General features: G+C 30.9%; 6 protein-coding genes and 5 long non-coding RNA genes across 12 annotated transcripts; 5 read left to right on the top strand and 6 right to left on the bottom strand.

Moving 5' to 3' along the window:
- Positions 1–3,415: 3,415 nt before the first annotated feature.
- Positions 3,416–3,732, top strand: LOC121120359 (uncharacterized). Its single transcript, XR_005865028.2, has 2 exons — positions 3,416–3,481; positions 3,544–3,732. It is a non-coding gene; the product is annotated as an uncharacterized lncRNA (long non-coding RNA).
- A 6,831-nt stretch (positions 3,733–10,563) lies between these two features.
- On the bottom strand, positions 10,564–11,816 carry LOC139905830 (uncharacterized). Its single transcript, XR_011780903.1, has 2 exons — positions 11,565–11,816; positions 10,564–11,459 (listed from the first exon to the last, which is right to left on the bottom strand). It is a non-coding gene; the product is annotated as an uncharacterized lncRNA (long non-coding RNA).
- Positions 11,817–12,024: 208 nt separating this feature from the next.
- On the top strand, positions 12,025–13,344 carry LOC139905829 (uncharacterized). The gene is made up of 2 exons (XR_011780902.1): positions 12,025–12,142; positions 12,488–13,344. It is a non-coding gene; the product is annotated as an uncharacterized lncRNA (long non-coding RNA).
- Positions 13,345–13,374: 30 nt separating this feature from the next.
- On the top strand, positions 13,375–16,778 carry LOC121120300 (uncharacterized). Its single transcript, XR_005864998.2, has 2 exons — positions 13,375–13,970; positions 14,022–16,778. It is a non-coding gene; the product is annotated as an uncharacterized lncRNA (long non-coding RNA).
- Positions 16,779–24,043: 7,265 nt separating this feature from the next.
- Positions 24,044–25,453, bottom strand: LOC121120592 (uncharacterized). 2 transcript variants are annotated; one of them, XM_040715469.2, is made up of 3 exons: positions 25,091–25,453; positions 24,504–25,036; positions 24,044–24,439 (listed from the first exon to the last, which is right to left on the bottom strand). In XM_040715469.2, the coding sequence occupies exons 1-3, from the start codon at positions 25,451–25,453 to the stop codon at positions 24,298–24,300; spliced, it is 1,038 nt and encodes a 345-aa protein (XP_040571403.1). In that variant the 3' UTR covers positions 24,044–24,297. The 2 variants fall into 2 exon arrangements, with proteins under 2 accessions (XP_040571403.1, XP_071745704.1); XM_071889603.1 differs by having other exon boundaries at positions 24,504–25,021.
- Positions 24,767–25,592, top strand: LOC121120593 (uncharacterized). Its single transcript, XR_005865112.2, has 2 exons — positions 24,767–24,906; positions 24,960–25,592. It is a non-coding gene; the product is annotated as an uncharacterized lncRNA (long non-coding RNA).
- A 10,005-nt stretch (positions 25,593–35,597) lies between these two features.
- On the bottom strand, positions 35,598–36,935 carry LOC121119916 (uncharacterized). The gene is made up of 3 exons (XM_040714744.2): positions 36,522–36,935; positions 35,963–36,450; positions 35,598–35,890 (listed from the first exon to the last, which is right to left on the bottom strand). Exons 1-3 carry the CDS (start codon positions 36,909–36,911, stop codon positions 35,740–35,742), a joined length of 1,029 nt encoding a protein of 342 aa, XP_040570678.1. The 5' UTR covers positions 36,912–36,935; the 3' UTR covers positions 35,598–35,739.
- A 7,404-nt stretch (positions 36,936–44,339) lies between these two features.
- LOC121120257 (uncharacterized) lies at positions 44,340–45,951 on the bottom strand. The gene is made up of 4 exons (XM_040715103.2): positions 45,557–45,951; positions 45,310–45,499; positions 44,947–45,247; positions 44,340–44,891 (listed from the first exon to the last, which is right to left on the bottom strand). Exons 2-4 carry the CDS (start codon positions 45,341–45,343, stop codon positions 44,747–44,749), a joined length of 480 nt encoding a protein of 159 aa, XP_040571037.1. The 5' UTR covers positions 45,344–45,499; positions 45,557–45,951; the 3' UTR covers positions 44,340–44,746.
- A 1,588-nt stretch (positions 45,952–47,539) lies between these two features.
- On the bottom strand, positions 47,540–48,953 carry LOC121120802 (uncharacterized). The gene is made up of 4 exons (XM_040715678.2): positions 48,504–48,953; positions 48,256–48,442; positions 47,908–48,205; positions 47,540–47,824 (listed from the first exon to the last, which is right to left on the bottom strand). The coding sequence occupies exons 1-4, from the start codon at positions 48,924–48,926 to the stop codon at positions 47,680–47,682; spliced, it is 1,053 nt and encodes a 350-aa protein (XP_040571612.1). The 5' UTR covers positions 48,927–48,953; the 3' UTR covers positions 47,540–47,679.
- A 6,016-nt stretch (positions 48,954–54,969) lies between these two features.
- On the bottom strand, positions 54,970–56,762 carry LOC121120528 (uncharacterized). The gene is made up of 4 exons (XM_040715408.2): positions 56,628–56,762; positions 55,837–56,565; positions 55,274–55,762; positions 54,970–55,201 (listed from the first exon to the last, which is right to left on the bottom strand). The coding sequence occupies exons 1-3, from the start codon at positions 56,652–56,654 to the stop codon at positions 55,406–55,408; spliced, it is 1,113 nt and encodes a 370-aa protein (XP_040571342.1). The 5' UTR covers positions 56,655–56,762; the 3' UTR covers positions 54,970–55,201; positions 55,274–55,405.
- Positions 56,763–63,812: 7,050 nt separating this feature from the next.
- Positions 63,813–108,677, top strand: LOC121120149 (synaptotagmin-5). The gene is made up of 8 exons (XM_040714990.2): positions 63,813–64,231; positions 74,540–74,797; positions 75,005–75,276; positions 76,782–76,988; positions 106,145–106,303; positions 106,588–106,708; positions 107,858–108,048; positions 108,108–108,677. Exons 1-8 carry the CDS (start codon positions 64,072–64,074, stop codon positions 108,291–108,293), a joined length of 1,554 nt encoding a protein of 517 aa, XP_040570924.1. The 5' UTR covers positions 63,813–64,071; the 3' UTR covers positions 108,294–108,677.
- Positions 108,678–125,424: the final 16,747 nt, after the last annotated feature.

Raw genomic sequence — 125,424 nt, 5'->3', positions numbered from 1 at the left:
ATTTTAACTACGGATGCATTACCGCTTGGACGGTGGGGAACTATCCCAAAGGGAACAAGATTAAGAACGTCCTGTCATATTTGCATCAAGGAAGCTGTCTTAGGCTGAGAAAAGTTATTCTCAGATGGATTGAGAAGCAACAGCTATAATGTTTGGCCTTTCAAAGTTCGAGAGATATCTACTACGTCGTCTTTTTACCATCAAGACTAACCACAAGCCCCTGGAGTACCTCTTAAGTCCGGGACCAAGTAAAGATAAGGCTCTTTAATCAACCTTCCCCCCCCCGTTCAATTGATTGGTGGGTGATGTAATATAATTTTATCCATGGTATTAAGGAGACTTCCTTTCCTAGTTTTATCCCTCTCATCATTTAATATCTTTGAAGAACTCTGTATTTTAGTAGCGTGTGTCCCTCTTTTGTGAATAGATGTATTGTTATAGAAAAGAGAACTGGAGACAAGTTTGGGATAACAATTAGTATTTTTACTTATAGGGAATTATATACAAAAGTGATCATGATTTATTACAATAGAAGAAGATTCATAGCATTCATATCTAAATATAATGTAGTAAAATAATGTCAGGAAGCGAAAGTGCTGTCACAATAAATCAAATTAATTTGAAACGAAATAAATATCAACCAAACTTCATTATGTGGTGTTTCTTTAGTTTGAGTTGTGGCGATGACAATCATATTTTGCATTAAAATACGCTAAAATTAGACTTTCTCATGAATTACTTTGAGATATTGAGAAATCCACACTTAAAGTTCAAGGTACAAATTCAAACAAATCTTTGATAAGAAATTCTTCTGAATGAACTGCAAACATATAATCCTCCGGGAAATCCAATCAGAAACCCTATTTTTAACATGTTTAATCAAATTGAAAAGGGAGATCAAATCGATTTTAATGGAGGTGACATGGATTACTTAATTAGTTATACATAAAAACAGGTTCATCAAGAGACACTCTTCTCCGATTCAAGAGAAATATGAAGGAATACAGTAATTGCATTACTGTTTTATGGATATTCCCCCAAAAAATGTTTTCCTTTGATGAGATTTAATAAAAGGTTACTTACTAATAAAGGCGATCTGCGATTATAGAGAAGAGAGCTGTCTACATTTGAAATAGCAATAGTGCAGAGAAAATATCATAATTATGTTTAATATATTTATTGCATTATGCATTTGAAAAACAATTTACACCAAAGATAGGTTAGAAAGCTTACTTCAAATGCATAAGTTAACACCACGATGACCAATAATGGTGAACAAAATAAATAAATAAAATAAGGAGTACACACTCAACATTTTTTATTTTTTGAATCGCTATACTTATTTTTCTTTAAACACATCCCATTTTTATCTATTTACGGGCAAGCACAATATTTGTCCCGAATTACTATTAGAAACCATAAAACAGGGGGAATTTTTTTTTTGGATTTGGCTCTCAAAGATTAATTTCATTCTTTACTTAATTTTAATTGTAAAAATACTTATTCCTCTTGGTCTTATGATAAACATCTTCCCACCTTGGAAACCTACACTGCTTCCACTTTCCATGTGGTTGGTACAGTGCAAAAATCATCATCTCTGCTATCCGCTTTGCTCATTCCTGTTGCCTTGCATGTATCTGTTATGGACTCACCTCTGCTCTTGAGTCTGTGTAGTTCTTCATGATTTTTTTCAACCTTTAATTCATCTTAGCTGTTGTATCTACTGTTCATATCACTGCATTCCAGATCTACTTAGCTCCCTCCTACAAGCCTCCCTTTCCCTTTTTATATATTTTGGAGGGGTGAGTTGGAATCTGGCACCTTCACACATCGGAACATGCATATAATGTAAGTGATCCATGCGCATATTTCCATTTTTATTTATACGTATTAGATATGTCAATATACAACAATCCCCTTCTCTTCACAAAATAGTTCTATAAACTTCCTATTTCGCCAATGCATCCCTCCATTCTCGCCCTAAATCTTATAGCTCCTATTATTACGCGTCATTATTTTTCAGATGGTATCCCACCTCCTTGATACGCTATTTTGAATAAGTACTTTTTCCCATGCATGGGATTTTGGATTAATTTCAGAGACTGCCTCTTTTCAAGTTTTAATAGGTACTTGAGAGTTCGATTTGTTTAAGTCAATTGTTAACCGTATCTTTCCATAAGGCTTTGGTACAACAATGATAGGATAACACCACTCTGCCACCTCATCCTCAATCTTCTCCATCACCTCTTCCTTCATCATTTCATCCAACGTTCTCTTGACTTGGTCCCAGTAGCAAACACGAATTTGTCTCGATCCATGAAGTGAAAATGGCTTTGCTCCTTCCAAGAGTTATATTCTCATTGGGAGAAACTTCATTGTCCTCAACTCTTCCTCACATGCAAATACATCTGGAAACGGATAATCAAGTCCTTCAGGTAATATATTTTAACTTCTTCGGATATGTTGTTTTTTTTAATCTAATTTTTTTAAATACTAATGTACATACATATTTTATACATTTTTAATTAATATAAGTAAAAGGAAGAAGATGGGTGAAAAAAAAAGAAGAAGAAAAACAAAAGGAAATGGCAGACATACCAAATCTGAAATATTTCACTTATTCCATCTTTCGCTCGCTCCCGCATACTTAATGTTGTGGGAATCGTAGAAAAAGAACGAATTTGATTGGTTGAAAGAGGTTATATAAAAAAAGGAATGAAACACATTGGTACCCTTGCATCTTCAGAACAACTTTTCCTCAGTATTGTACTAATCATCATCAAAGTAACTTTTCCTTACTGTTCTCACGGGTATCATCATTATACTGAAGAAAACGTGCTTTTTTTCATGGGTTTCTAACAACGAAGGTACTGATGTGTGGAATTATGATTTGGAAAATAAAACTAAATCTTACCGTTTTTGCCAGTTTCTCGTGCCCATCTCGTTCTTTATGGCAAGTAATCCGCAACTCCAAAACCTCCCATCACATCAACAACTTAAAAGTCTTCAAGAAACACAAGATTCAAGGAGACGAAGGATAATTAAACGGCCCATCATTCAATTTGGGCGTAGCAAAGTTATTTGTGTCTTGTGACATCCCTTTAAATGTTCTAGATTATCCCAATTTCTCAAAGTGTATTGAAAAATATACTGGAAAAACTTCTCCTGGTCCATGGGTCGTTAACAACTTGATTGTGGAAGTATGTCAAGGAGTTTTGAATAGAATAAAAGAAGATGTGCAAGAAAAGGATATTTTCGTTGCACTATATGAGACAAGAGATCATCATGGGAGGTCAATGATGGCAATTTTGATTGGTCCTTTGGACGGACATTTCTGTCGGGAGACCTTACCTTATTGACTTGATTGATATTCAGATTGCAAATGCAAACAATGTAAAGAACGTCGTCATAAGCTCAGTTTATAAGTTATTGTTGATCACAAAATGGAATGAATGTTTTGTTATCATTTAATCGTTAACTCGTAAATATTAACAATATTTTTTAAATAATTTGATAATTTAATACATCCTTTCTATTCTTTAGATTTCGTGCCAAAGTTATCTATTCATCCTTTATGGTCAGTGGTCTCTAATAAGTTATGAGTACACACTTCCTGTAATGATGGCTTTAATGTTCTCAAACTAACAATATATTTTGTCTTGCATAAATTTACAGAATATAATACATATTCCTATAGTTATTTATAGGGAAGTTATATATTAATAATATAAAGCAATCCCTCTTCCTTCATGTGTAAATAAATAAATAATTTAAGTTAAAGATATATTCTAAACAATACTCTTTTAAATGGGTTGGAATCGATATTTACTTTGAACTCTTGATCCAGCGACAGATAAAATTGCACCACTGTCATATGTAGCTATTATATTTTTGAATTAATTTCCATGGGCATTCAATGCATCGATGGGTAATTTATTCAGTTCAAATTTTTGAATAGAGTTGATGATCGAAATAGAGTTTTCTTTTAGACACCTGCATACTCTTGCATAGTGGCCTCTCTTACCTCATCTTGTGCATTCGACGCTTTTTGCAAGGCAAACCTTCCCATTCTTATGAGGAAATTGGAAACCACACTGTCTACACAATCTTTCTTGGCTCTTGTTCCACGATCTCCTACAACTTTGACTTCTTCGATATATATTGAATCCACATGACTTTGTATTTGCGATAACAACCTTTGATACTAAATCATTTAGACATTTTTGATTATTCTTTGCCGTTTCTACTATTCTCCATTAATATATACCTCACATATTTTCTTTGTACCATCAAAACATCTTAATTGTGCTTCTCTATACTTACGGACTCCGGTCAATTTGTTAGACGTCATCCTTGAATGTTCTTTCAAATAGTAGTTATATACTTTTATATCAGGTCTAAAGATGATTATACTTTTTAAACACTACTGAATGCACGATGTAATGACGGGTTTGATGTTTTTTAATTATATTTGGTCTGACGAGTAATAAGGAAATTAAGAGTGAGGCTTGAAGTATTTAAGATGTATCATTGTTCATATTTGCAGTACAGCACGAATTCAAACTTATTAATAGGATTGATATTTGTGATAGTAACTATTCATAGTAGTGATTCGTGCGTTATAGTCATTAAGGGTACTAAAAAAATCTAAATAAGGAAAGGGTTTACTTAAAGTAGGAGTTGACTTTTATTCTGGAGGATTGAACATAAAGAGTTTCAATGAACGCTTTTGGGTGGATAATATATTTTGTCTTACATAATTTTACAGAATATAATATGGATTATATATAGTTATTTATACGGAAATTATATATCAATAATATACAGGATGTCCCTTAGGACGTCTCAAATTTGTGTTCTGCAACCATATGTATTTTTTCCCCCTTCTCCTTACACGCGTTTTTCTCTACAATATAATCAGCTTTAACTATAGTACTCCTTGTCCTCACTTTTCATCATACACAACAGAGAACTAACACACATACCGATAGTATTACTCCATAATGTAAAATAATGAAAAAGGCAAACATAAAGGAGGAGAAGCGAGCCGGTCATAAATAAGACTTGAGATAAACTTAGAATTATTAGTTTAGAGGTCCTCTGAAACCATTTTTTCGAAGGAAACTCAGAATCCTCGAGGTTTTTTGGTACATCTATCTGCTGGGACACGAGAGCCTCTAGGTATGATGGAATTCTTCTTTCACCAACCTTCACTGTGTATATAATTCCTTGGACTTTTGCAATTATAAACTCAATTTAAAAGCCTTGGGGTGTTTGGGGGAGGTTGCAATGATCCAGTCAGAAGGTCTCAGGACCACATTATAAGCTCCAAGAATCATACACTCTACCATACAGATGAGGAGGGAGTATTTTTGGGCAGTAAAAGAGAAGATGGAAAGACGACTCCATATCCGATTTACACCAATGACACCTGCGCTCCTCGGCATTAACATTTGATTTGTTGGAATCTAGGGTACATTTAACATTGGCATTCACTAACCACTGATTCATCCATGCCTGTTTCAGAGGTCGAGAGAAATCTGGGTACAAAATTCCCAATCCCATACATGAATGCTGAGAGATAAACATGTCATCTTGGCCAATATCTTTGACAAAATACACAATCTCCTTGTGCTGAAAATTTCCAAGTCTAGATATCAACTCAACACCCATTACGACTTACAATCTCGAGCCGTCCACACAAACAATTTTGGGAGTGGCTGATGATTTTAAATAGTTGAGTTGATGATAAGTCTAAGCCATTATAAACTCGTAGGCCAGCAATAGAAGCCATGGCATCACTATCAAATAATGCAATTTTGTTTCTGACGAACTCCCCACTGGCGTCCAATATTTCAATTGAGAGTTTGCTCAACTCACATTCACGAACAGAATTGACTATTAAGACTGAACATACATATTTAGCTATACATACTCCAGCATAATGTCCTTTTTTCTTACAGTTCCGAGATTCGGCCTCCTTTGCAGGGCACGGTCTTACAAATTGCTACACTTTCCACTGAGGTTTTCTTCACCCCACGTTCATGATCTGCCACGACTTGGATTCCTCCTTCTTCTATGACCTCTACTATCATTGTCAGCTCTCAAAATTCGATTTAAAACCTTCAAAACTAGATTTTTTAAGCTGTCTTGATTGTTCTAAGCCATTTCAACGGTCCAACACAAGGTAATGGTGTCCTTCAAATTGAGCTGCGTAGTTTTTTATAAAAGCTTTTGGCAAACATCTTCATCCTTGACTCTCCAAGTGATCAGAGTGGTCAAACAATCTTCTGATTTTATCTTGTAGATTTCGGCCTCCTCTGTTAATATTTTTAACTTAAAATATTTCAATTGTTTCAAAATTGGTATTTTACGCCGCATTGATTTGTATGTAGTTGTTGCAATCTGTGTTTTTTTTTTTTTTTTTGCTTTCAGATATTTGATCAAGTCTTCAATAAATTCTTCTTAGGTTTTAAAAGTGTCCGTCCGAATTTCAACGATATAGCAGTAGACAATAATATCTTCATGATTTTCTTTAAATGTGATGTATAATATAGTATTAAATAATAATATATATGTCACAGTAGAGATTGAAATCCAGTAGGATCGTTGATTCTCCTAGTAAAGATCATGGTCGTAATCTGTCCTTTGACAAATCACGATCATGATTTTTACTAAGAGAATCAATAATTCTACTAGTAGAGATTGCAATCCTATTCTCTCCTAGGACAAATTACAATTTTATAGCATTGAATATTTGAAGAGGTTGTGTGTTTTCGGAAATATGACGCAAAGTTATACCCTAATTTACCTATTATATAATTATAGACTATAGTTAATAGTAAATCTTTTAGGTTTAGAATTTTAACAGAAATAAGCTAAATATAAATAAAATCTTTTTCATTTTTAAGGAATGGAAATTTAAATGGAGTGGAATCAATAAATGATTCTGAATCATGCCCTAAGTTATATATTTTATAAAATTGCTTATATTGAACGATTTAATACAGCTTCTTTTAATAGGTAGAAGTAAAGGTTGAAAATATCACAATTTTCTGTATTATAAAATAGAAAGGGGTTTCTGACAGCCTAACCTTGTACATTATTTACCTACAAAAATACTTATTTGATTCGATTTGGAGGTAAATACAGGGTTTGTGATAGTTTATGTATCCGAAATAGTTCTTTGTGCAATAATTTGTTTTTCTTAAAAATAGAAATTGATGATTATATTCTTTTGAACAACTTGCAAAGGAACTTTTATGAAACTTTTAAAATTCAGCATTATAACTTTAAAATTAAAGCATCTCAATCCCTTAACTAATTGTAAATTCAATTTGACAGATTTCATTTTCAAATTGCTAAATATGTCTGAAACTTTTCAAACATCTTTTTTTCATCCATACACAATAGATCATCCACTATGAGATATCCTAGTAGACACGTTCAGATAATTATAGTTTATATAAAATCTTGACTTAAAATATTTTTATCATTTATATTTACAAAAATAAGAATTAATATAATCTATTTCGATTCGCTCTTTCAGAGGGAAGTTCCTTATAATTTCATAATTAACGATGTTCAATGCCCATCCTAGGCATTGACTTTCTGAGTTGGAACTTGACTGTGAAATAAAAATTATAGTTATTATTATTTGAGTAAATGATATCAACCATAAACCTCAAAATGTGAAGATCTCCTTATGCTATTCAATCTTCAACTCAACAGATCAATCGGCTTCTAGTATTTATTATTCTTCTCATTGACAACAAATGTTATACAATAAAGTCAGTGTTCTTTGAGAAGCCATGTTGCATCAGAACCAACAATAAACTAAAACCATTTTATTACAACAATCTTTGCTACTATTTATTTTTAGAAAATACAAATATAATATACACATGATATTTAAGACCTCTGAATCATTGATTCTTAAAAAGAATCTGTTTCGAAAGAGACTTTCGTATAAATTCTCTTTTAAAATGCTTCATGATGAAGCCTAATTTTAGAATATGTCAAGATAATACGTTTTTGTAATTTAAGGATATGGTTATTTAATGGTGAGCTGTCAAGAAAATGAGATTCAAGTTCCTTAAATATCTAGGATTCATAATTGCATATTTGTAGGACAAGGCTGGTAATAGTGTTTTGTATCACAGTAGCTTTGGTCTTGAGAACTCCTAGAATTTTGAGTCTCAAGAGAATTTTTTTTAGTTTCTAAACATATTTCCAATACACTTTTTGATGGATAAAGGAGACCTCCATTGGATTTCCTCGCAATTAAAGAATTGCGGTAGTTACATGAACTATGACAGTAAAGAGCTTCTAAGCACTCAGAGCACTAAGTACTTGGAAACTGACCTTACTAACAATCCTCTAATGTAAGCAACCAAGCATTCTTTGAATTGTGTAAGGCTTTCCACAAAAGGAGGCACAGCGCAATAGTCGTGGTCTTGGAAAAGTAAATGTTTTTCTTCCAGACCATATTTCTTAATGAGGGATAAATCTTCATCATCCAGGTATAATATGACTTTTGATTCTGTCCTCTTGTTCTATGATGTAGTGAAGAGTGCAACAGTATCATCGAGTCTTATGGAATTGCTTCCGCCGTCGGAAACATGATGTCTGACTAATGGCCGCTTATAAATGGACGAAAATATTGTACAAGTTGGGTTATTATCATTGCCTAAATGGGATCGTATGGCACAGAAGAATAATTCGATATGATCTTGAAAAATAATTACGAATAAATAGGATTTAAAGTGAAATTAATATGTATAAATAGGATGAGCCGACCGTACAAGGTATTATAAAAACGAAAATGAATTTAATTTAAATACCGGAACGAACCGAACCAATAAAACAGCGCCGGTCACAGGCTTAATGCTTTGAATAGAGTAGGCACATCATTTTCTCTCAGCCTTACAACGTCCAGAGTCCGATTGAAGGATTCCGGAGTAAAATGTTTCGAACAAATTCTCGAAAACTTTTTGGGAGTAAAGTCATCTCGCTTGAGATTCCTTACCCATTGTCTGCACCTCTCTGAATCCTAGGTCGTAAAACGATGATATGAAATTGAATTGCCAGCAGCATACTTGTTTTTGCAACCAAATGCGACACAAGACATAGCAATCCTCGACTTGTATGCACCAATAATTTGCATTAACTTATTAAAGAATAAGTAAGTCATTAAAGAGTGTTTCGTACAAATAGGTACTCAAGATGGCTGCCATCAGCTGTAGGACAACTCAACCTTTTTCTCCTTTTTATTCTATAGGTTGTGCATCCAGTTATTAATAATAGCTGCATAAAACTTAATACGGTTTATGTTTCTACCACCGACCTATATAATAATTAATAAGTTATGACAACAATATCCCTCTTCAAAGTGGGAATGAAATGTATGGGAACGAATTTTACAGGGAATTAATTTACTGGGAATGAAATTATTAAGCATAGAAAGACAGGGAACGAAATTACCGGTAACGGTAACATAGAGGGTAGACTTTGCATCATATTTTCGAAAAAACGATTTTAGGAAAAAATGGCAAGATAAAAACAAGGAAAAGTGTATAAATGGAAAAATGGCAAGATTCTTTTAAACTGATATAATATATATTAAGAGAAAAGAAAAATAAACAAACACGACATTGGTTCCAATGGAAGGAGTCCTAATCACTTAATTCTCCGTTATTAATTACAATATCATTAGACATGATGGACTATTCATATTGGACAAGATTCCCCAGCCAAACAAGGAGTCGACTCTTCCCTTTTGAGGCTTAGCTTGGTTTGCTTTTCTTCTTCGGATAAAGTTTCAATCTGCCATCATTCCTGCAGAAATTGAAATTCAAGCATCTCCTGTAGAGGATTAAGTATCTCGGATCCTTTCTTTTGTACTAATTCTTAAAGAATATAGAAGTTTTTCTGTCTTTAATTAGTGAAGATCGATCTAAGCATATGAAAAACACTTCTAATTTAAAAATGTTTCGCTTCATTTATCCAATTCTTTGTGTGTGTTATGTTTGATATGTTTTAACATTAAAATAATAAATAATATATCATATTCATGCTGAGATAATCCTATGTAAACATATTTATTTTATCACAAATTGATAGATGTAACTTTTATGATTTTTTCCCATGGAATAAGATCTAAATTACTGGAAAGTTACGCATTTTTTAAACATCCACAATCCGAAAATAACGATTGAAATTACTAATTTGATGATATATATTTTATTCATAAAACGAACATTTTAAGGGCCTTTGAAAAATGTAAGTGTATTTATGATCATCAGAAGTGGACAAATACTCACCATGACCAAAGAAATAAAAAAGATTGTATTTCTCTGTAATTAAAAGGTAACCTTGAGTTAAATAGACACAACAGTTTCAAAAATATCAAACTTTTAAAATACAATATAGTTAAGAGAAATTTAAGGTACCTTAAATCTTTGATGGCCTGAAACCTTCCCATAGAGTTGGCTATAACTATACGCACCTAAATTAAACAAATTAGAAAATGACATGAGTGTCGAATAATTTTTTTTAGAGCCGTTTTTGTCGTCATAAAATATGTATTTACATTTATTCAATAAACAAATTAATTGATGGAATTAAACATTGACAAAGGAATTTACATTAATATTTGTTTTACAAGTTAATGAAATTGGGGCTGGATTCTCATTCTAAATTGAAATGAATGGAAATATAAAGCTATAATATTCATATTCTTTGATAAATATCACTGAAGACCATTATTATTTATTACAAACGTAGTTACATATTCAAATGTCGTAATATCATACTAGAAAAATACACTTAAAAAATTCGTTGTAAGAGCCCAAAAGTCACTTTTTATGGTTCTCATACTTGGCTTGATACATTGGAAGTATGAATTCACAGTCCTAGATAAACAACTTGAAGAATTCGAGTCCTTTAGATAACTACGTAGTGCAGTCTGTTTCGTTCTCTTTGGGCAAGAAATAAGGTTTATGAAGAGACAAAGACCATCGTTCAATTGCAATTTTAGATTGCTCCAACTGTATTGAGCTTTACATTGTTCCTCGCACTCTCCAACGACTCGACCTTTGACTACCTGCCCGAATCCTCTAAGAGGTTTGTCGCTCCACAGCCAACCAAGTCTTCTTCTGACACATCCTGGATCATAACGAAGTGGAAATCGTTGCTCTTGCCTAGTATTCTGCAAATGCTTGTCTGTCAATCCAAGAGTCTTGTCTAATTTGAATAGTCCATCATGTCTAATGATATCGTAATTAATAACTGAGAACTAAATGATTAGCACTCCTTCCCCTGGAACCAACGTCGTGTTTGTTAATTTTTCTTTTCTCTTATTATAAATTATATTGGTGATAGATATTATATCAGTTTAAAAGAATCTTGCCATTTTTTCCTTTTTTTTATCATGCCATTTTTTCCTGACACCGAATAGACTACATAAATAATGGAATATTACAATGCTTTTCAATCACTTAAAGTATTAAAATAAAACAGTAATATTTATATCAAATTGGATGTATATAATTTTCAAACCATACCAGCATTTTTCCATTCACTAAAAAGTATTCCGATGGAGAGGATTAAGAACCACATAATTCCACCTACCTCATCTGGTTTGAGGCTTATCAAAAAATTCAGTAAGAGATGGGTGGGGGATCAAAAAAATACCAATGTGATTTTAAAAAGTATTAAAATCCCCCTAATTTCCCATTACATACAGTATTATACACATACTGGGTAAATTATAGGCTCATCACAAATTCGATGCCTACAAATAAATGGATGAAAACAAAAACAAAAAAAACGTTACAAGTATTTGTAGGTCATGTGATGAGATAGAAGAGGATAATGTTTATTTATATCTGAATTGTCCTCTTGCAAAAAGTGGAAGAATGATAATTGGACAATATTTGGGAATCGATGATTAGGGGATATCTACTTGTTGTCGGACTTAATGAGATCTAATGTTATTACGCTGAAATTTGTGTCATCAATTTATTGACTATTATTGATTGACAGGAAACCCAATGCTATGAATGGTATATTTTAACTGATAAACCAATATTAGATATACAAATACATTCTTTTAAAGCTTATGCTATTTAAATATCTGTAAGTAAGTTATTTTTAATGTTTGGTTGTTGGTTTTTTGCCCCTGTTACTTAAATGTGTTTACTTTGAGGATAATAAACCGCCCGAACTTCGAGCCAAGAAAAAAAGAGACCCCATACTTCATTCTTTAAGCCTTGCCTTAAACTATCCCCTCCTTCACTGAACTCTTATAATTTTCCCTGCAATAAATTGTATCATTTTGTTTTTCCATCTCCATAATTGACTTAGGTGTATCATACCGGGTGGTCCATTGAAATCTTAACACTAATTCAAGGTTGAAATTAATTCATATTTCGAGATAATAAAGCATAAAAAATTCCTGAAAACATTCCTGAGTTTTCTAACTTAGGTACAAGTCGAGAAAATGACACTTGAACGGGATCGACGAATTTCCATTCGCTCACTCCAAGCAGTTGGGAAACTCCAAGACGACCGTCTACAGCATCAGTAAGTCTGAAACGCCGGAAAAGAAGAAGAGCTCTGTCAAAAAGTCAAACTGGATCTGGAGGAGTAAAAGAAAATATCCCAAGCCAATTCCCTCAAGGCCATGAGGGCCCATGCAAGATATCTCGGTATTTCAAAACAGTCTGCCAGGAAAGCTATAAAAAAAGAGGGTGGAAAAAGTCTTTTGAGGGTGGTTACATTAATGATTAAGAGAGCTCAGACACACATCTATTTATACTATTAATTTTGTAGAAATTATATTGTTAATAAATAAACTTTCTCTTGTTGAAGTTTAAAATACTAAGTGTCAGATTTTAATGGACCACTCGGTACTTAAACTCTACAATATTTTTTTCTAATTCTTCTCTTCTTGGATACAGTGCCTGATACAATGTGTTTAGAAAATGGATACTTAGACTCTTCTTGAATTTTTTTATGACTCAAGAGAAATTATACACAGATTCGCCAAAAACATATCCTAACACTGAGGTCTTCTTAAGCTTGTTCTCAAGAAAAGGTTCATTCATCCTAAATGTGTCAAAATACTTATTCATCTTTCTTTGTATAAAAATTAACTATTTCAAGAATTGCCAACCAAATTACTTGGATTTTATATATGGCGTGGAATTGGATAGATTAAAAATAACATTTATTACTAAGAATCGAAAGGGATCTACAAAATAAAGTTACAGTAAACTAAAAATTGATTATATCATGAAAATACTCATAATTTTTAATTAAAAATATCTAAATTAAATTTTACCCATCACGAGTAATAATAAGCGTAGAACTTTTTAATTTCTATTTTTGATGAGACTGGACATCACAATGGCTAGATAAAATCAAAAAGGAGCAGGTACCCACTCTGTGTACAACAATCCAGAGCCAACGACAACTAAAGCAACTCTTTAGTCCTTGCCAGGTCCCCATAAGAAGAGTTACGACACTTAGCCAAACGCCTGACGTCAGCTGGCAATCAGCTGAAATAAATTTGTGGCTCTTTTCAAATCCTTTGAACTGTGAAGACAAAGTAATTTTTCCAATAAATCGACCTGAAATTCCAAAATTAGGATAGAAATACCTTCTTGTAGTTTTGTTAAATCCTCGAGCAAATCTGAAAACAAAGATGCAGTCTTTATTTTCCTTTCCAATGGATAAGAGTATATTAATGAAATGGATACTACGAATGAAGAGGGTCAATTGGAAGCCTTTTACTCATTCTCGGTTGTGCTGAAAGCACTTCGAAAGAAACCAATTCCAAAGATTAGACCACTCCAAACGGATAAGAAAGCCTTGTTTTGGGGCTATTCCAACCCTATTCAGCCACGTGAAGCCTATTGTGCAAAGAGAAACACGGAATTCTAGAAAATCAAATGAGGAAGGAGAAGGTAAATTAATATAAGAAAAATTGTATTTGTAATACTTTTTTAGGTTATTAGAGCTAGGCAACATGAAATTATGTTCCCATGATCATACTTAGGGTGCTGATCCTCATTTGGAAGACTCTGCAGCAGATAATAACAAAGGCTTCTCTCCCTAGAAAATTTATAAACTACTGAGGAGGAACATTTTGATCTTGAACAACATCAAAGTAGGATTATTATTTGCCCAAGTAAGATATAAAAATCCAACACCTTCTCCTATGGAACTGAAGAATGCCTTGAAAATAGTTATTGTAACACAATTTCTATATAAAAAACACGGGATAAGTTATGAGGTGGGTAATTTTCCGTTTTTAGTATTGCTAGAGGGATCGAAAAGGATCAAAGAATTTCATCATGAAGAAAAGATTGCGGATCTTGAATTCATTTTTGTTAACTCTCTTGACTGAGATGAAATGAATTCCTTCGCTTATTTGGTTGGCTATTGTTTACGTAAAACATTTCAGTCATTCTCATTGTAATGAATGCAAGTCATTTTATATTGATGAAGAAAAGTCGACAAGTGATTGGACCAGCCTGATATCCTTACGAAATTATACGTCTTCAAATGGATTAGTTTTCGCCTCTAAAAAAATTTTGGAGCAATTTTTGAACGTGGAAATCATTTTTAGATAAATGATCAAAGATTTAAAAAAGATGACAAAAGTTGAAAAATCTATTACCGAAATGGCTATTGGAATGATAAAATCGTCTACAGAAATGCCTAAATCCCATGACATAGTTAATTTTCTTATTAGTCGTTATATTCGTATTCGGCTGCACATATATTTACGAGAACAAACCAAAATTATAAAAGAGAGTAAAAAAGTTACATATAGTTTCAGTAGTCGTAGGATGTTAATGAGAGAAACATCAAATTAAATATTTTTCTAAAAAACATTGATTAATATTTTAGCATAATCTTTTTCCTTATAAAATCGATTTTTTTGACATTATTAGTTTATAAAATCAAGGTTTTTTTTTGGATTCTTAAGGCTTAAGCATTATTTAGTTCATTTTAGATTGAAAATATTGGTATGTGTTGTCACTTTTTTAAGTACAAGCAATTGCTTCATTTTCTATAACTTTCTCTGAAAATTTAAGACTAGAATATAATATAAATTCTGGTTGCTCCTCCGACAGAAGAAATTAATGATTAAAATTAAATTTAGAATAAGAAGTTTGTAAAGCAACATAAATTTAAAAATATTGTATAATATGATTGTCGAATCTAATTTAAAATTGGAAGTCCATAAGAATAGATTTTTATTGGAAAAGGCAATTCCTTATTGCCATAACACCTTTATTTAATTTATAATTGCAAACAAATTTTTTTTATAAATGTTAGTTTTCATATTTATTGAGGATATGTATAGTAGAAAAAGTCGTCTAATCTTATTTCGTACTCGTAATGTTAAGTAATTTGAATTAGTTGTTCAAACTAAAATGAACGTATTATGTTTTTAAAAAAAAAATGTTATCATTTAATAATTCTTATAGGGCTCTGCTTCAATCCACCAACGCAACTTACTTTGATGCACCGCCAAGTCCAAGTTCCCGTAGATTTCCTGTTGATTCTATAAATGAATCTTTTAAAGTACAAATGACTTGATCCCCCTTTGCTTTTTACAAACTCTATAATACAAACCTTAACTTTGCCCTCAATTTGAATAATTATAAAGTTTCTGAAATTAACACTTTTAAGTATCAACAGCATATCAAAAATTTGCAGGAAAATTTGAGTTTTGAAAAATGGATAACAAATTACTAATTCAATTATATCTTTGGTTTACGTCTTAGCTTCAATTTATTGTGAATGAGTAGTAGTTAGTCAATTATAGAGAATAATTAAAAATGTGTGACAAATTTTTAATAAAGTTCCTTTACTTGGGCTTTAAACGATTTGCATTAAATATATAATCTGGCTTATTCCTGATTAAATTTTAGTTATAAATGGAGGTAACCAAATTTGATCTGCATGTAAAAAAAAAAAAAACAGTCTTGGAGTATCGTTGTATAATATTAATTAACTAAAAAATAGGTTTATACACGACAAAAAATTTGTACACAATGAAATATTATCCTCTCGTCATTTATAGATATTCCATATTAACCAAGCTTAAGACATCATTACATGGATTTTTCCTATCAATTCCCACTTTAAACAGTTAATGCATTTAAACTGGCTATCAAATACAACTAAAAGTATTTCAAGATCCAAATGTGGAATTTTGGACGGTCGTAAATTTACGGCTCAGTTGCAGATCTCGGCAGGATGTATCTCCTTCTATTAACCATGTAAAGACTGTGGGTAAATGTATAACTCTTTGCTGAGTTCCACCGTCTGGAAATACTTAAACTATTTGTATCTATAAATATGAAAGGTCAGATAAATACAAAGTCAAGTTATCTATCAGCCACTATTCTTTTTGGATTATCCGTGAAAAGGAATTCGTCTCCAAAAACTAAGGCACTGTATTATGGACTTTTAAATTCCAGGGCATATATTGCCAAAAAACTCACTTTGAGGGAGCCGATCAGACTAGAAGATTTTAGAGGCATTTTAATAGATGCTTTTAATATCAAAATACCAATAGAGAGTCTATGAAAAATTATGGGACTTTGCATCTGACATAGTGAGGTTCATACCCTCTGAATCAGAACGTCACCTGAAAAATTCAAAACATATTGTTAACATTTTAAAATACATTATCGTCTCTCAGATAAGCTATATCTGTGGAAATTTTTAATATAACTTTTAACGCTTTCTTAGTATTTGTGTCTATTCTTTCAATATTTTTGTTAAATCCTTTCATTTTTTATTTTACTTCCAATATTGTTAAATGAACACTTGGTGTTCGTGAACACAACAGAAGAATTGGTCTAGCCGTGGAGGTCTAATTTTAAAATATAATGTTTTAAAAAAAAGTATTTCGTTTTCTAATTATGATAAATTTCATTCATAATTTTTTGAAGATTTTCTACTTTGCGTTTGATTAACAATTTTAATTGAACTCTCTTAAAATCATCATTCCCTTTTTGTACATGTGATTCATTATTTTTGTAAAATGATCCCTGGGGATGTGATAGTATTAATATTTGCTGACCATCATCATTCAGAAGGGATAGTACCTTATCTAGTCTATGTTAATACTTTGAACGTACCAAATTGGTTATAATGTGATTATTCTCCAAAAAAACGTATATTAATATCGTAGTCCAGTTTTAGTTACAATGTAACTTTGAACGACCGCACCCAATTTTTATGAATATTTTCAATATATTTTTTTAGTTAGGGGATAAACATTATTTTTTTAATAATAAGTATTATTTTTTTTATAAAACAGTCATCAATATAGCGGAATTATTAATAAAATATTATGAATAATCGGATATTACGTTTAATAGAGATGAAATGATTATGTGAAAACAAAGTAATAATAACATCTTAATCTGTTAATTATCCTGAATATAATAAATATAGAGGATAATATAATTATTTTTTTGACAAAACTGAATATGATGGTTTGAATAAGCCTTTTTGCCTTATGATTTTGACTATTATTTCTTTTAAGATATATATTTTTGCAAATATTTAAAGGATACTTAAAAAATAAAATTTTCTAAAGTTAACTACTTTCATATGGCTTGAACGGTTTGTAATACAGACCAATAATAGTTCTACAACGGATAATAGTAAGAATTTTGGTACTTGTATTCCCATGACTAAAATCACAATAATGAAATATGTCGAAACTAAATCGAAGAAATTAATAAAAAAAATAGAATAACGTATAACTCATTAAATTTTAGGAATATATTTGATGTTTTTAATTTATCAGACCAACCAAATCGTATTATTATTTTATTATATTTTAACTAATTATGCGGTACTCAAGGGAGCTGTGATATTTTATTCCAGCTTGCACTTTTCAGAAGTTGTTCCTTGTACATATCTAAGACTTCATGCAAGTTTGAGACTGATTAATAAAGTTTTAGTTTGCATATGAAATTCACTCAGCTATTAAATAAATGCAATCCTTCTTTGTCTTTTGTGTGTCCAGGTGGAATAAATTGTGAAGCAAAATACTTAGCAATATTAAAACCTAGTTATCAACTTTAAAAAGCTTGATGTTATAATAATAAAGTTTAGTGCAGGAATGTGGTTTTTGATCAAATTGTGTCCAGACGTAGCTTATGGCCCAAAGAGCATACTCCAGACTTGTAACAGTTGAATTGACAAGAAAAGGCAATAACGAAGAAGTCTGTCCAAAGAAATGCATTTTCGCACACTCTGATTTGCTTCTTCTACGTATATGTATAAGGACGTTGATATATGGAAAAGGGGTGTTTTAATTATTAGACAAGGGAATAATTAGGGTAAGAAATTTTGTACAAATCAATTGAAGCCAAAAATCGAATTTATCTTTGAGAGTAGAATCCAAAACGGATATCAGTTTTTCTCTCAGTTGTTTGGATTATGAAATATCTGGTATTATAGTAATTCGGGACTATTTTCATTTAGAGTCATTATTACTCTTTAAAAAAATCACAAAATTATAAGTAAGATAACTTATGTAATATTGTTTTTTATGATTATAAAATTGTTTTTATTAATTCTGTATCTTCTACTTAACTCGACATATTTCCATTTTTAGGCTGATTTTTTTTTTTTTTTTGAAAAACGACACTATTCTTTAATTCTTATAAGTTATAATACAGTACCTTGCATCTTAGGCAAGAAAAATATTATACTTAAATGTGTACTGTTGAATGAGGCTGCAAGATATTTTCGTCAATGTTATCCTCAATAAAACCTACACAGTACAATCAATATAACAAACAAAATATTAAGATATAATAATGTGTTTACTCATATCTACTAAAATTCATATTTCCCATTAATCATTTTGCATCTTCATAATAGATCATCTTCATAAATAATTATTAATTACTCATTCTAAATAGTAAATACTAATTATAATTAAAGAAAAGAGTAAACTTCCAATATTCAGAGCTGTATTTGAGTTCCCCTTTTCTTTGTTTAGATCAAGTCCGAGTCATCATGCTCTGGATTTTTCTGGTCTCGAATACAAGTCCTCTTACTTTGAGTTCATTGAAAATAAGTAATTCTATATATTTACCAATAGTCTCGTCTAGGGTAAGATATCCTTTCCCACAAATCATTCCTTCATTTTTGGCAACACTAATTACTTTGGGACTCCATTTATTATGTGATGGCGGAGTGATAAAATTTCGTTCATAACTACTATTTTTTTTTCCACAGGACGATATATAAATATTAGTTGTTGCTACTATTATTTTAAATATTGTAAGCTCAGATGATTTAAAATTACAAACCAGACTTAAAAATATCTAATCTCTTATAAGTATTTGTTCATTAAATCGTCTTATATCAAAAAATTTTTGGATGATATATTTTTATTCTTTGCCCTGACGTTATCCTCCTTTTTTTAAGATAAGAATAGTTTCATTTTAGTTTTTAGTTTTGTAAAAGGCATTCAAAAATTACATCTATACGTATGTGCTCAAATAATAAAATGATAATGATATTTTTTATCACTATGGGTGATTAATAAGTTATAAGGGTATAAAGAAGACTGACGTGTTCAACATTTTTTAGCCTCAAAATAGAAATATATCAAGTTCAGAACGAGATATTAAATCAATAAAAACCCTTTATAATAATAAAAAAACACTTTTACATATGTTTTATTTATCCTAATTTTAATTTGGTCAAAATAGAAATATATCAAGTTCAGTTTTATTTATCCTAATTTTAGAAGTCTATATACAATTGATAGATTCAAAAATGTCAAAATCAGTGCTTTATAATTAAAATATAATTACTAATTATTAACATTTGTTTTTATGTTTATTGACATTAATCAACTATTATTATTTATTTGGTAATATTGAGTATGAATAAATTGTCATTGAAATCGTGCAAAATATTAAGTTAATGTTGTTTATTTGTAGAAGATATACAGCCCTGTAAGGGTAAAAAATGAATCTGAACGATAATAGGCCCGAATTACAATAATCCCAGATATTTCAGAATCCAAACGACTGGGAGAAAAACTGAGATTGGTTTTGGATTTTCCATTCAAAGAGAAATATGATTTTTGTCCTGAATTTATTTGTACAGAATTTGTTTTCCCCAGTGTTCAATTCGAAAGGAAAATTAGTTGGCAAAAAATGTGTCCATAAAACTGATGATAAAGATGTAGACTGATTGTGTTCTTGCTGTGAATAATGATGCGTCTTTCTAAGAAGACATAAGAAAAGTGAGGATTCGTAATTAAAATGGCAAGTACTGCGCCTCCTTATTTTGTGTGTCTATTTATCCTACATATTACTGACATTATAAAAAAACATTTATAATAGCAAAGTGGCCAAATCACACTCAAGCCGTCGAAAGGGCAATAAAAGTAATAGCTAAAGCATGCACTAATGTCTACAAAAATTATGCAGGATTTCAACATTATTTTAGATTGAAGTATACTTGGAATAAATGTATTTTTTTAAATGTAGCTCATCTAGTTAGACTTTGAAGCTCGGCTGGACTGTTATTAAGAAAATATTTATTGTCACTGATGCATGTACAATTTGTATTGATAAACATAACTTATATTTTACGAAGTAATTTGGTATAAAATAAATGTTCGAAAAATATTGATGGCGATACTATTGACTAAGTGTTTTCACAGAAATTTTGTTTCAACAATCGAGACATTGTAGAATGCACATATATTCAAATAATATATTATGTTCAATTTTTTTTTGTTATGGTATGTAATTTATACGTCAAATTATAATATCTTTGTGGTAGGGAAAATGAACCTCTTGAAATTTCATAGACATACTATATGTTATAGTCATACAAACAAAGTCTGAAGTGCTACTTTAAGTAGATGATATACATCAGAGATGACTCTTTATGGTACGGTCCGTATACAAATGATTTTTTTTTAATATATTGCAAACCCTCGATTGTATTGTTATTTCATCAATAAAATATCTACACTTAAAAATAAAGTACTTTCAGCATCGATACATTGTTACAAACAGAACTTTCTTTATTAATACAGAAAACTAAAAAATCGTTAATGCCTTACGTTTCTTGATGGAACAGACTGGATTAGTGCTGAAGCCTAAGAGCAAGCACCACTCCTCCTCCTTTCTTTTGTCTAACGCAGTTGTTTTCCATAATAATTATCCAGCATTATATAAATCATTTTTACAAGAAAAGTTATTTTGATTGTGGAAAGTCCAGTATTTGTTAGGATTGACGTCTCATATAAGCCTCCCATCTGGTGTTTCTGATAAAACATATATAAATATATTTAAAAGAAAGGAGCTAAATAACCATGATTTTTTTTTCTTTTTATTGATAATGTTGACAATGATAAGATAGTAGAATATGTAAAGGGCAAAATTGATGTTTTAGAAAACTCCAATCCGGCAAAGCGCTACTATTTTTTAAGTGTTTGATTATGTGCATATATTCACAACAATTTAAATACAAGAAAGTTGTTTATTTGTCCCAATTTCGAAGGCAAACCAATATCAGCGGATCTTAAAAATTTAAAAAAGCTTTATGAAAGTGAACAAGGATTGAAAATAAGATATACTCATAAGTTGAGTGCCAAAATATTAAATCCCAAGACCATTAAGAAAACAAATATCAAACTTTCACATGATTCTAATTTTAGTGGGTTTATTAAATATAGTTAAGAAGAGTGGGCATCCACTCCAAACTTTGTATCAATGGCGAGTATTAGAAGATTTTGGAATGTCATGAATGTATCAAGAAGATTCCAGTTTTCTCAGCTTTGAGATCTTCAAATGATCTTATGGGGTAACTCTTTGACATGAGTAGAAGAGTGGGAAGAAAAAATATCCTGGGACTCACTTATATTGCTCTAGAGCACACTCTTACATTTATTCTTATCATCAAATCTACTTGAAAAAAAATAATTTGAGTACATTCTTCTTAAAAGAAGCTAAATTCGGATGCAATTGAATGCTGATTATCTAGATATCGCAATTAAGAGGATCTAATTACTATATTTGTGGGCGTAAGTTCATAGAGGACTAGTTACTGTCATTAACCATTATTGTATATTACAGATTATTAGGGCTTGGCATCGAGCTAGTGCGAAGAAAATACAGGAGTGAGACATATGGTATTATTGATTAAAGTTATGGTTTCGGAGAATATAATATCACATGAAACTGCTATAGGAATGAGAATCTTCTATATTTTAAGTAACACTAGAACGGTTAATATACTTTATTGTTACATTGAAATAGTAAACATTATTTAGATATTTAAGTAAATTATTATAACGTTATTGTGTAATCGTAAGTAAAATAAGTATGAGTAAATTAAAAAAAAAAAAAAACTAAGAAAAAACAATTATATTAGTTATAAATTTTAATATAAGTTATATACAGATAATTTGACAAATTTAAGAGGAGAAATGATACTATATAGAAATTATTAATATGAAATAAAACAAATAGATTCAACTAAGTGTTAGTGTGTTATACATATTTAAAATGGAACGAGACATTTTTATACAGAAATAAATATATGTAATTATTAGCAGAATAGAAAATGCATTGCAGACAGAACTATCGAGAAAATAGAGGCACATTATCTTTAAGAGTCTAGAATCATCTTCCACTGTTTTCCAATGACAAATGAGGCACTCAAGCAATAAAGAAATCAAGGATCCCGGTAATAAGTAAGTATATACATCACAAACTCTACCTTATAAATGGAATTGTGATTGAGATAAGTTATTTATGTGTTATACCCATCAAGAATACTAAAGGACTCTTATAAATAAAATATTTTTCTTAGAGTAAAAGACAAAGAAGTGTTAACTTAAGAAGAAAAGTACTTCAGAATTTCAATGAAGGAGAAGTGGATGGAGGATAAAAACTATTTCTAATCCTCACTTGGGATTTCAGTCGATTATTCTGTCTTTTTATGGAACTCATTAGTTCTTATAGAAGTATACGATTATTCCGTAGAAGATCTGGAGGAGTTTTATCCATTTTTGAGCATTAAGGTAATGATTCTCGACGTCAGATCACTATCCTTAATGACAAGGGCATCTGCATAATGAACGATATTTCCATTAAAGAAGATGAGATCCACCGAGTGAAGCACACAAAGACGAGATCCCATGAACAGAATATGAAGAGAGGATCAGAAAGCGTGAGGCTAGGATATCCAAATGGAATAGTATACACTCCTAGGGAGAATGGATAGAGTTCAAGGAATTACAATTCAGGTGGAGGGGAACTTTTTTAAGGTATTTGACTTATAACATTAATTATATTCAATATTGCACTGAGGTAAGCGGTAATCTATAGTCTTCATTAATAATTTGCTTATCTCTTCAAGAGACGGATCTAGCAACATTTCGGAACATTCCTCTTAAGTTTCTGCGTAGTTGAAGATTAGTGATGCACAGATTAACTTTTTGTGGTACATCCGAGTCGCGTTGGGTCCGGGTCTGTATTTTCAACCCACCTTTCTTATAAAAAATAGCTCATTTATTACTTAATATTTTTAAATATCATATTTCTTACAAGCAAGGTAAGTGTCTGCTTCCAATGCTGATATGCAGGGGTGTCCACGGGGGTCCTATCCGCCCCCCCCCAAAGAACAAAAAAATTTGTTTTTTCAAAAAAATATTGCTATTGATTATAAATTAGCCAACGTATATATATATTAAAAGACATATTTAGTATTGATTGGTTTTGTTATAGTAGAAGTGGACTCTAGAGGAACAACATTAAAAAAATGAAATTTCCTTCATTTTTGGATACTTTTTTAATTTATGGCGCAGAAAATATTTTTTTGCATCACTTATGGACTATCTTTATAAACCATATGTATACCAATATAATCTTTAATAGACAATATAACATTCATTTACTTCTCTCGCATACATATATTTTCTTAACAAATTAATTAATTATTTATCAAGAAATGATAATTTTTTCTGATTGTAAAGAATATATCTTTATTTATCATTATATTGAGCTAAATTGTAGAATAACTTTACATTGTAAACTCCACGACAACCTGTGCATTGAAAATATAATTTAATTTCTCCGGTAAAAAGAATTATATTAACAAATTATAATATGCTGCATGCAAATAAAATAATTGATTAGGAATATATGGCGAACTTAAATAAAACTGAATGAAAGTATATAAAGGCAACAGACACACAGAATTATTATTTGATTAGTCGTCTACTTTAGCTTCATATTCCTTTGGATCAAAACACCATTGCTTTGTGATAGGTTTTTTCACCTTGGTCGGATTCTTTTTGGTATTGACACATACTTCTTTTGGTACTTTAATACAATTTTGTTGAGGCACAAGTCTGAAAAAAAAAAATTATGTATATGCTCTACGCATCAATAAAGGTATATATATTATTATCCTACCTTGGAACAAGAGAAGATTCCATTTGACAATTTTCATGAGGCTCAAGATCACATGCTTCCTCTGGAATATTTTGAACCTGTGTCCTTGTCTCTTGATTACAAATCTCCTCCCCAGGAAACATTTTGCAATTGCTTGGTACGCAAATTTTTTTGGGAACTTTAGAGCAAGATGTTTCTGGATGAACCTTTGTAATGGTTTTTGTTTCTAATTTGCATGATTGAACAGGCCACTTTTCACATTTCTCTTTGATTACATTTGGTGGAGTGACATCAGAGTCCACATCTCCTCTACGATCCTCATTTTTCTTGTTGTGTTGTTCATCAAATATATGGTGGAGCTCAACAGTCATATTCATGCAACGGACTTCCTCCTTCATTTCACAGACTGGCTCGTCTTGATCAAGTATATATGTTTTGAACTTTGTTTCGCAATGGTTTTCATATTGTGTTGTACAGACTTCTGGTCCCTCAACTTCATCATTGCACTTACGAACCAATGGAGTGTGGCAAATTTTTACATTGACATTATGTGGCTAAATGTATTAGAAATATATCAAAGGAAAAAGTTAAGTTAAAATAACACTTACCACTGATATGAAATTGATGAAACAATTTTTTTTGAATTCGGTTTTACATTTTTTTTCGGTAGTGGAAGTATAATCCGTGGTATATGTAATATGACATTTTTTGCCAACTGTATGATGGCAATTTCTTCCACGTTCATATTGAATTTCCTCCACAAATATTGTTTTTGGAATACATCTTACTTTGTCCTCATCTACTTCTGGAATAACTTCCACTTGAGATCTACTATCACCAAGCCGTTCAATAAGTGTAATTCTCCTAGTATCATCCGGAATTTCCCGAGATCCACTAAATAATTGTTCGGCGAAAAGCTTTTGTGCCTTGAGGGAATCACAAAATAAAATCAATATAAGAAGAATCCACATGTCTTTAGGAACGTGATCTTTGGGATACTATTAATGATACTATTAATATTTATTCATATATACTGCTGGATATGAGTCAAAATCAAGAAACAAATTAATATATTTACATGCTTCTTTGAATTATACAGCTATTAATTTATTGATGGAACAGTCAAAATAATTAAAAGGTACCTCTAACTAATCCTCATTTATTAATATATCTATTCACTTGTATGTACATATATTTTGATTATAATATTAATTCGAAAATACGCAACATTTAATGTGCTTTATGTATTTGATCATGCATGTCCATAATAATGATTAAATCTTTCTAGAAATGAGTAAATGCTTTAAAAAAAATACTAGTAGATACATTTGTGAATTTTTAATTTATTCAATTTCCGTTTCTGTAAGTTTTTGTTTCTCCAATGACACTCATTTCACACGTTGCTCCTAAGTATTTATATACTTAGGAGCAACGTGTGAAAAAATAATTATACTACAAGTTTAAGTTGAGTCTCAAGTCTTTGAATTTTTTAAACGAGTTCAGTTTGAGTCCTTCAATTTATTTTAGTGTAATTTGAAGTCCATTATTAGTATATGAGATCCATAGTATTAAGGCTTTTCTTCATTTCAGTATAAAATAGTTTTCTAGTCTAAGCCAATTCTTTAGTCTTTGGTTGTGAAATAAAGTACAGTCGCAAGTCTTCAGAATATAAATTCAAACCCAATTCTACTCTGCTTATGAATATTGAAAAATAGATACAAGCTGTAAAATATACTAGGTATAGCTCATAAAGTTTAAACTTACACTCTTGGAAAGGAAAAATAAATGTGCCTGATCTTTAATTACATTGAATCTCGCTGCGATGACATTTCTTATCTGATTTAAGCAATTCAAAATGCAGCAGGTGCTTAAGATACATGAATACCTATACAATTACAGACAGTTCTAATTTCCTCACACAGAACCTCTCAAATCAATATAAAGTAGTTAAAGTTAGTAAGTTTCAAGTTTCCAATCAGTATCTTTTGTCATAAAGTATATATTATTAGAGTTACATTTAAACCTCGTTAAAATAAATGGGTTGTTTCAGTGAGGAGGTGCATTCCAGTAGCTTTTGCCCCAAATAATGATGATTATTTATCCTTACTTTTTTTTCCCAGGCGTTTTCTTTATTCCAAAATGCTTCCGTATTCTTTGGTAGCGACATCCTAAATAAAGCGGGTTCACCAGCATTATAAATTTGATTTAACTGTAAGTATTCTTTCTCAATTAATGCATTAAATATTAAGCATAAGGTTCTACTGTAGTGCTATCAGGAAACCTACAACGCCGCCAGGAGTACAAAATTTGCATCCTAAATCTATTTAACTAGGGTCAAGGCTTTACCATATTTAACAATTTCATCCTCTTCATAATATCGACTATATTAAATTTTAAGTTTGATACAACTTTGAAAACAGTCTATTAGCAGCCTTTGTCTATGATCTGATGTTTTGATATTAACAAATAGTGAGTACTTCCAACGTCATTTATTCAATTTTATATCAATTTCCATTCGAAAAGATTGAATATATCTTATCCATCATATAAATGTACATTTTGTATATATTACCTCCTCAGCGATAAAAAAATATATTTAAAATAGACTGCGTTGTAAATAATAAGATGTGAAATTAAAAAGTATTATTTCTAGTGATGTGCCACGAGCAAAACTCATTAATTGATATTCGAGTTTTATGGAGTAAATAAAAAAAGATACAAATATATATATATACCAAATTTGATAGTCTGGCATTATTTCAAACTAATTAAAAATCTAATAAGGAGTTCGTTTTTTTTATACCAACATAATCCTTCCAATCTGCATAAGTGTCAGGACGTCAGATATTTAAATTTAAACTAAGTGAAATGTATAATTATATCCATTAGATCTGCTATCTGTCTCTTCCTAACTATGCAAACAAATCTAAAAGAGAAATCATGACGATCGATTCCTATGATTGGAAAGGTATTGAGGACCTTCTGGAAGTTTTAAGAGCTTTGTATTCTATTACAGTAGAGGTAAGCACTACATCAGAAATTGTCCCACTCTCAAAGCCGATACTAATTTGGTACATGCCCCTCTGTGTCGATAGCCGTTTTTCTGAGGAAACATTTGTCGGAAAGCTTGTTGTAAGGCAAATCTATTATTGTAATATAATATTGCATTATTTAATCTACATTGGCAAATATTACAAGTTCATTCCTGTTCATTTCGTCCTTTGCGCCAAAAACAAGAAGAGTATAAAGTACTCAAATAAGCTTGTGCGTGCCTACAAGGATTTCTAGCAATGCACCCAGAGTGACTGATAGCTCAAGGGGGTCCGCTGGTATTTATTGTTTGTTTGAACGTACTGTTAGTTGCAAATTATTATTAGTAAATATCCGACGTGAATCCTAATTCATCTTTGTCTTTTTTGTTGTTATTTCATTAAAGTAATCATTTAACTAATTATTTCTGGGTTTTATTATTATTATAATGGGCTGTCTGAAATTAGTTTAGTAAGTTAATGCAGTCCAATAGTTTCTTTCACACTTGTCCCTAATATGATAGTCAGTATTGAAAAGCGGGTTTGACAACTTAAAAATATGACACTCTTTGTGGAGCTATGATGCTTGATTCCGTGATTTTGAAAATACTTTCCATAACACGAATGATGTGGAAACAAACAAAATTGAAATTTTTGCTGAATACAAGCATATGATTAAATTCGGCTTACCCACTGTTACTATAAAGCATAAAATCAATGAGATCCAGGGGGCGTCTGTACCGTCAGGACGTAGTTTTTTGACAGCTGGACAGGTTTTGATTGACAAGGGAAATCAATTAATGGACTCCCATACCGAACAATTAATTCAACTTCGACTTATTCTTAATTTGCGTTGATCCCTTTTGGATTTATTTAAACAAAATCTGTTAATAAACAATAATATATTTTTAATTGTACATTCATTACTTTTCTAGAATTATTTATCTTTGATTATTTTTAATGGTAGAAAAATGTATTTTCTTTTAAATGGTAGATTTTAACAGCCAAATTATAAAGAATATGGTAACAAAATCTAAAAAAATTGCTAAATAAATTCATATAAAAATGATACTAAGTTTTATTGTCAAAGTTATTTTTTTAAAATCCATTTTCCCTGTTTAAGGATGAAAATGTAAAAAAAAATATGTTGCCCGTCTAAATGTTCTTATTTTATCACATATAAATATTAGTATGCATTCATATTAATAAGCATCAGTGCCACTAAAAACAAACTGGTTACAATATCTAACCAGACTATTTTAAAATATTTATGTATTGACCATATCAACTGTTGAATTACGCCAATAACCACGATTCAAATAAGTTAAATTAATTTTGAAGTTTGAAGTGTGGAATATACATTACGAGAACAATCTTTAGATAACAAGTTTCAATAATTCTTTAAAAAATATGATTTTTTGACTGACGAGTTTTTTAGGGTTTAAAGTGTTTGGGTGTGTAACGAGTATTCAAGCGAGTAACGAGTAAACCTCCTAATTCCTCGAGTGTTTTTAGAAACTCAAAAATACTCCTACAGCAAAATTCGGCTCGTGGCGCATAACTAAATATTATTAAAGAAAGTGCGAGGTTGAAAGACGATTGATTACAGACAAAGTTCCGTTACTTTTCAAGTATATTACCGATTGCGTACTTAGTTTTACTCCTGTAACAAATTTTATTTTTTAATAGTTGATTAGATTAAGCTCTTATTCAAATTATGTCTGAAATATGTATAATACATGGTAGTATGAATTATTTTATTTGTGTAAAGGGATGCAACTCCAAGATAACGAGTTTTCTGACAATCACACAATTACAAAACTTCTTGCACTTTTTATCTCAAATTGAATGAAAAATTAATCTACTGAAGTTGCAGAATTATTATGGCAATGTAATATTTAGGACCAAATTTACCAATAAAATTATCGTGCCTTAACAATAAGTTATTTTTAAATTGTACCACTATGTCTGTCACTGCAGAGGGGGTTTCTAAATATTTTATGAATTAAAAATTCAAATTATTATTATTTATTTAAATGGTTAAATTATTGTCAAAAAGCCAAAATATATTTGTAATAATAGAATTGAACGGTTTTACAATAATATATGAGGCGCTTCAATCCCAAAGTAAACTAGAAGGATTTTTTCTCCAAAAAAGTATGGGATGAATTTGTATTCTTCAACTCCTTATCTTAAATTTATAATTTAATATTAATAAATTATTCTGATTAATCCTACAGCCTTACGCCCACTATAAAAAAGAAAAAAAATATATTATGGCATTCCTGATGTAATTTTCTATTGACATACTGAAGTGTAAAAAGACCATCGGCACAGAGAGTTATGCACCGAATTATTAACAGCTTTAAGAGTAGGGCAATCCATGGATAACTTGACATCTGAAATAACAATGTGACTATATACAAATGAGGCGTGTCGATAAGAAATTTCTTTGCTTTTGTTTACAATTGTACTGGCTATTTTGATGACTTCACAGCGGAGTCAATTGAGGAGGAAATTCAAATTTATAAGACTAATTATATTAATACATCATATTATAGTATTTTATTTTCTCATCAGACAATTCTATTAGTCTAAAATTTTAACCTCAAACGATTACGTTAGTAAAATTAATTTTTAAAAAAGCTTAAAAGTTGTTTAAATAAAAAAAAAGTTGAGAACATAAATTTTAAATGAACATAACCATCAGTATAGCGAAGAAATCAATAATATAATAAGAACAAGCGGATATTATGCATTAAATATGGGTGCTTAATTGAAAAACATAAACTAATAATAAGATCTCAATTTGTCATTTATCTTGAATATAATAAATATAAAGTTCAATGTAATTATCTTTCTAAAATAAACTAATCTGATGTATTGAATACGACAATTTTGTCTGGTGATTATGACTATTCTCTCTAGAGAGATAATATATATATATTGATAATACTATAGAAATCAAGTCTTTTAAAGCACCCCACTTTTATATAGCATGGAATAGCTTGTAATATAGACCAATGACAGTTATTTAACTAATAATATGAATGATTTTGAAGTCTCTACTTGCCTGACAAGAATCTCAATAACAAAATAGCATTTGTATGTCCAAAATAAAACCTAATGAATCAATAAGATAAAAAAATAAAATAATAAAGAATTCATAAATAGGGAATTTAAATTTAGAAGAATATCATAGATGTTCTAGGTATTTCTATTTTTTCAGTTAATACTCTAACAGGCTTAATATACAAAATAATAACACCACACAAATTCTGCTATCTTTTTTTCTAAAATGCTTCAATTATCTGTTATTCTCGATTGCACTGTCTATAATCAAATTTAAACTATCTACAAAGCAATCGATCCATGCCGTATTCAACCCTGATTCACGAACTCTCCAAGACATATTTGGGGCATGATCAGTGGTAATCCTCAAAACTTTGTTGATTATACCTAAAACCATAGCCTTGTTATTCAAAAGCTCACCAATATTTGCACCACTATAGGAGGCAATAAATATACTTTAGTACAAGATTGCCGGAATTGTCTAGAAAATGAGCCGTGATAGAGATGAAGGTCATAGTATTACTGCTAGACCAGATATCTGTCATTAATGCAACAAAAAAGGCCTTCTTAATTAGATCCTGAACCACCATTTTATCCTCTTCATAGAAGTCACCCTTTTACGAGACGGAGGATCATAATTTGGGTTATGTGCATAGCTATATTCTCTAAATCCTTGGCCTCCCACAAAGGTTAATTTTTTAAGATCCTTACTTCTTTTTTTTCTGGCCATAATCATTGACTTATGGTTGTAAGGTATTATTTTTGATAAAATAATTTAAAGGGACTTCAGGGATGTTTTCCAAATGGCATTTCATTGAGGTCGTGCTGTGCCACCAGAAACTTGTATATTTTTGCTGTATATACTGTAAATCCCAATATTTTTATGCTTCTTAGATCTTGTAAAAAAATTCTAAGCAAAGCTATTTTTTCCCTCTTCCTTTTTCATATTTGATAGAGTATGGATAGATGGAGAGGAATGATTTCCAGAATTTGAGTTAATACTTGGTATAACTGGTATAAGAAAAGCAGAGTTGACAATTTACCAATTTTAAGGTTTAACTAGAGATTCGAAAAGATAAATAGGGGTGTTAGAGTCACATAGCCAATAGATCTCCCTCTTCACCATTACTTTCCTCATCATAAAAGTTCATAATGATCAATTTTAAATTATTCACGAGCTCAAGTATCAAGGGATAGAAATTAATTCTTCGTCTTGAGAAAAATTATTTATCGTATATGAATAGATTTTAAATTTTTGCCGATAAATTCAACGCAAGAGGTAACTACTATTTAAACAAAGATAATAATGATAGTTCCTAAGATAATACTCTAGTACTGAAATACCGCAAGAGCTAGAGGAAAGGTTTAACTTAAATCTCAATAGATATGCCAAACGAATTAGTAGCTAATTGATTGAAAATCCAATTTGAACATTCAAATTTATGTTTAATAGCGACTCCTCCTTCATTCTTTAAGAAATATTCATTAATCTATATGAATACGGCCAAGTCTGTTGTATGTCTATTGGTCTGTAGAGGACTTTTGAGTGTGTGCTTAATAAACTGCGTAATTCCATGCAATGTCGATTACTCTCTCTAGTCCAAAAATAATAAAACAAAGATTACTTTTCGAATGAACTGGGATTAAAAATACACATTGCAAAAAATTGAACATGTTTTTACATAGTGTTGCCTTTGGAAAAACATAAATTCTAAATTTCACAGAGAAAGGAAGTCAGTCTAGAATGAAATACATGTCATAATGGGCTCGAAAAATACAAACAGAGACTCCCAAGTTTTGATGAATTGTGAGATTATTACGAGTTCCGAGCTTATTACGAGTTCTGAGGAACTCTCTTTTTATGCCTAGAAGCCGGGTTTTTTGTACCTTTTTTTATTTGCATAATAATACTCGAGTGCAATTTACGAGTTTTGCTCGTGGAAAATCATTAAAATTAATAAATTAAAGTTTAACTTTATGTATGTTTGAATGAAATACAGTCATTTTTAATTTTTACTACAGTAAATCTAGAAATTGGAGAAAACAGCAGATACTTGAAATTCAATTATCGTAACTTTTAATAATAAGGAAATAACTTTGCAAAGTGAAGCAAAGCAAAACAAAACCAATATTATTGGAGTTTAAGGAGATGGATCTCAACTCAATCGATGACAATTGTTCAAATAATTTTCTACATAGGATTAAACATTAAGTGGAGTTTGTAGTTTGTCTATATATTTCTATTGATGTATGTATACAATTTTAAGTTTCAGGAGTTAATTAATTTGATGGTATAGAAGGTTCTATCCATTTTACTCACCCTCTCCCCTCCCGAACCGAATACTATATAAGAGACAAACTCACAGTATCCTCCACTTAAAAATTCATTTCACTTTCTTTCATGATCCTCCAAAGTGCTAATTGTCCAAATATCTCGAAAAAGTCGATATCCCTTTCGTTCTAATCCAATAATATCTTATTTACTTCAAAGAGCGAAGTTTTAGGCTTATTATTTAAAGGTTGCGATAATTGAATTTCAACTTTCCGCTTTCGCTGTCTCCAATTTAAATTTGAAAAATAAAGTATCATGTGTGGAAAGCTTATATAGTGTACCTGAAGTAAAAATGTACGATATAGTCACATTGATGAAATATCGGAGGTGTGTTACATGAAGCATCAAGCATTTATACTGGGTGCATTGTATATAATGCTCCTTGATATACATCATATGCATATTTTTGTTTTAAGAAATAACGATGTATATGAAAATATTAATGAAATCTCGCAGTTATATACAATGCACCCTGTGTATACGGTCGATGCTACATGCAAAACGCCTACGATATTCTATCAATATAATAGCATCGTAAATTGTTATTTCTTGTATCAAAAATGACTGTTTTTCATTCCAACATACATTTAAACTTTGATTTAATATTAACTGATCTTAGTTATTCCTTAAATGAGATTTCAGTGAGTTTGTAAATTACCAAACGTGATTTTGCAAATTTCCATCCCGAAGGAAAAAGTGATTTGTCACACACGTCATATCGTTTTCCTCCATTAATGAGCTTAAATAAAAATAATCGCCATTTCTAAGAACTGATCCTTACGAAAAATAACTTCAGAATAGATTGCAAAAATTTGGAAAGGTATATAAGGAGATAAGAGATAAATTGAGTTATCAATTGAATTTTTCCAATTTATTTTCCAAATCTCTAGCTTCAATTCCAAACTTTCGAATCTTGAACTTTTGGATGAGATCCGGAAGATCACTGTAGTTCCTTTTGGTAATAAGGTCTGGCAACATTGAAAAAAGACTCAAATGACATCATTTGAGAGTTTGGAGAACCTGATACTCATTTCTGAAATGACACTATCCAAAAATGGAATAAAAATGTTCCTTTTACCTATTCTATAGGACTTGAAGCAAGAGTGTTGGTTCTACATATCTGTAAAGAAGTCCTTCTTAGTACACATTTATCCCCAACTTTCTCACTGAACAGAAGAATATTCAAATACTAGAAATCAAATATTTCATCCATTCCACTTCTCATCTTTCTTTAGGTCATCCAACACGTTATCGATTTTTGACAAACCAGAGAAAATATTCCAATCTCTATTTTGCAGTTTCACTGTTCATTGGATATAAAATGTTTCTTAGAGATATAAGAAATGCACAGTTGTCGAAATTTCTGATGGAAGCAACTATTCCCTGGGCACGGGAGTGACTCCTCTAGTAAAGATTTATTCTTTTTATTGTCGCAGTAGGGGAGAGTGAGGATACTTGTAACGGAGGAGACATGTTGCACTGCCAATAACTTTAAATATAAAGTTATCTAACCACCCTGTTCTTATACAATTGAATGTATTTCTTTTTTTATCAAATTAACATAAAGCTCTGTTTGCCTAATGCTTACAGTTATAGAGAATTTTGACATTGAAAATTTTGACACCAAAAGTAAACATTTTAGTTAAGTGTTTGTTTATATATATTTTTATTATATAATATAAAGTTTTAATTTTATTTTATTAAATGTCATAGTCTAGCAAGTTGTTCAATTAATTAACATGCTTGTAATATATTATTAGTTTCTAATAGTGATTAGTGTCTAAGCCTACCCTGTACCATGTCTCCTCCTACCTAGGTGACTATACATATATAAAGGGGAGGCAACAAGGATATTTTAAGGAAGTCTGGTTGGCGATAGCTGACTCAGCCGACGTAGTGACGTTACTGTTGCGGCATTTCAGATAATTTAATTGAAGTGAAGTGCACTAATTTGGGTCTGTTAAGCAAAAATGGCATCATCTCGAGGTTCAAAGCTTGTTTGTGCCATTCCCTGCTGTCCCAATCCACGGGATGTCCAGTATTTTTTATTTCCTCAGACATACTTGATACTCCAGCGTCTTTGGATCTCAGTCTGCATGAGAAAAGATCTAATTAATATTAAGAATGCTAAAATTTGTGATAGGCATTTTACATCCAATGGTTTTGAACGAAATTCCCAGGCTGAGCTTCTTGTTTAAAAGCCAGGAAGAAATTAAAAAGTGATACAGCCCCCTCACTCCATATTTCCTTTACTTCTCCCAGTTCAGATGAACCCAAATCCATCAGACATATTTGTAAGGAAACTCGTGAAAGGAAAGAGCTTGTGAAACAATTATTGGAAGCACGTAAGGACCTGGAAACCAGTATGGACTCGGAGATAGAGACTGATAATGAAGGGCTCACGGAAATTTGTAGTGGGACGACTGAGTCCTAACAAGAGCCTTTGACCCAGACGGAAAACACTCAGATTCACGTTTACAAATTCAGAAAGGAATCCAGTGAGAGGAAGCAAATGAGCCTTTGTTTTGGGAGCGCAAATGCAAAAAAATTAATAAAATAACTTTCTTTGACGAAAAGGGAATTAATTGTGTCCGTACACAACCAAATGCAAGTTAATAAACTCAAAGAAGTTTAAACAAAATTTAATAAGGACCACCCTAGGAAAGAACCACTCCAAAAATCTAAGTATTTATCAATCAATTGATATTTCATTGAAAAGATTTATTATTCTAAATTGAAAAAAATATATAAACAAACTATGTTTAATTATAAAAGCTATATCATGTTCTTATTCAGTCTAAAATAGTTTCTAAAATTTAATAGCTTATTTCTTGGATTCATCATATTCCTTAAGTAGATCGTCTGGATTGTAGCACCATTCCTTCATAATGGGCTTCTTGATTTTCTTTGGATTTTTCTTTGTATTTACACAAACCTCTTTGGGTACTTTTATGCAATTTTGTTTGGGGACAAGACTATAAATATTTAAGGAAAAAATATTTTGAAATTAGTAGTCTATGATGATTGAGTATTTAAGTATACTCTACCGTGGAACAAGGGAGGACTGCATTCGACAACTCTCTTGAGGTTGAAGATCACAATCTTCTTCAGGAACGTTTTGAACCAAAGTTCTTGTTTCTTCTTTACAAATCTCTTTTCCAGGAGCTGTTTTACAATTACTTGGAGCACAAACCTCTTTAGGTATTTTATTACATGAAGTTTCTGGATGCACTTTGGTTACAACTTTCGTACCCAATTCACATTTTTGAACGGGCCATCTCTCACATTTTTCCTTGACCACAAAAGGAGGTGAAGTGTTTGATGTTTCAATATGGAATAGTTCGACTGTTACATTCATACATCGGAGCTCTTCTACCATTTTACAATTAGGCTCATCCTGATCAAGTTCATATACTTTATATTTAGTTTCACAATGGTTTTCGTACTCCGTGGTGCAAACTTCGGGTCCTTTGTTTTCATCATCGCACTTACGAACGAGAGGAGTGTGGCAAACTTTTACTTTTTCGTTGTGTGGCTGAAAAGGGAGTGTTGGAAAGCATTGATGATACCGGAGACAGATATGTAACATATATCAAAATTACTTACAACTGCCTTGAACGTAATTCGACATTTCTTTCGAAAATCCGTGTCGCATTTTTTTTCTGCGCTGGAAGAATAGTCTGTAATGTAAGTTATATGACACTTCTTATTGAAGGTATGGTGGCACTCCATTCCTCGCTCAAATTCAGTTTCTTCAACCTCTACTACTTTATTTATGCAATATGTTCCATCTGGTTTTAATTTTCCAGGCAGTCTGTTAGAATCTACAAACGTGTTTCTTGTCAACCCTTCCAGATTTTCACCCGAAGATCTTCTGGTATTGGTATTGATATTGACGTTTTGAAACCTTTTTAAAAAATCTTCATTGAAAGATTGAGAAGAAACTTGATGATTTATTACAAGGAGAGTAACTGTTATCAATGCATTGATGAACATGATTTAAAGTTGTTGATATGGGATTTTCACTTTGATATTTGATGTTCATCATTTGATTAGTTTCTATATTTATAGGTAAAAAGAAAAAAAAGAAAATCACACTCACGCTTATTTGTATTTAGCAATAATATGAGTGGTTTATTTTTCTTGATCTACTTTTCATGTAAAATCAATAAATGCTCTACAATCGAAAAGTAAAAAAAAAAAAAATTACTATTTAAAAATTCAACTCATTTACAAAGTATGATATTTTGATTTCCAAACATCCTAAACATTTTTGACTATAAGTAAATTTATGAACAAGTCATCTTTTATAATTGAGTTCGGAATCCTTTTCCATTTCTAAGAATATTTTTTTTAAATTGGTTAAAATCGAAGATTTTTTATTTTAATTAAATCTGGATTTTTGAGTTCTTGGTTAGAAATTTAAACAAAGAAATTACAACTTGTACACAACATACGAGCATATTTTTTATGTTAGGAATTGAAAATTATGTCACTAATAGAAAAACAGAGGCTTCCATAGGATTTTATATATTTTTTTTGTGGGCTTGTAGGATGGGAGGCTTAGTTTTCAATTTCAACATTGAAATTTTTGCACTGGGCCTGAATGTGACAAATGACCTTTTTCTTAGAAATTTGTTGCCCTATTTTTCCAAAACAAATTTTTTCTTGATCACGACAAAAATTCTTTTTTTTTGTCGGGGAGGTGCTATACAGATTCTCGAGCCCTCCTGCAGACGCCCCTGCAAAAGGTCATTCAATTTCAGAGTTAGTCCTTATTTTTCACACAAAATATAATTTATGAAATTCTTTTATTGATATTTTGAAAATGGGTAATTGAAAAAAGATTCATATCCACTGCTCTAATTTATCCGAGTATATATAAGGGTTTCTTATTTTAAGGAAATATATATTTTTGTAAAATTAGGGAATCCCTTTTGTCGATCATGTGAAATTTAAGTATTTATTTTTGTATTTAAAAAAGAAACATTAAATTTGTATTCAGTCCTAGTTCTCATGTTCTTCATTTATATCAGTATCACTAATAGTGCCTGGTTTTTCGAGAGCTTGTTGGTTCAGCTTTTCGGAGTCCCGTAATCCGATCTGACCCAGTAAAAACAAATAATGAAATAGTAAGTGATGAACATGCTAAATTCTGGTGGATTATATATGATCAAATGAACTTATGTAATGAAATAATTGAATACTGAATTTTTCCGTGACTGTTAATCTCATTCCCAGTAAATTTATTCACTATCTTATCATTGCTATTAATTTCATTCTCAGTAAATTCATTTGCTGTAAAATTTATCCCGAATATTTTATTCCCACTTAAAAGAAGGATGTTTAGTGACGTCATACAGTTTAAATTTCTAAACTACGTAGTTTTTTTGTGTAGGATTATTGACGGAGGCATAGGCATTGAATAGTGATGGATGGTACATGGGAGACAGATATGAATTATTCATGGTGTTTATGGATTAGAAAGGACGTCATGATAAATCTTAATAGTGAGTAGGAATGGAATCCCGATCTGTGGATGATATTGATACCTTAGGAAATAAAAGTAAATTCCAGCGTCACTCTTCTTCTATTTCTTAAGGTATAAACATCATAAATCATTCAAGAACAGGGCTCATACGCCTTACAAACGACCCCTGCCCCAATCCTTTAACCCTGGACCAACCGCCCCCTGGTCCCTCTACCCCCTATCTTTTTCTAGTATAATTATTATTGAGAAGTGGAGTTAGTAAATGAAAAGGTAAAAGGGCTTTGTCTCTACTCTAATTAATGCTGTGCCGTAAGCTTCAGGAGTGGAAACGACATTCCGAAATCTTTGGAAGCTACGGGCTAAATATATATATAGAAATGATCAGACACTTATTAGTATTCAAGTATGGGCTCGTTATATTTTGCAAACTATCTATCAGTTAACAAATCCTGCCATTTTAAATGTCATGGACTAATAAAAAGAAGCAATGTATATTTATGTAGTTCTATCAATATTTGTACCCAAAACCTACACCTTAATACTACTAAAAGAGAAATACAAATAATTTGGCATCTTCTGAAGCAAGACACAATCATTCATTGGAATTATTAAATGAATAAAAAGAAGCGTTTCACTCCTTCATACAAATCAATAATTTGTCGGATATCCAATTAGGGTTGTTTATAGAGCAAGAGCTTACTTTTTATTCTTATCTAAATCATAAGAATCTTCCACTGTCAAAGTTTGTGTATATGGTGAGGTAAATAAAATTAAGATTGTTGATACAATTCATAGCCTCATGGCTTATTTGAAAGGTAGAAAACTTAAATGTGGAACCAAAAAGAATGTTTTCAAAAATTGAGGAATTAATTTCTTGTAATGTCGTGTTTACTAATAAGTTAAAATTTGCAAATTTTTCTCCTCACCATCAATAAGGGTAGAGGAATACTAATATATACAATGGACCTTGTTTTTAAGTGCTATGTGCGTAGTTAAATTATACTATGATTTATAAATTGATTGATTTAATAGCCTAAAAAACGTTTTATTTCATAGTTAAAAGTCTCTTTGTTATTGAGAAAAAAAAAAGTTGCGTTTTCTATTTTTTTTCTCACTAACAAATAGTGACATAGTGATCCTGGAGTGAATAGAAGAGTGAATTAGCTGTCAATTGTTTCTTGAATTTATTGTAAATCCAAAAATTTAAATTTTATTAAAATTGTATTTATACTTTGTAGCAAGTAAATGCGCATTACATTTCTGAATTACATTACATTATATTTTGGGTAAAATATTATTTTACTGCACTAGACTATTGAATAAATTACTCAAACTGATGAATTTTTCCTTCGCAAATAAAGTATCAACTTCATTTTGTGTTTTAGTTTGTGCGTAAGTTTCATTCAAATAACTAATTAATATGAAGTATTATTCTTCAATTGATCTTTGAATAATACTAATGTGATTAGTTCAGTGTACAATTAGTAAAACTGGATTTCCCGCCGTACAATTCAAATTTTTGGATTCATAACCAACATCACAAAATATTATTACAAGCTATGAATTAAGAATAGTGATAATTAGATGTGCGTATTTTGAATCAAATTCTTTATGTTGATTTATTGTTTTAGGGACTGAAAATTTAAATTTGATTGAAATAGCAAGATTCTAATAGTTCTTTGAGGTTGAATTTATAATATTTAGAGATCCCAGTTCCAAATCTGTAGGTAATTGAAAATTTGCGACTCCAAATCAATAGATAAATATACTTACATATTCTCAGTGTTCCGAACTGACTCCGTGAATAAATAACTTATCAATTCTAATTATTACTTAATGGGAATTAGATGTACCTTAGTTACTAAAAATGACATCATTTTCATCCTTTTAAGCTCATGAATGGGGACTTAGGAAATCAATATAGTCTGACGGATATTTCCGATTTCTTCCATTTCAGCACCAAATATATAAATTTTGTTCATCATATTATTAGAATAAAACTTATTGCAATTCTAAATCTATTAAACTCCTCACGTAAATACATGTACACGTAAAACATCAAGTCCTGTCCAAGTCCTTCAATATTTTCATCGAATCTTCAGATTTCATTCAAGCTCATTTCAAGTCCATTACTATAATATGGGGTCCATAATTTTAAGGCTTTTCTTGATAAAAGAATTATATATTAATATACTAGCATTGGAATTCAAGTCGAGTTGCGAGTCCTTTATTATAAGATCGTCTTCAAAATATGTACTCAACTCCAAGTCAAGTTGCAAGCCTTGAGTCCAAGTTCCCACCTCTGGTAATAATTGACCATTGTATCTTATATCATACATTTATTATTATACTATGAATTATTATAATAACAATCAATAAATTATAAATAAAAGTATAGTTAATTAAGTGATCAGGTCAAGAGAAGTGCGATACATCACTAATACTTACGTCATTAAATTAAATAAATAATTACGTTTGTATGTTTGTTAAAATATTGAAAATATTGGTCGTATGGTTGTTATTGATTGTGTAGTGGGTAAAATGCTGGGGAGCAGATGGTTCAGAGGGTAGATGGCTTGGTGGGTGAATTGCTAAGGGGAGAGGGGTAGTTGTCGGGGGTAAAAGCTCTACAAACAAATCATTCATATCCGTCTTCCATCTATCGCTAGTCATCGATGAATCATCACTCTTCTCCAGTCCCGACTGTCTATACCACCCTCTACAAAAAGTATTAAGTAATTAAGAAATATAAACTGTATGACATCAATAAATATATCCCTTCAAAATGGGAAGGAAATGTCCGGGGATTAATTTTACTAGGAATAAAAAGACAGGAAATTCATTTACTTGGAATACCTTGCATCGGATTTTTCATGCGGCAAAACCTCGAAATATCTTGGAAAAATGGGATCCCAATAGAGAAACCATAATATATATGTATCTATTATTCTAAACAAATTTTTAGGTAATCTTATTTTTGATTTGTCTTGTGTAATTATATTTTAATCATTTACAAAACCAAAACTTTTGCATCATGTTAAAGTCATTCAACCAGAAAACCCGAATGTAGGTTTATATAAATCAATCTAAGATCTTTATTAGGCATTACAAATACTAGAAAGTGAGATTATTCGTTTAATATTCAGGAATTAGTAATTTAAAATACCTTTAATCCCTGAAATATTTGATCCATTGATTACAAATAAGTAAATAAGTACTATTTATATATATTATTCAGAATATAAAATCAGGAGAAAAGGATTTTACCGTTGTAGTTATAATGTAACATTAATATTTTTGCATTCAATGTGTCTAGTTGAGTTGAAAGATATTCACTCAGACTCGTTTGCGAGGAGTGTTCGATCGGTATAATTTTTTTTTAGAAAGACTACGATCCTAGGAACTACCCTACAGATAAAATTTGTGAGTCCCAGGACCTGTCCCTACCGATCTTTTATGGTAATTACAATAGTTGAAATGACGTAGTTAATAATTACTTTATTTCAGCTGTTTAAGTTTTATCATAACCTCTTTCAAAGGTAAAAGATACCTTAAGTATAAAAATGAAGTAAAAAAACTGTACTTTTTCAAAAATATTTTATTTTCAATTCTAATTCTATTTCTACTTGATTATGAATAAGTAGTTAGTTTTTCCCATCAAATCTTACTTTTTTTTATCTGTTAGGTCAATTTTTGAGTGAGAAAAAAATCATGAATCTTTATCAGAATTAACTAATTATTTAACAAACTTTATGTTGATCTTAATTGTGGACTTAAATTTGAGGTATACTCACTAGTGTTATATTGGTCTACAAAAACTAAAAAGACTCCACTCCCTATCAGTCCTGTCATAATAAAATTTTCATTCCTAAGACCGGTCCTTATCCGTCTTTTATGGTAATTACAACAGCAGTAATGACTCAGTTTCTAACTACGTCAATTCAGCGGTTTAGCAAAACCTCTTTAAAAGAGACAAGCCACTTTAAGTTTTGAAGTAAGAGGTGTGTGGCTATCTATCTTTTATTATTCTTTGTTTCTTATATTATCTAATCCTAGCTTGGAGGAAATAAAATAAAAAGTTAAAAATGACTATAGGACTGAAGAACGGACTAATTTTGCTTTATTTTATTAAAAAAAAGTGTTTGAGTATATAAAAAAACTATTTATTAAACTATGTTATACCATTTATTTGACTTCAAGTCCTGATCCAGTATGATTAAAATAACAAAAACCATTGAGCAACGTTCGATTCCGAGTCCCAGTTCAGTTGATACCTCAGATTATTGGTTTTGGAGTGTTTTGGAACTTGAGTGCCTATTCTCAAAGACTAGCTTATTGATGGATGAATAATACAGCCTTTTGCGACTAAGCATGCTTATCATACTCATAGAATTGGTGTAATTTTTTTAAAGAGGCAAATTCCAAATCTTATTTGGTCATTAAGATCTAGACACAGATGTTGCAGGATCTCCAGTACGTTAAAATGTAATACTTCCCATACAACTTCATTTTTTTTGTTGACTGATTTAGTTATTCAAATTGACTTCAATGCTCTGAGTAGTCTGGAGTATTGTTTCTGCAGGTATACTGGACATTTAAATCCTTTTCTATCAGTGCTACGAAATAATATTTCGAAAATTTTAGCATGTAAATGGTGGATTTTAATATTTAAGAGAAATGGAATGAATAACCATATTATGGCGAAACCCGAGCTAATAGAATTTGGATTAAATGATATATTGTAGTACTATATATAAAATTTAATCCTCACTGATACATGCTTATAACTTGGCAAAAGCCCATAATTAAAGTAAATTTAACCAAGTCAAGAAAGAAATTCATCATTTATCTATAATGACCTCTTTTATTTATTGAAAGTTCAGTTAAGCCATATAACCTGAGTTCAATACAATCATAAATCAAAAAGTTAAATTACGCACCTCTAGATGTAGAGATATATTACTCCATAATAAAAATATATTCAGTATTTTAAATAATTATTGTGTCTATTGATTGTAAAGGAATAATTATTTTTTTAACCGATACACATTTGTATAAAAATTGCAGGGTATTCTGTTGTCAGTTGTCAATTTTTTTACTTTTTCAGTGTCATGTTAAGCTCTGAAAAATTCCCCTTACTTATTACATATCGGAAGAATTGACCAATTACCAACTGACATGGGGTTATTTTTCTGTTTCTATACGGAGAAAATTTTCCGTAATAAAATAAACATAACGACGTAATAAATATTAAGAATAAAATCAAGGTTTTACAGAATTGCTGCGACTTTTAGAATAACAAAATCTTACAAAACTAAAAACTTACATGTCGTTACCTTTGCTATATCACCCAAACTTTCATCTAAAAAGAAAGAAAAAAAATGCCCAAAGTTATCTGATAGTTAGCCTAATATTTATCTATTATCTATCGCCGTCATATGCCTTCTTCATAAGGTTTAAATTGAATTACATAAATACATTTTGTACTAAAATCTACATAGTATATGTTCGATATAAAGATCAGTAACATTTTATTAACAGAATAGTTATACGTTTGTATTTGTGTATAATATATTGTGTATCATAGAAATAATGAAATTGCAAATATATTATTTATGCGACGATGTAAAAAAGAAAGAAATTGTTTTCTGGTACTTTTGGAAACGGAGCATAATACTACTTTGTTCATTTATCAAAAAGAATATATTATGAAATAGAGAGGACTTATCAAGTGAGACAAGGGAATCGAGAGCTGACAACGAATTACATAGGGTATTTTTATGTTAACGAGGAAACACTCTGACAACGGTAAAAAATATCCATCAGATTATAATTATGTATTTACAAAGTTGATCTTTTTTTAACGTACATACATATATTTTTTTAAATCATTTAGAAAAAATATTTTCATAATTTATTTAATATTTCTGTATGTTTATTAATTTTTCTATATAGAATTTGATTTTTTGTTTTCAATTTTAAAAAGTTCCCATTATAGTATATCTACATTCATATTTATGCTAAAACTTAATACTCACTGAATATGTAAATTTTATACAAACATACACATGGAAAATAAATAAAAATCTATAATGACATGATATTAACAAATTTAAAAAAATCTTACTTTCTTGATTTTGTGAGTTTTTCTTTAATTTCATTAGTAAAATTATTTTAACTAGCGATATAGGAATATTTAATCTTTTACAAAAAATTAACAACCCCTTTAAATAAAATTTTTTGTTTATGGTCTATAAAACTTAAATATATATAGAAATATGTTAGTTAATAAAATTTGAAAACTCAACAATTGATATACATAGGTATGCAGTTTAGTTTTTTAGTGGTAATTCTTGGCTGGCTTTAAATCATTGGGATTATAACACCATTGCTTGATAATAGGCTTTTGGATTTTTTTTGGATTTTTCTTTGTGTTGACACAAACTTCTTTTGGGACTTTGAGGCAATTATTTTTTGGAACAAGGCTGGAATCATAGTTATCAAGACTGTACAATTTCTACCTATAACCAGAGTACTCACCGCGGGACAAGAGATGATTGTAAGTGACAATTTTCCTCCGGTTGCAGATCACAGTCTTCTTCAGGAACATTTTGAATATGGGTTCGAGATTCCTCGTGGCATATTTCCTTCCCTGGTTTTGTCACACAATTACTGGGAGCACAAATTTCCCTTGGTGCTTTACGACAGGAAGTCTCTGGATGAACTTTCTTGACTATTTCCCTATTCAATTCACATTTTTGAACAGGCCATTTTTCACACTTCTCTTTAATCCCAAAGGGCTGTGCACTTGAACTGTCCGTAGGAATGTGAAAAAGTTCGACTACGTTCGTTGAGAGATTTATACATAATTAATAAATAAAGCTATAGTTTGCATGATATTACCAGTGATGTTTCGACAACGGAGTTGTTCCACCATTTTACACTTTGGTTCGTCCTGTTGGAGTTCATATGACTTGTACTTGGTTTCACAGACATTTTCATACTGAGTGGTGCAGACTTGAGGTCCTTTTGTACCTGGACTACATTTTTTTATAAGAGGAGTTCGACAGACCTTCACTTTTTCGGAGGACGGCTACAATTAAAAAGAAAAATGATTATTATTCCGGCTATTAACCAAAAGGGATAATACCGTGGGCTTGAATGTGATGTGACAATTCTTTTTTGAAGGATGTATCACACTTTTTTTCAGAGGAAGAGGAATAATCTGTAATGTAAGTCATATGACACTTCTTTTGGAAGCTGTGGTGACACTCCATTCCACGTTCATAAACAGTTTCTTCAACTTGTACAACTTTGGGTACACATCGGTTACCATTTTCATCTAATTTTCCAGGTAGAGAGTCCAAGTTAACAAAAATATTCTTTGTCAAACCTTCTACTTTCCCAAAGTCATTGACTCCTTGAGATTTTTTTATAATGCTGAGAATATCTGCTTGATTATATCTCTGTCCTATAATTGGTCTGAGGAAAAATAGACAAAAGAGTCTCTTGATTAACATTTTGTTCTTGGAAAAATGACTTTGGTATACGATACACTTCGTCACTGATGTTATTTCATGATGGAAAAGAGGTTTTTATAGTGTATGGATGATTATACACGCCTTCTTATGTATACTTTTATTTACAATTTCAAAGAAAGTGAGAAAAAAGATTAACATATATATAATACTCTTTCCTTAATGCCATAGGAATCAAGTGCAATTAATTATTATGCACATATTCTTCATATCGACTATCAATGTGAGTTTTTTCATTCTCTAATTAATAAACGACAAATGAAATGTCCAAAAAATCATCTCACACAAACAATTACGATCTATCATAAAGAATACCGAACACCACGGAGAGTCAATGAATTTCTATCTTACCCTTCAAATTGAAATATTGCAAAATATTTACAATTTAAATAGATCCTATTTCCATAAAAGAGTATGCATTTATAAATCGAACAAGGTTATATGTAGACTAAGTATTTCATCCCTACATAAGCTGCCAGTTCTTATGTTCTGAAAAAAAAAAAATGAGTAATATACTGTATGTCAAGAAATTGATGTCCTATTTTTCAAAGAGATATAACTGAAAGTAAATTTAGCATTGTGGCATAATTTTATTTCCCAATATATCCCTCCTTAATTTTTATACATTTTTTAATGCTTTCGGGCATACCAGCAATTAAAATATCCAAAATATCATCTGAAATTTGCAATCAGTTAAATTTTAGAAACGATAGTTTCTTCATTTTTTGCAGGCGGTAATTTATTGATCTTATATTGAGCAATGGCTCATAGATTTTCTATCGGAGAAAAGTCCGGACTGTTGCTAGGCCATGTACCCTTTGCCCAAAATGGGTCCAAGTTATCCTAAAGCCATGCTTGAGCCATGTGAGAGCTATGCGCAGGAACTCCGTCTTGCTGGAATATCTGGTCGCTGATTTCCTCGAGGATTCACTTTTTTCGTAAAATTTTTGGCGATGGGTATTTTTGCAACACTCAAAAGTTTTTTGTTTTTTTTTTCCTTCTACATCCACCCTTGTTGTCGAGGCACTCCCCGGAAAGGTGACAGTTCCACCACCTTCGAATGGTTTTGACTAAAATGCCGAGGTTCCGAGCGACCTCAAACTGCCTTTTTCCTGCCTCAAGTTATGCTTCGGGTACATAAGGAGTGCTCTTTCGCCATTCTGTGACATCACATTTTTTATCATTTGTAAATTTCAATTTCGAAGAAAAATGCATAAAGGTTGTTGTTTCCTTGCCTTAATTTTTTTTTGTAATATTATTTATTCCCCTTTTCATTTTTGAACTCCTTATAGAGATGCGGCAAATTAAAAAGAAGAATATCCATTTCTTGACATACTGTAGATATATGTACAATGTAAAAAAATGAGTACATATTATATAAAATGTATTCAATTCATTTGAAGAACACGTTATTTCTTTCATATTGTGTTCTATCTTTAAAAGTGTTTGCCATTTTCAATTCGAAAACTTTCGTAATAGTCCAGCATAGTCCTATACATTATCTATATAATACAGTTATGCTGTCTTATATTTCTTTTGGTATAATATGTTTACATACATGTATAACATTCGTTATTAATAGATTACAAAGTTCCTCGTTTCTAAAATGACGTAATCATTTTTTTATTTTTAATTTAAAAAGTAACAAATATATTATAACAATAAACATTACAATGAGTTAACAATCAAACTAAGAACCTAAAATATCTGCAATATTAACCCTAGAAATTGTATTTTACAGATCATCAGTTGTTTTATTCAAGTCTTTTGGATCATAACACCATTCTTTGATAATTGGTTTCTTGATTTTTTTGGGGTTCTTCTTTGTATTCACACAGATCTCCTTGGGTACTTTGAGGCAATTGTTCTTGGGTACAAGACTTAAAATACATGTTATAAATCAATAAATTAATATGTAGATAAATAGAACATCCTCTTTAGTCTTTAAAAGAGAAATCCTTACCGTGGAACAAGTGAAGACTCCATGTGACAATTTTCTTGAGGTTGGAGATCGCATTCTTCTTCTGGAATATTTTGAATTTGTGTTCTTGACTCTTCATGACATATTTCATCTCCAGGCTTAGTCACGCAGTTACTAGGTGCACAAACCTCTCTTGGAACTTTTTTACAGGATGTTTCTGGGTGAACTTTTTTAACATTATTTTTTTGCAAGTCGCATTTTTGAACAGGCCATTTCTCACATTTTTCTTTGACAGCAAAGGGGGACCCACCATTATCGTCCCCAATATGAAAGAGCTCAACTTAAAAGAATCATGTCAATTTCAATAAATCCTCATTTTTAATCACTTACCGGTAACATTTTGACAACGGAGTTCTTCAACCATTCTACAATTTGGCTCATCCTGCTCAAGCTCGTAGACCTTGTACTGAGTTTCGCAATGATTTTCGTATTCTGTCTTGCAGATTTCTGGTCCGTCATCTCCATTACATTCTCTAATCAAGGGAGTATGGCAAACCTTTACTTTTTCATTATGAGGCTGGAAATTAAAATCAGAGTTAAATAAATGCTAGACTTCATTTGTCTTTGGGCTGACTTACCACTGGATTAAAGGTAATGTGACAGTTCTTTTTGAATGTGGTGTCACACTTCTTTTCTGCAGATGAGGAGTAATCCGTGATATAAGTTAAATGACACTTCTTGCTAAAGGTATGTTGACACTCCATTCCACGTTCATAGACGGTTTCCTCAACTTCAACGACTTTGGGAACACATCGCTTCCCGTCTTTTTTAAGTACTCCAGGCAAGCTATTTTCATTGACAAATAGATTTCGAGTAATATCCTCTAGACTCCCGGACTTTAATTCCGGGGATCTTTTCAAAATACTTAACAAATTTGCTCGACTTAAGCCTTGTTGAGCCTGGACATTTCCCAGGAGTCCACAAAATAAGAATAGTAAAAAGATAGAATTGGAACACATCTTCTTCAGTACTATAGATTTGACTATGAAATATGTTATCATTAAAGATACTTTTGAGTATTGATGACTCTAACTTGATAAGGAAGTGTTTATATACTAATATATATCTGTAGGTATAGGCTTGATACCTTATTGTTAAGGCGCTCTTTCTTATTATTGCATGATCATATGATTATTTATTGATGTCTTATCTAAGAATCATTGAGCAATTTTGTGACCCATTTTTTTCTCTGTATTTTTGTACATACATATTAGAAAATCCGTTTGTCTTTACTTAGTTATATCATTATACCTCAGTCTTACTCCACCTATAAAAAAATTCATATTCTATTTGGTTATCAACTATCAATTGTTCTACATATTTTACCCTTATCACTGTTCCGAACGTTGATTGGTTAAACTTGAAGTTTCGTCTGTAAAGTTATATACAATTCTTAATAACTATTTAATAGTAATTATATATTTAGAAATAATTGTTTAATTGCTACCAACTGATTTTGAATCCTTTTTTTATTATTTGTTTCTTTATGAAGGAAATATTGCAAGATCCAATAAAATAACTTCGTGGAATATATGATAACTAAAAAGACACCCGCAATACGGTTATTACCTAAGGATTAAGTATTTATTTATATATTTGATTTGTATGACTACAAATTTAAAACTTTAGGATATGTTGAAATATATTTTACAATATTATATTATTTGAATATATGTATTAAATTTGAAGTAAAACTTGTCATTTCATGAATATAATATATTATTTGTATGAGTACTATAGAAGTTTTAATCATAGCACTACAAATCTCAGTAGTACAATTTCATGTGCTAACAATGGTGTCCTACAACCTCGACAATTAATTTCTCAGAGTAGCAATTCACAGCAAGGGAGGGTACTCTCATTGAAGTCTTAGGGCGTACCGTCCAGATAATGACCTCCTAAGTTTTTATAAAACTGAATGTAATTGTGATTTTTTTTCTATCATTAACTAGTCAAAGTGAGCGATAATCCAGATTACATATCAGAAGGAAGTTGATCGAATCTTCAAATTGGTTAATATTTTTCCGATTTTTTTTATAAGTTCATTTTTTATTTAAATATTCCTACCATTTTATAATTATAAAATTTGAAATTCTTTTTTATTTTATACCAGATATGAAAACATATTATTTTTTATGTATAACTTTTGTAAAAACACCTCTTTTTTTTCTTTTGGAAATTTTGGTTGATTTGTGAAAAAAATCCAGAATGATAATTAATTATTTTAAAAACGTTGTAAACAAAACATATTTTGGCATCTAGGACAATTTATGAAAAATGATTTCGTATAAAAATGTTTTTATATTTCACAATGAAATACTTAAATATTTAGAATATAAAATAAAGTTTGTTTTCAATGTTTTTATAATATTATTCTTAAAATAAACTGGGGAGTCCTCCGGATAGTGCGCTTTAAGACTTTCATGAGAGTTCCCTTGAAACGATTTGGAGTACTATTCTGCAAAGTTTAATCAAGAAGTGAACTGTCGAAGTTGTATCGTCTCCGTGTAAGATATACTATTTTTTTAATGAATGATTCCACATTTATTTTATTTATTGCTATTTTTTATAAGTTTCCCTAGGATTATTATTTAAAAATCAAACTTAGACAAGGAAACACAGAGAAAGAAAGAATTATCAAACTTTTAGTAATTATTTTTGGTATTTGAAGAGGAGAAATTACCAATATAACTTTTTTTTCATCTTATAGATATAAAGTTCAATATTTAATAAACATATTTTAGCCTGCTTTAGTTTTTTATTCAAATATATGAGATGAGTAGCAGGACTGTAAGCTATAGTCAAGAGCCTTAATTTGATCTATGATGCTTTATTTCACTCAATATAGCCATTAAAATAAAATCTATCCATTCTAAAATATTACATTGTAACTTTTGATACTTTATGTACAATTTGCAGCATTTCCAAAGAAATAATCAGAATATTATATTGATAGAAATTAACAAAAAAGAGTACAAATATAATCCAGCCTCATTTTTGATAAAAATAGTTTCGACCCTTAATTTGGTTTATGAGATTTGATTTATATCCTTATACGGCCTTTTAAATAAAATGTATCAATCTGTAATTATTTTATTATGAGGGTGATTAACTTTTACTACCTAAAGTGTAATTTGCAGCGGCTCAAAATGAATTACCAGAATAATTTATTGATTGAAAATAACGGTATTAATTCCTCAAAGAATACAAATATACTCAAGATTCAGTTTAGAGAAAAATAGTTCTAGCTTGCTTTTATGATAATGGTACATTTATGTTTGTATACATTAGTAGTGAGGATGATCTTTTCATTTGGTGTTTATAATCATTATGCTTATGGTATGTAAACTACTATGTAACATGGGTATGACATAAGTACACGTAATAATTTTCCTATAAGAGTGTTAGACTATGTATTTATCACTGATCATTTGAATAATAAAATATTGGATAAATTTCAATAAACATCGAATACAAAAGACATTATTGTTATTCAATTTTAGAAGAATTGCGTGACTAAATGGAGTCTAACGGAATTCATAAGTTACATAAAAATACAAAAGTACTAGTGATGAGTTTCAGTCTGGATATTCTTGACCGATCTGAGACCGTTATGATTAGTGTTGTACCGAACTAATTCGGTCCTTAGACAAGTCCGGTCTAGCCTGCTCTCACAGAAAAATTGGGTCTACATCGGTTCATAGGAAAAAATCGCTCTAAATCGGTTTAAAAGAACAATTCGATCTTTAAAAAATCTGACTTATTTCAAATTAGGCCTGAAACGATTCTCAATATAAATTGATTTTAGCGTCATTAAGTTGACAATAAAATCATTTTTTTCGGAAAAGAAATGGCTTAGGTTAAAAATGGTTTCCAATTGTACAAAAACATTTGAAAAAAGTTTAAAGTGGTTAAAAAAATATTTATAGGTAGCTCAACGGCCCTAAAGTTTTGAAAATTTAAATATTTAAATAAAAAGCTGAGTATATCCTTGAATACTGTCCATATACCTGATTTTTTTTTTTTTTTTTGGGAATACAATACTGAGCTAACTAAATTTATAATGAAATATATTTTATAACTATTTCCGAAAAATTAATATATATATGTTAAAAATAACGTCAATTGAAGTTGATTGTAATTCAGCTCATAACCCTTTGTTTATTTTTTTTCTGTATTGCAACCCAAATATTGGACTGATAAATATGAAAATTTGCAGTGACGTTTAATTCACATTAAATTCAACACAAAAGTTTAAACTTTTAATTACCGTGACCTTTGAGACCTTTTCATGAACGTTTCACGGAAAAGGATCTTTTTTATTCAATTTAACGCATAAAACCAGCAATTACATTTTAGGTCATCCTAGTTGAAGATAGTGCCTACACGTAGCACAACGATAACCATGTTGAGGGACATAGAGATCGAATGGTAGAGGCTGAGTCACACCCGGGGGACTAGACTGAGGGGACTTATACGAAGGTTCTGTTGGCGTACTTTCAGTAGTGTTGAAGTCATACTTCAAGGATCAGATCCGCACGCAAGCAAATTATCCCTGAAAAAAACTACCAGGTCGGTCTTCCTTAATGCTTGGAGAGCCTCCTCACTATCAAAAAACTCCATCTCCAAGACTACCTTCTAGAGTTCACTCAGATTCAGACGTGGAAGTTGACGAGCCATCCTCTTCAACCATTGTTATGTATATACCTAGTAGAGATAAGTAATATCATGTTAGAAACCCATTCTTGTTGACGATCCCCCAAATGACTCAACAGCGATAGTTTAAATTATTTCTTTGATGCTTCCAAAAAGGAGGTAAGATCAACACTAAAAGACTAAAGGAGAATAACATGGTCAAACATATAAAGTCGTAAAAGAAGGAGGGTAGGAACAAGTTGAATACTCAACATCATACCCCCCTTCATCAACTCCTCGGTGAGGCCGGAGTTGATTAATGTGCCTTGACCTCTTTTGACCATCAATTAGGACTGACCAAATACAAATACCATCTTTGCAAATTATCTGCCCCAGTATCCATTTGGATTTGCGCTTGTCAAATGATTTACACCACACATACATGCTTTAACAAACATAGTCTTTTGAAGGGGGAGGTTTAGACGTGAATAATCTGTCCAAGCAGATAAGGATGGTGCGAGATAAAAGGAATTCAGCCGGGGGTTTGCCGCAAGACAAAGGTATAGAGTAGTAGGTGAATATAATTTGTCGAGGGTGATTCTGGGGTTTTTCTTCATTAACTCTTTGATAATTCTCACGCCCCTTTCTGCCTGGCCATTTGATTGCGGATGGTAGGGAGGAGAGAAAGATACTCCCCCCATTAATACAATTATGAGATGAAGCTTCGACCTAGAAAACTGTGGACCATTGTCTGAATGAAGCTCTGTGGAAATCCAAACCTGGAAAACCACTGTTGAAGCAGTTGGGCAGCTGAGGTGTTCGGCATTGATGCAGCCTCGATCCGCTTAGATCCCGAATCCATTAAAATCAGGATATTTTGTTTGCCCAATTGAAGATAGTCAATGAGTAGACGTCGCCATGCATCACAAGGGAGAAACGGCATGAATTCGGCAAAGGAACGAATTAGTAGTTTGGTACGTACTACATGCGGTAACGAAGAAACTGATGTCGTCATCAATGCCAGGCTACCAGATCTTGGTATATACAACAGCCTTCATTTTTACCACACCATGATGATACAAATGAAGCTCATCAAGGAATTTTGCATGGAGAGAGAAGAGTGTCACTAACCGAATACCCCAAAACAACAATTCATTTCTAAGAGAGAAGGCAAAATGTTTTGAGAGATAAGCTTTGTCCGATACGCGGGACCAGTCATTGGACATAGCAGCGTCCAGAGCGAGACGAAGAGGTTAATCGGCCTTGACTGCTTTTTGAAGTTTGTCTTCAGTAGCATCAGAGGAAGAGATTAAAATACACATCAGTTCATCCACATGATCCTTGTTGTTAACAGGATTGTCCAAAGGACCACAAGGGAGTGAGCATTACCATGGAGTGCATTAGAAACAGCTTGCTTGACTTTAGAGAAATTCACCTCAGCCTTCACTGACAAGTTAAAAGGCAGGGTCTAAAAAGTTCATGTAGGGCAGACGCAACTGAGGAGAGATTTCCGAGAAAGTGCTTATAAAATTGAATCAGACCAAGGAAGGATTTGACTTCGGACGGAGAGGTAGGAGAAGGGAAGTCCAGTATAGGGGGAACAAGCTCTGGGTAGAGGGATTTGCCTTTTTCAGCAACTCTGAATCATAGATAGGTCAACTCCTTTCTCACGAAAAACACTTCTTGTTCAAGTGGGCACCATCCACAGATATTCTTTCATAGACTAGACAAAGTATGGATAGGTACTCAGGCAGGGACTTCGAAAATATTAGAAGGGCGTCAATGTAGACTTTAACATCATTAATACCTTGCATGAACCTTTCTTGGGCCATCTGCAAAATAGCAGGGGCAAAAGCGAGACCATGAGGAAGGACGTTGAAGCGTAGCAGGCCAAGAGGTGTATTGATTGTTAGCATATATTTTGATTGTTCTTCCATCTCGTACAGCTCGTAGCGGTGACTGAAATTGAGTTTTGTGAAATAGTCAGGCAAACCTACAAAGAGTTTTTTCAGAATAAAGTAGGGATAAAGGAGCTTGTTGATCTACATCACTCTCTCTCTCTGTCTCTTTTCTTCTTTGTTCATTTGTTGTTTCTATTCCCTTATATTCAGCTCTCCACAAGTACACAATAAGTATATGTTAAAAATTGTATAAAATATGAACTGCCGTTATCTAAACATAAATAAAATCTGGCCGGTGTTTTGTTCAGTTCATATATTATACCACTTAATTCTCCGATTCCTTTTTTATGATGAGAGCACAAGACGTTTAAAAAATGATTGTATACTGGACAGAAATTTGTACATACATACAAATGAACTTTGTTCTATTAATATATATGTAAATTTTTGTGTTTTCCCTTTGAAATATTTTTTGTATTTTTGGCCCACCAATAAATCAAAATATAAGTATCAAACAGTAAAACAACTTTTTATTTATTTGTATAACTAATGCAAATATATTATTTATATAATATTAATATTCAAATTCCTAAAATTATAAATCATTCTCATGTTTCTTCAAATCTTCAGGGCGATAACACCAGTTCTTCACAATAGGTTTGCTCACCTTTTTGGGGTTTTTCTTTGTAGTTACGCATACCTCTTTAGGGACCTTAATACAGTTGTTCTTGGGAACAAGACTAAAATGATAAAACATAATACAAAAGAATAATTTTTCTTCCTACTAAAACAACATTAATGTCATGATTTACCGAGGAACAAGGGAAGCTTCCATCCGGCAATTCTCCTCGGGTTGAAGACCACATTCTTCGTCGGGAACATTTTGGATATGAGTTCTGGATTCCTCGTAGCAAATTTCTTCACCTGGTTTCGTCTTGCAGTTACTAGGAGTGCACACTTTTTTGGGAACTTTTGTGCATTCGGTTTTTGGGTGAACTTTCGTTACTTTTTTTTTTCTCCAATTCGCACTTTTGAACTGGCCACTTCTCACACCTTTCCCTCACACCGAAAGGTTGAGATGAGCTATCTCCTCCAATATGTAAAAGTTCAATGGTCTCGTTCTTACATCTGAGTTCCTCAACCATTCTACAATTAGGTTCATCTTGTTCAAGCTCATAGGTCTTGTATTGTGTTTCACAGTGGTTTTCGTATTGAGTTGTACAGACTTCAGGCCCTTTTATTTCATCTCCACACTCTTTAATGAGAGGAGTTCGACATTTCTTTACTTTTTCAGTATGGGGCTAAAAAGAAGTATTAAGAAAAAAATCAAGATTCTGTTGAATATGATTTCATCTACTAAGGTATATGTACTTACTACTGGTTTGAAGGTAATATGGCAGTTCTTTTTGAAGGATGTGTCGCATTTCTTCTCGGAAGCGGAGTCATAGTCGGTGATGTAAGTCAAATGGCACTTCTTCTTGAAGGTATGGTGGCATTTCATGCCTCTTTCATACTCAGTTTCTTCAACTAAAATAACCTTTTCAACACATCTTTTACCATCTTCCGTAAGAACACCAGGTAATTTTTTCTCATCAAGAATGATATTCCTCGTTAAATCATCAATATCTCCGTTTGTAACTCGTTGCTTTACAATCCCTCTATTGATGGGTAGTGCTTTCTCAAGGTCTTGGGTGTTTCCTAAAATCTTCAAAAGTTGTTCTTTACTAAAACCATTGTTGAAAAAGCCTTGACGATCCTCTTCAGCAGCATCCGACCTTCTTAAGCCTTCCTCTCTTGAAATTTGAGACAAAAACTCATTTATTATTCTTTGTGATTCTGCTGAATCAGTTGGAATGTGTATGACACCGGCATCTTCTTGACTGTCATCATCTCTCAAATTGACGGATGTTTGCTTATTATCAATGGTTACTGTGATGTCATCGATGATCTCGTCGTCTTCAAGTTGGTCCAATAGTTCCTTAGGAAGTGTATTTCTGTCCATGGGAATATCTTCTTCATCAAAGGGAACCCCTTGAGAATTTTGGAAAATAGGGAGATTGTTTATTGCTGATCCGGTTTCACTCAATGCAAGGAGTACAACAAGCTATGGATGAAATAAATTATAAATTCATAGTTCAAAGCCTGGATAGAAATGTAGGATTCTACCGAATAAAACGCTATTTTAAGCAACATCTTGGGAGAGTATCAAATCAGATCCCTCTTTGTATGATTATGTTGTGAGACTAAATGTTTCCTAGGTACTGATAGATTATTAAAGTGATTTATACTTTTATATACAACACTCAAATACGTACGATCAGGGATTTCTCTTTTAATTGCTCATTATATTGATCCATGTGCGGTGATCTACTTTTTGTATACGTTGTGTGTGTAATACGTAGAGAGAGGGAGTGAGAGATAGCAATTGGCAATGCAATCGTTTCCTATATATTATTAAGAAGTAGATTACCTTAGAGTTTATCCGCATGAGTTAAAATAGAGTATACAAATCAATTTCTTCTTTTCTTTTGGTATAACGGACTTATTGTCCATTAATAACCATGATTGAACACAAACAAATCAAATCATTATCATTGATATGCATGAATATCAATGAAATTCTTAAAAATATCGAATATGTTGTATGTAAACAAAACCGCAAGCTAAAATAATTTTTTTCAAAATTAAGTCTAGATTACCTTTGTATTCTTCTAGGAATTATGGTCAATTTCTATCATAAAACTATTCAAGTTAATACTTTCGAAGCACCGCAAATTGTACTTAAAGTGGCGAAAATTTCTCGTCACAATAAAAGAGTTAGAAATTGATACATTTTATTTGAAACATATCAGGATCAAATCAAGTCTTCTAAATCAAATAAAGCTTTCAAACTATAGTCAACATTCTTGAATATCTCAACTTATCTCATAAATGTGAATATAAATCCTATAATTGACCATAATTTGTCTTTATAACATTGAGATTTGGGATGAATGGATAAAAACTAAGGACTTTACGCAATTTTTTCATTATGCATTATGCTCTAATCACTTTGTCAGAGGCCCCCAAGAATTCACCGATAATATTAAGGAAATTAAAATACAACGCTGTTCCTACCAAATTTAATGTAATTTCTCATAAGATGGAATAGATATAAATAAGAAAAAAACGTCAATCCTAATGTCATGACTCTCTTTATGGGATGATGATGATTTCTTAAATTTTTGGATTTAGAAGAATTTCAGAATATTGTTTTTTACTGTTCCGTGAATACTTCTTGTTCAATTTTGTTGGAAAACAATTGCTTCAATTGCAACAATCTTTTTTAGGAAGATAAGCGTGTTGAGCTCAATTACGAATGAAAGATTAGACAATGATACACCTGAATAATAAGTTGTCCAAATAAACTATCGAATAAAAAATTGGTATCTGATATTTTTAAAATATTCCTCAGACTAAAATTCTAAGTTACCATGTCTTTGTGTCTTCCTGCTATCTTGTCCAAGTTGACTCTGACTATTCATATGATATCCAAATGCATAGTAATACATGGAGACGATTCTATCACTTTATATACTAAATGAAACATTTATCACTTTACCATATAGTCATATCATCAATTTCAAACCATAAAAACTGACTGAAATGTATGTTATAACGCTCTGAGGCCATAATTATATCCTAATTTACTTAAAGTAGATACACATATCTATTCATAACGAATTGACCTCATTCAATGCATGCAATACATCAATCTTGTAATATCAATCGTATATAAATCCTTAGATATCGATAGTACATATTTTTTCAAAGTCGAAGTTATAATGCTTCTGAGTCTAATTTCTCATTCTCTGAGATGAGTCCAAGTCATGATGTCTCTAACCTAAAACATCACCGAATCTGATGTAAGGATATTAAAATAAAGTTGTATTATTAAAACTCAAATGTGACGTCATTTCTTTGAACGTACCCTCACTTTAAGGTGGTGTATGTTACTCATCCTTTTACGCGCCTTGTCGCCTCTACGTAATTTTTCTCTATAGTATCAACCTTCAAAAGAGAGATGTCAATATTTCTTGACAATTTGTTCTTTAGTTTATGAGTTATTGTGATAAGTGGGACGCTACTTTTGTCATTTCCAATTACATTGGATCAAAAACAATATAGTGTTTTAATTTTACGCTGCTTCATGATGGGGAAAAAATACTGCTTAAGCAAAACAATTGCCTGAAGGGTGTCAATGGGACTTCAGTCCAAACAGGGATTAAAAATAAATGAATGATAATAATTTACAAAATGTCAATTTTGAACAAAAACGTATTTTCTTTGTGAAGGAAAGCAAAGGGTGTTCACCCCATGTTTTAATTGATATAATATGTACAATTAGAATTGTAGGTTTGAACACTGATTTGATGTCAAGGCAAGAGTATGGAAAGAGCGTCGATGAGTATTACATTCAAAATAATGAGATTCCTCTTTAGTTCATCGAAATAAGTAACAAAAATACACAGACTAAGATATAAACATCTAAATCACATGTTAATCATAGAGGATAATGATTGTAGTACAATTGTAAATATGTACATTAATAAGCAGCGCAGGAATAACTATGAGAGGTTCTGTGATGTGTGTATGTGTAGTTAATTGAATCATATTTCAATACGAAATAAATTCATTTGAGCTATGTCACAATAATTATGTAGATACATGTATCACCATGTCGCAATGTTCTAAGATGGATACATAAAATGAAATGCTCTACTAGCCTAAAAATCCAGATTCATTGGCAAACTCAATGCTTGATTATGCTATGATATGCAAATCTAATCAAATTGTAAACATCTTTTTTATGTCCATATGTTAAATTTTATGATATTGTTAAAAGCGTGGACGCTTTTTGTGCTTTTCATTTGAAAGATTATTTTTTATGTATTTTCAGTGGTGTGTCGTAGTTTTTAGAAGCTATTTTCAAGCTATATTTTATTGAGTATTTCTATTAATTAGAAAAATATTAGGTTTTGTTAATTGTTTCGAAGGATTCTATAATTTTTGTCTCTATCATGATTTGACAAAGAGGATACTTGAAATCTGGAGCGAGAATTTTCTTTTCCTAAGCTGTTGTCATTATTATCCCCTCCAGCCTACCCTTGCGGACGTTCCTGTTTGTTGGACCAAAATAATTCGGTCCTTTAAAGAAGGGAGGTCTAAATACATCCAAACAAAAAAATGGTCTACAAGATTTGTTCCACAGAAAAGTCGATCTTGATAGTCGATGACATAATGTATATTCGCCAATTGTTAACATCAGTACAATGATGTCATATGAAATTTAAAGCGTACATTTTACAATTCACAAAAACGAAACGGGGAGAAAATTGTCAGATTGAGTGGAAAAAAATTATCCATAGAATAAACAATACAAAAATGGTTCACTTTGTGAACAAGATTGAATTGCGTTCCTTGGTCTCATATTGCGGTATTGACGGATATATCAGTCCTACTCGATCTAGAAAAATAACTATAGAACGAATCGGAAAAAATGGAATTTCAACACTGCTGTTTGTGATAATTATGGATAACTCAATATGTTAGATATCATTGCTATTTTTCAAAATGTTGGTCTTTTTATGGTATATTACATATGAACAATTCAGTATTGGTATAAAGAAACCTCCTTTATGTTGAAAATGAAATTTGTTTTATTTATTAAATTCATAGTATAGTGTTTTTGAAATGATCTCCCCAAGATAATTCTAAAAATGGCGGCTGGACCCTCTAAATAAATGGAGATAGGATCTTATTTCTCCTTATTTATTTAAACTCATGCAGTCATATTGAGATGAAAAACATAAAACCAAGATAACTTACTTGTGAATTGAACTGATTGGAGCCAAAATTTCAAGTTGTTATCTACCTATGGATTTAATTTAGAAACATTTTATATCTAATTGAGTAGCACAATAACAATTTGACTGTAGGGTAATTCCATGGAAATGTCAACCTCAACATGAAAAAATAAAGTTGCCATATTAATAACAAAACTTACTTAAAATGTATCATCAAGGTCTATATTTTGAGGTACACAATACATCCGATCACAATATTCACACCAATACATGTTTTTCTTACTACAATGTTGAGACGCAATACTGTAAACATTGATTTTTCATTGATTAAAATTGTATGCCTTTCTTAATGGCCAGTATGGAAAAAAATAATAAGCTATGTCTTCTAACCTTACTTTTAATCAAGAAGGGATGTTGTGCCCATATGTAAATTAGTTATTTACTTTGGGTCTTTCCTTTGTCTGGTGGAACGTGCTGTTTGATGCCCGTTTATGGACAACTCCTGTAACGGGTATCAAACATGTTTTTAAGGAAAAGTTGTCATAAAACATGCATTTTAAAAGCAATGTCAACCAAACTTTCCAAGCAAAGCCAACTTTTCCATAGATGACATATTAGCAACAATTGCCGTCCTCGTCTTATTTTTACTATTATTACCGAGCGTTACGGACGTTACTTGTCGGCACAGCTATAATTATATAAGATCAAGAATGCTAAATTTACTGCATTTATAAATAAATATACTAATTGGTACAAATATTATTTTATAGAATACATCTTATGAATATATTATTATTTATTTCTTCTTGTTTTCGAGGGGGGTCAGTTGACAGTGTGGGAGGCAATGAGAGGCGGGTCGTTAGCACGACTGTGTTCAGCCGACAGGAAGTTGTCCACACTGCTGCCAATTTTGCCTGAGCCGCTACAAAGAGATGCCTAGACATCACCATCGAAGAGGCGACTCCTGAAAAGATTAAGAGCTTCATAGACATACAGGAGCTGGAAGGTAGGTGGGAAGATGTGCCCACCCTTCATGGCACACAAGGAGTGTCTCATATCGATGTTGTGTCATGGGAACTGACCAAGCACAGGATGTACTCTACTGCTAAGAATCATACATACCCACACATTTTTCTCTCTTCAACCACCAGAACCACAAATAAACGACACAGGAACAGAAATTCAGTTCTTACGAAAAAATGAGGTGTTAAACTATGTGATTCTGCATACATTAGATATGTAAACAGTCACTTACCAACAGCTCTCTCCATAACTTTCTTCCCCAACAGAACAGACCTCAGTTCGCAGTTTCCAGCAGAGGGCAACGTTCTCTCTTTTTTGCTGACACGCAATATTCCTATACTAAGCAATATGACTAAACAAGAGTTGGTTCTAGAGACTGTCTTGACCATTTAAATGGCCCACTGAAGTTGAACATATGTAGGTAAAGGCCAGATTATGGTAGTGTTTGTTGTCTATTTCAAACGTGTAATATGCGTAACGGCAATGTTTTCTGATTTTTTCTTTAATAAGAAAACAAAGCTTTTCTAAACAAGATTTTTGGGTACCTGGAACCCTTTCTTACAAAACGATATTTAACATTGTTAGTCTTTGAAAGATAAATTCACAGAGTTTTTATCATGTGTTCAGTGAGCCCAAAAACCTTGTCCATTTCCGTAACATCCGTAAAGCTTGGTTTTTTGTCACTTCTCTCAAAATCCAAAGGTTCAAAACATTCAATATTGCAGGCTTATGTTTATACCATTTACTGTAACTAATGTATATTCAATTTTCTAATTCAAATCAATAGCTTGTTAATGTTAAGCTTAGTTTCCGAATTTATCTCTGAATGTAACGTCAGTAACGCAGGAATTACTTAGGATCAACTTGAATATACTAAATAATACTAAACAAATTAGAAGTATGGTCATGTCAGGTTAAAGCATTACCTAGTCATAACATTATTGTCTCCTTATTGAGAAGCTTTTCATTCAAAATTATTTTTAGATTAGAAGTCCAAAGATTTTTCAAATGGACAACTAGCCGTTCATAGAGCTAAAAAAGTTGTCAACTATTATTGTCAAATTTATAACTTAAATTTGTGTTCCTTGTTATACGGTGAAACGGATGATTCCAGGACGGATTCAACATTGATATTATTAAGGGAGGAGGGACTTCATTAATTATCATCTCTCTCCTCACCTAACCTTTTATAATTGACTTGAATAGAAGTAAACTTTTATTTTTTAAATTATAGTATTAGAAATAATTTTGGCTCTTAATTATATATGGGCATACTAATATCTACTTCATAACGTAACTTTTCCCTGATTAAGAATATTTTTTTATTAAATGGGTCATGGAGAGTGCTCAAGGTCCACGGGAGTTACGTTTATTTTTCATAAAAGCTTAAAAATTATTGTAGTATTTTTCAAAAAAAGTAAATGATATCAAATGTGACTTCTAGGCTTTATTATTTTAACCAAATGTATAATATATATCTCTAGAGGCACTGCATAAACTTAATCACGGTTTATTACTTCAATTTCTCGGTAAGTTTCAACCTAATAAACAGGGGATAAATGAAAATTTCCGACTATGGAAATTTTAGTATGGGATCAACTTGTACCGAGTTTGTAAAAAAAATGAATGTTTTTTCTCAATATTGACATTGTGTAGCCACATTGTCAATATTTTCGGAGGTAAGCAATATGTATTTGAAAACATAAGTGTTTTATTAGGAAGTAAAATGATTACGTAAATACATGAATGTTAGTATATACCTAAAAATCAAAGTACTTCGAGACCTCGGCAGATTTGCTAGATCAATTCTTCCTTTTCTAATTCTTAAAATAAATGATTGACCAGATAGCACACTTGTGAGCTGAATTTTTCATAGGAAACAATTTTGAGAACTTTGAAGGATATGAGGGATATATTCCTCGTTGTGAAAGAGTATCAATTAATTTTCGAAACCTTTAAAATCAACAGAAGTGTATTATGAACAGGAATCCCATGTTAATTTTAAAAATATTCTCAAACAGGACGAATTTCAAAATAAATAGAATTGCAGACTAATAGCTAGGGAAAGGAGTGTGTACAGTAAACATCCTCGACTGGTTATAGTCTTGGGGATGGCTAGGGATGGTAATGTATGTATTTGTCAAAAATGAATAATGTTTCAAAATGCTTATAATCAAATTCTGAGTTACAAAACAAGAGAACAATTTTAACTTTACGACAAAAAAGTGTAAAAGTTTTCAGCTTTATTAAAAAGTCAATTACCAAAATTAGAACTCACTAAAGGAATGGAACTTTTACAGAGCAGGGCTGCTCGATGATCTGATTATAAGAAAGATGAAGAGCTATTAACAACATATGGGAGAGTAAGGAAACAGCTTTCTCTCTAACACACACTATAAGTCCCTCTGCTCTTTCAGCGCGCGCATGTACATATGTAAGTGCTTCTTCCACCCACGTACGTGTAATTTACTCACATATATTCAGTAACCTACGTCAAAGCCTTAGAAGATATCAATGTATAAGGTGTCACATGTACAAATAATTTAGTAATGAGAACAATACCGCGTCAATCCTTTGTGTGTTACTGCTACTTTTTCTATTGAATAGTGCAACACGAAAAAAACAGCAACAAAAAGGCAACTAAAAATGTTTGAGTGATAGTCTTGAAAACAACAGGTGCTGCTAAGTTCGATTTATTTATCTCTACAAATAATATATTTGCATTTTACAATATTATTGAGATGTCAGTCTCTCCGACGAGCACGATTCCTCCTGGCTTAACACCATGGGAAAAGATAACCATTATGAGCATTGCAGCCTCCGCTGTAGGATTCACACTTCTACTTGTTGTTTGTATTGTGGGACGGCACTGTTGGATTAATGATATTCTGAGGAAAAGAGGCAAGTTAGCTTAACTTCGTTCCGGGTCTTTTAATGGGCATTATTATGTAACTCATAGGTCAAACGAATGAATTAATTTGCCCTTAATATCTATCATGTGAGCAAGTCCTGTATGAACTTACATAGTTATATACAATCATTTATAAAATGAAAGGCCAATTTTCAGATGAACAGTAATCTTTTAGAGTTATCTCAGTAACAGTTGAAGAATGATACAATCTATTATTTCAGTAGTAATGTATTTTCTTTAATTATATAAAGTTGTATCTCATAGTGCGATTGTATTTTCTCAGATTTTGTGAACTTGCATTCTTTTATTCTTTTCTTTTTTGACCAAATAGAACCTATTTTTTCTATGAGTAGAACAGTTGTGAAATCAAAGATATAATCATGATATTATTTTCTTCAAAAATTAATAAAAGTTGAAAGCATAAAATAAGTAGATGAATCCAAAAGACTTTTATAATTCATTCAGACAAAGTCCTAGAGATGGCACTACTGGGGCGTATCGAGGTTATTTTTATTTAGTAGTATCCCTTGGAAGAAAAGACACTCATTTTAAGCCAGTTCGGTCTATTTATTTCTCTTTGGAATTCGTTTGAATCGAGGAATAGGCTGGAAAGATTATGACGACTGTTTTTTTGGATTCACAAGGAATAATAATCGACCATCTGGAAAAGGGTAAAACTATTAGAAGGGCTTATTATTTATTGTTATTGAACTGTTTGATAACCAAGCTAGAAGAAAAATGCCCACGATTGGCCTACAAAATTAACTTTCCATCACGACAATACACCAGCTTATACCTCAGCAGTTGTGGTCGCTAAATTAATCTAAATAAGGTTCAAACTAGATGTGTCCACAGTACTAGCAATCTCATACACCTTTTACTTTTCTGTGATCCATCACTTTATCATGGATTTTATCAATTATTTCTGGATTAGTAACCTCAACAGGGCGTCCATAACGTTCAGCGCCACTTGCACCCATATGGCCAATTGAAATTTATAACCACTTATAGACTGTTTTTATAGATGGTACAGAGTCCTTAGACAGTTTATTAAGCTTTTTTAGTCTCCTGAGGCGTTTTGCCTTTCATAAAATAATGTACAATCAACACACAAAATTCTTTTTCGTCCAATTTTTGAAAATCACTCCACTTCCTCGATTCAAACAAATGTCAAACAGAAAGAAATATACCGATCTGGCTGAAAAAATAACCTCAATACGTGCCATTTGTGCCATCTCTGAGACTTTGCATATACTTTTCAAACAACTTTATAAATTTATATACATATTTATCATAGCATCAACGTGGATATATATGTTTCGTAGTAATTGATGACTAATAAATTAGTCCAAACGACTAGACAAATTGATGTTGTAAAAAACTGGGCAAAAAGAACGTTTAAAAAAAAAATTGTGACATCTGTTTAGTTTTTTAACATTTAATTTTATAAACATGGACCTATCTTATTATAATGTATAATGATATAGGTTTTAGATTTAAGTGTATTAATAGAGTTGCTTACAGGAAAAAAATACCTATTTTAACCCGTCATTACTTTACTTCAAATTATACTCAAATGTACTTTATTGGGGTGTTCAGATACCCAAACATTCAAATGCATAGTAATATAAACTTGATTTGCCTTTAGGTTAGGTGTTATTCTTAGAAATGGGATTTTTGTAGATAAGTATTAAAGGAGTATTCCCCGTGCATTCAACAAATATGTCCCATCCCAAGTCATTTCTTAATTGAAAGTGTGCGAATGATTGAACCAGCATGTCACCTCTTTCCAGTGAATAAATTAAATATTTTGTTACCATTAGTATTACATTTCATGCCCTTGAATTCATAATCTTAAATAGTAGTTATAGAAAATAATATAGACTAATATATATCTCTTACTTCCCTTTCATCTGTTTTTCTCGTGTTCATCATTGAAGATGTTAAATAATACGAACGTATATAAAACATTCTTTGAAATATTAATAAGTAATTTCATAATTTGTTAATCATTCATTTATTTATGAAGTTCCATCTCCCTAAAAAATTGAATGCAGGATATATGAAACCCTTATACACCTTAAGATTTGGTCACTTTTAATAAGATTATAATATAAAACAAATCCACATTCCTCGATTTATTATTAATGTAAATCCTCCACCATTAGAAGAATTGCTGTTAACTAATAAATAAGACCTTAAACCTTTAACCGTCTCATCTTAAAACTAATTGAACTCAAGAACTCTATCTACCAATGAGAAATAGGTAATTCTGAAATTTTATTTGAATTAAATACTAAGCTATAGATATTGCCGGTCATAATTATTGTAAGGTGTGTAAGTATACTTGAACTCAATTCTAAGGAGGTAAAAGAGAAATGTAAAGGAGTTTATTACGTACATTTATTGAAGGGACTAATAAGTATGTTGCTAGATAAATTACATAATAATTGTCCATCTTTGACTACAGATGATTGGAAAATTGGAATGCACATTTATGCAGAATAATATGATTTAAATGATAGCATATTATGCGTATTTGATTCAGATTGGCTTGTCAAATACGACACAACATTTATTTTTTCTCTTATCATTTTAGTTTTGTGTGTTTTTTCAACTTCTACATTTTAAAAATTGTTTGTATATATTCTATTAATAAGTTTGATACTATTTTGGAAATTGTCAAAGTTAAGAATATACCTGCAAAGCAGTCCTATCTTTCGGAAAATTTAATAGGGCTCTTACATATAATTTGAGTTTAAATTGTAGGATCCATATGAAACCCCTTTTTAAGGGGTTGCATTGATAATGTAAAATGTTTTACTAATCGTTTTGATTAACGAAAGTAGTTTCCATCTCCCAAAAAAGGTACATTCTAGTAAAACAAATAGTATCCCCAAAGCTGTTAAGTCACAAAATGTGCCTGTTAGCTTAAGTAGAATGATGGTCCACATAAAATCTTTTTGCCCAGCAAGATGTCTTTTTTTTAGTGCCACAGGTGATGTATCTTTATCCTTTCCCAATTTTTTTCCCCCTTTGCATAATTAACATAATTAACTCAATTAAAAGGGTGAACTCAGAGAGCTTGCAAAGTTTGAGCGGACAAAAAGTTGTCATGTAGCCGAGTAAATTGTGAAAAATATTGATCACTTGGTCTTTATTTTGCATTTGGTGTATTGATTTAGTTCCACTCAAGAAAAGGAATTTACTTTTTGAAAAGAAATATCCATGTTTCAAACGAGTCTATTTTACTCTTCAAAAGACAAAAAATTGAGGGAGTGTTATTATTTTTGGGGTGATAAATTAGAGGGGCAAGGTTTGTATTCATCTGTGTATATTACTATACTGTAGATATATTGACAAATGTATCTGGACTACTATAAAAATTAATATTGAATGCCAGATAAAATGTATGAACAATGTACATACATATACATATTTGAACTGAATAATTTGTTTGAATGCAAATAAAATGATTTACGGAATGGATTTTTGTATGGGTAATAACTAGAACAAAATCAAGTAGCCATAATAAATTCACAACATTGTTAGCTATAATTTTGCGCATACTAATTCAATCGAGAGTGCTTATATATAATTTATGAGTACAATTAATTAAAAACTCAATTATCCGTGATAAAATGGTTACATCAACAAAGAGAAAAATATAGTCAATTAAATGACCTAGTCTCTTATATTATATCTCGTAGTTTTTAACATAGGTAAATATTAAAGAGGAGAGTTAAAGAACAAGGCAAACTTTAGCCTTTATTCAGAGGAGATCATTACAATTTGTGTTGAATAAATATCATGAGACTATTTATATATGCTTAGCAGACGCGTTAATCCGAAAGTATTATCATTTTTTGTCCAGTGTAAAAAAAGAGAGTAGTCACATATAAGAACCGGCCAGTTTTTTAAATTGAGTAGACTTATTCTTCTTTCTTCCTTTTTTGTAAGTCTTCAAATAAGTTGGTAGTTGTTGGCCAGTCAGGGCCGTCCGCAGGGAGGGAGGCTACTGCCCCCTCCCCAAAAAAAAAATGGAGAAATTTAATAATTAACTTCGATGGAAAAAAAAATTATAGGTCATTAAGAAAAAAATTGTTTATCTAAAAAAAAGGTTTTTGAAGAAAAAAAAAATGAAGGACTTTTTTTAAAACAAACTCCCCCCTGGCCAAAAAAAAAAAAAATTGCGGACGCCCCTGCCAATTCTTTACAACTATGGAACTATAATTCAATAATTGCAGAAAATTGTTCACAGAATTTTAAAAAGACTTTAACCTAATTCAATTAACATCAAATAAATCTTAAGCATTTTTTACAGCTTTAAGAAAAGTCATTTGAGTTTAATCAATCAACATTCAGAATATTGAGAAGTAGTAAAGAAGCAGAAAAATAGACGAATGACTATAAAATACATGATAAATGTTAATGTAATTGAGGATACACCCTATATAGCACCTATATTATCTGTCATGTCCCATGTGTCTCCTCTGTGGGGAAGATGACAACTTCAAAAAAGGTGGATTATATTTTTTTATTATTTTATTGGTGTGTTTCAAATTATTTTCTTTTTCTTCTCTGGGTGTTCTGAGGCTATAAACTTCGTCACATTGGCTAACAGTCATGTCCTTTAACAATGACTTTTTTTGAATTCATATTTTTACTACACAGATTTATAGTTAAACAGTATTTTTTGTATGATTTTGTACTTTGCTGTATTTGATTATATTAGAGTGTTGAATATTATTCTTCTGAAATCAATTTCCCTATATTTTTTTGCTTGGCTGAATGTATGTATTATCCCAATATTTAAATAAAGATGATTCCTTGCTTTTTTTTATTTTTACTTTTTACTTTTTGAAGCAAATCTTGAAATGTACAATGAAGAACTTTTTGTGGCATAAACCTTTAGATACAGTTATGTTAAAGTAGCATTACTGTAATTGAATTTATCAATGGTTCTTAAACTTTTCACAATGGTTAGCATCTGTGAAAATTTTAATATCTCCAAGAACCACTGCTATAACAAAATGGAATATAAGATATCGGAGTCTTAACTTAAGTATGGTATCCCTCCACGTAATACTAGAGGAAGCTCGCGTACCACAGTTTGAGAACAAATTTAAATAGGCAGTTTATTACATTCTGTATCTCTCAATTTTTTACTTAATTTTTTCAATTGATCTAAATATGTTACAAATGTCAAATTTACTACTACAAATCAAGTTATGAGCTCCAAAAACAAGATAGTGCCTTTTGTGTTTTTCGATAGTTAAAAATATGTACTTATACTATGCCACTATTTAAAGCAAATATATATTTATATAATAACTTTGACGTCGAGGGAGTATTATCTGAAAATTAACATTTACATTTTTGTTGTTGTTTATGTTCACTAGTTTAAAATACTTTAGATAGCTTCAAGTTATTTATAGACGTTGAAAGATAAGTTTTGTTCAAGCAAATTAGCCCTCAACGACAATTTTGTAAATGTCTATCCCACACAAACCATTCGAAGCATAATTGTGCCTCTGTAAGACTGCGTATCAATTAGATTAATGAGTCATCTTTTTAACATTAACACTTGACATTTGATGTTCTGTACAAATACCTCAATAACGCATTTCCACCCGATTCAAAGTGACGGTTAAACCCTTAATATATACTCTGGCTCAAGTTTGGTATATTCCTTAGTTATTCGCTCCTTGTGAATCCTCACATTTGGTACATGTTTAGGATAGACCTTAGCATCAATACGTGATCATATGCTTTAATCTAAGGGGATAAGGTAAGGACAGAATTGAGGCTAAAAGTGCTTCGCCTAATAAAAAATATTTTCATTCAAAAGTTTATGGGTTTATGGCTATAGTCCTCTTGTCCCATAAAATATCGTTTTAGTCCATGTACAAATGACCGGGGTACGTTAACTCATAACAAGTTTTGTATACTTTGGCATAGATGCGAAGCCTGTCTGAAATCGGATTGCAAATTTCATTTGGATTCTCAAAAATTCACATATATGTACCAATATTGAAAAAAAATTGTAAACGCTGAACAATTTTTACTTAGGGAGCTTTGATTTCAATTCATCATAGCATTTAAAAAAATCATATACAAAGGTGAGTCATAATTAAATTTACATCTAGTATATTTTTTCCCTACACCTAAAGGAATATCAATAACATTAACAGTAGTGTTAGGCTGCTGTAACCTGATATCCAATGCATTTTATGACTAATCATGTGCACATAGTGCACATTCAAATGGAAAAAATCCATTCTTTAGCAATTCGATGTGCATTATTGCATATTATGTGTAATAATTTTCTCTGGTTTTCGAATACAGTAGAGTGAGCCATAAAACTCTCATTTAATTTTAAAAGATGCTTAAAAAATATGTACGTATGTCCTCACATATTATGTTTATCACATTTATTATTACGACTTAAGTTATGATTATGAATATATGTATGTAAAGTACATTCATATATAAATATAATATACTAACCACAGGGATTCCACATCCTCGTCATCACAACTTAATGTTTCTTTCTTTCAAAAATTAAGATGTATGGAGGAAGGGGGGTTGTAACTGCTTTCTTTCTTAATTCAACGTTTTCTTCATAGAATCTTCTTACAAAAGAGGAAGGAAAGAAGGGAGAGGTATGGAAAATGGAGATTAAATTTTTTAAAGGTTCAAATAATGTGGGTTGTATGACAAGCATTTGTAATTGAATCATTTTATATTTTATTTAGAAGATAATTTGGGTAGTTTTCATTTATTAGGAATAAATTAAAAAAAGGTAGTTTCTTATGAGTGTGGAGACGGGTAAATATACAAGCGTCAACGGTATGGCTGCCAAATAAGTTTATGTTGAAAGTCTACAAATTATCTAGGGTTTTACTATAGCGAGAGGTGTAATTTTAGTAAAAAACTTAATTGTTCACTATTTAAAAGTGATTATGATCTTGTAACCATAAGTATTTACCAAGAGGATTTTGGTCAGGGCTGGTAGGCCATTCTATAAGAGTGATCAGTCTACTAGAACCATCCCAGCCAGAGAAATGGTTAGGGAATTCTCAGTTTTATAATGTTACTGCACACGCTTTCTTTGAAATTTTTTATAGTTATGCTCGTGTTAATTGGAGGGTTTTTATTCCTCTAATATTAGGGATTCTTACTATGGATTTTATACTATTTTGATTAATTATGGTTTCATTAATCCCCACCAACAACAATAACCAGGACTTTAGCGAGGAAGAGAACCTCCTGTTATTAGATCCTTCGTCATGATGATATTTGCACGGCAATAGAGAGCATCTCAAATTTAAACAAACAAAAAGTAAAAAAAACATAATATAACAATTACAAATGGTAGAAAATCATGAGAAGAAAAATCCAAGACCCCTTCATGCACCAGTAATGTCCGACTGGGTAGAAACGGCTTCTAAGATATCCATCGAATTGAGTAAATACTCTTCCAGTGTTGTTTTAATAATATAAGTTTTCGATTTATTATGCCTTCATGAATATGGTTATGGTCTTCTTTAAAATAGATATTGGATAGTAAAGTTACCGATTAATTTTTAAAATTTCCCTACTTTTAATCAAAATATATCTGTTGTCATAATAAGACTCCATAATCATTGCTAATGACACGTTCACATCTCTCTATTACTAAAGAAGGGATATGTGTAAAGAGAAAACTAAGTTTACCGATTAGATGCGTGTATTCTTTCTTCTTTTTTTTCATTATTTTATAGGTAGTGGGGTCTTAACATCTCCCTCTAGAAGAACAATTTTTGCTATCTTTGACGTAAAAAGATTTAAAAATGCACAATTAAATAAATATATCATATATGTAGAAGGTTCTCTTAATAACAGTTATTCCTCCCCCCCACCCCAAAAAAAAAAAAAAAAACCGCAAAAATATATATTAAAGGCAGCTGATTTTAACATAGGTCTTAATTCAGTAATACCTTATGTCTCTCTCCCATCTATCACATAAGTTTATTTTATCCATGGAAAATATGTATTCTATTTCTAGTTGAAGGTATTATGATAGCTGATAAGTAACAGTATTTGATTGTCTTCTATAAAAACTCCATTAAAAACATATTTTTGCACAACCTTCTGTAAAAAAATAGCCAAATTTTAGAAGCCCCTTCCCCCTTCAGAGTAGAAGAATCCAAGTAATAATCCTATTTCTATCTTCATAGTTTGAGTTGTGTAAGTTCCAACTAATTTTATTTGAATTACGAAACTTACTACTAACTTACTCTACTGTGTAGATTAACACTTATTAACCGACTGTTATATTTTCCATGACAACAATATTTCCAATTCTCTGCTAAGTCAAGGTTATATACATACTGGATCTATTTAGAGCATTTTTGACAGTCGAAGGGTATAATTAAATAGAGTGGATAAGAGATATATTTGTGTGTCTTTGAATCAAATGATTGTCTGGTGGCATTGATTACTCTAATGTTATTGATGTATCCATTATCTTGTGTCTGTGATGCTTTTGAGCCCAAAGTCTACCTTAGTAAGTTTATAATGATATGTACATTGCACAATAAAGGCTTAACTGTTTAGACGAAAAATAAATTGATGTCTAAAATCATTATAGAATCCAAATAGTTTAAAAGTATCACTTTTTTGTTAAAGAATTATATTTTTTACTCCATAAAAGGTTTTGAATAAAAATAACATTTAATTAAAAAATTAACAAAATAAGAGAATTATTTCTTATTAAAATACATATTTACATTTAAAACAATTCATTAAATTCATATATTCGTATTCAAAAATTAACTTGAAAACATCTTGCAAAGAATAAATATATTTATATATATTTTATTTTATTTAATGAGCTTTAAAAATTCCAAAATCTTAGTACTCTGAAACTTTTTGATCATTTTTTTTTTTTTTTTTGAGAATTTCGCTTTTCAATATTAGATTAATTGTCCAAAATTAAAACATTTTTGTTGCAAAATTTATCTTTTTTAAATATTTTTTTTGCAAACAAAATTAATAATAATTATCATTATTATTTATAAATATATTTTTTTTGTCAACTGGACTTAAATTATCCATAATTAATAAAACCAGGTAAAATGTTATAATTATGAACTATCTAACTAAAATCAAGTACATCAAAGTTTTCACCGTGTTTTAATTACTTTTAATGTAATTATTATGATCTTCAAAAATTAGATATTCCCCTATCTGTAAAAAAAAAAAAAAATAATGTCAAAATTAAAAATTCTAGAAACAAACACGTCAGTCAGTCAGTCAGTCAAATGTTTCAAAAATTTCCAGCAATTATATTATATTAGCTACCGATTAAGTTTGCTATCCCATAACCTCCTATTTTTGAAAGTGTTGTGAAAAGTATTGAATCTATATCTCTTTTATAAGAATAATATATGTGCATAAATAGTAGACTAGCAATAGGGAGTTATACAATAAAAGCTCCTAAATGAATTTTGATGGATGCACTTGTGTGGGTAAATACATAAAATGAATCAGAATTAAGACTCATCATATCACAGGTGTCTCTTTGGGATTTCTTCTTATGTCTATAAAGGGTCATTAATTAATGATATATTGAACATACACTTGGAACCTTTCTTCAGGGCTCTCAAGTTTTGAAATCTATTCGGCGTGAGATTTTACTACGTGACGTCATTAGTGTATTGACCAGGCTCTCTAATAAATAAAGAATAATGCATGCAAAAAAAAAAATATATATATATATTGCCCAACAATTAAATATTAATCAAGAGTGACTAAATTTTGATTTCTTAAAAGGGGACACGTGGCCGGATCAATATCGTTTCTAGAGTGTTTTTTTAATATTTTGAAATTCATAAAATTCAAGAACAAAATATTTTTTGAAAAAACTTAGATTTTTTCAAATTTTTATTTTAAACCTATCTTTAATCATTCAAAAACTACCGAACAGCACAGATTTCATGAATTTATAAAAAAAAGTCCATGCACGCCCTGCCCATAATGTAAAAGAGGATATATCCTGGGAGAGTGAACGGTTGGTCCACTTACATTAAACTGCATTTATGGCTTGTTTTGAAGGCTTCATGATGGGGATGGGTACCCTTCAATTGAAAAATTGCCTTTCTTAATAATTTATTATGAACTGTTTAGATAGAAATGCAATGAGTCGAGTGATATTGATTGGAATTGAGTGAGACTTGAGGGCCCTATTTTTTCTTTCAAAATGAATAAGTCAATTTTATATATAATTACATGTACTAACTTTGTTATTTTAGATTCAAAGAAACGGAACAACAATGTGGGATGGACTCTCTATGGAACTAATGGAACAAAGGGCGATGATCCTGATAAAATATATCTATGGAGTGAGGATGAGAAGAATAGCAAATCGTGTTTTTTTTGGCTACGTAGTAGCCAACAAAGTAAGAAAGCGCTTGAAAGAGGAAGTAGTAAGAGATCTTCAGCCAAATCGGCCTCATATCCTCCTTCTCTTGTGACTTCTTCTTCTCCTCAAAGCTCCACACATCCAACAGGTTACTTTTAACTCTATGTTAATAATAAATTTCAAATCAAATTCCTAGTTATAAACTATTTTTTTTTACATTAAAACTCATGGATTATATTCTATGCTTGTGTATTGTCTGTGATTGATTTTATATATATACATATCAAAAACTTATATACGAACAATAGTCCCATTCATCATACGTAACAATGATTTCAACTCATTTTCTTTAAAGGGCCCATTGAAAAGACCCCAAGTTGCTCCTCAATATCAAGTGGAGAGGAACAATCTCGAGTCTCAAACTACTCAGACTCAACTATGTCCATCAAAAGTGTTTTCTCTACATTAAGCTTTAAAAATCGATTTCGAAACAATAGCATTGGAGAGGAATCCATGACTTCAAACTCCACTATGGACAAACAGGAGCTTAGTGCAGTTAATATCGGCCTCTATTGGAGAATTCCGTCCCCTGAACAAACTTCGGGCAAAATATCAATTTCCATTATGGTAAGTAATACATCATACTTAAATGTCATATATTGTTGAGATTTGATTGGGGTTTGAAGTATCATGAGAAGAGATACACTCTTTTGTTATCAGCTTTTGTAGATCACAATTAATTATTTAGATGACACGTGTAAATACTCTTTTAAGTGATAGCTCAATGTTTTAATGGACCTTTCATACAATTGTGAGGAATTAATTCAATGATACTTTAATTAATTATTCTATATTTTAAATGTCTGCATTAAGAGTTAAAACCTCAGTTTGTTTCATTTTTAACAATGAATTATTTTAAGGCAATTTAGAATGACAGAATTTCAAAAACTCGCATAGCAGTTTTTTTTAATTATTATTTTATCGACACCTTCCTTTAGAGAGACGAACACTGAAAAGATTTAAATCAATTAATTAATATTAATGAATTTGAACTTCATTTACATACAACTCTAGTACTAAAATAACTGCCTTCATGTATAACTCATTAAAAAAAAACAATTGAATTTTAATATTTGTAACTTGATCTTTCAATAAAATACATTATAAATTACTCCACACATACATTAATTTATAAAAATCCTTTCTTTGATGGTAACTTTTATTTATTTCAAAAAAAAAAAAGTTAAGATAATATTTCAAGAAGGTATTTTAATGTTTGGATTTATTACAAAATTTGAAGGGGGCTTAGGTCAAGTGCTCCTCTTTTTTTAAAATCAAAAGAAAGAAGGAAGGAAAGGCAAATGAAAATAAGTTGTGTGAGAGAACTTTATGAAGGTTGCGTATATTTTTGTTATTTGATTTACCTACAATTAATTTTATATCAATAATTGTACATTGATTTTGTCAAATATTGATATTATTGTTTTCTAGTCGTAAGTGATCCCGTATTTAATCCTTTTCAGTATATTGTTTTTAATGTTCTATCTAGTTAGATCTTCTATTATCTTTGCTACAAGTATAAAAAGGGGTTTTGATTTTCTTTTTCGCTCTCTGCATCTCCTACTGAGTGTATAAACAGATGTCAATATGTGCTTAATGGCGCAAATAGTGTAAAAACATCAAGATAAGCACATCTGTTGCATGATATGTACTTGGACGGATGATATGATTTAGATAAAAATGATATTTTTCAACGATTTTTTATAAAATATGTATAATTAATTAATTGAAATGTCGGGAATTAGTAACTTTAATTTTTTCATAAAATACAAATTGATTTGATCCTGCATATCTACGTAATAGGCATAAGAGTATCTTAATGTAACTTCCTTTGTATCGAAAAGTGTATGGATCTAGTATTGCACCCCTATGCAGAGGTACTATTATTCAATATACACTATCTATTAGAGAGAAAATACAGATTTGTGTTACAATAAGAGTATGAATTAATATTGATTAGAGAGAGTCTCATTTTCGAAACGCATTTATATCCATAAATTTCTAATCACCTTAACCCCTTCTCATTTATCATTACGTAAAAAAAAAAATATTATTTTTTTCCCTATTTCCAGAGCTGCTCTGATCTTCCTCGAAGAGACTACGGAGGTGCAGTTGATTGCTACGTACACTTATCCGTTCTTAAAGATAGGGGAAGATCGCTTAGAGGACGGAATCCTCCTCTTTCCTTATCCGATTGGAGTACAAAAACCATTCGACATTCCTCCAATCCTGTCTTTGATCAAACTTTTACACTTGACATACCTGAAGTGGATTTTAAGGTAAGATTTTTAGGTGCATCTTGTCGATGAACAACATATAAGTTTAAATATTCTTTATAAATGCTTAAAGTTAGGGGATAAAGAGAGGGTCTCTTATGAAAACGAATTTTAATAAAGCAACCGAAATAGTCAATGTAGGATTTAGAAAATATGAGAAAGTATTTTGCCTTTAGAAATTAATTATCTTCTATATTGACTAATAGCTAGTCTCTTTACCAGCTTTTTTTTCTTCCTTTTTTTATTGACAATGATGGAACTATACCTACTTGTTAAGGTCATAACGATATATGTGAGACAAAGAATGTATACATTGATGAAATATCTATCATAATACATAATTTTTTAGTTACAATTCGTAAATACGATTTTAATATTAAGTGATATTGAATAATTGACGTCATAATAGTCCTTTTGATGGAGTAATAAGTGATATCATGTGTACTAGGACAGTGAAGTACGTATCTACAAAAATCCATCATTTGTCATACAAAACAACAAGTTTATCGTTTGATCTGTATGTGGTCCTCACCCAAAACGCATAAGACATGTCCTGGCAGAATGTAAAGATAAAAGAAACCGAAAACAAACTTTCTAATATAGACAATTTGAAAAATGTTTGTGAGTAGAGGAGCTTAGTTATCATGACATTTTATTAGATGAGCTGCAAGCAGTCATGACAGGAAGGAAATAAACAAAAATCTTACTCCATATATAGCGAGGACATATAGGCTATCGATATTGCTCATCAATTCTAGTCCGAGTTCAGTAAAGACAAACACTTAAAAGTCATGAGGAGGAAACCCTTATTGTTACTATCCGTCTTTCATGAGCACACTTTTATTAAAGTTATTACTTTATACCAAGATGTTCCCTTCTGAGGAATTAAATAATAATGATAGAAGTTTCGGAAAATAAAAAAAGCTTTCCATATTTCTAACTAAAAAAATCCACTCCCGCTTTCTAGGACTCAGAAGCCTAGACTGATATTTTGCATATATTGAGTGAGTTTAAAAAAAAAACCTTTCAACAATAATCCGGTTTTTTTTTTTTGGTTTTTTTAATCTAAGAATCATGCGTTTTTATAATTTTTATACTATGTATTCAAGATAAATCAGGCTTGGACCCTTTTTCTGTTCATTTTTAAGAATAAAGTTATGTGGGAACAATAAAAACTAATGTTTCCCACAACATGGCAAAAAATCCAGTAAAGTCAAAGCTTGTCAATATAAGTTTATTAGAGGGAGTACTCTGCATTAGTCGAAGTTATTAAGTGTTGATTAAATTTGGTTTAAAAATGTAGATATGTCCGAGTACTCCTTTTTTTTAAATATGATGTGCTGGGCTTCAGTTACACACGTTCGTTGCAAAACCTAAAAAAAAGTCACATTCTTTTTTTTTTTGAAGGCAAAGGCAGCTAGAATGAATTTTCTCAAAATTGAGTGGGGATTAAATTTATATTAATTTTAAAATTAAGGTCCATTTCTATCAAGGTTAGTAGAAATATAGGGTTATGCCTTCATATAATCGGGCTTACTAGAACTTTCAATTTGATCTACCTTACCAACTGCTGGGCAAGACATACAGATATGACGTCAAAAAAGTATAAAGCAGTACTCTAACAGTAAAAGTCAAGGAAGGTAATATATGGCTACTGTTGTTAAAAGTTATACTCTTTGACGCCGCTATTAAAAAGTGTGGTGTAAGTGGAGCATTAGTCGGAAAAACGTTATGGTATAACCTTGTAATATCATAACAAACTTGCATTTCTATCAACAAGTCATTCTTATTTAATCTTTGTGTGTGCTGCAAATTGCACTTAAAGTAGCCTAAATTGATTATGATAATTAAAGAATCATACATTGACGGATTTTATTTGAAAGACTATATGAGGGCCAATATAAGTCTTAAATCAAACAAAGGTTCTAAACTATAATTCAAATTCTTGGGTATTGACCTAAATAAAATTCAAATTTTGCTAAAGTATTTACGAAAAAATATAATAAATGAAAGGCTATATAGAAAATTGCACTCTAACGCAACCCAGAATACCTATTTCACACACGACAATTTGTAAGTGGTGTTCTGTGAGACTTTTCATAAAAGGTAATCAATTTATATAGTAATTGATAATTGTACAAACAAAATTAGATCCATAATTTTTTGAGGTATATCTATTTAATTTTAGGCACCCTCAAATATAATAATAATAATACTCATAATCAAGAAATAAATTAATTATATTTGAAAAAAAAATAGTAATCAGAAATAATAAAAATGAACCACAAAATGAGTGCCGTTCATTTTTCCCTTGTTCATCGTTCATTTATTCAAAAATGATAGGAAATCGTGAACGCCGTTCATTTTTCTGATCAATCTCCATGCCTGAGATAAATAGATGAGTATATCTTAGATTGAAGCAAGCTTCATTGTATTTCTATTAACCTTGGATTGAAGGACTTTTTAGAGGTACACACAATTTAATCAGTTTCTAAGTTTCAAATAAGAAATATTTCTTATCATATTGGAGTTTCTTGATGCTTATATGTAAGTTCTTTAGAGAAAAATTAAAAGAAAGTAATGAAATAATCTTCTCTGAAATTCATAAGCAAATTCACAAATGTTTTTTATATACGAAATAGGTTGCGTGCATATGAATTACAACAAATATGTTGCGGCTTTTTGTCAATAGATTTCATTAATTATTTCTTTTTTATGCTTCAATGACTATGAGTACGAAGTCAATTTCAATTTTTGGTCCTTTAATATTAAACTTATCATGTAAATTTTTGTAATTTTATAACAAATTGTATATATACTTACTTAATTTCATAATTATACATTTTTAAAAGATTGGGAAATGTGGTTACTTTTTCAATTCACTCATCCTGCATGAGCAAGTCAATAAAAATATGTCTAATCTGCAAGGGTCCGTCACTGTCTGTAGCTTGTTGTTTAAACTAGTTTTTAAAAAATGTCACAAACTGTGACAAATTTTCACCTATACTTTTTATTAAATAATAATATCATACAAGGAGTTGTATTATTTTGACACAAGACAGCGTCACTGTCTGTTTCTTTGTTTACAAACTAATATAAGTAAATAACACTCATGCCTTTTTAATTAAAACAGTCGTGTTATGAATGACTTAAGGCAGTGGTTCTCAAACTATGATACGTAAGCTCCCTCGCATGGTACGTAGAGAAAACAGGCATCATAGATCCAGTTCGGCCATAATGTTGATATTTTCTCAGGTGGCTCAGACTATAAAAAAATTGGTAACCACTGTCTATAGGAATGAAAAGATTTCCTTATATTTATCTACGTATTTATTTAATATTATCAGAATAATTAATAATAAAAGTTATTTTAATTCCTTTAGACATTCAGTACTTGATTGTAATAATTCAATTACATCTTTTATTTCATAACTATTCTGTACTTAAAGTAAAATTGAAAAAATAGCCAAGTTGTCGGTTAAAAGAGGAAGTGGAAAAAAAGCGCAGATTTCATGTATAGTGCTTCTTTACTCCTTGATACGGCCATTCTAGTTAAATGACTAGTGATGAAAATTTCGTGTGTTTAGGTATGTGAAAAAAATAGAAGCATGGTAACCCTGACAATTTGAAGAATGTTTTAGAGAAAATCAGCTTAGCAGTCTTAACGTTTCATTAAAGCAGCTGCAACGATCGAGGATGGGGACTATGAAATAAACAAGGGCATATTGAATGATTATTCTTATGTTGATCCTCAATTTTACTCGGAGTCTATCAAGGACTAACAATTATAACTTTGCAACATATCTTCGAGGTTACTTTCTGCCTTTGATGAGCACAAACGAATGTTTTATTAGATTTTGAATGTAACTGAATATAGTAGAAAAGGAAGTTCTCTACTCAAGAATTAAATCATAATTCATTCCTTTAATTACTAATTAAAAAGTAAGCGAGCAAGTTAAATAAGTAGATAAGATTTTCATCACTAGAGATGAATGACAAATCTTCGTTGTTGTAGAAGTCAATATACATGGTGGCCCAGAAAAGTTGGAGAAACCAGATAGGGTAGAACCATCACTTTGTTATTGTTGAAAAGCTACATTTAATCATATTCAATTATTTATATTGAGATCCGCCTCTCTTGATAACCTCGTCCACACGGCATCAGAAGCTTTTGGCAGGTCCAAGCGACCTCGTGCAGATCCTGCCTTGTCATTGTACTGGTTCTGATTTTGGACTTTTAATTTACATTCCTTGGATAGATGGATGGATGGAGGCTCATAAGGTCTAAAAAGTGTAGGGTGTCTTGGCCCCAAAATGTCCTCACTTTTGGAACCCGGATTTTTGAGCTGAAACCAATCAATTTCTATCTCTGGAAGTGGGTCAAGCATGAAGCCTGTGCTAAGTATAATTCTTCTGTGGAGCCTTCGAAGAAGTCCATTACACAAAAATGGCGAAGTATGATCTGCTTGAGGTCGCCCCGACCTGCCAAAGCTTCTGGCGTCATGGGCCGAAGTTATCAAGAAAGGCGGATTTCATTATAAATAATTAATCTCATTAAATGACACTTCAAATAATAAATAATATATGGTTTGTTCGTTATAAGGCTGTAAACATTTTCCCAATTTATCTGGACCACCCTGTAATATACGTTTGCCAAATAAAATAAATATTGTTATGGACATACGCGAAATAAATAAATTATTTTGCTTAAGAGGTGAAAAGTGATGTGTCTATGTAGCAAGACAATCTTTTGTTAATTTATCTCTGTCACACATCTTTAAAAAAAAATTTAATCCTGACCTTCAGTTTGTACCTACTTTTATATTTCGTACAAGAAAAACGCTTTACACTAATTTAGTTCCCCTCAAAAATTGTATAACATTTTTTCCCCCTCTTTTATTATTATTTTTATCTCTACAAAACCTCCATTTGTATGTTAATCAAACCAATTATGTATAAAAAACTTTCTTTTTTCCAAGCATTTATTTTTGTACAGAAAAAACTAAAAAATTAATTCGATAATAAATATCTGATTGTACAAAATAATTACATTTTGTGCATGTATGTTATATATACATACATACAAGATATCAAAAAGAAAGAAAGGAAATCTCAAAAATGAAATAAATTTTTTTTTTGTCAGATAAATGTTTTACATATATATTGTTTGAATAAATAGACCCTAACAGTGAGGTTCTATTACGTCACAAAAATGGAAGGAAAATAAGAGGGGAAAAGAATTTGAAGTTGAATGGATTATTCTATATATACATTTATATGTATAAATATCTAAATATTTACGCCTATAGCTTCAAGAAAAAACATGATAATAAAGCAGAAGAGGAAGAAATATAAAAGTATCAAGTACCCTTTTGAAGAGGAAGAAAAAAAAAGGAATTCTTATTCAAGGGCTAAATAAAAAAAATATTGATATGAAGTTATTATGTAAGAAAAAGTAATTATTATTTTTTTGTAGTTATGCAAAGTTACTTCAGTTTGTATAAAAAGTTCCGATCATTCATTACATATCTTATTTTTCCCTTCGTTACCTCTATTAATTGTATCTCTTACACGTAGTGTTGATCGGTTAAAAAAACTAAAAAGACTGCAGCCCTATCATTGGGGTCCCAAAACAATTTATCAGTCCCTGGACTTGTTCTATATCGGACTCTTATGGAAACTACAGCAGCTGAAATTACATAAATACTACTAAAGAGACTACAAAGGAAAGAGGAGACCAGGCAGTTGAAATAAAAACTAAAAGTAAACAAAAAGTATCTATGTGAATTATATTCAGGATTCATGCAACCTCGATCAAAAATATAGAATATAAACTTGGACTGTATAAAGGGGGACGGACTTGGATCTTATTTTCTTCTATACCATAGTTGGTATAGAAGAAACAGAAGAAGATGAAAGAAGTATGAATAGTATTATGTAGTTATCTCGTAGTATTGAAGGGATATTATATTAAGTAATTTATGAGTATTTTTCAATAAATTTATTTTAAGTAAGAGAAGATATATCAATTATCATTATGTTAATATTAGGTATATATTTTTAATAAATGAATTTATACTAGAAACTTAAGAATATTAAACAAAAATCAAATAATAAGCATGAATGCGAAAATAAAAACATTGTATAATTTGTAAGCACTTATCCAATTGTTCCAAAAACATATATTTATTTTCAATTATTCTAATCATAGTTTTCCTATGGAAGAATCACAAGCCAATTTATTATTTTATATACCCGGATACATAGCCTTTTCTATTATTAAATTTTTCAAAATTAAAGATTACGAATCTTTTTGATTTCTGAGAAATCAAAAACTCATGGTGTTGAATTTTGTGGCAAAGATCGAGACCTCATCAAAAAATTTCAAGATAATGTTAATAGGTGTGGTCTTAGAAGAACTTCAGATTTATTATATGTAACTAATTTACATGCTTATCAACTTTGCAATATAATCTCTGCCACAAAAACTCGACAAATTTTATTGATGTCGACAAATCCAAGACGATACTTACTCAAGCTATTTGTTGTCAATTTATTAGGAACGGGAGATTCCTATCATCTAATAGGGTTGAAATGTAAAAAACAACATCATTAATTAATGATATGGATTATGCTGGATTTAAATAGTTTAATATATCTAGCAAAAATCTCATAAATGAGACTAAAAAAAATGATGCAGTTCCAGAAAAAATATTAAGTTATCTTCTAAATCTTGAACTTTCCTTTTGTTTTCGTTACTCTAAAAAAAGAGTTTTATTCAGATTGAAAAATAATAATACATTTTCATTATATGTATATAGGTATAAATCAAAGAAAAGCTGAATAAAATATAAATAGGTAGCTTTTAATTTTGAATATCTGTATATACGTCATTAATGAGTATTTTTAAAATAATTAAATATAAAAACTGTTATGGGAAACATTTATTAATAATCTTTATTTGTATGGAGATCCTAAATCTTTATGGGGAATATATTCCAATATGGTGATAAGCAATTGAATTTTTTTGAAAATAATTAAGACTAACTAAATTTGGAAATTTCAATTATATTAAGGTTTTCCAATATAAGTCAACAGTCTACAGAAGTTAAAAGGTCACTTATAATTTGTTGTTACATAATCACTTAGCACTCAACAATTCAAAAAATTTATTTATGCAGATAAAAGCTAAATATAATATGTATTGCAAACAAAAGTATCAAGAAAAAGGTTGCATATTCATTGAGAGTCTAAGATTGAATTCTACTTTTTTCCAAGGGATTTCTTGATTATATTTATTAAGAAAACTGAAGAATTCTATACAAGGAAATATTCTTCACAGAATAAGAGACCGAAAAAAGTAGACTTTGAAAGGGACAGGCTTCAAGAGTTTCAACGAAGGATCTGTGGATGAGAAATGATAACTCTTTGTTTCTCACTGAGTAATTCATTCGGGAATTATTTCTTTTTGTAGAACTCTCCAGTTTCAAATAACTATTTATATGTAATTTCATAATAGAATATGCATTGTAGACCAAAATATCGAGAAAATAGAAGCACATTATCTTAAGGAGTCTAGAATCATCTTGCTTTTGTTTTCCAATGACAAAAGAGACTCGATAGTAATAAAGAAATCAGACGTGAGATTGAAGTGTCCAGGTTTTATAATTATCCGTAGACTGTATACAAAAAAGTCCAACTTATAAATGGAATTGATATAAATATGATAAAAATGAATTATTTCTGGACACTGAAGGACTACTGAAGAAATAATTTATGTATAATGACAATGATGAACAAGATCTGAAGTCACTATTACAAACCTTGGCATGAAGAGGCACTTGCACAATCAACGATCCTTCCGTTAAAGGAGACGAGATCCACCGCGAGAAGTACTTGTTCAAGACCATGTCATTGAAGAGAGTATCAGAAGGCGTGTGAATTGGATATTCGTATGAGAGATACACCCAAATCACCATGTCTTTCCACACATTTTCAACTCATATAGAGCATCACCCTCCTTCTCTTGACGGCTGTGTAATGGAAATCAAAGTCTATACTATAGTCTATAAGTTTTGTGAGTCAAAAAGAAGTTGTAAGTCCCCCTTTATATAGTTCCAGAATATAAATATCCTTCGTAGATGATTAGGGTTATGCACTTTTGTATTTGAATAACTTTTATAATTTTTTAGAGCATAATTATGATTAAGATACTATGTATTATGGTTTTGATTAATAGTTTATGTTTCTGGTTTATTCTAACGAAAAATAAATAACCCAGTCCGAAACATTGACTTCTATTGAACTACATTATATACATGACACCTCTTTCCCTTATAATCTCTTTAGTTACTACTAACTACGTCATTTGAGTAGTTGCAGTTTTACCATCATTTATAACTTCTTTCAAATAGACAAAATACCTGTAGGAGGTGGGTCATCCATTATTTTATAAGCTCTTATATTCTTCAATCCTAGCTAGAAGAGAAGAAAATAAAAAGAAAGTTAACACCCTAGAACTGAAAGACCGATGTAGCGGTCCTTAGGACTTAAAAAATAGGGGAAGGAGACCAATCCAACACTACTTACACGGCGTTATCTCGTTATATTGGCTATTTTATTATTTTTATCAAGAAATTTATATTATGGTATAGAAATACAAATATATATCTACGCTTTTGATCAAATATTAATAAGCAACATTATGATAATGTATTTTTGTAATTGATTTATTTGGTTAACTACCCGATAATTTGGACTTCCCCCCCCCACTGTTTCTTTTGAAGAAAAGGTTGCGTGATACTACTATAAAAGTAAAGTTGTGCTTAACATTTTCTTGTTCTTTTCAACTTTCGAATTATTATTCAATAATTGTTGAGAATTGTTCACAGCATAACAAATAGATAATTTGAACTCAATCAAACGTTCAGAAAATTGATGAGGAGAGCCAAAAAATCAACATTCGACAATAAAAGAAAAGTAATGAATTTATTTTCGTGAAGTAGTATCGTGTTGTAAATCGTAACAATTGGGATTTCATTGATTGATGGTAAAGTATAATTAATCAATTTGTTTTGATTACTATAGAAGGAGCTTTATTCTATTTTATAAAAGTTATAACTTGTATAAACAAATTACACAAGTTTAGTTGGAAATTTAATTACAACATTGGTCATTCTAATCAACAACGATTATTGATACTATCTTTTCAGTTAGATCTATTCAAACTACGCAGTTATTATGTTTATAAAAATCATCTAAAGGTGGGCAATTGAACTTTATAATGTGTTACAAAATATTGATATTTTAGAGATTTTTTTTAAATAGTCATAAATTACACCATTAATTTATCAATTTTCCATGAAATATGCCTTCAACGTATTTGCCTTGTAAGGCTTTTGCCTTGAGACTTTTTTGTCTTGGATAATAATATAGGGAATGCTACTTTTTCTTAGTTCTATAGGTTTTTAAGTGGAATTTTTACCCTAGTATTTCAGCCTTGAGAAATTTGAAACAAAACGGTAAACAAGCTAGGCAATCACAATTATTCAAACCTTAATTCGTAGGGTTCAAAGTATTTGGAAGGAATTATGGAATACTACTGCTACGGTCCATTGCAAAGAATAATTGAATTTGACATGTTGTCTGTTTCTTCATCAAAAAGCCATGAAGATAAATTGAAATCTCTACTTACGTCAAAAATTACGACAGTTCGGATTATGGATCCGGATCAAAATGGGGAAGTCAAGGATTTAGTTTTTCTCCTTTGCTGAACAAAGTAGGGTTATTTTGAATGTTGATTAATATGAGATATGCAAATAGTGTAATTGGGCCTTAAAACATTTTAAAGATTGTATATTTTTCAAAATATAAATTTCAATAGAAAATTACGGAGCACACCAAAAGGCGTCTAACCTTTTTATCTTATCTGTCAAAAACAAACTAAAATGCTGAGATGTGTACCGACATAATAAAGGAATAAATTTGAGAATCGAACTATTATAGAATTTTTCATGAGAAAAGAACGGTTGCTTTTTTATCAAGTAGCATATACATAAATCGTAGCTCTAGAACTTTCTTTAGATGGTTGACAAATATCCTTTAGAATATATATAAATATTTTCTGTTGATAAAAAGGATATTCGAACGTTACTTATAGTGGCAAGTATTTTTTAACGTTGAGTTACACTTACATCCTACATATAATCTTAAACAATTCTTGAGGGGATTGTTCCATATTTATATGTGTTTTTCTACATTAATTCTTGACCAGCGTCGTCGCTATTATTTATTTATGTCTAATATCAATTTTCTTTATTTGTTCATATTACATATATATGTGGTGGCTGATGGTACTTCCTTCCTTCCTTCTTTCATTCATCCTTCCATTGTTTGTTACTTGACTTGACATTGAGTGATATATATATTTATATACAGCACATAAATTTTTAAAATACTTCAATGTGTGTCTTGATCATTTTTTCCCATCTTATTTTACTTCTGTCAACAGCCTATTATTTTTCTTTTAATTTATGGGGATCTTGAGAAACACTTCTTACTTCCAACTTGTATTTTTATGGATAGATTTGCGAGTTAATTTCATTATGTTATATATTGTAAAATATTGGTAGTACACCTAACACTTACTTCTTTATTTATGTACATTTTAAATAGCATACAGTGACTCCTAAGTAGTTCTAGATTGGAATCGAATGGTCCAAGACCTTCAATTATTACTTATAATTCTTGATTCGGTATTCCCGTGTTTCTCCTTTGGGAATCCCTCATCTTCCTTCCGTATCACTTGCGTGCATTGTGTTTTTTGGGCCTACCCTTTCAGTGACGAGGAATTTAATTAATACGTTGTTTATTACTCATAAATAGGTAAATACACATCATCTAGAGACGATGATGAAGACGCAGCCTAGGTTGACGCTGAAGGAATTGAGAGAGGAATGTACATTAACAGAGTTTTTGTTTATTGAGGAGGAGCTTTTTAAACTTAGGAAGGCCGAGCTCATAAATTTGATAAGGGATCATCTCATCGATTGTGGCTCTGATTTTAAGTCTTATCAATTTGAGGACGTACCGGAATCGTTGAAGCAGTCAACCCGTCATTTTTGTCACTGCGAGTGTCTCAACTACCCTTGTGTGAGATGTATAATCCACAAAGAGGCATCGATGGGTATTCTTGATTGACAAGTTTAATATCTACGTATCGTTAATGGGTGAGATATCCCAGGATAGGCAGTCAGCTCTTATATTGCACTGTGCCGGTCCTGAGGTTCAGCAGTGGAAAAATACTTTGAAAATTAATGGTAATACCAAATCTGGACTATTATTTTGGTTTGGTAAGTTGTATTACAGATGCCTTCTCCCCAGTCGAGTCAATTTATAGAGAGCGTTATCGTCTGAACTAAAACAAAGTGCGAGTGAGTCCCTGGATGACTTCGTTACTTGTTTTAGGAAGCAGTCACGCTTCTTTAAATTTTTGTGTCGTGGATGTGAAGTGTCTTATGAGGATGACATTTTGCTCAGTTCCTTTCTGATCTTTATAACCTCGACAAGGTCATGCCCCTTGGAAGATGTATGGAATCCATCGATATTCATTCCGTTGTGATGGAACCTCGTGCTTCCGCTTCTGTTTGTATGTCGGAGTAGAACGACGGTGACAATGGCCTGCAACAAGAAAAAAAAAGGTGATCAAGATTTCAAAGAAGCCGTCCTAACTTTGTAAATTTTGCGATACCACTCAACATTCGTAAAAGAGGTTTGTCATGCCACAAACTCCTATATCATTGTCATATAGTCTGTACAAAAAAAATTTAATGAATTATATCTGCGAGTATATACAAGACATCGGTCAATAAGTCCCCGGGCCTATATAGGGAAATTTTTTTTTTCCCCCTAAATTCATTTTATTTATCAATATAATCTCCTTTTAGAACGATACAATTATTCCAACGTTTCTCCAGCTTTTCGATATTGAACGATTTATCGAGACTTTCAAAATATACTTCAGTTTTCACAATCACTTCCTCATTTGAAATCTTTTTCCACGGATGATCTTTTTAAGTTTTGGGAAGAGCCAGTAGTTGCTGGGGGCCAGATCTGGAAAATACGGTGGGTTCGGTAGCAATTGGAAACCAAATTCGACCAATTTTGTGTTTGTCTTTATTTACTTGTGACAGGGTGCATGGTCTTGGTGAAACAGCACCTTTTTTTTTTCTTCAAATGAGGTATATTCTAGGTAATTTCGGCCTTCAAAGGATCCAAAAATCCGATATAATAGTTGCTTTTGATTGTTTTTGATCTTCCAAGTAGTAAATGAATAAAATACATCTGAATCCCAAATACAGAGGCCATGACCCTCTCCGCCGATGTTTGAGCCTTTCGACGGCTTTCTCCATCTGCATACCACTCAACAGATTGCCATTTGATTCTGTAGTGAAGTGGTGAATCCATGTTTTTTCCATTGTGATGTACTGATGCAGAACCTTCTCCTTATTTCACGTGAACATCTCCAAATCATCTTCTCGTTGTTGCTTTTGCTCTGGTGTGGGCAAACGCGGCACTCATTTGGAAAACGGTTTTTTCATACCCAAATGTTCGTGTATGATGGTGTAAACATTACCTTTTGATAACTTCAAAGTGCCAACCATATCTTACAACTTCATTTTGCGATTGCCCATGATGATTTTCAGGGTTTTTTTCAATGTTTTCCGGAATACCTGCCTCAATTGACCACCAGGACGTTGAGCATCAAACGTGTCCGTAGGACCACGTTTGAAATCGACAAACCATCGTTTGATGGTTTCTTTCGATGGAGCAAAGTCCAGGTAACATTTTTCAAGCTAAGCTTGTGCTTGAACGGTGTTTTTCCCCATCAAAAAGAAATGATAAATCAAGACACAAAATTGTTTTGAATCCATCGTTTTTAAAAATCACAAAAGTAGCTTCACTTAAACTACTGTAACTCGATAAATAATAAACCAAACGTCATGAAATTTTGACAGTAACCTTTTTAATGTTTGTACTTCTGAAATAAAATATTGTTCTTCTGTTAGTGGCGCCATCTGACAGCTAGAACCGGGATTTATTGACCAATGTGTTATATATATCTACTATAATATGATATTATAGTATGTGTCTGTCTGTCCGTTCTTTCTGAGGATTAACAAGTTTGTCTTAGTATTCCTTGTATGTGCATAATAAAATGTATGGTAATAGATATAAAATATGGGTACATCCTAGTATTTCATAATATTAAAATCCTACATATTATTTTATGCAATACTGTATTATTATAAGTAATATTTTATTCAATGGGTAGTTAGACATTTGTATTTTTATATGATAGCCAAAGCTTCTTCATAAAATAATAAAATAGCCAATATAGATATATATATATATATACGACGAGGGATGAACAAGAAATTCTATTCCTGTCCTTATTAAATCGGAGCACAAGTAGTGTGTTGTCCAGTCTTAGGACCTATCTTATCAGCACTAAGCAAAAGTATATATTAATAACTTATTAGTATCACTTCGTTTATTTATCAGAGAGAAAAAAATTAGGAAATAACCATGACGTATCATTGTATCAAGTGAGACGAGGGAATTTATAGTTAACAATAAAATACATAGAGTATTACTGATTTTTGTGACCCTCATATTGTAGTATGCCCTCAAAAAATAAAATGTCAGCCGTATCGATTGATATAATAAAACTTTATTGAATGAGTTGCACTTCTACAAAGATATGTAGATATAGGTACAACTCGCTTAGGTAAGTATATGAGGAAATACGTCATTACTTTTGGTCATTTTTGAAGATATGTATTGGACAAGTCCCAAACCAATGCTACTAGACATGTGTAACTAGATTTGACAATTGTACTACGGTTATCTAGAGACAAATTAATAAATAGATCAGATTCCAAAAAGGGTCGTTAAACATTATGCTTTGTGAAAAATGTAGTTTCACCTAGGATAATGGCAAGAAACTAATAAAAGATAGTTAATAGGGAGAAAACGTGATTAAAAGCCCTTAAAAGCAAATAATTAAGGTTTAACTATTATATACAAAAAAAAATTTTTTTTTTTTTAAATCTACTTAAGTTGGTATCTAAATATCATACTTTTATTTCATTCCATGTCTGTCATTATAATTGCAGCTCTCTTTTTGTTATATATTTGATTAGTCTTGTTTTCTCATATTGTTTTGTCTCCGCCCAATATAACAACAGAGTATAGTCTCTAAAATAGCTTACAAATTTGTCGGTCAATTTTTTAATGTATCCCTCGAGTTTGTAATGTATTTGTATTATTTATATTATTTATATTACGCTACTCGTATTGTCAAGGGTTAACTGTGTATGTGTACGCTACCCTCTTTATCCTTTTCCCTCTCATATATTATTGTTCTATTGTCTTCATTCTTGCTGGTCAACATAATATTAAAAATAATCACAACCATCAACCTTGTAATCATTCCAATCCCTTGTTCCTCTATCTCGTGAGCGGGTGGCGACAACTCTGGATATAAAATACTAAATACCTCTTCTTACTCAGGTGATTCCAATTGTTGTAATTATGCACAGTATAGTTGTTTCAAAATTTTGATATTAAATAGATAAAAAATTGAGGCGTTATTAATCCTCAAAGAACATTTGAGATTTTATTACATTTTCCTAAGTGTTGGCTGATCCCAAGGTTAATATAAATACAGGGTAATACCATAACGCGTGTACGACTTATGTTTGACTTCCACCATGCTTTTGATATTGATGACATAGTAGGTTGCGTGTTTTGTCAAAATCCGTTTTTCTTTCCCAGCAGTCGGTACGGTACATTAAATTGAAAATTCTAGCAATAGTGAAGTAATACACTATGAGTGGTTGCGTATCTTGTCAAAATCCGCCTGTCTTGCCCAGCGGTCGGTCCAATACAATTGAAAAATTCTAACAAGCCCGATTGCATGATGGGCTAACCTTGTACTTCTATAAACCTTGGCTGATCCAACATATACGATATACATAGTTTCAACAGGTAGGGCTCCTGCACATATGGCCAAAATTGTGCAGGATTGGATGACCGAAAAATGAAGTTCTGGCCTAATAACTTATGGCCACCGCAGAGTCCCACCTGAATCCCCATGATTAACGGATCTTGTGGCCAATTGAAAGTAAGGCCTGTAAGCAACGTCACAGCAATATTGAATATTTGCGATCTATCTCGAAGCACTACGTTGTAACGTGTCAAAGCGTTCTGGGCTTGCGTGGAGCGTGTGATTGAGGCCGAAGGTGCTTAAATTCATAAATATTGTTCTCAACGAGTGATACACAAGTTCTAATTTAAAAAAATCTCTAGAATACATCTAAAGCCGCTAGGTTTAATTGACTGTTCAAGGTTCCTTATGTTACAAGAGTTTCTGACTGCCGTTACTCAAAAGATGGTGTAGAAATTATGAGTCTAGTAACAAAATAACCCAGTAAACAAAGCTCATGTAATAATAAGAATGAAACAGACAACAAAATATTCATAGCCGCAAGGTGGAGTGACGATTCTGAGTTTAGTAAACAAGGCTCAGATACCAATAAGAATGGAACAAACTAACAAAATATTCATAGCCCAAGATGGAATGACGATTTTGAGTCTAGTAAATAAATAAAATATTAAACAAGGGTTTTTGGAATTTTTTTGGAAGGAGAGCAAGAAGATAACCAAGAACTACTCCGATATTGATCCTCAATTCTACTCTGAGTCCAACAAGGACTTCAAATTATAACTCGGCAACAAATCTTAAAGATTACTCTTCGTCTTTAGGAGCTCACACAAATACTCAATCCGGTTTTCCAAAATAATCGACTTAATTAATAATAGCTTAGTTTTGGAAAAGAAAATTCATTTTTCAGTTTTCTAACTCAAAAAAATTAGCGAGCTACAAAATACAGATGATTTTCATCACTACTCATATACTAATGAAATGTAAAGTTTATTTACTAACTACCAAACGGAACATTTTTGTAATGTCATAATCTGTATATATGTTATGTTTATGAAATAGAGTTTGTGGTTGCTCAAACCGTGGAAATTAGGAAACTGAAATTTTGCATGGGTGCCTTTTTTGAACCTGGCCAGGTTAAAACGGGGGTGCCAATTTTCGGGGGCTCAAATAAGGGTGCTTATTCTACAGTATGTCCAACAATTGATGTTGGTTTTTAAAAAAAAATAATGAAATAACCTGAACAAGTGATTCTTTTTTTGGCGAAAAACTTTATTTACTTCCCAATATGACGACCTTCAAGCTTAATACATTTTTTTATGTGTTTTGGCATCCCTTCATACAGATTAATCCAAATATCTAGAGGGAGAATTTTTTTCCCCAAGCTTTTGTCAGTTTTATTTTTTTAATTCATCGTCTGAAGTTGCTGGGACATTTTCATTGAGTTACCTCTGGGCCAAGGCACCACTTATGTGCCTTTTTGGAGTGGTGAGCAGGGGCTCCATCCTGCTGGAAAATGGTTCTTGATGTGTCAGACAGCATTTTACTCTTCCAGTTTCTTCAGTACGAGACAAAGCTGACATCAGAAACTTTCTGAGGATCCCCGTTACTTAGTACTCGGCCGTCACAGTTTGGTTTTGTGGAATCAGGCGAAGATCTGACACTGCTTGGTGGCTGATTACGGCCCAACCCTGAATTTTCAGAGGAAATTTCACAGTTGGAGTGGGTTCCACGTCTCCCCTTATCTCTTGCCCAACCCCGATCTGTTTGGGGATTTGGGGCATGAAATAGCTCAAATGAACTTTCATCATTGAAGACGATATATTTCCAGTCATCGGCAGTCCAGTGTTTCCGCTCGCGTCAGAATTGAAGCCGGGCCTTTCTTTGGTTTTCTGAAAGTTTGGGGTGCAGACGAGGTTTGTATGGCAAAGCATTCAAAGAGTGGCTCAGGTAGTTGTGGACAGATGACTTGGATATTGGATAGCCCTTTGAAGTCGATCTTGCTCCAAGTTTTCTTGTGGATTGCATCTTTTGGTCAAAGATTTTAAAATCCCAGTTTGGGAACTTTGCTAATTGTTTACTTCCTTCCTCGACCCTTCTGATTTGCAAGGGGTTGACCATCCTTCCTTTTCTTACACCAATTCTCAATGATCCTGAGAGGAATCTGTAACTTTTGAACAACGTCTCTCTGGCTTGATTCACCCTCTATCATACCAATAGCCTTGGCCCTGGTCTCCAAAGAGTGCTCTCTCACCATTTCGGATATGGAATTTCTACTAACATCCTGTGTTGTTTTCTGAGCCCTTTTATACTGATTTATGATGCAATCATCGAAAATTATTGCACCAGAAAAATTCAATATTGCCAAATGATTGTATCTGCCAAATTTCATTTTGTTCCGACCAAAAATATTTTTTTTACTATAAAACGAATATTTTTAATGCCACCATCAATTTTTGGACATACTGTATAACCAAAATACAAAAGCTGTTTGTTGGAGATCAATGAGACTAGATAAGGGCTTGAGTTACAAATCAGTAACTGGCGTTTAAAAAAAACACTATAAGAATAACTATATTTTCTAAATTTATTCAAAATCAATAAAGTTAATGGCAAAATAAGAAATCGGTCAAAATTTGAAATTTGTTTTTTTTTTCCAAGTCCAAAAAAATATATTTCCATTGGAATATTGGATTTGTAGATTAAATAAAGTTTGTGGAAATTTGTTTTCATATACATTTGGGGCATAAAAGTTGATGTTAAACTGAAATATCTGTCCTTTTTTGAATAATTTTTCAATTTTTTTCATTTTGTTATGTTTCGTCAAACGTGAATTTTCAATGTTTTACGACATTTTTTGCAAATTAATTCAAACTGTTTTTTGTAATTTTCATCTCGAATTTTGATTTAAAAATGTATTGAAAAAAATAAAAGATAGACTTCTCATCAAGACCAATTTTTTCATGTATATTTGTTGGTATGTTATTTGAAGTTTATAATTCAATGTTTTTAAAGTAAACATTAAGGAAAAATTACATTTACCATTCTCAATGTGATTTCCTACTCCCTCCTAGGCCCAAGCAACACGTATATATATACAATAATGATTTAGCATCTGTTGATAACTCTTGTTTATTTACTTTATAATTATGTTTTCCAAGGTGATATATTAAGGGGTCACTGCTTATCAGAAGATGATGAATCTGATCTGTTAGGACGTTAATCCTTCATAATTTTCTTGAGTGATTAAGTCTGGAATTTTTAATTTATTTACTTAATGCTTAAACAATTGTATATGTAGATTGACATAAATTTCGACCATTTCGATAGTATAATTATGAAATTTATCCATATTAATAGGAGTGGTTGCACATATCACTTGAAGAATAGTGTAGTCTTTCAATGAAAACTTAAACAATTTCAGCAAATTTTGGTAAATTTTGAAAGGCTCCTTCGTGCAGTATTGCCATCATTATTAGTTTCTCTTCCCACTCTAGGTTGATTCATTATTTAGCTTGATTGTTTTTTTTTAATTCTTGTTGAATTGTTTTTTTTTCTTCTTCTTTTAGCAGCAAAAAAAGGTTTTTCTCCCCATATATTTCATGATTGTGTGGACATTAATTACTTTTCCATCTAACATAGTGAGAACAAGGTTAAGTTTGATTTTCAATGAGATCTTCTTCCCTTTGACAATAATAGTATGATAAGTAGATTCTTTACTTTCTATTATTTATTTTAATATACCATTAAATATTATAGATTGGGAATTTATGGTATTAATATCATATTACTTTACTATACACAATAACAGAAGTCTTACTAAGTTTAATTTCCATAATTGTTTTCTTATTATATATTCTAAAAAAGCAGATTATATATATCCGTTTTAACGACTTATAATTACACACTTGGATAAAATATACCAAAGTTTTAACAAGTAATGACAAGAATGGGTCACTGGGCTGACATAAATTTTAATGTTACATAAGCGTACGTACGCGTTCGTGTTGGTTGATTGGCTGGAGGAGGAGAATATTTCGTTAACTCTGAAGCAAAATCCTTATCTTGAAAAAGTGCGCAAATATGCGCAGGTTTGTTTTATTCTATGCTCTTCATTGATTTTATCTAACTAACTTCGGTATTTTTTTTTTTGCTCACTTATTCTTATATACTAAAAAATTACGTATATGACTAATTTTATGGAATTAAATCATAAAAATATTAAATTTAAAAAAAAAAAAAAATATATATATAAATATAAAACATAGGAAAAATTACTATTCAATAACTACCATTAACCAAGGAACTCTATTTTAAAGGTGTTTGCTCACGACTTGTATAATTTGACAGAAGTAAGCATCCCATTTTAATGACGTCACATATGTGTGGAATACACTAGCCCGTACTTGTATTTTGCTCTAAGATTACAAGGAATCAAACTCAAAATGTAAATTTTCCACTTGCAAACTGGGCTTGCCACTATATAAAGAGGGAATTAAATGTTATTTTCATACTATAACCTCATAAGTATGAAAAATAAAGAAATAGGTGAACATCTATCTACGTTTATGAATACAATACGTTAGACAACTATTACTATTAGTTGCCTTATAGTTGTAAGTTAAGTTTGAACAACTGTATCTAATCATTTGTGAATATTTTTCAATTTTCTTTGGATAGGGGATATGCACCATTATCTTATTATTAGCTACAGTTTTATAATTAAAAAGAACAATAATTATATCGAAGAAATCAATTATAAACTAAAAATAAGTCGATTTTATTTTTTCTTAACATGAACCGCTTATATGAAAAATATAAACTTACAACTACACCTTAAATTGTTAATGATGTTGATATAGAGTTTATCTTGCTAAAATAACTGAAGATGAATAAAACCTACGTTGCCTTGTGACTTTTACTTATCTCTCCAGAATGAGATATATATTTAATTATTGTAAAAATTTGAATAATACTCGGGAAATCAAATTTTCTAAAGATTTTCCACTTTTATATTACTTGCGATAGTTTGTAATTCAGACCAATAATAGTTCTACAACTAATGATAGGAAGGACCTTGAAATTTCTACTCGCCTGACAACAATTACAATAACAAAATAACATTTGCATGTCCAAAATAAAACCGAATTTGATTAATTAAGATAAAAAAATAAAATAACGGAGAACTCATAAATAGGGAATGTAAATTTTGAAGAATATTATTGACACTTGATTACTTTTTCAATCAATACTAAAACAATCGTATTATTATATCGTTACATTTTAAACATTGTTTTCAGTAAAAACAACTTATAATTATCTAGTATAGAAAACATTTAATAATTTATTTATTCGTGTTGTGATCCTAGATCTTTACAAAATTAATATTCCAATATAGTGACAAGCAACTTGGCTGTTTAGAGAAAGATTCCCGACTCAATAAGTTTGGGAATTTTAATGACATTCAGATATTTCAACATAAGTCTACAAAAGTTAAGAGGTTTGTTATATATTTTGTAAAATACATAATCACTTAACAGCTCCGAATGACTATTTATATGCAATAGCAGAGTAGAATATGCATTGCAGACCAAAATATCGAGAAAAAAGAAAAACACATTATCTTTATCTGTCTAGAATCATGTTCCAACTTATTTTCCAATGTCAAGTGACTCAGTAGTAATAAAGCAATCAGGTGTGAGCTTGAAGTGTTTAGCTTAAAGAATTATCCGTATAGTTCGTATATCACGAAGTCCAACTTATAAATGTGATAGGGATGAGTGATTTCTGAGTTATATACATCCACGAAACTGAAGGGCTCTTATTAATGGAATAGTTTTCGTAGAGTAGGAGACGAAGCAGAGTTAACTTTCAATAATTTCAAAGAAGGAGCTGTGAGTTGAGAATGAGAACTCTCCCTGCTCCTCACTGGGTATCTCAGTCGATTATTCTATAGTTTTATGGAACTCCTTAGTTCTTATATCTAGAAGTATACGATGATTCCGTGTAAGATCTGAAGGAACTTATGTAAAAGGACAATTATTAACGAGATCAGAGTCACTTGTCACAAGTCACCTTGATATGAAGAGGTACCTGCACAATGAACGATCTTTCCATTAAAGGAGATGAGATCCACCGTGTGAAACACTTGTTCCTTGGATCTCACCTTAAGAGTCGAGATCCCTTGACCAGACCCATTACATTGAAGAGAGTTATATGAATCACCACCTTGATAAATTCTCAATTCATGTTGTTATATTAATATTATTGTTTTAATTTTTGAGGAATGCAACATATATGACGTCACTCAGCTCAATCAATCAGAATGCAGACGTTAAACGACACACCTATATTATTCACTACCTTGCCATTAACTGATGCATTTAAATATTTTTATATGAAATTGAGCACGAAGTTCTGAATAGCCTTCAAACTTTAACTCAATTACATTAGATTATTTGTGTTAATTCTCATACACATGATAAACTCGCAAATTAAGTTATTAAAAAAACAAAAACAATTTAATGCTCATTAAATGGTTTTTAATGCCTAAATAACAAAATATAAACAAATTTTGAGTAGATGTCTGCAAAAACAAAAGTAAAAAACATAAATAAACAATATCAATTTTTAGAGTTTTTGGCTATTTTCCCTGTTAAATCAAGCACTATGCAACGGGAGGTAACCCTTTTCTAATATTAAAGATGTATATTTGCTAATTAGAAATTTATCCATGTTGAAAATTATTCAAATCCATAAGAAGATTTACAATATTAATGGACTACTCTACAAAAGTAAAATTCATAACCATAACATATCCGACTATAATATTTGATGTCAAATCAAGTCCAAAGCTATTCAAATCTACTGAACAAATATGTTTTTTCTCAAATCCGTATTCTAGCAGCTTTGAGGAACTGAAATATAAATTAATTGCCAATGTTGTTATTCTTTCGATTGCTTCCCAGTATCTATCATAGCACATGTTGTTACCTTTATTATATCACGCAACCTTTCCCCCAAAAAGGTCCCAAAATCTCTTGATAAATTGCCAAATCAGTCAACCATACCAATTGCTATTTCTCATTTAAGTACTCCCAGACTATCGTTGTCATAATATTTCTCCACAATTTTTAATATGAATCACATTTATATTTCATAATATTAAAACCCTTCATAGTATGTAATTCGATACTGTATTATAATATTGTTTTAAATTATAGCCAAAATATTATAATAGATATAATAATATAACCAATACATATAAATACGACAAGGGATCAACGAGAAATTGTAGTCCTGTCTTTTTGGAAACGGAGTATCAAAGACATATTTTACTACAGGACATGAATGGGTCAAGCAACCAATTGAAAGTGCGTACTGTTTTCTATAGTTACATTCAATACATAGAAGTGAATGAAGGAAATATTACTCAGTTTATTTGGTCCTCAATTAATTATAATTATAACTCACTAACCAGAATTGGAGACTCAACCACGGGTTGTAGTTAACTTTTATTAAATTGGGACTTTGATCTCCAGGAGGACTCAATTTGGACTAGAAAAAAAAAAAAATCAGATTTGACTAAGACTCAATGTGAAAGACTCGTGACTCGACTATTATTTGTTGTCAAATCGACAAGCTTCAGATTTTAATAAGACTCCAGGCTTGAAACTCACTAACTCACGTGCCCAAAAACTCACGACTTGACTTGGAGTCGTATTATATTGGACTTTACTTTTGAGGCTTCAACCGAGCTTATCTCTCAATAATTAAAATTCTACTAATGTTCGTAAAAATCACTTGTGAACAGGTTCGTTTACGGTATACTCGTAACATAGAATTTCTATTTGATATCTATCAAAATAATTCTACAAAAGAATGATCCTAATCAGATACAATTCTTAATATGGAACTGAACTCTTTTTGCTCGTGAACTCGACTTATATATTTATTTGAAAATAAGTCATTTAACTGGCTGAAAGAAAAAAATAATGCCCTTGTTTCATCATCGTTAATAATTTCGATATCACAATGAAGACACAAGATAGATAAATTGTATAAGAAGGTGAAACTAATCAACCATTATTATTTATATTTTATCATATTTCTTTTAAAGGGTTGAGCTCTATCAACTTGAACGTACATCATTAGATAAAAAAAATGGTAGTAGTTTTTTAACATTCATGGCATTTTGTGACTTATATAACGGACCTTATTCTATCCGGATATGTAAAAAACGACTCCTTTACATCTTTATCAGTGTCGTTGATGTCAATATTGGGCAACGCTTGATTCACTATTTGAGCAAATTCATAAGGATCTTTTTAAATGCAATACTACATTATCAGAGATTAGAAGATGACCAAATCACAGTATAACAATAAAAAATAATCACAAAATAAACGACGGCTTTATCAATAAAAGCGGATACCTAAACTCTAAAAACGATAATATAGACTTGTCCTAGATGAAAAAAATAGTCGTTGGAGAAAATAACTAGCACATGCTATAATAATATTATACTAATAGATTTATTATGTTTAAATCTGGATAGATATAATAATTATTATTAAGTAATAATCATATTTATACTAATTTAATTAATGAGTTTCGATATAACTGATACTACAAGTATAATATCTCGTGCCTTGAAATTTCTTGGAATTGTTCTTTTCTATTTATTAATCATTATTTGTCTACTTATCCATAAAAACCATGCTCAGAAAATTTGTAAACATAATTATAATATTAATATAATATTGTTTGCTTGATTCTAAGCAAATAGTATCAGCATATTTTAAAAATACTAACTAAGAATTTTACGACAAAAAAAATTAATATTCCATTAATCCGAACAAAATTGTGGTTTATGAACAGTGAATGGATAATGACGATAATTAATGAATAGAATAGGTACACATTTAGCATTAAGTAATATAGATATAGATTATAATAGTAACTACTAATAATAAAATGTAGTTCTTGTAAAATACACATGCTCGTTTTTAGAGTTCAAGTTCTGTAGTAAAATATGTCTTTGACGTAGCATAACTTATACTATACTTATAAGCAATTAACATTGTATAACTTATTACTTTTTTATTGATAAAAAATGTAAGTTATGAAATTCCCATAATATACAAAGCGAGACGAGAGAATCGACGGCGGACAACCAAATGCATAGGGTATTTTTTTTTGTTAGCGAGGTAACAGCGTCATTAACGTTCAAAAATCATTTAATAATGCTCATTTCTATATCTACTTATATATGTAAAATTCTTCCCATGTTCCATGCTAATATAGTACTCATAAGTTTAAGAAAAGTTAACAACGAAGTTAATTTGCCTAATCAGTTGTCCAAATCTATTGGATTTGAACCTTAAGTATTTTCCTTCCCCTTGAATAGAAACGGACAAGACAACGTCTTTAGAGCAATTAATTATCCTTCTTGAATTTATTTATGTTAATATAATTTTGAGTTCTCCTCATTTTCTTTTATATTATATTATAATATTTTTTATATGTATGTATATAATACAAAGGGTTAAAGTTGAAATAGACTCTCATCACTTTACATAATTATCCATTGTTTTAAATGCGAATGGAAATAAGACAATGAAATGTGGTTTGATACTATATATATGTATAAAATGAGTATATATTCATTATTCCTTTAAATAATTATTTCTACTGTGCATTGATGAGTTCATATTATATTTTTAAGAAAATCCAAGTTTTCAGAAATATATATATATATATGTATATATTTATATTTTATTCATATTAAATAATAAGAGAAAAAATTAATAATAATAATTACATTTGCATAAAAGAAATTAATTAAATTAACTTTTTCAAATGATGATGATCTTTTTTTTTTATTATTATTATTATTTTGAATCATAAATCTTTATTGTATGTACAATCCTACATTTGTATCATTAGTAAAACTACATAAATTTTATTGCATGTGGTTTTACTTTTAAGTAATCAAGTCAAGTAGGAAAATTTTAATGCATTAAAGTTAATGAAGTGGGGATAAAAACAAAGAATTTTGGGATATTTATTGAAAAAAATGTCAATTTGTTAACAAGTTATTTATGGATTTATTTAAAAAGCAATCTGTAATTAATATTTGATTAATTCTCTAGTTCCTTTTGATACAAAAAGATGCAAAGTAAGTCCAAGATATATAGTGAAAAAGAAGTTGACGGACAATTAGACCCGCAATTGCTGTATACTCAGGATCAGTGGCATTATTAAACACTTTTTGATGGGGCTTGAGCTCTTGTAAATGTTAATCAAATTTTGTACGTATTTATAAGTCCGTTTTTGGTGTTGTCACACATGGTGTCCGAAAAGATCAAACAAATTAGTCTGAAATTGAGCAAGTAGACGTATGAAATAACCAAACATGTTCCCATGATATTTTGTTGGGACGCTGAGGTCCTTAAACCCCTGTTTTTGACCAAAATAAAACATCCTTCTCTCTGTCCCTTCCTTCTTCTATTCTCCCTCTGCATTTTTCTACATCCCCCTCTCTGTCTCCTTTACTCTACTTTTATTCTTTGTTTCTATTCAGCCCTGGTACGCAGGTACCCTTTCTGGCCATGGCTGTTTTCATTGCAAGTGGGCCCAGCACAAAGATAAATGCGTGGGGCACTTTTTTTTCTCAGCTATTTCAAAAATTGAAGTGGCATAATACCTACTCTTTTTGCACTTATTGTCAGAACCAAGGTGATGCAGCAAGGAAATTCTATGCTTGTGTTGTTTTTTTTTATTATCAAAAGAAGAAGGAAAATTTAATGACATGACTGTTGATACACATAGCACAATGTTATAATTTTAAAATCCAGACTCACTTCATAGTAAGACAGCACAAATTAAGTGAATAAATTAATTTAATATAATTAAAACTCATTTATAGTACACAATGGTAAACTTAGGACCATGCCAAAAAGTATAAAAATCAAAAATATTTAATTATATTGATATTAATATCTATAAAAGTAAATCCTTTCTAATGCTTTTTCGATTGTTATGAAACTTGACAATATCCTTGCTTTATACTTAAAAGAATAATAAAATCAATTTCAGAACTAATTATTTAAATAGACTAACATTTATTTGCATAGAATGTATAATAGGGCAAATCCACATCAAATCATCCTGAAAAAATACTTTTGTCACCGTACCTCTTCGATTTTCTTCAAAATTGCAGCAGAGTTACCTTTCATAAAAATGAGATGATCCTTAAAATTTGAGTGTCTAACTTCCAGGGGTTCCCAAAGTCCCTCAACTCAATTTTTTTCAAATATTTATTTTGGGAAACAATTCTTTTTTACAATATTAATAACTTCAATTTGGTGCCAAATTCGTAAATTTGCTAACAATCGTTAGATAGAAAATAAAAGTACGAAACTGGAAGGGAACTATGACCACCTACCACCAACCAACCAAGTAACCCCCTCTTAGTATATTTGGAATGGGAATCGATTAATAACAATGCTCACGAACAGTTCAATAGTTTGGACATCAAAATGCGATGTAGAAGGTATACAAAACCAGATATATGAAATGTACCATAATAATACTGAGTGTAAAAAGCTCATTTCATACTTCACTGATGTCAAAGAAATGGATATGGTAAGTTGCTCACTACAAACCTCAAAAACATACTTATAATCCATAATCTGATTCTGATCTGTGGCCTCTGAAGACTCCTCTAAGCTACATGTCTATTCACAAATCCCTCAATTGAGTCACAAGGGGGTTTACCATGACTGATAGCAAAGAAGGTCTAGAGAGCTTCAATCACGAAGTCCTGTTTTTCATAAAAAAGGTTGATGAAGTTTTTTTAATTTTTATACCCCCCTATTGAGTATCCTTGATAGAAATTCTTTACGGGATCTATAATTCCTCCTACTTGGGTTTTGAAGTGGATCTTTTCTAGGATGCTCCTAATTAAATGTTGTTTAAATAATCTTTGAATTTAGTAACTTGTACCTGGTTTTGTACCCAACGCAATTTCCTTTTCGTCATAGAAAGTTATTTTTTGCAATTTTTGGTATTTGTGCTCCCTAAACAAATCCCCATTTGTTTCCTCACACTGGACTCCTTTTTCGAATTTGTAAACCTGAATCTGAGTGCTTTACATCTTGGGCAAAGGCTCTTGTTGGGACTCAGTGATCCTGCTACAAATTTCCATGAGCCCTTCATTATCAGTCTCTATTTCCGAGTTCAGAATTGTTTCCTGGACAATTTTGCTTCCAATAGTTGTTTCACAAGCTCCTTCCTTTCGTAAGTTTCCTTACAAATATCTCTGGAGGATTTGGAATAATCTGAACTGGGAAAAAAAAGGAATATGGAGTAAGGGGACTGCATCACTTTTTAATTTCTTCCTGCCCTTCAAGTCAAGAAGCTCAACCCGGAGATTTCGCTCAAAATCATTGGATGTAAAATGTCTACCGGGCCGTGCAGAATTATTTACCGATTTTTGTTCAGAAGATATTGCGGACAATAATGACATTTCGAATTATTTGAGAAACAATTTATTCATACATTTTTTGAATAATAAAATAGTCTGTGATCAAATTTAATCAATGTAGCCACCATTTGACTCAATGACACTGATCAGGCGACGTCTGAAGCTGCCACAGACTTGCTGGATGTAATGGGCGTCCATGGAGGCCCAGGCCTTGTTTACAGAAGTCTTTATAGCATTTATGTTATTGTGTCGTTTTTTGCAGGCCTTGGTCTCCACGTGCGCCTAGATAGAAAAGTCTATTGGGTTCAGATCTGGGCTCTTGGCCAAAAGTTCATGTTGTCCTAGAACCACTCCTGAGCTTTCTTGGAAGCGTGGGCGGGTGCTCCATCTTGTTAAAAACAGGATTGACCGTAAAAGTTTTCTCATCTGAAAACATTATGATGCGTCCAGATGAGCTCTTGATATCATTCAAGATTTTCTTGGCACGCTCAAGTCTGACTTCTCGCTGACGTTCAGTTAGCAGAAAGCGTTGAGTACGCCTCAGGGACTTTCCTCCAGCCCTTTTCAATGCTTTCTAAGCATATCCAAATTAGTGCAACTCACTTCAATGAAATTATCTAAAAGTGACGTCACTACGTCGGCTAAGTCAGCTATCGCCAACCAGAATTCCTTAAAAGACTCATAGGTTTTCACTGGTCCTAAATATGGGGTTTAAAATCGGATTTTTTTCTCGTTTCCAACTCTTAAAAAAGTTCCAAATTTTAATGCAATCTCTTTATATCATCATTTTCACTAGTATTTTTCTAAAGTACTTAAGTTTATCAAATGACTTCATTCAGTAAAACTTTAAGTATCTTTCATACACAATAATAGTTTACCATTATTCTTAACTCTTTGTAAGACTATCAAATATATATTATTCTTATAACACAATTTAACAAAAAATAAACCACTTTTAAGTTACGTCTTCAATTCTAGTAACTAGCACTTGACGCGTTGGCTACAAATATGCGATCAGTTTTTTCGTATCGAATCTGATTTTTTTAGAATTTTTTTTTTGTATTTTGACCCTTTTTATAGGTTTGAATCAACTTTAGAGTTAGAAAAAAATCTGTAGTGTATTGCCTGCAAAATTTTATGTATATTTCCAATAGTTAATAAATACGTATTTTATATGCGATCGTTGACTCTGAGAAAATGTAATTTTTAAGCTTAAAAAAATACCACCTTTTCAGGGGTTTGGTTTGAAAATTAATCAAACTTATCAATTGTTCAAAGGAGTTCAGTTGACACGTAAATAATTAAAGTTTCATACCTATATTGTGAAGGACGTGATTTGCTGATATCTACGATGACATCATTTTGAAAAAAATGTTGCGTTATACGACTTTTGCGGGTGACTGTGCCATTAACATTAAGAAAGGGAGCAAACTAAATGTCACTACATTTTCTACCAATGAACATAGTTATGAAATCCATCAGGAATTTTTGATGAACCCATATATGGGATACTTATTCATGATCATAAAATATTGAATTTCATTCTATCGACTCTTGATTATTAAATCAATATTTGAGGTTTAAGTTATCGATTTTTCATGATATAAATAAATTTTTGATTTCTGAGATAAATAAACTTTATCTTTTAATTTTTCTTTGCAGTCTATTCGGTTGAAATTTACAGCTTATGATGTGGATCGGAATACAAAAACCTCAGAAATAGGGAGTTCTCTCATTCTATTACGTGACATTAAGCTTTTAAATAATAATATCATGGATCAGCGGATTAACACAACGTCATTTCTTGCTCAAAAGAAACAGGTTTGATCTTCTTATTACATTATTATTATATTTAAAAGTTGGGAAATATATATATTTTTTTATGCAATGAATATGAGGACACTTAAATATACGTATGTATGTAGTATACTTATACAAAGAATCTTAAGCTTAAACGGAAATTGACGTTATAAAAATTCTCTTTTTTTCTTCTTCTTTAGTTCAACCTCGTAAATATATACATATATATATATATTTAAAATTTATTACTTATATTCCTAGAAGTAATGAGAAAATTATTATCATTTTTATTTTTTTTAATTTAGGAATATGGAGAACTCCTCTTTGGTATGAGCTATCTCCCTACGGCTCAAAGAATGTCTTTTAGCATTGTGAAAGCCTCAAATTTGAGATATGAGGCTGTTGCTCCGTCAGTTGACGTTTTTTGTAAGTCAAGAACGAAATAAATAGTGATTGCCTGAGGGTGCTGCTATTGAATGTTTTCATATGAGCTATTTTCTGTGTGAATGATAGACTTAAATAATTCTTTATTCTCTTAGAGGAAACTAGGGGATCTTATCCGCCTCAAATGAAATATTAACCAAATTTAAAATATATTCTACTAAAACTGCAGCATTGTGACCACATTCTAAGGATGTTGTAAATAGCAGTTTTTCTAATTACAAGGCCCTCGAAAATTCTATTTAGGGTATTCAGCCGAGGTGGTATTCCCATTGTTAACCCTTGACAGTACTGAGTTGTGAATACGAGTAAGTCTTGTACCACCTTGCATGCTTATCATTTTAATCTCAATGAAGTCAAATCAACTTGGACAAGGTAAACATTAAAGAGAGATTATACAGTACCAGTATTTGTGAACTTGGTCAATATTGGCGGAAATAAATTCCTGCAAGAGGGCCGGAAGGCCTCACTTACATATGATGCAACTCATCTTCTTCAGTTTTTATTCACAGAGAACTTGAGGTCGGCAATTATTATGTGGTAGACTCGGTAGGCTTTGTATTTAGCTGACCACCAGATGCTATGGCCCAATGGATTTAGGTTTGGGTTCTAGGCTGATTATTTATTATAAAACATGGCCTCGCCTCAATTCTCTTTGACCCCTCCCAACAACTTTGACAATATTTGACACGGTAGACAGGACTGAGGACTTCTGCTTAGCAAATTCAGCGATGGATAAGGCTAACTTGGTCTAAAAAGCGTGTTTAGCAGTTACGGGGGCTGGATTGATTAGCTTACCGTTTCAAGGAAGTTCCATGAGGCCATACTCATTTTCGAAGCACTTGTGAATGCAGTAGATGATATCGCGGTTTAATAACTTTTAATTAATGGGCTCAACTTTATGATAGAAACTCTCTAAACTTCTAAAAAATACAGTTATATAAGTGGTGCAAGACTTATTCACTATTACGAATGAGATGCATATCATAAAACTTTCCATTCAGCACCAGCTAAAATGGAATTATACGATATAAGCGCCCTCAAGTAAAGCTTTGTCCCTTTATATATTCTCAATGACCTTGCCAATTTACTTGTTTATTTATTTTTTCCTTTCCCTTTTTCCCATGTATGTAGTTCCCTATGTACGAATCCTTCATCTCGGCTCGAACCACAAAATCATCAAAAAGAAAAAGACGACTATAAAAATGGGAAAACGAGATCCGATGTTTAATGAGACACTTAACTTTGAGGTTCCACCTTCACATCTAGATTCCTCGACTTTTGTTATCCTTATAAACCAAAAGGTCAACTCCATCGAAATGCGAGTAAGCATTGTGTCCTGGAAATTTGCATTGACATCAAATATATTTTTGTAATCATATAGGAATTGGACTCTATTGCAGAGGATACATTTGAAAACATTCACGAAGAGGAGCGGGGATCAAAGGATGTTTGTCTTGGCCGGATTTGTATTGGGCGTCGTGTAAATGGATTAAAGGAGCGAGCTCACTGGGTAAATGTAGTACAAAATCCAAGAAAGGTTTTTTCTACATGGCAAACATTGTATTAAACCAACATGCCCTTTAAAATTAGTCAGGTTTTTTTTTTTTTTTTTTGTGTCATTTCCTATCAGAAAAGATGCAAATTCAGATATTACTCTGTATCAAATTTGTAATACAGTTAACATATATACAATATATGTTTAGACCTAAATATTTGATCATACTGTTGAAGAAGAAGAATTATTCGATAAAAATATTGATTGTGATATCCTTTTTTCTATTTAATATATTTATTATTATATATATGTAGATGTATGACCCTGCCAAGACGCTATAATATGTATATATTTAAACAAAGTTAATAGTTATTTTTGTTTAAAGAATAAAGAAAAATTGTGCAATTTTATCATTCATATTAATAAAGCAAAGTGTGTATGACTGTCAACACCTCACTTTTGAGTTTACGCTTAATATTTCAGAACTTCGTGACTACTTTATCTAAGATATATCAATATAGCAATAAGTGTGTTTAGCTACATCTTTGCGCGTTATATTTTAAAAAAAATCATATAATTTAGAATTTTAATTAAGAAAGAAAAACAATGCAACACAGAATAAAAGTAAGAATATATTTCCAAAAAATTATATTATCCCAGTTACGGGGGACTAAGTGTTTGACTCTATGGAAAATATAACTTGTTATTACCTTATTTGAGGTATGTAGAAAAATAAGTTAGAATTGTATCCTAATTGATAATTATCAGTTTTGTAGCCTAAATATATTGTTAGATATTATGAGCTACTGTTCCTTAAGGGTAATTCTCAAACTTTTAAGTTAAATGACTTTCACTTGAAGAAAGTCCAAAAAAAAAACTGTTGTAACATTTGTTTGATAAGAAACAAATTTATAAACAATTAATCTGCCGATGTTTTTTTTCTAAATTAACTCTTGAAAATTGATTGATAATAATCAAATATAAGAACCAAAAACTAACCACTGAGGCCAAACATATCATTTCCCTGTCCCATCTTAATAAAGCTTTCAACATATTAGTCTTATTAGTAAATCTTATTGGTGACGAAGGTAAGTTACTCGTCTTTATACTAAAAAACATCTTATACTCCCAACATTATAAAATATTAATATATCCATTTTAAATAATATCAATCCAAATAATCTCCTTATTAAAATAATGGAAACTATAAAAATTAAGGCAAATCCTTTACCCTTATATTTTGCATTAAATCGAAAAACAGAAATCCAATTCACCCTCCCTAGAAAGTGTACCAAACTTAGATAATGGATTAAAATTTTATTTAAATAAGTTTAAAAAAATGAATACGTAGATAAAAATGTTTTTTGAATATTGACATGCAAGTATTAAAAGATTGCAGAGTAATAGAACATAGGATATCAATCATATTGAAATTTCAGTCACATTGTTGTTTGAAGAAAATACGTTATGATTGAGTCATTAGTTCTCAATTTCTTCCCTCAAATCCTAACACAAGTACTTTCCAAAGATTTTTTGCCAACCCTTTGAATAAAATTGATATCAAAGTAATATAAAACTTTACCTGCCCTTTGATGTTATATTTCCTACGTATAAGGATCAGGTAAAAAATTGCATATTTTTTTCATTTATATTTTATGATGAACTCTTAATTCATAGTCTAAAATAGAAGTCGGAGAAAAAAAGTTTAAATTATTTAGACTCCTTGTAAACCCGGTAAGAGATTATATAAATAATAATAAAAACATCAGACTTGCCATATTTTGACATTGCAAATATATTTTTTAAAAGTTTTAGGGCTTTGTTGGTAACCACTGATGTGGAGGTGACATGATTTTTATATATATGTATTATTATCAAACAAGACATGTTCTACTCAGAAATAAGGTGGGTTACCAACGTGGCCAGTAATTTTGCTACTTTTATATTATCGGTTTGAATTTTACTATTGTGTCTCAATTGTTGTAATTATTTAGCTTGGAGAAAAAGAAAAAAAGAAAATAATGACAAAATAATTAATAAGCAATAAAAAACGGAATAGTAAATATTATGTGGAGGAGACCCAGCTCCAATCACGCAACTTGCTCTAGTAAAAAACATCATTTCTGGTATTTTAAGCAATTCTTCCATTTTAAGATAATATTTGAAATCTTAAAAGGGATCGACTGAATGTGTACAATTCAAAATCAAAGAAGAACAGGGTTTACTATAAAATTTATAGATCAATGGTTAATAAATGATAGATCAATCATATTGATATTATTTGCCTTTTTCTTCTTCTCCTAGCTACATTATTAATCTCATCAAGATACAACAGTAAAGTTCGAACCGATAATTAAAAAAAAAACATAAAAAGGCGCCAAATATGTCATGCGGCAAAAATTATCTTCTAGAAAAAATTACCCACGGCAAAAATGTAGGGGGCAAAATTACCGTTGGCGAAAATTTGACGGCAAAATTACCTAAAACCGTTATGACATCCAAGATTTGAGTACAGTGTACACGCAAATTATTTCTAAGAATTTTGTAAATTACAATCTTTAAACCTCAACAATTATCCTTTTAATATAATGAGATACTGTGATTTTAAATGTTTCTTTTTGAGAAGAAAAAATGACACATTAGTAATTTTCATGCTTCAAAATTACTTGCTTGATTCCAAAGATTAAATGTAGTAAGCATTGTTCTAAATAGAATATATTTCATATCCGTCCGTTCAAAAATTATACATTTATATACGGGTACTAATATTATAAATGTGGTATTCAACTTACACGTCGTTACTTTTATTGTATCAATCAACCTTTCATCTGGAAAGAAACAGAAAAATGGCCAAAATCACTTGGTAGATATACAATTCTTCCAAAATATGGAATTATTATCGAATCATAATTTGGAATGGTTAACAGCTTAAAATGAGCTATTGCTAATTCAAACAATTAACGTTCAGAACATTGATTATGAGAAAAGAAGCAGAAACAGGCGCCTCTGATAACAAAATACACTCTAGGTATATGTAACTCTCCAACTTGGCATCTCAAACTCTCCTTTTATCCCCCTTTTTCATATTCATCGAAGAAATAGATAAATAAATAAAAATATTCTTCGAAACCTCGACACTTTATTCTAGAAATAAAAAACAGAAGAAGATGAGTACAAAAAAAATATGATAAATCAAGTATTTCCTTCGAAAGTGTACAAAAAAAAAATCATACACAAGATATTAAGAAGACATTTCAATCTTGGTAATTATGAATGTATTTAAATCTACACCTGAATCCTACAGATTTTACAGTTTTACAGTTTTACAGACCAAAAACTTGGAGTAGCATAACTAAACGTGACTGTTATGGAATCAAGAAAATAATACTCAAAACCAAATACTGTATTTAGCTTTAATTTTTATTCAATATGCAATAGCATTTATGAATTGACAGTGATCAGATTGGAGGCTCTTGACAACAAAGGCTGCATATATGATGTAGCACCCTATTATAATGGCAGCATGGAGCAAATTCAAATTTGGATGAAAGGTGCTGCAGACATTTTTCTCCAAAACACCTTAAGCTGCAAAGTCCAGAAGGTTGAGGTTAGCCATATCGTTGATGCACAAACTTTGGTTCTTCTTGGCTGTTTGGGCTTTAATGAACTTCTTGATGTTGTACACTGTCCGGATGGCGATGCCAATAGTATTCTATTTAATCTTCTCGGCACCGGCATTGGCGTGCAGGAGAGCGGACCTGATTTTCCTTTTTTTTTGTTTTTTGTTTATTGTAGCTGATGTTTGGTTGCGTAATGAAACCTTGTAATTAAAAATAATGGGGATAAAAACGTAATGTTTGCCCCCCCCCCCTCTCTGTATAGAGAACCCCAAACAACAAGACTTTAAATAATTATCTGTATATTTGGTTTTATTGTTATAATATTATAAAGCATCAAGATAAGCATATGGTTATGCATTAAAGTTGCTTGTGTATTTTTTTTAAGTCGTTAGGGGAGAGAGAATAATGAGGAATTTGTTTTGATATTACATAGAACAATGTTGTATGTATGTTTGTAGTGAGTATTTAATTTTATGTGGGCAGAAGAAAGGTTCATCGCTGTTTATTGGGTGGGTGAGGAAATACCTTGGAATATGATATTTAATATATTGATTTTCCAATTTATTTTCTGCATATTTACATCATTTATGGAATCGAAATAGGATTCCGGTCAAAGAAAATAGGGACTAACATCATAAGCCTTTCTGGTATTTTTTTTTTTTTTTTTTTTTGACTGTACATCATATTTTCTGGTATTTAATAACTCAAATGTTGGCTGCAAATTTTATATGCGTCATGCAATGTCTACCAAATACTGATACAAAATATGAGCAAAATATTGTTTGTAGACATAAATTAGCAAATTTAGCGGGAGTATAGAAATATATTAGTTTGGTTATGTTATTTTTTTTACGTGATCCTTCTTCGTTCATTTATTTCTTATATAACTTGTGCATATAAAATGAAAACCTTATAAAAGAAAAAAAATATATCTTGTAATTCATTTTTTTAAACTTTTATTTAGATAGCAAATAATTTACAAAAATTATCTAAAATTTCCTGGTGAAGTTGCATTTGAAGAAATATATTTAAAATTTCTTCAGTAGATTAAGGTTAACAAACATTAATATTCATAAAGGAAATTAAAATCATTAGCAAAATGTCTTGAATGATATCTAATAATATCAAACGACCAGTCTTAAGAACCTTCAGTCCCAACGTTTTGTGTCTTCCACCACCGAAATAAAAACTGCACGAATATTTTCTGCAACTATAAGATCTCCTATAGTTATATTCTATGCTAGGTAACTCTTAACATTTAATAAAACATTCTCTATCAATTTAGTTTTAGGAGCACGATCTTTATTTTTTGATGGTCACGCCGAACAGAATTATCCTGTAATTAGATCAACGTTATTGTCCCACATACCCCTCAGGCTTAAACTGATAAATTATCGCAGAATATGTAACTGAGGACATTCTGAAAAAAGTATGTCTAATGGTGTTGAATAATTTAGCACAATCTTTACATAGAGTTCTCAAAAACATAATTCATGAGGCTATTCGAAATTGATTAATGAATTTTCTTCCATCAGCTATTCGGGAAGTCGATGACATAATCCTATGCATCCAATTCCTTCATAGATTTAATTCCCTAATCCCTTTATCACAACTTGACGATAATGAGTCTTATTTTTCAAATTCCAAGAAGAGAACACATTGTGTAGCTTGGCATCTATTATAAGGAAAGGAAAAGTAAACTTTCCAGTAAAAAAAAACAAAAAAAAAAAATGAATGAATACAAATGTCATTTATTTTTAGCTGATTTTTTTGTGATTACGTCCCATTCCAAAGACACAGGGTCAGGTAAATGATTAAAATAAAGGTTTCCTTCCAAGATTCTTACGAATAATTCCCACGGTCGTTCCACAGTTGTAAGTGGGAGTCGCTTTCCAAAGAACCCTTTATGTTGCAGTAAGCGAAGGGAAAAAACCTCGATAAATCCACTTATAATTTTCGTCCAATATGGCACCCTCCCTTAATATTAGTAAAGAGATAGCCTTATACAAAACATTAGGAATAACGAAAGTGTTATAGAGCTCTATTTTATTTTATGTTAACATTACAACACCCTTTGAAAAAATTATTGTATTTCGTTTTTAGTTCTAGCCAATTTAATTCTGAGGAACCAGAGTCCACCCATTTAATGCCTAAAACAGTTTTCATTTCTTTGATAGAACAATTAGAAATTTCCAAACCTTTTCCCGGATGCCAAAGCTATTAAAACTTTATGCCAGTCACTCGCACCTGAGTAAATTTTGATCCATGTGACCAAGAGATTTAGAAATTAAGGACAGAACTCCTCTATTTGAACCTGAGTCGGTAAAGAAATAGTTAAACTGTCTTGGAAGACAAAAAGCATAATCATCCTTATTTAACAAGGATACTTTGGCTTTGATGTCTAGAAGACATATAACATCTGGATAAAATGATTACTTTCTTTTCTTTAAAGCATAGTGTCTTAAGTGATTCTTGCCCCCTCTCGTATTTAGCAACAGCATCTTTCTAATACCTTTTTTTTTTTTTTTTGTTTCAATATTGTTACCATTAAAACACCATCAGCCGTCATGGTATATGCTTAGAAAATCCCAAAATTTTCTGATAATTATTATGAACCACTCTGAGAATTGATTTCGGATTTGTGATGACTTCATTATTGACAACTGTTTATTATATTGCATCACGGTAAAAAAATAAAAGAAAGTAAACAACCAGACTAGCTCCTATGAACTTTTAAGGGTGATTCTTTAAAGTCAGGGGATAATCCAGATTCAAGTGTTGATTATTTAGGTATCGATCTAGTTGTCGATCTCGAAAATATTAGATATACACTAAAAGTTGCAAGCTTTTGGGACTTCCTTGGTTTTGTCCAAGCTTGTACTCGTTCACTCTTTTTCCTTTCAGTCGATCATTTTGTAAAAACTTTCCATTCCCCGTTCATTCGTTCGTCTTCTTTTTTTTTTTTTTTGTTTTGTTTATTCGTTCATTTTTCCGTTAAAAAAAAGTGATCCCGAACCTAACCCGACTTTTGGGATGAGCTTAATTTTACCAACATTATAGTTGGGCCAAGTTGTGCCCATAAATCTAGGGCCTAGTCAGTCTTTAATTGTCCGGCCCAGTTGGATTTCATTTTTTTATATTCTGGCTGATTTTTTTGGAGAGGCCACTGATTGTTTTTTAATTACTTTGCTGATTTTTCAAAAGGTTGTAAATTCCTTCTCTGAGTTCATCTCTGATATACCCAAGTAGTCTTATCTTATATATAGTGTTAACCTATCCAGACAGGTGGGTTCTGTTTTTATTATCATTACTTATTGTTAGACACCTTAATGTAAGACATTGGGGTGAAAGGGGGGTGCCTGCCGTGTGAGAGGATAAAATTAATCCAGAATAGTCAATGTCATAGTTAGTAGGTCTGTTAGAAAACTGGTCACCAATTATAGTCTTCAGGTCTATAATAAGTCTGTTCTTCTTGGGTTTAGATGCCAACCTCTTTTTCTTCAGAGCTTGCAGATAGTTATAGCCAGTGATAAAATCCAAATCATGTATTTTGTAGCTTTTTGGAATTGGTAATCGGAAGAGTGAATTTTCTTCTTTTTTTTGCAGTTGTAGTTATTATTTAATTCATGAGTAGTGATCATTCTTTCCTAAACAGATTCAACTATATTGAAAACCTGATTGAATATTCTTGTGTGCTCATAAAAGACGGAACATAACTCTGATAATTTGTTGAGTTATAATATAAGTCCTTGTTAGAATCAGAGTAGAATTGGGGATCAAAATCGGATTAGTTCTAGAAAACGTCCTTTTTTTTATCCTTTTCTCTTTCTAACTTTGCCACAGCTGATTGTAGCTGATCTAGTGAACCGTAATGAGCATTATTATGAGTTAAAAACTGTGAATGATTAAGGATCCTCATTTCTTCTTTCCTTTATTTTTGCAAACGTTAAATAAATAATTGTACATGACAATTTAAAAAAAATTGAAAAGAATAAAGACAGTGAGACAGATAAAAAAATAAGCCTACGTCACAAGCAGATATTTTATAACTCCGATTGTCATTATTTCATTTGTATGTATGTATATTATATATATTTGAATAATAAAAGTGATGAAGAGCTATAGAATGAATTATAATTAAACTAACTTAAAAACTCTTATAAGTAAAAGCTTTTAGGTTTGTGAATTACTACACACTATTTTTTTATTATCACTCCAAAGTAGAATTAGTATATTTTGTCATATGTCCCATGATTTGTTATTTTTGTAGAATAAATTTTTGGTATTCAAGATTTATAAATGGGTTCTATCAAGTTTATAAAATAGACATTAAGAAAACCAACCCAAGTACTAAAAACTATTTTTTTTTCATTAGTAAATTAGTATTTTTTTAAAGATATGTCTTGGGTTGTTGAAGAATCTATATTCGTGACAGGAGGAAAAAGGGAGAGTTACAACTAGTGATGGGATGATTAAGCAAAGTCGGGTGGTTTTTTTTGGAATTGGGATCGGCATTGGGAAAATAATGTATTGTTTGCAATTCTGATTCTTATTTATTACTGATATATAACTACTTATTACTTTTCTTGGTTATGTAAACCATAAATAGCCCCTTCAAAATGAAGGAATTTTTACTTTTTTACTAGAAAATTTAAGATTTGAAATTTAATTCAATTTTTTAATTTATATTAGAAATTTAATTTTTGAAATGTTTTTCCAATTTTTTTTTTTTTTTTTTTGAGAACAACTCTGAATTTTTGGAAACGTTTTAACAATTTCTTTTTTTTTGAGTGAATCTTCTTATCACTCGTTACAACATTATTTATTTTTGACTTACATGGTTAAAGGGACATTTGCAAAATATGTGTTCTATTATTTGAATCTATTTAAAGAATATACTTACCAGTAGTTTTTCCACGAATCGAGTTTAAATACAGCCAGTCAAATGTTGAAAATATTCCCGTAGCCAGGGACGTAATCATCAGACTAAAAAATGGAGTTTGAGTTTTTAATGAAGAAAATTAGATCGAAGAGTATTTTTTGTGGAATAAATAGCCTTTCATGGTATTGAATTTATATGTATTTTATCAGATTAAGATAAAATTTAATATATATTATACAGTATGCGGCAATATAACTTCCTTATTCCGTAAGGCAATATAATTGTTTTTTGTTTAAAAATAATAATATAGGTTTAAAGTTTTGCTTTACACAGCTTTGGAAATCATGTCATATAGGTAACGTTCTCCATTATACATACATACACCGAATTTCAGTATTTTAATTCCCCACTGATCTTTTTTCTCGTTGAATAACTTTTCTTTTTTAGGTTTTAGAGGAATAGTTATTTAACACAAAAAGATGTAAGATTCAATTAATGCGTATCTTATGTTACAACTCTGGATAATTAATTGGTTAAGTAATTAGTTATTCACTCAATCAACTAAAAAGTTATCACGTAAATATGATATCCATCATAATTTGAATATGTAAATGAACTTTCAAATATATTTTATATATAGGTAGATGAATTAAAAAGTGCATTAGCCTTGCTTTAAGGCCATATTTATAGTTCAATCCTTTTTTCTTTTTTTCCATTTATTTCAAAAAAATTTAATTAAAATATTATGTCCACATTATTTGAGAATTGTATTTATTTATTTAATACTTTAAGTCCAAAGATACATATCATAATATCCCTATCCATATACGTAATGTACTCCTATAATAATTATTTATCACTTTTGGTATTTTGTACAAATGAAAAAAAAAAAACTCGATTCATATGGGTGATTAGATTCCAGTGTAATTGACTCAATCATCCAACAATAATATTATGGTCATGAAGACATACACCATTCTTAAGTAGGGTTCAGTCATTGGTCATTTTTTTTTATATTTGAGAATAATCAGTAATCGAAAAACTAATTATGGATAGAAGTGGTTCAGTTGGACAATCCACAGAGGACAAACTATTCTCTTGAACTCAAGTTGCGTCGTTTTGATTGACGGTTCTAGAGAATATATACAGGGTAGAGATTTTAAAACCGGAACATTTAAGAAAAATGTATATTACATTTATTTCCCCGATATTACCTCATCAATTCACAAATTATTTGCTTTAGATAACAGAGTCCATAGGGAAGTCAATCACTCAAATCAACGCCTCCAATTTCAAACACAGCTATGAGGTCACATTTTCTTTGCTCTTTTTTTTCAGGAAGTCTGGAGTACGTTTTTGCTCTCAGTAGAATTATGAGTCTACCGTGCAAGTGTTCCCGATCCATCAGATTTCTTGAAAGCCTTGCCAACATCGTAAAAAGTGAATTGGGTCAACTTTATACACTCAATAATATCTTTGGGTGTGTGAATGGAATGAAGGCACAAAATAATGGTCTCACGGTGTTTTTATTATAAGGACATTTCAAGAATTTTGCATTTTATCTTATACAGTTTTGTCAGCTAAATCTAAGGAGCAGACTTTCATAAATATAAATCTCTGGCTTACTTATTATACTTCCTGACTTTTATTTTATACCAGTTCTGTAAATGATGTATTCAATCAGTGTAACTCAAGAAGTTGAGTACAATATGTAATAGATATAGTTAAAAGGAAATAATTTTTAACATTTGATCAAAGTATAGAAAAATCTTTTCCTCATCGATAATGGAGTAAAGAATCTTCTTTTCTACCACTTTATATACACTAATCGTTTTTATAGAGACTCATTTGTAAGTACCGGTCTGGTAATGAACGACTAATGATTATACCATGTAACAAAGCTGAAGTCTTGAAACACCTGCCAGCTAAAACCCCACATTAATTAATGTTATTTTAGCCTTAAAATACGAAAATGGCCCTTAAAATCTTCAACTGCAATAGGTTTGACCTTTAGATCATTTTAAAAAATCAAGCTTTAAAGTATAATTTTGATTCGGAGCAACATTTCAAAGCGAAATAAGTATATACATAAAAGTTAAAGGTAATAATAATTGATAAAAACATTTCAGTATATAAACGACAAATGATTTATTAAGTAATCTTGAATACGGTTCCTACACAATGTGTCCAATCATACAAAAATCAATAAAAATGAAGGAGCAAATATAGAAGCTAATATTTTTTGCACATTTTTTTTTTTTCTATTTTTGTATTAAATTCTAACTAAAACTGAAAAATAAACCTTACATTTCAACTTCAAAATATTTGCTGTCAAAAAAAGTTTGATTTGATTGATTTTTTTAATTTAACTTTTAATTTTCTTACGGATTTTTGAATAAATAAGTAATAAGAAAGGTTGTTTAAAAAGTTCTGAAATTAAATATAAATAAGACGAATAAACTAATAAAATACATTGGATATGAAATATATTTAAATTGGGGTTAATCGTTTTGCCTCTTAAATATTAATTACTTATTACAATAAGTCAAATAATCGATTTATTTAAATTTAATGTTTCTACGAGATGGAAATCTGTATAGGATAAGGAATAGCGTTGGTTTTTGTTTTGGAAATACTTGACAGATCTGGGATCATTATAGTTCTAGGGATTCACCGTATAAGTATGTTCGCACGTCATACTTTCTTTATCTATATCAAAATTGGTGACAGTGACTTTTAATAACCAGAAAATAACTTGGACAAACATGATAATAGATAAAGGTCTCATTATATGGAAGAGGTTGTGAGTTTCTCTCTTTTAGAGTGAAATGGTGATGCACAGGTAAACTTATCCAATATATAACACAATTTACTTCAATATTTAGGTTTAGTTAATTAAAATAATCCCGCATCTACAGATCATACTTCAAAAGAGACTAAATCCCAACCTTCACCATATAATGAGATCTTCTATCTACTTTCATGATCATCCAAAGTATTAATTGTCTCGATATAGACAAAATTCCTCCCCTCCTACTTCAATAGTAGCCTTGTAGTGATTTCGTGCAACGATTTCTTGCGGGGATTCACTTTCAACTATCTGTTGTCGTCTTCTCCAATTTCACGATTTAAAGAGAAAGTATAAGGTGCGGGAAACTTATACAATGTATCCTAGTTTTTGTAAGACAGAACTAATAAGCTAAGATAGTAAATATCGGTTTACACCTAAGCTCGATAAGTCTACCATTTCTATTTTGATCCACTGCTTGATACCGGTTCAGAAAAGGTGATTTAATTTATAAGTAAGTAGAATTAATACAATCTGAATACTCTGAAATTTTCCCTCTTATAATATTCTTACATATGTATTTAGGTATTTATTACATATGTAGGCATAAAAGATAAAAACATACCTATTCAATAGAAACTTATGTTCCTAATATGACTTTTAAGAACTCAAAAGAGTTACAACTTTTTTTTTTCGTTATTATAATATAGTCTCTAAAGCAATAATTTCCATATGTTTAGTCATTACTAAGTATTCCTCTTTTTTTTTATATATTACCTACTTTTTATAAAACTTTACTCGTTTATATCTTTCTATCTCATCTGTAATTCCTGCTGTTCATTATGATATGTAATGATTATATATATATAAACTAAACAGAAAATAAGCAGGGGCGTACGAAGGGGGTGGGTTGGAGTGGCTGTAGCCCTCCCCAAATTGAGAAACTTTTGATTTTCACAAAAAAAAAAAAAAAAAAAAAATCCTCATGCGGGTGAATTATACAGCAGAAAAAAAAACTTCTAATATAATTTTTTTTCCAAAAATTTTATATTAGAAATGTTTTAACAATAGACTTATTTTTTTCCAAAACATTTAAAATTAATTGTTTCTTTTAATTTTTTGTGAAAATCTATTGATTTTTGAGATTTGTTTTCTAAAAATTAAGAGCATTAGGGAATTTCATAAATATGAGAATTATCTTTTTACCTATGCAAACGAAGCTATGTTAGTTGTTTTGTTAGTCACCAGTATTATAGCAAAATTTATGAAACGATTTTGATCTAACTTGTTACAAAGATTAAATATGGTGACAGTAAGAAGCCATTATATTTTGAGAGGTCAAGGTAACACAAAAGGTAAAAAATGCATAACCGACTATAGCTTATTATCAAATTGAGATAAAGTACTCAATTTGATTTTAGGCAGAGGCTTTGAGCTTTACCGAGTGCCCATTCTATTTTGTCTGCTTTTTGTCCTATTCTAACTTTCTTTGACTTCCCTAAGGTGTTTCGCCAACCCAACATTAAAATTGATATTTCATTATTATCAAACTTCAATTTTATCACTAGCTTTTTAGAAGGATTCGTCCTGAAGTTGCTCCTTATGTTAGGTTGAGTCATAAATAATTTGCGAGTGATGAAAAATCCTTTCATCACTGTGTTTCACTCGCTCTTAATACCAAAAGGAAAAAAAATCCTATCTAACACTTAAGTATCGAGGTACAGGTGCGTCATATGTAGTAGATAGTCATTTCAACGTTGGAGGATAAAGTGTCATTTTTTCAGCTATGAGAACATCAGTCAGAAAGATCTACACCGAACTCTCCAAAACCGAGCCATAACCCTGCCCTCCTTTTAGAATGTTATAAACTGGACTAATGCCATGGAAAGTGGCACTTTCCTTTTTGACATAAATAGTCGTCTAGGACGACCCTGGGATACACGTAGTCTCGACAACATCACCCATGTTCGTAACCTGATTGTCTCAATTACTTGGCCGAGCACTCGCTAATTTGCAACAGACGTTTGTTTACTTCAAAATATTATTCCTCAGATCCTGAATAACCCCATAAAAATGTTGGGGAAGAACAAGACAGACAGAGTGATACACAGGATTTCCTGTCATGTAGAGGTGTCCGGAGCAAAAAACAACTCCTCTACCACCCCGACCTCAACTTGAATAACCGTTTCTTATTCAGAAATATCAAACATCTACTCAGGGAGGACAATTTTGACGGTCCTTAATAGATTCCGTTCGACGTGTAGCAGTGATGAAGAAGGTGAGAGAACCCCTGCCACTAAATAATAGCATCCCACGGTAACTTTGTGATATGATTGTACAGTTATTTTAGCATTTTAATAGAAAATGGAGTTTTTATGGAACATGCAAATTATTTATTACCCAATCTAAGATGTACAAATATTGAAATTAACGATATTACTCTTGTAAATAAAGATTAATTTGATCTCCTAGGTTATTTAAAGTACTTTATTTTCATTAAAATACCTTTGGTAGAGAGTTCTATGAGGTTCAAACATTAAGTGTACACTCTATATATTGTACAATCTGGATTTCCTTCACTTTAAAGCATTAATTTATAATATGTATGAGTACTACCTACTTGGAAGACATTTATAAGAGAGAGATAAAAGTTTTTGCTTTTTTAAGGAAATGCTTTCTTTCTTCTTCTTTTTGAACACCCTCCCCCCCAATTAATTATGCATTACATTGAAACTTTTTATGACATGTATTTGTTTTTACAGACATGATCTCTTACTTTATTTTGTTGATATTTGTTTAGTAAATATATATGTGGCTCATTGTATTTTACAATTCTAGTTCTGTTATCATGATGTTGATTAATGCATGGTAGTATGTTCAAATAAAAATAATAAATATAGAATTGAAAATGTGATTCCAATTGAAGAAGATTCATAGCAGTCATATTTAATTATAATGTAATAAATAAATATTTCAAATAAAAGTTGAACTTTTTGTCACAATAAATTATCAAAATCAATTTGAAATGAAAGAAATATCAACCCAACGATTTGATGCATTCAAATACGTAAAAGATGGACTAATTAATGTTTTAAATGTTGAGTAATCCACACTTGGGTTTATAATCCATAATATAAGTTTAAAATTCCTGAGATTAAAAATGCATATTGAAGCAGATACCCTCTTAAACTCGTATATATGTAGAGGAGGATTAGGCATCCTTTGTAATAAATTCTTCAAGAATGAGCCAAAAAAATATAATCATCTTTGAAATCAAATCAGAAACACTTTAAATCAATTTGAACAAGGAGATCAAATCAATTTACTATAGGTGAGACAAGAATTACTTAAGATGAAAACAGGTTCATTAAGAGACAGAGTCTTCTGCAATACAAGAGAAATATGATTAACTAAGAAGGATATTACCTTATAATTTATAAGGACATTTGTCTTCCTTTAATGAGTTTTAATAAGTGGTCTTACCTCCATACTCACTAATAAAGACGATCTACGATTAAAAGTTCGATCTGAGGGGGATAGAATATTAGTTAGATTTTTATTTTGACAGAATTGAATCATAACATACTTGATAATTACTTTGGAGCACTCTGTGAGGTTACACCTCCGAAATATGAAATTTTCTAACAAAATATTTCACCAGACGATCTACAATACCATGATTGATTAATCAGATCTTAAATAAGGATGGAAGTTAAATTATATTTTATCATATTTTTAAAATAGCCACAATAAAATTTAATATTATTTAGGACATATTTCAAAATTTAATCATCTCCGTATTTACAAATTTTGTAAATGACATACGGAGCTAATATACAAACCAATTTAATTAAGATAAAACTTGATCTCCTAGTTCAAATGTTATAATATATGATCATGCCCACAAAATAAGCCATAGAAAAAAGTTCTGGAATAAATAAAAGTTTCAGATATTTTTATTTTTTAGAAATCCTTTCTTTATTGAAATTTAACTCCATGTTCAGAATATATGACAATTAGAAATTTGGCAATATCTTGCAAGCCGAAATTTGAAAATAAATTCGGTAAAGATCTACTTGTGTACTAAATTTCATCAAACTTTGAGCTGTTCATGTGATAATATTTGGGGGATTTGATGTGAGCCCATTTTAACATTTTAGATTGTCAACCTTATACTTAGTTACTAGAATTATCCTAATGAAAAGCAGAAGTATAATAATTTTGGAGGAATATATAAAATCTATTCAGCTATTCATATATACAGAATTTTTCAGATCCAAGTACAAAAGTTATTATCAATTGTTCAAAAATAAGGAATTTGAGAAAAAAATATTATTTATAATTTTTTTATAGATTTAAAAAGTTACAAAAAAAAATCAACATTTGGATGTCTAGTTTTTACCACTATTGACTCTAGATACTCTTAAACAAAAAAAATCGAGGGAGTTCAGATCGTAGATCAAAGTAGGCCATAACTGTTTTTAGCCAAAATTCAATTTTTAATTGGAACCATTCTTTCCTATATGTGCACGAGCGCTCTCCTCCTAAAAAATAAGGTTACTTTTCTTTTCCTTCCAGGATTTATACTAAGGAAGGACACCAGGCTCCAAAACTTCGGTTATGTAGCGTTCTAGGATCAACTTGACAATATTTTCCAGGAAAACTAAGGAAAGTTCTAAATCCTTGACTAGAAATTCCGGTCCAAACCATTACCGATGCTACAAATTTGGATTTTAGAGCCGGCTTTAGACCCGATGGAAACCTCACTAGCTGGACTAGCTATGATTCGGTCATTTTGATATTTGAATTTGGGATCCAGGCACAAATTTTTCTCATCTCAGAAGATAATTTCCCTGCGCGCGTTGCGTAAAATTATGAAGCAAAGTTTGACTTCGTCACACATTTAGTGCTGCCGTTGCCTTAGTTTTTAACGGTCAGTATTAAAGTTTTAGGAATTGTATATTGAGGTTCTCATAAACTGTCTGGAGTACAGAGATACGCGATAAATAGGCATTTTATTTAGCAATATTCTCAGTTTATGATAAATCTTGGATCAGATAGCTACGACGACTTTAGAAAACCTGAACTTTGGTAATGCAAATCTGATCTACCCTGTATATTGTATATGCATATATAACTGTACCTACAAGACCTTTCTACTTCTAGATGAATGATCAGAGATATATATAATTTATCTTCGAGTTTCAATCACTCCTATTAAAAACCAAAACTTTTCCTTACCAAACTTAATCAAGTATAAACATTTATTCATTTTTTTACAGCATGTAATTTTGTTGTAATATGAATATTTTGCATTGCAAGACCTCCCGATTGTTCATAAAATATTCACAATTTTGAATCCATTAACCCACATCATTCAAAATTAATACAATCCCTGCATGTACATACTATCGCACTCGTATATTATAATCGATTTTCAATGTCTAGTACGAGTATGTATCAATGTAGAACATAGACATGTATTTTGACCCAGTTATAACTATGCTGGTACTTTTTCGATTAACTGTGTTTTTGTTTTAAGACATTTTGCATTTTTTGGAAAGAAATACAGATATACTTTCTAAGAAATTAAAAGAGTATAGATAATATATATATTTAAATATTCGATATTTTTTCAATTTGTGTTTTTACAATAAATTACATTTTCATTTATTATTAACCCCTTTTATTGATAAGTGTTAATTGTTGTTTAAACTGTTTATATTGTATACATACTGTTTGCAACAAAAAAAAAAAAAAAAAGGGAGGTAAGTAATCATTTTAAATGAAGAGAAACTTAGAGAGCTTGTAATCCATTCGAATAAAAGTAATAAAAAGCATTAAGACCAAGGTCATTTACGATAACATTTAATAGGAGAGGCATAGTTAATATATATATATATTCCAAAAGAG

The sequence above is a fragment of the Lepeophtheirus salmonis genome, chromosome 6, assembly GCF_016086655.4.
Source record: "Lepeophtheirus salmonis chromosome 6, UVic_Lsal_1.4, whole genome shotgun sequence".
In the NCBI taxonomy this organism is placed as follows: domain Eukaryota; kingdom Metazoa; phylum Arthropoda; class Copepoda; order Siphonostomatoida; family Caligidae; genus Lepeophtheirus; species Lepeophtheirus salmonis.
This window is presented reverse-complemented; position numbering and strand designations above follow the sequence as displayed.

Bases quoted from the DNA above. Each gene is read 5' to 3' on its own strand.
- LOC121120257 (XM_040715103.2), bottom strand. From the start codon at position 45,343: ATGGTGGAACAACTCCGTTGTCGAAACATCACTG. The intron at 45,248-45,309 runs GTAATATCATGC...CAACGAACGTAG, and splicing joins CCGTTGTCGAAACATCACTG to TCGAACTTTTTCACATTCCT. The intron at 44,892-44,946 runs GTGAGTACTCTG...CTATGATTCCAG, and splicing joins CAATCATCTCTTGTCCCGCG to CCTTGTTCCAAAAAATAATT.
- LOC121120592 (XM_040715469.2), bottom strand. From the start codon at position 25,453: ATGTGGATTCTTCTTATATTGATTTTATTTTGTGATTCCCTCAAGGCA. The intron at 25,037-25,090 runs GTAAGTGTTATT...TAATACATTTAG, and splicing joins TCATCAATTTCATATCAGTG to CCACATAATGTCAATGTAAA. The intron at 24,440-24,503 runs GTAGGATAATAA...TTTTTTTTTCAG, and splicing joins GAATCTTCTCTTGTTCCAAG to ACTTGTGCCTCAACAAAATT.
- LOC121120802 (XM_040715678.2), bottom strand. From the start codon at position 48,926: ATGATAACATATTTCATAGTCAAATCTATAGTACTGAAGAAGATGTGT. The intron at 48,443-48,503 runs GTAAGTCAGCCC...TTTAATTTCCAG, and splicing joins ACATTACCTTTAATCCAGTG to CCTCATAATGAAAAAGTAAA. The intron at 47,825-47,907 runs GTAAGGATTTCT...ATGTATTTTAAG, and splicing joins GAGTCTTCACTTGTTCCACG to TCTTGTACCCAAGAACAATT.
- LOC121119916 (XM_040714744.2), bottom strand. From the start codon at position 36,911: ATGTTCATCAATGCATTGATAACAGTTACTCTCCTTGTAATAAATCAT. The intron at 36,451-36,521 runs GTAAGTAATTTT...CTCCCTTTTCAG, and splicing joins GAATTACGTTCAAGGCAGTT to CCACACAACGAAAAAGTAAA. The intron at 35,891-35,962 runs GTAGAGTATACT...AAATATTTATAG, and splicing joins CAGTCCTCCCTTGTTCCACG to TCTTGTCCCCAAACAAAATT.
- LOC121120149 (XM_040714990.2), top strand. From the start codon at position 64,072: ATGTCAGTCTCTCCGACGAGCACGATTCCTCCTGGCTTAACACCATGG. The intron at 76,989-106,144 runs GTAAGATTTTTA...TTTTCTTTGCAG, and splicing joins TACCTGAAGTGGATTTTAAG to TCTATTCGGTTGAAATTTAC. The intron at 108,049-108,107 runs GTAAGCATTGTG...GTAATCATATAG, and splicing joins TCAACTCCATCGAAATGCGA to GAATTGGACTCTATTGCAGA.
- LOC121120528 (XM_040715408.2), bottom strand. From the start codon at position 56,654: ATGTTGCTTAAAATAGCGTTTTATTCG. The intron at 56,566-56,627 runs GTAGAATCCTAC...TTTCATCCATAG, and splicing joins TTAAAATAGCGTTTTATTCG to CTTGTTGTACTCCTTGCATT. The intron at 55,763-55,836 runs GTAAGTACATAT...ACTTCTTTTTAG, and splicing joins ATATTACCTTCAAACCAGTA to CCCCATACTGAAAAAGTAAA.